At 47.4% G+C, this 138,731-nt stretch overlaps 5 protein-coding genes and 3 long non-coding RNA genes across 31 annotated transcripts; 4 read left to right on the plus strand and 4 right to left on the minus strand.

The window, feature by feature from the left end:
• The first annotated feature begins 3,695 nt into the window (after window positions 1–3,695).
• Window positions 3,696–7,744, plus strand: C13H1orf210 (chromosome 13 C1orf210 homolog). 9 transcript variants are annotated; one of them, XM_072975802.1, is made up of 6 exons: window positions 3,696–3,862; window positions 4,007–4,296; window positions 5,414–5,667; window positions 6,110–6,156; window positions 6,392–6,508; window positions 6,655–7,744. In XM_072975802.1, the coding sequence occupies exons 5-6, from the start codon at window positions 6,490–6,492 to the stop codon at window positions 6,975–6,977; spliced, it is 342 nt and encodes a 113-aa protein (XP_072831903.1). In that variant the 5' UTR covers window positions 3,696–3,862; window positions 4,007–4,296; window positions 5,414–5,667; window positions 6,110–6,156; window positions 6,392–6,489; the 3' UTR covers window positions 6,978–7,744. The 9 variants fall into 9 exon arrangements, with proteins under 9 accessions (XP_072831903.1, XP_072831900.1, XP_072831902.1 ...); XM_072975799.1 differs by lacking the exon at window positions 4,007–4,296 and adding an exon at window positions 4,297–4,390; XM_072975801.1 differs by lacking the exon at window positions 4,007–4,296 and adding an exon at window positions 4,297–4,390 and having other exon boundaries at window positions 5,414–5,508.
• A 6,728-nt stretch (window positions 7,745–14,472) lies between these two features.
• TMEM125 (transmembrane protein 125) lies at window positions 14,473–17,722 on the minus strand. 2 transcript variants are annotated; one of them, XM_072975807.1, is made up of 4 exons: window positions 17,613–17,722; window positions 16,944–17,100; window positions 16,149–16,298; window positions 14,473–15,910 (listed from the first exon to the last, which is right to left on the minus strand). In XM_072975807.1, the coding sequence occupies exon 4, from the start codon at window positions 15,765–15,767 to the stop codon at window positions 15,108–15,110; it is 660 nt and encodes a 219-aa protein (XP_072831908.1). In that variant the 5' UTR covers window positions 15,768–15,910; window positions 16,149–16,298; window positions 16,944–17,100; window positions 17,613–17,722; the 3' UTR covers window positions 14,473–15,107. The 2 variants fall into 2 exon arrangements, with proteins under 2 accessions (XP_072831908.1, XP_072831907.1); XM_072975806.1 differs by lacking the exon at window positions 16,944–17,100.
• A 9,928-nt stretch (window positions 17,723–27,650) lies between these two features.
• On the minus strand, window positions 27,651–82,258 carry CFAP57 (cilia and flagella associated protein 57). Of its 8 annotated transcripts, XM_072974624.1 has the most exons (24): window positions 82,134–82,245; window positions 81,788–81,959; window positions 76,679–76,995; window positions 75,250–75,279; window positions 74,993–75,174; window positions 72,970–73,177; window positions 69,909–70,061; window positions 65,786–65,925; window positions 64,715–64,880; window positions 63,728–63,841; window positions 59,031–59,243; window positions 57,485–57,658; window positions 56,115–56,276; window positions 55,419–55,574; window positions 54,184–54,277; window positions 53,381–53,571; window positions 49,889–50,062; window positions 48,725–48,883; window positions 46,160–46,303; window positions 42,295–42,411; window positions 40,844–40,978; window positions 40,608–40,751; window positions 33,592–33,724; window positions 27,651–28,027 (listed from the first exon to the last, which is right to left on the minus strand). In XM_072974624.1, exons 2-24 carry the CDS (start codon window positions 81,942–81,944, stop codon window positions 27,822–27,824), a joined length of 3,669 nt encoding a protein of 1,222 aa, XP_072830725.1. In that variant the 5' UTR covers window positions 81,945–81,959; window positions 82,134–82,245; the 3' UTR covers window positions 27,651–27,821. The 8 variants fall into 8 exon arrangements, with proteins under 8 accessions (XP_072830725.1, XP_031539982.2, XP_006200616.2 ...); XM_031684122.2 differs by having other exon boundaries at window positions 74,993–75,279; window positions 82,134–82,258; XM_006200554.4 differs by having other exon boundaries at window positions 74,993–75,279; window positions 81,788–81,962; window positions 82,134–82,258.
• Window positions 28,670–47,095, plus strand: LOC140700678 (uncharacterized). 2 transcript variants are annotated; one of them, XR_012079176.1, is made up of 6 exons: window positions 28,670–28,978; window positions 38,631–38,740; window positions 39,839–39,900; window positions 41,918–42,128; window positions 42,337–42,497; window positions 46,286–47,095. It is a non-coding gene; the product is annotated as an uncharacterized lncRNA (long non-coding RNA). The 2 variants fall into 2 exon arrangements; XR_012079175.1 differs by having other exon boundaries at window positions 42,364–42,497.
• Window positions 82,259–82,260: 2 nt separating the features above from the next.
• On the plus strand, window positions 82,261–89,225 carry EBNA1BP2 (EBNA1 binding protein 2). Its single transcript, XM_006200342.4, has 9 exons — window positions 82,261–82,538; window positions 82,622–82,705; window positions 82,903–83,084; window positions 83,689–83,812; window positions 84,908–84,997; window positions 86,682–86,757; window positions 86,986–87,079; window positions 88,704–88,866; window positions 89,039–89,225. The coding sequence occupies exons 1-9, from the start codon at window positions 82,473–82,475 to the stop codon at window positions 89,087–89,089; spliced, it is 930 nt and encodes a 309-aa protein (XP_006200404.1). The 5' UTR covers window positions 82,261–82,472; the 3' UTR covers window positions 89,090–89,225.
• A 3,928-nt stretch (window positions 89,226–93,153) lies between these two features.
• On the minus strand, window positions 93,154–101,701 carry LOC140700679 (uncharacterized). 7 transcript variants are annotated; one of them, XR_012079182.1, is made up of 6 exons: window positions 101,649–101,701; window positions 101,262–101,317; window positions 99,918–99,977; window positions 97,749–97,963; window positions 93,968–94,306; window positions 93,154–93,342 (listed from the first exon to the last, which is right to left on the minus strand). It is a non-coding gene; the product is annotated as an uncharacterized lncRNA (long non-coding RNA). The 7 variants fall into 7 exon arrangements; XR_012079183.1 differs by having other exon boundaries at window positions 99,721–99,977; window positions 101,649–101,689; XR_012079179.1 differs by having other exon boundaries at window positions 98,266–99,977; window positions 101,649–101,689.
• Window positions 101,702–106,180: 4,479 nt separating this feature from the next.
• LOC140700680 (uncharacterized) lies at window positions 106,181–110,132 on the plus strand. Its single transcript, XR_012079184.1, has 3 exons — window positions 106,181–106,271; window positions 108,664–108,785; window positions 110,021–110,132. It is a non-coding gene; the product is annotated as an uncharacterized lncRNA (long non-coding RNA).
• On the minus strand, window positions 109,583–119,662 carry CFAP144 (cilia and flagella associated protein 144). Its single transcript, XM_031676675.2, has 4 exons — window positions 119,434–119,662; window positions 116,072–116,131; window positions 114,018–114,121; window positions 109,583–109,771 (listed from the first exon to the last, which is right to left on the minus strand). Exons 1-4 carry the CDS (start codon window positions 119,561–119,563, stop codon window positions 109,679–109,681), a joined length of 387 nt encoding a protein of 128 aa, XP_031532535.2. The 5' UTR covers window positions 119,564–119,662; the 3' UTR covers window positions 109,583–109,678.
• Between the last annotated feature and the right edge of the window lie 19,069 nt (window positions 119,663–138,731).

The following is a 138,731-nucleotide window of genomic DNA, read 5'->3' on the forward strand; positions in this document are numbered from 1 at the left end:
ACCAGCATACACAGGTGGTCCAAAAGCTCCCAGCCTTAAAAAACCCATCCTTGATCCCACACCCGCCTCCCATGTCTGCTTCATTTCTCAGCTCCTTTTATTCCTTGAAGGAGTTGTCTTTACTTCCTCTGCTCCCAAACTGATGCATCACTCCAGTTGGGCATTTGTCCCCAGCACTCTTGAAACTGGTCTTGTCAAGTTGCCAGTGACCTCCACACCATCAAATTCAAGGTCATTTCTCAGTTCATATATCTTGGTTGACCAATCATCAGCAATTGACGTAGCTAGTCAAGCCTTTGCCCTTGAAACGCTTTTTCCTCTGAACTCCAGGATACCTCTCTCAAATGTCTGCCTCCCACCACGCTGGCCACCCCCAGTCTCTATTCCTGCTTCTCTTGCCTCCCTGACCTCTGCTCCCCGAGTGCTCCAGGGCTCAGCCCTCAGCCCTCTTCTCTCTCTGATGAAGGCTTTAAAAACCACCCACATGTTACTGGTTCCCCAGTTTATAGTTCTAGCCCTTAGCTTCCACTGCGCTCAGGCTAGTTTATGCTACTCCCTACTTGGTATGCCACCTGGATGTCTCACGGGCATCGCACAAGTAACATGTCCAAAACTGAGGTCCAGACTGCCCTCCCAAATTTGTCCCTTCCTGCATCTCCCCACAACTCCATTCTTCTAGTTGCTCAGATTACAACTCTGGAGTTACTCTTGGTCACTTTCTTTTCCTCAAACCCCACATCCAGTCAGCAGATTGTGTTGGCTTCACCTTCAAAATACATCCAGAATCTGAGCACGTCTCCCCATTTCTGCCTGACTACCCTGATGCCACATCCCCATTCTCCTGCGTGATCACAACAGCCCCTAACTGGCCTGCCCGCTTCTACTCTGGCCTCCTCTTGTCCATTCTTCACACAGAAGCCTGAGAAATTCAGCTTTTCCGTCCTCCACACCAATCAGTGTCCTCCTGTCTCACAGAGGGAAGGACTTGGTGTGGCCCCAAGTGAACGCCCCCACCTCTCCCCACTCACTGAACTCCATCCAGCTGGCCTCCCTTCTGTTGTTTGAATAAGCCAGCCATGCTCTTGCTTCTCCATCTTTGTCCTGGCTGTTCCCTCTTTCTGGAATATTCTTCCCCCAGACTGTGGTGTGATTGCTGTCTCACTCTTATTCAAATCTCAGCTCAAAGTCCCCCCTTCAGCCAGTCCCCTCTATTACCGACTACCTAATGTACAGTAGCAGCCCCCTCCACAAGTCTGTCACTCAAAGCTATTTTATTTACTTTAGAGCATTAACCATTATCTGAAATAATCATATTTACTACTTTACTTGTGTAGTGTCTATCTTTACCACTAGAATGAAAGCTGTATGGTGCCAGGAACTCTGCCCCCAGCAGCTAGCACAGAGCCTACCACATGGTTGCCAGGGCTGCCATGGAAGGTTGTAAAGGCTGTACACTGCTCCAGAGCACCTGGCTGAGGGGCCAGTGGGTGCTAATATGCAACCTACTCTCTGCTCTCCATGCTGTGGGGGCATCTAGCTGGTTGCCTTCTGTTATTTTGCAATGTGTGCTGTATGGGCTGGCTGTGGCTTGGTGGTGGGTATTTAATAAATATTCATAGAATAAACGGCTGACTGATGGACAACGTGCAGATCATTACTTGTGTTCTTCTGGGGACTTCATGCAAATTACCTTCTCATGGCCTCATTTTCTTCATCTTTTAAGGGAGTAATTAACATCTATCTCACAGCACAGTTAGGAGGATTAAATGAAATAGTTCATTAAAAAGCTTGCACAAATATGATTACATTCGTATGACATATCTGGAATAGGCGAATCCATAGAGACAGAAAGCAGATTAAAGGTTGCTGGAGGCTGGGGTAGGGGGAAGTAAAGAGTGACTGCCTGATGAGTAGAGGGAATCCTTTTGTTGTGATGGAAATGTTTTAGAACTAGATAGAGTGAAGGTTGCACATCATTTTCAGTGTACTAAATGCCACTAAACAGTGCACTGAAAATGACTAACATGGTGAATGTTTTGTGATATTAACTAGGTTATGCTATTGTGAATATCTCAATTTTAAAAAACAAAAACAAACAAAAAACATGTGACACAGTGCCCAGGACATGGAGGACATGGTAGGTATTCAATGAATATCTCTTTTTTCAAAAAATTATTTATTCTAATATAGTCAGTTTACAATGTTGTGTCAATTTCTGGTGTACAGCATAAAACTTCAGTCATACATGAACATACATATTTTCATTTTCCTATTCTTTTTTACTATAGGTTACTATAAGATATTGAATATAGATCCCTGTGCTTTACAGGAGAAATTTGTTGTTTATCTATTTTATATATAGTAGTTAGTATCTGCAAATCCCAAACTCCCAGTTTATCCCTTTCCACCCTCTTTCTCCTCTGGCAACCATAAGTTTGTTTTCTATGTCTATCAGTCTGTTTCTGTTTTGCAAATAAGTTCACTTATGTCTTTTTTTCTTTTTAAGATTCCACATATGAGTGATGTCATATGGTATTTTTCTTTCTCTTTCTGGCTTACTTCATTTAGAATAATGATCTACAGGTCAATCCATGTTGCTGCAAATGGCATTATTTTATTCTTTTTTATTGCTGAGTAGTATTCCATTGTATGAATACATCAAAGTGACTATCTTTTGAATTCTATGATTTCCTTGTTTCAAAATCAAACCAAAACCCCAAACTTTCCTTGGGTCTTCACTGCCCCATCCTGGATAATATTCACTTTCCTCCCATTCATTTATTTCAGGAGTGTTTATTATTGTCATTTTGGATATTAGGGATATGATGGGGAACAAGACAGACACAGACCCTATCCCCAGAGATTACAGGATCATAGCGGACTCTGTCAAATAAAGAGAAAATCACAATATCCTGTTCAGGGCTATGGGGTGAAAGAAGAGCCAGGGTCTTCCAGGGGCCCAGATCATGGAGGAGGGGTCCAATCTAGGGAGCATCACAGAAGGGGTCTAGATAAACAAGCACCTAAGCTGGGGCCTGAGTGATGAGGAGGCCTGGGAGGAACAGGTGGTTAGGTGGGAAGTGACATGTGGGGGGAGGAGAGGAGAAGAGGGCTGGAGGAAATCAGGGGCCCCAGGAACAGCACAAGCAAAGCCTGGGAGGGGAGAGTATGGTGAGTTCTACGAATAAAGAACAGTTTGGTGTGGCTGCTGCAGAGACGTGTAGGTGGGAGAGTTAGGAAGGGTCCGTTGGCCATAGGAGTTCAGAATCTGCCGTGCCAAGATCTTCAAGGTCCTACATAAACTGGCTTCCATTATCCAGCTGGAGATTGCCATGCCCCACTGGAAAGCCTGGCCGCAGCCCTTGCTCTGGCTGTGCCCTGTCGGTCCCTGTGAATTCCTGCGCCTGCGGGGCTTAGCTCATGAAATGCTTTCTCTCTTAGATATTTACTGAGAGCCTGCCCTGTGTCAGGTGCTGGGAACCCAGAGACGTCAAACTTGGCCCCACCCTGGGAGAGCTCCCCGGCTAAGGGGGTAGGCAGTACAGGAAGGAAAAATTACAAGAAAATAAGTAGAAATGCTGTGATAAATGGTGCTTCTAGGTATGGAGGAGGTGGTGTTTGCCGTGTGGAGGCGGGACTTGCAAGGGGGCGGGGTTTCGGGGTGGAGGCAGGGCTTGCTGGAGCGGAGGCGGAGCTTGCTGGGGTAGACGGAGGGCTCAGGGAAGGTGACTGAGGGTATAAAAGGACAAAGAGGCACTAGGCCTGGGGAAGAAGAGTAAGGCAAAAGATAGATGTTCAGAGCCCAGCTTTGTGGGGTCACAGGATCCTTGAGGTCAGGGTGGAAGCTGTACCCTCTATCCAGGTAAACACACATGCACACGCTTACACACCTTTTGCAGGCAGTTTTGAGTGTCCTTGGTCCCTCTGGCTTTGCCTGGAGAATGCTCGCCTCCTCCCCTCTGGTTCCTGCCTGCGGCCTTCACAGGCCTATAATTCTCCTTTTCAGCTCTGGACTTTGTACCTGTCACCGGAAATTCACTTGTTTATCAGGGCCGCCAGCTTGAGAGGCTGCCCGCTGAAGGCTGCCCCTTCTAGGATCTGCGGGCCCCCTCTCTGGGTCCCAGCTGCACTGCCCCCCCCCTCCCCCCGGCCCAGCACCGAGGGTGGGGGTGAGGCCTGCGCCAGAAGGTTCTCCGTGAAAGCTTGGGAAGATGTAGAAATTAGTCCTTCCTATTGGAGGCGCTGCCCTCCGCCCTCACCCGCGGCTTCAGCCCCGCCCGCCTGTTGCGTCTCCAGGTGAGTCAAGCGGCCGCTCTGGCCCGCCCACCTGTCCAGGTCCCGCCGGCCCCAACCGGAAGCTCCCTCCGCGGACTGTGCACAATTCCTACAGGTGGGGAGCAGAGGGGAAGACAGTGGGGGGCCTGGGGGCGGAAACCTACAGATCCCCGAGGGCTCCTGGGAGCAGGAAAGAAGCTACAAATCAGGGTGGGGTGTGTGTTTGTCGGTGGAAGAAATGTGATCTGGAGGGGTGGGTTGACAGCCGGTGGAGTGGTGTGTGTCCTTGGGAAGAAGCCACAGGGACAGGGCAGGAAGGAAAGGAGTAGGAGTAAAATCTTAGAAACGTCAGATTGAATTCAACTCATTTCAGTTTAACAAAATCTTATTTTTTGAGGACCCAGTGCCTAGTGTGGGGTCCACAGAAGGCACCCAAGGAATGTTTGCTACTGAATGGATGGGTGAATGATTTACCTCTCCTTTCTAATGCCACCCCCCCCCCATCTCACAAACACGCACCAGGCAGCTGACTGCCCAGCTCTCTGCCAGAGCCAGGTCGCACATTAATCAGCCTAATCCCTGCCCAGGGAGCTGCCCCTCGAGTATCTGGCCAATTCTGACTGCTGGTTGACTGGGCAGGGCAGTGAAGGGGGTCATGAAGGGGGTCCTGGGACAACCTCACAGGCAGGTATGGTCTGACTTGGGCTTGAGGGATGGGGGCTCAAAACTGGGGATGAGGTGGGGGAAAACAAAAAACCAGGGAGGGAGTGGCGGGATGTGTGTATGTGTGTGTATATGGAGCATGGGGAGGGAACTGTGGAGAAGAGGAAGGAGAGTTTGGCCTGAGGGCCGTATGCTGGCTTGTGAGGCCCTGAAGGATGTCCTGAGGAATCTGCACACAGCCCTGGGGGTGACCAGTTAGGAGTTACTGCAAGTGTCAGAGGTATAAGATGAAGGCAGCCTGGACTGGGGCAGTGGCCACGGGGTGTGGAAGAGGGGCAGGCATTCTAGGGAGATTGAGAGGAAGAGCTCATGGGGCTCCGTGACAGTTTGGAGATGAAGATGGAGGGCGTGGATAAGGTGTTGGTGTTAAAGAATGTGGCCAAGTACTCCCCTAAACTAGGTGCTTCTCTCCTAGGTGCTTTCCTAGCCTGGATGCTCCTCCCAGGTCCTCCTCTGATTCAGTCTGCTCCGCTCGCAAATTATCTCCGGCACTAGCTGTTCCTCCTCCAGGTACTTCTGTAACCCAGATGCCCTTCCTCTGGGTACTCCCAACACTCAAGTGCTGCTCCCCCAGACACTCCTCTGATTCAGAAGCTCTTCCTCCAGATACTCTCTTAAGTCAGATACTCCTCCTCTAGATCATCCCCAGCCCTGGTGATTCTCATCCAGGTAATGTCCTGATTCAGTTGATCTACTTTTGACTGCTCCGTGAATTCAGCTCCCCACCACCCCCTGGGGCAGAAGTGATGAGACAAGGGATGTGCCTGAAGGGCTGGGGGTAGCGACGGGATAGCAGGTTCCTGACTCAGGAGCAGAGGGATCAGGGCTGCCCTGGCTGTGTCTGGGGCCTCCTGTCCTGGGTGGGAACTGGCAGCATCCTTTAGGTGTGGTTTCCACTTTGGCTCCAAGCAATTGCTGTTGTCCAGCCTATGGGAGCCAGGACCGCCTTTTCTCCCACCCTCCACCCTCAGCTTACCAAGCAGGGTAGCAGCCTGGACTCTGGGCCCTGATATCAGAGGCCTGGGTTCAAGTCCTGGGACTTTGACTGAGTTAGTGCACCTTTCTGGGCCTCACCTACAGAGTGGGGATAATGTTTGTATCCACATTACAGGATTCTGTGAACAGGTTGCCTGGTGCCTGAATCAGAAGTTGTGCTCAGTAAGTTCCAGCATCGAGTTATTTTTCCAGCCACTTCCAACGTTCCTTTACAAACAGCCAAGTTCTGTGGCTCTGCTTGTTTTTCTCCTGTGGACAGCTGGTTACGGTCGGTTGTCCAGTCTCTAGAGTTCGTGCAGTGCCCTGACGTGGCCGTGAGTGTGGCCTGGAGTGTGCACCCTGTGGCCATCCCTGACGCCCACGTGTGTGTGTGTGTGTGTGTGTGTGTGTATTCCAGGAGTCTGTGCCCAGGGGCTGCCTGGCATCTGGGAGTCTCCTTAGAGCCAGCAATCTTCTGGCAGAGGCTGAGGCTCACCAGTGTCTTCCGGCCCCTCCATGAGTGAGATAAACCAAAGTGAGTGACAGTAGGAGGGAGGCTGAGGAGGGGGTGGGCTCCCCTTAGATGCTGACGTTGGGGGGTGGACCCTGCCCCCGCTCCTCTTGGGGTCCTCAGGGAGCCTATCTGGGGCCCTATCCATAATTCTGTCTCTTTCTCTGCAGCCATCATGGGGCCCTCGGAGCTCCCCACAGCATCAGCCGTGTCCCCTGGACCGGGTGGCGGGGCCCGGGCATGGCCTGTGCTGGTTGGGGTTGTGCTGGGTGCTGTGGTCCTCTCTCTCTTCATTGCACTTGCTGCCAAATTCCACCTCTGTCGCAAATACCGCGCCAGCTACCAGCACCGCCCGCTGTCTGGGCCGGGGAAGGGGGTCCGCCCCGAGGCGGGTGAAGATGAAGATGATGATGGCTTCATCGAGGACAATTACATTCAGCCTGGGGTTGGTGGGCTGGGGACAGAGGGAAGCAGGGACCCCTTCTCCCTGTGAACCCTGATCTTGAACTCCCCAACCCCTGTGCCTGACAGCTTAAGGATAGCAGATACTTCGTGGGAACCACACACCTCAGGGACTTGAAGGCTCGGACTTAGGGGCTGACCAGGAGTAGAGCAATCCTCCTTTCTTTGACACTAGCCACCAAAGTGACCACGACCCTCTCTTGCTCAGTAACCCTCAATGGATCCCTGCTGTTCTTGGGGTAAAGCCTACCAAGGGCCAGACTATGAAATCAGGCCTCTGTCAGCCTTTGGTTTCCTTTCTTGCTTTTCCCTACTTTACCCCCTATTTAACTAATTATTTTTTATCCCCGCACCCTCACCCCCCTCAACACGCTGTTTCTCCATGGACCTTTGCTCACACTCTTCCCCTGCCTCGCTGCCCTTCTGTTCTCCCAAATCCTCTATGACAGTAAGGAAAATCCTTGGCCAGTAGACCCCATGTGGCCTGCCTATATGGCAGCATTTCAGATGTGCCCAGATGGTAACATTTTAGCAGGTGAAAATCAGTGTGCCAAGTTTCTTATTGAAATTTTTTCCTATCAATCAAGTGGGTAATCGAAATGGTTATAATATATTATGTTTTTCATAGGTATGAATAAACCTATTTTCATTTTAAATAAAAGTAAAAAGTCACTCATTTAAAAAATTTTCCTGAACTGGAACTTGTGTATAAAAATGTGCCTTGTTGCTCAAAGCTATGATACAGTTTGGAATCCCCTCCCCAGGACATCTTCCCAGTGCCTCTTCCTCCTGTAACACCTGTGAGTTTTCTTACCACTCTCTTGTCACATGTCATTTTATTCTGTATCACAGTTTGCACTTAGCCCTTACTGGGCTAGACTGAATTCTCCGAAGCCACAGGCTGTGCCTCATTCCATGTCCTCAGAATCTTGCAAATGGCAGATGCTATATAAATACTTGTTGTCTTTGTTGAATTACTGTGGGCTGAGGAGTGAGTGAAGGAAAGGTGAGGGAGTGGAGTCAAACATGGAAGACTTTAAGAAGAACTTCGATGGAGAGGAGTCGGACAGGGTCATGGTTGCTGGTGGGGATTCTGGGTGAAGGGAGGCAGCCTCAAGATGGCAAAGACTTGAGGAAGTCTCTTTTGGTTGCAAAGGATGGAAAGAAGTTTTGGGGGAGAATTAAAGGGACAACTGACTCAGAAGGGTGGGAAGCAGGTGGTCCCAGCCACCCGAGGTCAGGCATGGGACCTCTAGTGTGCTGTCATTTACGGGCACTTGTAAGACTCCATGCCTGGACTCCCGAACTCTTGGTTCTGAGTTTCAAGTACTCAGGTGACAGAATCTGACTGGCCCAGTTTGGGTCAAGTCCAACCAGCTCTGCCCTTTGGGGGCAAGCTCTGGTAACCCGTTTGTGATTTTGGGAGCCCACTTGTTTGTTTCAGGTCAGTCCCAGACACAGGGAGATCATCGGGAACCAGGAAGCCATCCACATGAGTCCACCAGATGCAGTGCTAGCCTTTGAGGATTGAGCCAGCAGAGAAGGGCTGACTGATGTAGGGGGCTGTGTGAGAAAAAGGCAGGTGGGCTCAGAGGGCTCAGCCTAGGGTCCAGGGTGCCCAGGCCAGTGATGAAGCCGAAGAGGGGGATGCTGTGTGGGGATGGATTGGAGGGGAGAGACCAAGAGAGAGGTGGTAAGATGTGCCTAAGCTGTTGCATAGGGAACAGAGAGATTCCAGAGATGTGATGGAGGCAGTGTTGACTTGGGGAAGGGCAGGTATTTGGGTGAGTGAGCATTCAGAGCTGGATGTAGGATTTTCAGGGGGAGATGCCCGGGGCAGCTGAATTCACAGGGCAAATTTCCGTGTGCAGGTGTGGGTTTGGGAATCGTCAGTAACAGGGTCACTGAGACCCTAGGAGTGAATAAGATCACCAGGGAGGAGGCAGAGTAGAGGAGGACTGAGGACTGACTTCTAAGGGTTTGTCCGCAGAGGAGGATGTGCCTGGAGAGCTTGGGAAGAAGCAGCCGGGGAGGAGAGGAGCCCAACCCCAGCAATTGTTCCTCTGTCCAGAGACGGCTGACCCTTGCAGGCCTGGGAGGTCCCTGTGTCTGGGACAGCAGCGGATGCTACCCTAGCCTGAGACCCCGGAGAGCACACTGAGTAGCAGAGCTAAGGGGCCCGGGGTGTGTTCTGGCCTCCAAGGGAGGAACTGCTGGGAACAGAGTGGAGTCTGTCCCCTGCCTTCACACATCCCCAAGGCCCACCCCCCGCCCTGAAGAGCTGCCCTGCCTGCTGTTCTGGGCCAGGAAGCAGCTCACATCTTCTCTGGGACTTGAGTCAGAACCTCCGAGGGATCCAGGAGGAGGAAAGGGCACAACCCCAGATCAGAAGTCGCTTTTCCTGAGCTCAGCGCTGAGAAGGGTTGGCAGGGAAGGTGTCCTCTCAGAACCTGCTGCGGGTGGCGTGCCTGGCTGAGCAGGGCCCTGGGGTCATGAGAAACTTGACCCCCGAGAGAGGCCCTGCTGGATTCCCCTGAGGACTGGTTCCCACTGCATTCCCTGTGTCTGGCCCTAGGCACAAAGACAGCACCACTTGGGACCCCTGGTTCAAAGGGCCGGGATGCTAGAACTGCTGTGAGGTCTGGGACTCGGCTAGACCCCTCCTCCAGTCTGCCCTCTTCTGGCTTCAGACCCTGGTCCCAGCCCGCCTCTGCCCCCAACCCTGCACCATGTTCTCACCCCTCAGCAGCTGCCCTGGGAGCCCCAACCAGACCTGACTGCACAGGACAACCTAGCTTCCCGGCTGCCTCATCCTGCTGCTCCCAAAGCAAGGCCACATCCCTTGCCCTTGTGTGGAGGCCAAAGACGGGGTCACACAAGCCACAGGCATGAGGTTTAAGAAGCCCAGCAGAGCAGCAAACTGAGTAGAGAGCACAGATTACCTGGAGTCAAATCCCAGCTCTGCCATTTATGTGCTGTGTGACCTTGGGCAACTTACTTACCTCCTCAGTGCTCCAATTTCTTCTCAGGAAAATGAGGATCATAATAGTCCTTGCCTCACAGTTTTAGAAAGATTAAATGAGTGATGTGTAAAGTGAAACAGAGCAAGCATCTGTCCCTGTGGGCATCCCCAGGGCCATCGCTCCCCATAACAGGTGATCGGTCTTAATCCTGCAGGAGAGGCTTGTCACGCCTCCTCCCTCCTCATTCGGTCTGGGCTGGGGCTTGAACATCTCTGATTCCCAGGACTCAGGTCAGAAGATCTGGGCAGGACAGCAAAGGACTTGAATTAGAAGTTCTGGTGCTATAGGATATCATGAGAGCAACAAGAACAACAGGAACCGTAACACTGATGTTTTGACACGTCCTTACAATAGCCCTGCTGGGCAGGCACTCCGTTTTCTAGCCTGAGAAGCTGAGGCTCAGACAAGTTAACTGCAACTCACCTGCTTCATTCAGCAGCAAAACCATTATCTCACCTCTAGGCAGTGATCAAACAGCTTGAGAGAAGGAACATTCTGGTAGCTGGACTTGCTCCCCCCTGCCTGGGCTGGCACCCCTGACTACATGAACTAGGCCCAAGAATTTCAGGTTCGTGAGGGCAGGCTGTGAGGGTTGAAGTGGTGTGTCCCATACCTGGCCAGGGAGGGGACCTGGGCGGGTCGGTCCCTGCTGTGCCCAGGGCAGTCTCACGGGCCCTGGGGAGCAGTCCAGAAGGCAATCTGGTCAGCGTGCCAGAGCTGAGCATGAGGTGCCTTGTGTCAGTCCCCCGAGGCCCAGGGGAAGCACCTTGATGGAGGTCTCACATGGGGTGGGACTAGATAGGAGGGAAGGACCACCTGGACTGGAACAGATTTGGAAGTTTCTGGAATATGCATCCTGGTGACCCAGGAGGCACATGTCGCAAGTTTCTCTCCCTACCTCTCCTGCCACCCAGTGGGAGCGTCTGGGAGGGCCAGCCCACCCTCTGCCACCCTCATCAGCTCCCCCCGACCCCACCATGTACTGCTGAGGAGACCCCCTCATCACCCAGGCCGTGACTCTCTTCATGGCTGGTCTCCAGTCTTCCATGGGCTCTGAAGCCTTCGGCAATCTTGCTGTTTTCTTGGTTATTCTCCAGAGCAGCTCTTAAGATGGCCTCCGCCTCACAGAGAGGGTAGTTGTTGGTCGGTTTCCTACTACCAACCCACACACTTACCTGGGTCCACGTTCTTACCCCTCTCCTATCCAAATAGTGTTATGAGCCCAATCCCTCCATCCTGGGCCCAGGTCTATCCTCCTCGCCTCCCTGCTCAGGGACTTTAAGACCACCCTGTTCTCTGCCTTGTATCTTAAACTTCTCTTTCTGTCAACATGGACCCATCACATCTCTCCCATCCTGAAAAAGCTCCTCCAGTCAGTCACAAAGACCTGTCAGTCCCACTGAGCATCCAGGGAGACTGTCCTGACTCTGTCCCAGCAGCCACCCCCTTGTGCACCCCCCATTGTCTTGCATCTGGAAATGGCATCAATCAACTAACTGACTTCCCTGCCTCCGTTTTTACCCTATCCCATTAATTGTCCCTGCGGCAGGCAGAATGGTTGTCCTAAAATACAACTCTGGCCAGGCCATTCCTCTGCTTACAGTTCCTCACTGGGCTTCCTCTTGGCCTTAAGAAACTGTACTCCCTGCTAGGGAGACTCTGAAGCCCGGGTGGGGCCCAGGGCTCCCCCTAGCTGCACCCTTGCTTCTCGCCAGCTAATACTCTGCGTTCCCGCCACACAAACCCTCCTTGGTTCCTTGAAGGAGCCAGTTCTCTCATCTCTGGGCCCTTCCTCTGCTGTTCCTTCTTTCTCGTATCCTCTTCCCAACCTCTGGAGCTCGGCCAGCTGGTTCTCACCCATCAGGATCCAGCTGAGATGGCACTTCTAGGGTTGCACGGCCATTTCTTCTCAGTCTTTTTCTCTTTAGGCTAATCCTGGCTTCACATTGCAGCCAGCAAGTCCCAAGTCCTATTCTGGTCAGAATACTCCCCCAGTTAAAATCTTTCCATGTTTCTCAGTGTCCTGAGGACCAAGTCCAGATTCCTCAGCTGGGCTGACAAGACCATTTGACAGACAGGAGTAAAGGAGGAGTGATGCCGGGGGAGCGAGGGGGAAGCTTCCCGCCACGCTCACTTTCTCACGACGAGGGAGGCCAAGTCTGCAGAGAGCTGGGGGTTGCGGAGAGTGGATGCTGGGGTGTGAAGGGAGAGGAGAGAACTTGAGGGCCGCTGTGGGAGCAGGAGCTGGCCAGGGAAACACAATGTAACTGCGTTTTGGACCTGGTTGTGATGAGGGGTGAGGACTCATGGCGACACCAGGCTGCCTGGTGTGTGGATTCTCTTGTAACTGCTCCCTGCGAGGCAGCAGGCGCAGTGAAGGCAGATGGGTAGTTGGGGTGGGGGATTCCTCCACGGAGGGGATTTTGCTGGGAGGGTGGGGCCAAAGGTCAGGGGGCTAAGGAGTTGAGGACTCTGACAAGGAGTGGGTGAAATGATGTCACACAGAATCTTAATCAGATGGGAGATGAAGACAGAAGGGTCTGCTTTAGAGAGAGAGAGCAGAGGGGCCAGTGGATGCCTGGTTGCAATGGGTACCAAGACGGGGTTTGGTGAGATGCTTTGTGCAAACAAGCTGGAGGTGGGAGGTCGTGGGGTCAGCATTAGGGAATGAGGAAGTAGTAGCATTTCTGCCTCGCCTGGGCCTCCACCCAGCTCTTACTGTCAGTCTCACGTCATAGTTGGGTGTGAAGATGCCAACTTCCACTGCCCTTTGTTATAGGTCCTTTGTGGGCACTATGTTCCTCATCTGGCATCCTTCCCAGGGGAGCGTAACGCGGGCCTGGCCTACAATAGCTGCTCACCCAGACCTTTGGTTGTGTAACCCTTCCCCCTCCCAGTTTTCTAGGCCTCTGTGTTTCTGTTTAGTTTCTTAAAAGAAATATTGTGAAAGAGTCTAACCCTACTTCAGCTGAAAAGAAACAGGATTTCTCCCCATTTTACAGGTTGGAGAGGTATTCTGTGGTCCTCAAATGGCCCAGGAGTTGGTGATAGTGAGGGCATCCTCTTGGGAGCCCACGAAGAATGAGTTTCTGGGGCAGGTGTGTGGGGCCTCAGGAGGGAAGGATTCAGGGCCAACAGCAGACAGTGGCCTAACTTCCCTACCCTTCCCATCTATAGGTGGGTCTCACCAAGCTGAGTCCTTCATCCACCCATCCACATAATACTATGTATGAGGCCTGAGCCAGGAACTAGGGACATATTGATGAAGAGGTTGCAGACCCTGCCAGGAGGAGCTCCCTGACTGGTTCGGGAGATGGGCACACAGAGAAAGAACTGTGGACTGGCATCTACCTTTGATGGTTTGGGCACAGGAAAGGGGTAACTCGCTAGTTTAGGGGGAGAGGGTGGGGGAAGACCCCCTGAGAACCTGGCTCCCTAGAACACAGGGTCTTGAGGAGTATGAAGGCAGGAGAGGACATATGAAGGCTGGGAGAAGTGAGGGACTGTGGTGGGGTCATGATGATGGGGCAGCAAGGCTGGATTTTGGGGTGCTTCAAAGGGAGAGGGAGGCCAATCGTTTTGGGGAGTCTGTACATTAGCCTGCAAAAGCATCTGACGTCACTAACCTGGATGCTGGATGCTGAGATGGAGGAACTAGCTCAAGGTAGAGAGGACAGGGGGCTCACTTTGGAATATGTGGAGCCTGAGGATTCCCTGGGGCTCCTGGACATGCCCTGTTGTTTTTGCTCGAGTTGCTCTCTCCCAGGGTTGGCAGCACCCTTCCCCTCATCCATCAGCTTAGCATCTTCTCGAGGAAACTGCCTTGATCTTGGCAGCTGAAAGCAATTTTCTCCTGTCAGAGCCTCTGCAGCTCCACATTTAACACCTCTTAGGGAGCCTGGCTTCCCTGTCTCTGGGTATCCTCCGTGGGGCTTCCTGTAATCTGGACCTTGCAAAGCAGGAAGTGATGAAAGAGTAACTGGCACTCGTGGGCGCTCCTCCAGTGGACCTCTATCCTCGCCTGCACCACAGAAGGGGAGATCCTTTCCAAGGCTGCCTGCAAGCAGGAAGGGACTCCTACACCCAAATGGTTTTAAACACCCCTCCCATGCCCGGGAACCCAGAGGCAGGCCAGCCGGTGCAGCGACTACACAGACCAGGAGGTACTGGTTTCAGAGGTGGGGCAGGGAGCTGCAGCCTCTGGAGGAACCCCAATACTTCAGGCTTCATCTTGAATCTTGAATCAGCACATAAGCAACTGAGAAATGACTCAGCATCCTCCCTGCCCCCTTCCCTGGGACCAGAAACCCAATATCTTCCTGAGGCTGAGCATCCCCTCAGCCTGTCTCCCCTCCGGCTTCCTAGTACCTAAGAGAGAAAACCAAGGCTTGACTGAGGACACTTTCCAGGCACTTTTTGTCAGCCTAAGACAGGTGTGAAGGGGTGGCTGTCGGGGGAGGGGAAGGGATGGTCTCCAGTTGAGATGGGTAAAGACAATACCAATAGGAGCCAGCACTTTATTGCACATCTGCCATGTGCCCAGTCCACAATGTCATTTGACCCTCACAATCCATGACCATTACCATGACCATAACTTTGAGGAAACCAGGGCTCAGAGAGGTTAGGCCCGAGCCCCCCAGCTGGTGAGCATACAAGGGGTTCTCCAGTCCAGGCCTGATATTCTGGAGCCTGTGTCCTTTACACTTTGCCACCGCTCGCGCTCCTCAATGAAGGGGACTCACTGGGCTCAGAGTGGGCAGTGGGCCTCTCCTGGGGAAATCCCTGATGGGTGTTACAGGGCGGGGTTGGCTTTGAGGGGTGTTAGGAATAGGGACCAGGAATCTTCAGGGATCCCAGACACTTCTTTGCCTAGAGGCCCCAGACACAGCCAGGCAGACTCTGACAGTTCCGTGAGCCCCAAAGAGAAGCATTCCCCTCCCTGTGATGTGGGTGTCTGGGAACACATGGGCGCTTCCTCACACATCACACAGTCCCTCAGAGGGCTGGACAGTCTTGGGGACATGCACATGCTCATACACGGTCACCGTCCCCTTGGTGCACGTGTGCACACACACACTCACTTGCGTCCAGGCACAGTTCTGTGGGGGCTGAGGCAGGTGGTGGGAAGGAGGGCTCGGTCAGATGAGGCTGGCGATGCTGGACGTGGTCTCGTGACGTTGGCCAGCAGACAATTGTCCTGAGATGCTGAAGACACTGCCATTGCCTCTGCGGTCACTGTGGGTGGAGGGGGCGGCTGCACGGGTCGGGGGGCAGTGTCTGCTCACGGCCACCTGATACAGCAGCAAGCCCAGCAGCAAGAGTGCGCCCGAGGCGGCCAGGGTGATGCCCGCGGACAGCATGGCGGCCAGCGGCCGGGCGGGGGCAGGGGCAGCGGCCAGCCCCGCCAGTGTCAAGCCGGTGACCAGCAGCACCAGGCCACTGAGCAGCACCACCAGGGCATCGGCACCTCCGCCGCTGCGCAGCAGGGCCACGTGGTGGGGCTGGCGGAGGCAGTTCATGTCCTGCACGGCCGAGCTCATCAGCTGCTTAACCAGAACCAGCAGGGCCAGCATGCAGAGCACTGTGCCCACTGCCAGGCGCCACTCACCCGAGCGACTGCTGGTGGAGGACAGCAGGGCCACGCCACCCGCCCCGCAGCCTGCCACCAGGCCCACGGCCACGGCAAAGCAAAGCGCCGAGCGCCGCGGCTGCTGGGACCACCACAGCTCCACCTGCTCTGCCATCACATCCGGGGGCAGCCCCCGGCCTGGTGGGGCCCGAGCCCCTCCTTCAGACATGGCTGATCTGGGCACAAGTAAGGGCAGAGGGCAGCGTCAGTGGTCAGAGGCACTGATCACAGCCTGGAGCCCCCACCACTTGCGTGGCAGCTAGAGGCCCAGAGTCCTGTTCCTCTCACGGTCCAGGGGATGGTCAGCATCACCTGCAGGGGGTGAATCACACTTGCTATCTCCCCAGCCCCCCTGCCCCTCATGGTCTCTCCTGGGAGCCTTGGGCATGGTCCCTGGAAATTGCCCCTCTGTTCCCTGCAATCTCCCCCTCCAGAAACGCCCCTCCCTAGAACCACCCCTTGGGAATGCCTCTCCAGTGACCCCAGGAGAGCTCCCTCCACACAAATTGCCCACCAACCCCTCCAGGGAACCCCCTGCCCAGCCCCTGACCTCTCTGGCTCTGCCTTTCTCGGTTGCCTGTTCCATCCCAGCTGGCCGAGGGAGCTGGTGCCACGGTGGACGATGGGACTGGATGAAGACCCAGAGATAAAGCCTCATTCAGGATCAGACTCACATGGCCTCAGCTGTCACCGCTGGCTCCTGGGGGGAGGGTTGTGGGGACTGAGGGGCCTTATGACTTAACCCTTCTGGAACCAGCAGCCTGACCCTGAATATTCTCTCTTGGGGCTGTGGCTCTTCCGTGAATCAGGATCTGACCCCTGACACCCTCTTTCCCCTAACAGCCCATCCAATCTCACAGCCAAGGCTGCTGTTCCCAAATCCCTCTCTCCCTCTAACCCAGATCTCCCTCCAGAGCTCTACCCATAAGCCGGTTTTCACCTTGATGTCCCATAGGCACCTCTGGTGCAACAGGTCTCAACCCAAGCTTATGTGTCATTTTACCCCATACCTGTGCCTCCTCTTGTGTTCCTCACTTGGGCACGTCCTGGGAACACCACCTCTAAACATTTCTCCACCCCATTCCCTGCCCTCATCCCCCTGCTCCTGACTGTCAGCCTCCCTCTCCACAGCTTCCTCACTGCTCTTCCTGCCTCCCCGCCTCTTCTCCCTCTCACCACACCCCCACACCATCCCTTTCAGGATTTCTCTGAAGTGGTACAGTGGAAGGAGGGCTCTGGACCGGAACCCCTGCTGCTGTCCCTGCCACCATGGGAATGTGGGCGAGGGACCTCGCAGTGGTTCCTCATGGAACACGTCTTCCAGAGGCCATTCAGCGTGACTCACACTGGGCAGAATACTGCAGCCTTTGCCCTCAAGGAGCCCCAGTTTACAGCCAGTGTGTTCATGTGATGAGTGCCGGCTCTGGGTCAGTCAGAAGAGGGCTTGGGGGAGGTCAGAGAAGCCCTGATGGGTTCACCTCTTGGAGCCTCAGGCTCCTAATCTGAAAAGTGAGGACAATAGCCTTTATCTTGAGGGGTCAGGACATTAGAATCTCCACTAAGAATTCCAGCAGGAATTCTAGGGCCCCCACAGATGCCCAGACATGCTTTTTGAATAAAAGAACACAACGTTCTCTCCTCCAATTCAGAATGGAACTCCTGCTTTATACATAGGACGCAGGTCTGATCATTCTGGGAACATGACATCACGGCTGTATGTGGGTTACAGCCCTGATGAGGTATCGGTCTTCCACAACCCCTGGGCAAGGGCTGCCTGGCACACAAGGCGGGAGGGGCAGCTGCAGGTGCCCCCAAGGGGAGTGGGGGAGGGGCTGAAGGAGGGGCCATTCAGTCAGTCCCGGCATTCCCCAGGGCTGTGACTTCACTGGTCTGAAAGTGCTTGCACAGGTGTGTTGGGACCGCGGGCCGGACCGGGGGCGGGGTGGAGGGTCTCAGGGTAGGGCCAGTGGGAGAAGGTGGGGTGGTGGGGGTAGGGGGGCTGGGGGGCACTCACAAGAAACCTGGAAGTGCTGGATCCGATCCGTGCAGCCAGGGCAGGTGGGGCACTCCAGCTCCGTTTCCGGGGGAGGCGCTTCACCTGCCTAACCTGCACCTAGGTGAGCCCTGGGGGGAGGGGTAGGAGGATCAACAGGTGTTTCCAAGGCAGGGCCTGAGCTGATTGGCTGACGTGGCATTGCTCCTTTTGCAGGGCTGAGGCATTCCTGGGAAGGGAGGGGCTTCTGCCCGCTGCTGTTAAAGCACAACATGAGTCCCAGACCTGGGCAGCAGGAGGAATGTTGTCTACTTGCCCCAGAGCCTGGACCTGAACTCACTCCCCAGCTCTGACCCCAGCTTAGCCCCAGCCTTAACCCAACCCCAACCCCCAAGCCCTAACTAGAACTCCTAGCTCCGACCGCAGCCCCTACCCCACATCTCAGCCCAAACCCTGCGTTGCGAATCCCAACCCTAACCCCAGACCCAGATCTCAACCCCAGATCTGGCTTGAAACCTCAGCTCCAAATTCTGGAATTAGGTCTTAGTCTGCAACCTCATCCTTGACCCCTATTCCTGAATCCAGCCCCCAGATTCTAACACCAAACTCAAATCCTGCCTCCACCCCAGATTCCAGCACCTGCTGACTCCCAAACCCAGCTCTAGTACCTCCATCCCTTGGCACTTTCCCCTAGGGCTGGAGCCCCACGGCCTCTTGCTCATTCTCCTTCAAGGCTTCAAGTGCCTGACCAGGGTAGGTTTGCTCCACATGTCTTGGCCCAGCTGGGGAGGCAGGATTTGAGTGCACAGGGAGGAGGAGGTGAAGGCTTTTCAGGTGGGAAACAGAAGCTCCCTTGCTTAAAATGCTCGCAGAATGAACACTTCAGGATAAATGCCATACTCCTTCACAGGGCTCACACAGCCCCTGCCATCAACAGCAGGCCAGTCATTTGCCACTGGTCCCCGTCCCCCAGCCAGAATGCATGTCTTTCTGTTATGCATGTTCTGCACGGCTTTGTGCTTCAGGTTGGTTTTTCTTTTCTTTTTAAATTGAAGTATAGTTGATTTACAATGTTGTGTTAGTTTCTCTGGTTGACTTTTGAACTCAAGAGTTCCCTCTCCCTGGGATGTTTACCCCCAGCCTCGGTCTGGCCAACTCAAATTCTTCAACTGAGACGTCACCTCCTCCAGGAAGCCCTCTTTGACCTCCAGGCTGGTTTTGGTGCCTCTTTGGGGCAACCAAGGCTCTTGTGCTTCCTCCATAACTGCTCTTACTGCATGTGCTGTGATTGCCCTTATTTACTTACCCGTCATCCTCCACTACATGTGTGGTTCCCAGCAGGTTCAGGTTAAGCGCCTGTTTTGCTAACAACTGTGACCTCAGCAGCCAGCCTTATGCCTGGCACATGGAAGGTAATGAGTAACTCTTTGTTGAATGAGTGAGTGTGTGAACTGCAGGTGTGGGGGGATTTAAGCAGGGGGCATGTGAGATGAAGTTGGAATGACAAGTTTGGCTCCGGTGGCACTGGGACTTGAATTGAGGCTTTTGGACTCATTTGAGGTACCCATGGCAGGTTCTGAAGTATAACAAGGACCTGGTCAAGGGCTGTGCTTCTAATAGGTGAATCTGGCACCACACGCCACATGATAGGCGAGGTGGGGCTGGTTGGAGGTGGTTATAGGCTGGACTGAGTAATGTCTCCTGCTCTCTCTCCTTCTACTGTGTTTCAAATGGACCAGAAAAACAAAATCAAAGTTATCTTTGCATTATCAGCTCTCAGAATAATTACACTAGACCTGTCCATGCTTCTCTTTGCTTTGCTCCGTGGAGATGACCGGGGGGCCAGTCACAATTCTAGAGCAGTGCTGACCAATAGAAATATAGTAACGCGAGCCACTTATGTGATTTAGAATCATCTAGGAACCGCGTTAAAACAGTAAAAAGAAACAAGAAATTAATACATTAAAATTTTAATTTAATCCTCCAATATTTTCATCTTAATATACAAGTGAATAATGAGCTCAGTCAGTCTTATTTTGTCTTGAAAATGCGCTGTGTGTTTGATACGGACAGTGCATCTCAGCTCAGGCTAGCCATTTTCCTAAAGGTCAATCACCACGTGTGCCTTGCGGCTCCCTCACTGGACGGTGTAGCTCTAAATGGTTCTTGCCCTCAAGGAACAGTCATGGCAGGCTGACCACTGCAGCGGCCTGGCAGGGCTCGGTGGCTTGGTAGCTGTGTTTCTCTCTTGTACATCTGACATTTATTTTTCCTCCTGGTCCCAAGGAGGGGCCAGTCCCAACCAGATCCGGGGTCCAGCTGTTCCGGATAGAACTGGACAGGGAAGGACGTGAGATTCCTCTCCCCAGCCCTCTCCCCTGGGGCTTTGAGGGGAAGTTTCGGGCGGAGGGAACAAAGCCTAGAAGCTTCCCTGGTTTAAACATTGAGCAGGTGAGACTTTGTTCTCATTCTGAGTCTTATCAAATAACTCAGAGTTAAAGTGGACAGGCAGGCTTCTTTCAGGGCTGTTGAACTCTGTCCCCAAAGCAGAAGCTGTCAGGGCAGCTCAGATGGGCAGGAAGGATGGCAGGGGGAGGAGGCGGCAGTGGGCAGAGAGCGCAAGATGTGGATTCTAAGTGATCGATTAGATGGTAAGAGGCGGAGGATGAGGCCCTGCAGCCCAGCCTCCCTGCTTCTGCCACATTCCCACCTCAGACTGTTCACCACAGGGTAGCTAGAGTGATCCTGTTATAAGGTAAAGCAGGCCATGTCACTGCTGGCTGTGCCTGAGTCCCTCCAATGGAGAACCAGCCAGAGACCTCCCATGATCCCTAAGGCCCTCTCTGACTTCATCCCCTGCCATCCCTCTCTGCTTGTGTGTGCTCAGAGCCTTTGCATTGGCTGTTCCCACTGCCTGGAATGCTTTCCTCCCACGTGGCTCTCCCTCTTGCCTTCCTTTAGGAAGGTGCCCAAATGTCACCTTCTCAGTGAGACTTCCCTGGCTATCCTGTCTAAAATCACAGCTTTCCAATACTTCCTATCTCCCTGCCTTTAGTCCTTCGGTTTCCTTTATTCTCTTATGTATTTCCTTAGCACTTGTCACTGTCTAACGTGCTATGTTTTTTTTCTTATCTGTCTGGAATATTATCTGTCTACCCCTTGGAAGATAAGCTTCACAAAGGGAGGGGTTTGTGTATCTTACCTCCTAGAACCGGCCTGGCATATGATAGGTGTCCAATGAATGCTTGTGAACAAATTAATGAATGAACAGTAGAGAGAACACTGGTTTGGGAACTAGATTGACCTTGAAGTTTCCAGTCCCAGCTTGGCTTAACCTCCATGTGTTCCAGTCTCTTCATTTGTAAAACGGGGACAACAGTACTTCGTCTAAATAGTTGGTGGGTGGCGAGGGGGAGAGATTAAATAATACAATTAATTCACTCAGCAAACATTTACTGTTCTCATTCTCTGGACCAGGGATTGTGCTGGGTGTTGGAGACACAGCAGTGATCAAAAGAGGTCCTGTCCCTGCCTGCCTGAAGGGCAGTTGGAGGATAATGGGTTTAGAGCACAGGTATTGCTGCAGGTCTTCAATAGCTCCAGGCAACCCGCCCCATGAGTGACAGCTGCCCCAGACAGACATCTTTTGGAGTATCTGCCCCGCTCACCATAACCAACTTCACTGCAGGGATGAACCCCAGCAACTGGGATTATATTCTGTGACCTACGCTTATGAGTATAATTGATGGACAGAGGTGAGCCCCAGACTCAAGCTAGGCCCCAAATATTCTCTTTTGGCAATTTAAAGTCAGATGAGACAGAATGACCATCATAAAAAAGTCTACAAGTAATAAATGCTGAAGAGGCTGTGGAGAAAAGGGAACCCTCCTACACTGTTGGTAGGAATGTAGTTTGGTGCAGCCATTATGGAAAACAGTATGGAAATTCCTTAAAAAACTAAAGATAGACTTAACCGTATGATCCAGCAATCCCACTTCTGTGCATATATTCAGAGGAAACTCTAACTTGAAAAGGTTTATGCACCCCAATGTTCATAGCAGCACTATTTACAATAGCCAAGACATGGAAGCAACCTAAATGTCCATCAACAGATGATTGGGTAAGAAGTTGTGGTATATACACCCAATGGAATACTACTCAGCCTTAAAAAATAATAAAATAATGCCATTTGCAGCAACAATGGATGGAGCTGGTGATTATCATACTAAGTGAAGTAAGTCAGAAAGAGAAAGAAAAATACCATTTGATATCACTTATATGTGGAATCTTAAAAAATGAGACAAATGAACTTATTCACAAAACAGAAACAGACTCACAGACATAGAAAACAAATGTATGGTTACCAGAGGGGACGGGGGACAGGGTGAAGGGATAAATTGGGAGTTTAGGGTTTGCAGATACTAACTACTACATAAAAAATAGATAAACAAGGTTGTACTGTATAGCACAGGGAAGTATATTCATACCTTGTAATAGCCTATAATGGAAAAAGAATATGAAAACTGAATCACATTGTACATTGACTATACTTCAATTAAGAAAAGTAAAAGCAGACCAGAGATTCCTTGTCAGCCTTGGGGCATCTACTCATAGGATGCTAAGGGTACCCTTCTGCCAACCCAGCTGGCAATGGGAGGCTGCTCTGCAGAGAGGCAAGAACAAGGTGTGGGGGGGTGTTCCAGTTGTGTCCCAGGCCTGGGTTCAAGTCCTTAGTGAGGCCTGCTTGTACCACTGCCCTGAGATTCCATGAGACATGCCCAGAGCCAGATAATAAGCTCTCCCTTTTTGCTTACATTGGCTGAGGTTGGTTTCTGTTTTTTGTAAACAAAGGAGGGCACCCAGGGGTCCTCAGTTCAGAACTAGAATCTCATCGTCTCACTGAGTACTAGAGCACACAGTAGGTGGTTATTAAGTGCTAGTATACACTCGTTGCCCCTGCTGATTCCCACCATGTGACACATACTAGATGAGCAATAAATACAAATGCTTATACATGACAGGTCATGGGAGGTGATGAGGAACATCAGTCTTTCCTGCTGCCTGGCACACGGCAGAGTTCCTTCCTTGTGAGTCTGCTCCCCAGCCCTGCTCATCTCAGACACACTCAAAGCATAATCAGGTCCCTGAAACCCTGAGGTCTAGGGGAGCTTGCCCCAACAGAGATCAGGGAGAACCAGCCCCAGGACCCCTGGTCCTGACATGCCTCCTCTCTCTCCTCTCACTTAAATCCAGAGCAATGATTGCCAGGGGTCCCAGCTGGACACGCAGATACCCCCAGGCCCCCCGGGCCCCCTCCAGCACTTGCTGGGAGCTGCTGGTTGGTGATGGCTTTGTGTAAGAAGCAGTGGGAGTCTGTGCCTCCTCTTTTTGAATCTGAGTGGGTTCTAAGACTGCCCTGATGGATAGAATATTTACAAAGTTACAATATTGCCAGTTTCTAGGCCTAGGACTAAAGAAAATGGCAACCCACACTTCCTAGGTGTTGAAACCCAGTCTCCATTCTCTGAGAAAGGCTATGCATTCCAGTGACGAGGTCCTCAAGTTTCTCACCTAACCTCGGGGCTGACAGCCAGTACAAACTTGCCAGCCATGTGGGTGAACCATCTTCCAAGTCCATCCTCCAGCCTCCGTCAACTTCCCAAGCTGATGCCGCACAGGGCAGAGATAAAGTGTCAAGTGAAGTCCTTCTTGAATTTCTGACCCATAAAATGATAAGCAAAATAAAATTGTTGCTTAAGCCACAAAGTTTTTGTGTAGTTTCTTTTTTTTTAAAGTTACTATTTATTTATTTGTTTATTTATTTAATTTTTGGGGTGTAGTTTCTAATACAGCAATAAATAGCCAAAACAATCGATGATCCAGAATTTTCTAAATAAGGTGGAAGAATTTCATTCTTGCAAAGGAAGAGATTGACAGGAGAAAAAAAAATCTGACTAGAAAACAATTCTAGGCTGAGAACCATTTACTACTCTCAAAAACACCTAAAATATTTTAAATGGTATGTGCTATGAAATATTGATGGTATTTTTAAATAATTGATAAAAATAAGCAATGATGATTGTAAATATCTAGTATAATGCAACTTTTTATAATTTTGGGAGTAATAATTTTAGAATACTTAATCCTACATTATAAGAAGAGAATACAAATAATTTAAGTCTCATTCCTAGAAATCCATTAACAATTAAAGACAACATGAACAAATAATATAAACTGAAGTAATAAGCCACTGCTATCTGAGTTGCTAAGACGAATTGTAATAGAATGGCACAATAATAAACATTATCTTTGGGGAAATGCGGGAGGTTAAATTCAGCAAATCCTTATTTTTCCCTACAGAAAAACCTGTTAGAGAACAGGTTTTTATTACCAAAAAGAAATGTACTACATGAATGGGAGATACGTGTAAGGCCAGCTATTACTTAATTACTTTGGTTCTTTAATTTTGAGATGAGTAACAGGGATTATGAGAAGCCTGACATTCCCCCTTATTCTGAAGCCACATTTAGTTTCTTTGACACCTCTATCCCAAATGGCAACTTCCCCCTCTCTGGCTCTGGAGGAGTGACACCCATGTTCTTCCATTTTTCTCAAATATGTTTTTCTACCACGCTGCCAAAACATTTTTGTTCTTTTATAGTTGCCTTTACACTAATTGTCATATGTTTGTATGTCTTCTCACTGTACGTCTTATCATAAGACCCTGTTTAATGAATATAGAAATTCCTATGGATGCTGCAATGTCTCTCCTGACCCATCCCCATGCTGTATCTGAGACTCTAATAAAATCAAAAGTTAATGTGTAAAACAAACAAACAAACAAAAGAAGTGGTGGGGAAAGGTGGACCCTGATGAGAGAACCTCCTGCGGGGCAGGGTCTTCGGTGCTGGGAGAACAGGATACCAGAGGAGGCTCAGCTGTGGAGCGCACACTCTCTGGCCACAGCTGATGCTAGGACTCTGGGGGAGAAGGGGCCGAGAGCCACAGGATGTCTGGGGCCCAGAAAGAGGGCAGCTCCTGAAGACACAACTGTCACACCAGCACTGAATGAGTCCCCAGAGCTCAACAAAGGACTGTAACCAGATGAACAAGAGCAGAGTCCATATACTAATGTCTTAGGTGACCAGCAGGAGGAGGTGACTGCCAGGCCCACTCTATCAATGAGGGGTCAACTGGCTCAAGGGACCCTGTGAAGGAGGAGGTGGCACCAGTGGGGTGACAGCCCCCATGGGGTCAAGATAAGCAAAGTGGAAGGAGGAGCAGCAGCTACCCCAACACCACCACCCAACAGGCTGGTGTAGGAACACAGAAGACAGAACATTTTAGAGGTAAACAAATGTGTACTTCTGGCCCCAGACTGGCTAGCAAGAAGCTGTGCTCACCCCTGTGCGGCTGAGAAAACACCCTGCTGACCTGCTGGCTGAGGTGCCAGGCTCCGCTAGTGTGGGGCAGTCCCTGCGCCTGGGCTTCCTCTCCCTCGTCCGTCCTCACCCGCTGGACCACAGCCAGCCACCGGCTTAGCTGAGTTTAGCTGTCTGTTCCTTTCACTTCTAGTTTAGACTCCATGGGCCTCACACACCTATAACCTCTACCACTTGGCCCAGTGTTCTGTTTGGACACCTCTCCAGTGCAGACTTAAGAGCATGGGATGTGGAGGCCGCCGGGCAAACTGGGCTGCAATCTGGCCCTGCCAATGTGACCCTGTGCCAGCTGCTTCTCTCCTTGGTTTTGGTTTCTTCATCAGCAACGAAGATCCATCTTGTAGGTGAAATGTGACATCTTCACTTTAAGGCATTTTTTAAAAATTGAGGTATAGTTGACTTATGTGTTAATTTCAGGTGAACAGCAAAGGGATTCAGTTATACATGTTTGTATATATATTCTTTTTCAGATTCTTTTCCATTATAAGTTATTACAGGTATTGAATATCGTTTTCTATGCTACACAGTAGGACCTTATTGTTTATATTATATATAGTAGTGTGTATATGTTATTCCTAAACTCCTAATTTATCCCTCACCTACTTTCCCTTTGGTAACCGTAAGTTTGTTTTCTATGTCTGTAAGTTTATTTCTGTTTTGTAAATTAGTTCCTTTGTATCATTTTTCAAGATTCCCCATATAAGTGATATATTTCTCTGACTTACATCACTAAATATGATAATCTCTAGGTATCTAAGGAATTTTTAAGTTGAAAAATCTGTCACTTGAATGTTGCTACATTCTAGCCACAGTGAATTTCCTTCTGACCCTTGGAAGAGGCCAGTTTCCCTTGTGTGTTCCTTCTTCCCCAGGACCATCTCCCTCCCCCTTTGCTTAGCTAACTCTCTCCAGCCCTTAAGTCACAAGAACCCTCTTCTCTGCATCTCTGTGGCCACCATCTTGGTCCCAGCAGCTGTTCTCACACATGTGATCAGCCACAGTGTCCTCCTAACGCTCCCCCTGCGACCACTATTGTGTTCCACCCGGATACCTGAGTGAACTTTGAAAACACATATAGTGCCTGTCCGCATGGAACTAAGAGCCTAGTAGGAGAGGCAGCATCAAACTCAACGGATACATTATGTGAGGGTTAGGAAGGAAAACAACATGGCGAGCGTAGTTTAGATGGGGGGGTGGAAGGGGTCAGGGAGTGTCCTTCTGAGAAGTGACATTTCAGCTACCATCTGAAGGATGAGGAGCAGCTCACGGAGTGAGGGGTGGAGGTGAGAGCATTTCAGGTAGAGCAAACAGTATGTGGAAAGACTCAGAGACAGGAAAGAACTTGGCTTTTACTAGGAACTGAAAGGAGGCCCGTGTGGCAAGAGCTTGGCAAGTGGTTGGGAGTGACTCTGGCGGCTTAGTGCTGGCTCTGGACGTCCCATACCTGTAATGGGCCTCTGGGGCTCTGCACCATCTGGCCCTGCTGCCATCCCCAACCTCATTCCGAGTCATTTTCCTCTGCAGAGGGTGAAGCTGGTTTGGAATGGAGAAGCCCGGGTTTCAGAAGAGCCCACCTACTCAGCATGACAGTGTAACGGGCTGCTGTTCTTGAGGTCGAGTCAATCAGAGGGCGCCTGAACTTCTCCCTGCTCTTGGGCCTGGTCCCACAATGCGCAACGGACATGCTGGGGTGCACACTGGTCTGGAGGGTTAGATAAGCTGGCCACCGTGACAGGGTGTCGGCTGGGGCTGGGGGTGGGGAGTTGCTAAAGAGAGAGGGTCCCATGTAGACTTTGCATTGTGGCCTCCACCCTGAGTCTCCTTTGTTGTCCCAGACTTCAGGAGAGCCTTGGCAAGCATGACAGCCTTACCTCAGCTCTCAGTGGGAAAACTAACCCAAGAGCAGTGCCCAGAGTTGGGATAAGGCAGACTAGGGGAGTTAGGGAGATGCCTTGGAGACGGTCGGGGTTAAGACTGTCGGCAGGGACCAGCAGAGACTGGAGGCTTAAACATTTGTTATTTAGGTATTAGAAGGGTGTTGGGGACATCTGGGTTCTATTCTTTTGCTCTTTAGTGTGTAAAAAACCCACTTTTCCTGGTATATGTGGCTGGGGCACCCAGTATAGGGTTTAGAGGAAGAGAGGTCCCCCAGAAATGCAAGAGAGGAGCAGGGCCAGGCCCTGCAGACCAAGGGCGACAAGCCTTGAGTGGCTCGGAGGTAAGAGAAATAAGGGCCTGTGGTCCTAGCACCAGGGTCTGCAGATAACGGAAGACGTGGGGCAACTCTGCTAACTTTGCCGTGTTCGTGATTTTAGTCTCATCTTCACACAGAAGTAAAAATTCTCAGAAAACCTCATATGTTTCATAAGTAATAAGAGTAGGCTTTGTCTGGTCCTGATGTAGCTGGCAGAAGAGAAGGCAGGTCAGAAGCGGCAGGCAGCCTCGCCCTTGAGGCCCAGAGAGGAAAGGGGGTCTGGGAACTCGTCAGGGACGGGCAGCCCTGTGCCGGGGACAGGGGCTGACAGCGGTGGCTCTGGATCAGCAGGAGCCCTCCGCCCTCAGGGCCCTTTTCCTGCCGCCTCCTCGGACCCCTGGCTAAGCAGAGAGCCAGACGTGGTTGTGGACAAACACCTTTACTCCGCTGGCGTCCCGAGATCCCCAGGGCAGGAGAGAGAGGCCGGTGTGGTCAGTGCTGCAGGGGCTGCAGCCCAGAGTCAGTCTGGGGACAGAAGCACAGTGCTTCTTCTGGTGTGGCTGGAGATGGCTCACCTGGGGGTGGGGGTGGGGGTCACTTGGTCTGCGCCACTTCTGACCCAAGGAGTGAAGGCAGCCGCATCCCAGCGAGGGGGTGGAACCCTGGGACCTGCTCCTGCTCTTGGATCTGGTCTCTGAGGCGCTGGATCTCCAGGCGTTGCATTTCAATGATTCTCCCAGTTTCTTCTTGCTCCTTCAGTCTCATGGTGGGAGACATGCCAAGCATGTCCTCTCTGGGCACTGGAGGGGACAGAGCAGGACGAGCGTGGGCCTGTGACTGGACTGCTGCAAAGCTTTTTTGAAACCAGCTTATCCTCCCTCCCTACCTCCCACCCCTCACCCCCACACAGGTTTATGGAGGACCTACAATGGGGTAGACACTCCATCCCAGATGCTAGGGATACAGGAATGAGCCATTTCACTATTTGGCAGAGAAGGAGACATGAAGAGACATGATTCGGAGTATAAGGCAAATGTTAAGCATGACCTCAGCCTGGCCCCTCTCCTGGGCTCCCCAGTCTGCTTGCCCCGAGGTCCCCTTCAGCGGGAGCTGCTCATTCTCCCATTCTCCACACCCCAACAGGGCGGCACTCACCAGTTGACCTAGGTTGGCCCCCTCAAACCACCAGTTCTCCTTACATAAACCCTGCTCCTGGAGACCCCTCTCCAGCCCTCCTGGTGTGGCCACTCACTCATGTTCCTCCAGGACTGTCCCCCTGGACTCTCAGCCATCCTCCCGTCTCAGGTGCTGCATCGACCTGGGCAATGCTGGTGTCCATGGGGGTCTGTGTCTCCTCCCACTCCCTGGCCTCACAAAGCTGAATTCTCAGCATTGATGAGCTTGGCCTCCAGGTCAGCTCAGCACCCAGTCTGCGCCTTCCCCTCCCTCCTCACGCTCCACTCTCCCATTATGACCTCTCTGACTGCCCTGTGCCCAGGACACCTCCTCTTTAACTGAACTTGGACCTCATCTTCCTGGATGACTCCAAATGGGTTCCTTTTAGCTTCACTCCCTTTTCTGTCCAGTTAGACCCACAGTGAGTTTTTCCCATCGTCTTCTCTACAGCACCCTTGGTATTCAAGAGGCCTCGTCCCTCTGCCCCAGGCACCCTGCACAGCCCAAACCTGAGATAATCCAGCCATCCGGGGTCTCCCCTTTTACATCTGGCCTGCTGCGTGCTACTGAAGAAGGTAATGCATGAGCTTCAAGTTCTTGGCTTCCAACACCAGACGGACTTTATGTCTATAGTCAGCAGACTCTCATTCCCCAAAGTAGCATTTAGGAACTTCGATCTGTACTCCAACTCCTCTCCCCAACTTTTTAAAAAATTGTGGTAAAATCCATATAACATAAAATTTGCCATCTTGACCTTTTTTAAGAGTATGGTTTAATAGTGTTAAGTACATTCACATTGTTGTGCAACCAATCTTCAAAACGCCTCTCATCCTGAAAAACTCAAACTCCACACCCATTAAACAACAACTCTTGGTTATCCCTCTAGCCAGCCCCTGGAAGCCACCACTTTGCTTTCTGTCTCTATGAACCCGACTGCTCTAGGTACCTCAGATAAGTGGAATTGTACGGTATTTGTCCTTTTGTGACTGGTTTATATCACTTAGCATAATGTCCTCAAGGTTCATCTATGTTGTATGTCAGAATTTCCTTCCTTTTTAAGGCTGAATGACATTGCATTGCATGTATATGCTACATTTTGTTTATCCACTCATCCATTGATGGAAATATGGGTTGCTTCCATCTACTGGCTACTGTGAACAATGCTGCTCTGAACATGGGTGTACAAGAATCTCTTTGAGACCCTGCTTTCAATTCTTTTGGGTATAAACCCAGAAGTGAAATTTCTGGTTGATATGGTAATTCTATTTTTAATTTTTTGAGGAAACAGCTTACATGTTGGGTTTCCCATAGTGGCTATATCATTTTACATTCTGATCAACAGTGCACCAAGGTTCCAATTTCTCCAGGTCTTTGCGAACATTTGTTATTTTCTGGGTTTTGTTTTGTTTTCTTTTTGGTCTGGTTTACTTTTATAGTTTATTTTTATATTTTTTAGCCATCCTAAAGAGTATGAGGTAGTATATCTCTGGGGTTTTGATTTCATTTCCCTAATTGTTAGTAATGACAAGCATTTTTCATGTGCTTGTTGGCCATCTGTGTATCTTCTTTGGAGAAGTGTCTATTCAAGTCCTTTTTTTTGGTTGTTGTTCAGTTGTAGTTCTTTATATATTCTGGATGCCAACCCTTTATAAGATATGTGATTATCCAATATTTTCTCCCATTCCATGGGTTGCCTTTTCATGCTTGTTGATAATGTTCTTTGATGCACAGAAGCTTTAAATTTGGATGTAGTCCAATTTATCTATTTTCTTTTCCTTTTTTTTTTTGCCTGTGCTATTGATGTCAGATCTGAGAAATCACTGCCAAATCCAATATGAAAATTTCCCCCTATATTTTCTTGTACAAATTTTATAGTTTTAGCTCTTCTGTTCCAGTCTTTGGTCCATTTTGGGTTAAATTTTGTATATAATGTAAGATAAGGGTCCAATGTCATTTCTTTGCATGGAGATACCCAGTTTTTCCAGCACCATTTATTAAAAAGCTTGTCCTTTCCTCATTGAAATAGTCTTGGCACCCACGATGGAAATCATTAGACCATTATATGTGCGCATTCATATCTGGGCTCTCTGTTCTATTCCGTTGGTCTATATGCCTATCTTTATGCCAGCACCACACTGTTTTGATTACTATAGCTTTGCTGTAAAATTTGAAATCAGGAAGTGTGAGGTCTCCAACTTTGTTCTTTTTCAAGAGTTTTTTGGGCTATTTGGGGTAGCTTGAGACTCCCAGTGAATTTCAGAATGGATTTGCTATTTCTGCAAAAAATGCCCTTGGGATTTTGAATAGGGATTTCATTGACTCTGTAGATCACCTTGGGTAGTATTGACATCTTAATAATAAGTCTTTCAGCCCATGAACATGAGCTGTCTATCCTTTTGCTGGTGTGTTCTTCAGTTTCTTTCAGTGGTGTTGTGTAGTTTTCGGTGTACCAGTAGTCCTTCACCTCCTCCGTCAGTTTATTCCTAAGTATTTTATTCTTCTTGATTCTATTGTAAATAGAATTGTTTTCTTAATTTCCTTTTCAGATTATTCATTGTTAGTGTATAAAAATGCAACTGACTTTTGTGTGCTGATTTTATATCCTGCAATTGGAATTTTTTTTTCTTTGTACTCTGGTGTTCTAGAATTTCATGATGATGGACCTAACGGGTCTATTTTTAACCACTGTATTGGATACTAGTGGATCTAACAGCTTCCTAAAGGCTCCCTCTCTTGCTTTCAGCCCCACCTTCACCCCTACTTCCAGAGATATCTGCTTTTGCTAATTCCTGAGCCTTTTAGGGGTTCATCAGGTTTCTTCTAGGTTCCCCACTTCTGGCTTAGGGTTCTGGGTTCTCAGGTCTATGGTCCGTTACCACTCATCTATCTGTTTTTCAGCTTGCAAAATTTTGTGTCTCTTGTTTCCTTTTGTGTTTTCTTTGGTTTATTTATGCCATTTTAGTAGGTTTTCAATTAGCCATCTTTAATTAGAAGTTCTAATGATATGATTTTAATAACTGAAAACCAAGCAGGTGTGTCTTTTAGGCCTGTTGGTTAACTGTTGTGGGAATGACTTAATATAAATGCTGCTAAAACTAAAATAGTGGTTTGGGATGGCAACCTCTCCTGTTCAGATAAAGAATTCTTAAAAACCAACTAAACTTGTCAATTTTAAACAACTTGGGAATGTATATTTTGGGCTAATTTTTTTTTGGTGGCCCTACATTCAAAATCAGAATTCAATTTTATTTACTCTTTCAAAAAAAATCAACTTTTGGTTTGACTGATTTTTTTCTATTGTTTTTTTAATCTCTATTTTATTTATTTCCTCCCTGATCTTAATTATTTCCTTCCTTCTGCTGACTTTTGGGGTTTTTGCTCTTCTGTTTCTAATTCTTTTAACTGGTAGGTTAGATTGTTTATTTGAGATTGTTCTTCTTTTTTGAGGAAGGCCTGTATTGCTATAAACTTCCCTCTTAGCACTGCCTCTGCTGCGTCCCATATTTCACAATCAAGGCAGATGCTGGGTAATACCTGTCTTCAGCAGTTACAGATTAAAATCTCCCCTTGAGAAAAACTAGATCACACAAATGACATGATGTTTGGTTTGCGTCAAAATGATCTGCTGTGGGTGTGGGAGGAAATAAGCAGAGGAGGTGAGGATACAGAGGAAGCGAGTGACAGGTGTTGATATTTGCTCAATGTGGGGAATGGATTCATGGGAATTTGTTAGACTTTCCTCTCAGTTTTTGTATACGTCTGAAATTTCCATCTCCAGAATAAGAAGAACCTGGCTATATCATACAGCATCCTGGGGAGGTCTTGGCGGACTATTTGCTAGGCTGCTTGGACATAAATGAAATCTTTTTAAAAGAGAAGTTTTGCAATTGTTCACAGACACATCTATGCTTCACCTCCAACTGAAGATGGCGTCACCTCCAAGAAGCCAAATTCTCAGTCTTTACAACACGTGCTGTGCCCCCAAGTCAGTTCTTTAGAGCTAATCCTGCCAATTGAGGCACTACCCGGAGTCTCACGTTTCAACTTTACTTCTCTAAGGAAAATGGCATATGAGACAACAATTCTCTCTCTCTATAACTTCGTAATAGTTTAAGACTCACAAGCAGTTACGAAAAGGGCATGAATAGTTTCTGTGTATCCTTCCGCCACCCTCCCCTCATGATAATATCTTGCATAACCACAGGACATGAGGAGACTGGTATTTGAAAGACCCAGTCCGCAGCCGTGAACTGTATCAGTTCATCAAGGTTTCTAAGCTTTATTCCTGAATTTAAACCACCAGGAAACAAAATACTTGAACTATGTTGGCTTAATTTTTCACAGTAGAACCTTATACACTGGATTTTTATTGACTGTCCAGATAAGAAATGGACACCTGAAGAAGGTCTTTTATTGTCTGAAAACCTACAGTTAAAGACTGTCAATTATGCTGTTCAACCTCCCTTTTATAAGGATTCATGTGTTAAATTTCTCATAGAATTTAGTGCCAGGGAAAGGTGTGTTTCTCCAGAAAAAAAAAAGTTCCTTTCTCCACATGAGAGCTATGTAAACTATCACATTTGTTGCCTTTTTGTTGGCTGTTAGAAATTCAGAGGAACTTTACAATGTAACTGCAGTAACTAATTTAATATTTTTTAATGGATTTATTTCCTCTCTGCCTTTAAATAGTTTCTGATCCTTTTTTTTTTTGCCTTCATTTTAATTGTACAGGTCCACAATCCCTTATCCACAATTGTAAAATGCAAAAAGCTCCAAAAATGGAAAGTATTTTTAAATTCATGAATTTTAGTGTGAATATCCATATGTTTCACCACAGAAATACTAATGTGTTTGATTTCAAGGCACTGCCTCAGACTCCTCTAGGGCTGTTATATAATATTACAGTATACAAAGTATGTTCTTCCTAAGACCTGAAAGATTCTGAATTCTGAAACCTTAGCTAACCCCCAGGATTTTGGATTTGCAAGTATTTGAATGAGGTAGGTTCCTCATAAATCCTTTGGAGAGTAGGTGTGTGGCATGGAGAGGTGCCCAGAAAGTCGTGGGATGGATGTAACCTGATACAGGAGGAAACGGCTTGGGAAGCCAAAGGGAGACCTGCTCGTGGCTGCCTGCTGTTGGTCCCTGGATCCCAAGGCCCATGTTTCTTGACCCCTGATGACATTACCTGTCTCTGGAACGTCTTGTGGTCGGATTTTCTTCGTCAGTTTCAGAGCTGCTTCAAGGTCATAGACTTGGGAGCGGGTGAACTTCAGCTCTCTGCGGAGCTCATTAATCTCCTTGATTAGGGAGACATTTTCCTGTAGAAAAGAAAGAGGAGAGAGTGAGTATAAATGGGCACAGGACTCGCCCTTGCTTGGGGCTGAGGGTGTGGGGAATGGTCAGGGTTGGCCCCAGACCCAGATTAAGTCTCTGGTTCCTCCTGTGGTGTGAGTCTTTATCCTGGCTCATGGATCAGCCCCTTCGGGCTGCCAGCTGACACCTTCAGGTGGACTCTGGCAACGTAAGATACAGACAGTGTGCACCATTCCCATCCATCCAGCCTCTATCCATCAGAAGCAACAGCAATATTTTTCTAAGCACTATTTATGAACTTAATGCATTGAAGTATCATAATTACTCTATGATAGATTCTATTACAACCACAGTTTTACAGGAGAGAAAACTGAGGCACAGAGAGGTTATGTAACTAACCCCAAATCACACAGATAGTAAGTGACAGAGCCAGGATTCTGACCCAGTCCATAGCTCTGAGCTCTTACATGCTGGGCTATACTTCATTGGTTTTCCCCCATTCATTTGTTGAACCTATATTTATATGGTATCTGCTACATCCCTGGGATACAGACAGAAGACATGCGTTCTGCCCTCAGCAGCACACTGTTTAGTGAGGAATTCAGAAAAGTAGATGGATAATTAGCATTTGCTACACCCATTGCAAGTTCACTTCTCTTGTTAGTGTTTGACAAGTATCCATTCATCCATGCTCTCAGTTTGTATTGAGTGTTACTATGTGCCAGGCACTGTGCTGATCCTGAGGTTTGCGTACAGAAGGTAAGACCTGGCCCCTGCTTGTAAGGAGTTTAGGGTTTAGTGAGGGATCTGGGCACAGTTTAGTGGGGTGGCTACCTTGCAGGGATGGAGGAGTGGGGCACAGAGGAAAGACACTTAGCCCGGCCTGAGTGACCAGAGTGGATTCCTAGGATCGGACCCCTGGGCTGAGGCTTGATGGAGTTACCAAAGAGAGGGGAAAGGGGGCCCCAGACAACTGGAACAGCAGGAGAAGGCACAGAACGACCTGGCTGGGGTGTGGGGGTGACCTGCAGCAGTTCGGTGTCACTGGCACGCGAAGGGAGAGGAGCCGAGTGCGGGGCAGAGCCCGCTGGAGGCCAGGCGGAGGGGCCCTGCGCTCTGGGACCAAGTGGTCAGGCCGCTGCCTTCCGTTTCACACTCAGCACAAGGGCACCGAGGGAGGCTCCATGGAGGCGTCCCTGTCACCGCGGGCCAGGCCACTCTGTTCTTAGACCACACGGCCCCCGTACTCAGCTTGTCCCCCTCAGCACCTCTCCTGTGACCGTGCACACCAGTCACCTGAGGATCCTGTTGAACGTGGCTTCTGACGCGGCAGGTCTGGAGCTGCTCCTGAGAGTCTGCATTTCTGACCAGCTCCCTGGAGATGTCACGGGATCAGACCCTCAGGGGTCTGAGCATCAAGAAGGGCAAACACTGGCCAAATCCGTGTAAGATGGGTCTGTGCTAGAAACAGGCTGTGCTTCCACTTGGGGCACTCTCTGCAGAGTCGTGAGTGTGGCGTCTGAGCCCAGAGAACAGTTTGATTCTGAGCACTAATGCCACAGAGCGTGACAAGCCTTTTCTGTTACAAGATATGAACTGGAGACCCCCTCACAGCCCTTCCCTCCGGAGCCTCTTTATCTAAGCGGGTCAGATATACCTTCAGATTTTCAGCATACCACTCAATTTCACTATTCCTCATTAAAAAAGCAAACGTTCTCCCTCTTGGAGGAGATGCGCAGTTACTGCCACTCCCTTGCTTTCAGGCTGGCTTTTGTGCCTGGTTTTCTATAAAGTCAGCAGATTTTCTCCTTCTGACTTTTCACCCATCTAACCAGCCCAGGTCTTGGTGATGCACCTCCCAAATTTCCTTCCCAGATGCTCTGTTTCCTCCCACCTAGAACTTCTCCATGCTGACTTTATAACATGACACCATCAACTAAATATGTATTTATTGGGTTCTAAGACCTTGGACTCTGCCTTGCCTGTAAGAGGTGCTCAATAAATATTTGTGAAAGAGATAAGCAAATGAATAACTAGTACAATGGCTACCAGCTGAACAAGACAAGAGTCTTCCAGGGAGGAAATTGCAAACCAGGGGGTGAAGGCCGAGCAGGGGAGGCCAGACAGAAGGGAGTCTTAGGAGAGCCACAGGGAGCTCAAGGGCACACCAGCTCGCTTAGGGGCTCTCCATGCCCCCTTTTAGTTGGTGTCACTTAGCTTCAAATCCCCCTGACTCATTAGATAAAGTAACACTAATAAATTAGAGACTGACAGTACCATTTCCACAGTTCTCTCCAGAAACATCTTAGGTACTTCTTCCTGGTCCATCTCCATTCATTTTGTCATGGAGACCTGTTGACTTTGTGTCTGAACTGAATCTCGTGTTCGTCTATAAGCAGCTCTCAGCATCTCTCCCCTCTACTGCCGTACGGCCCCCAGTGGAGCCCCTGCCGTTTCCTCCACCCTGACAACCCTGTCACCGTGGCTGGGGCTTCTGGCTCCTGGTACAGCCTTGGACAACTGCACGAGGCTGGCCACCTAAATGGGTCTCCAGAACACGGCCCCGTCCTCACTAGAGTGTGAGTGAGGCCCACGACTCAACGCAGCCCGATTCCTCTGTTCTGTTCGTTAGTTCATGAAAATCACCCGAGAACGAGCTCCTGCAAGCCTATTAGGCACTTATCGTGCCTGACGCGGGAGGACCAGCTTGAATCCGGTGCAGAGAGAAGCCACGCACGTGAAGGGGGTGCTCAATGGCGTGGGGAGGGCTCCCCGTGGATGCAGGGGGCAGGCATGACTGTTGCAGGCCCAGAGCCGAGAGGGAGCAAGCAGGATCTGAGGCACTAAATGATGGATGATGATAATGACAAGATAATAACTTCAAGGGCTGACTAGATTCCTGCACCGTATCAAACATTTGGCTTACCTGACCCTGCTGAGTCCCTGCCGCAGCCTTCCAGGGAAGGTGTTATCACTCTCAGTTCCATATGAGGGCACCGAGGCTGGGCAAAAGTGGTAGAGCTGGGATTCAGACCTGGCTGTGTCTGCCTCCACGTGCCTGGGTTCCTCGATGGCTGCTGCCTCCCAGACTCTGCTTTCTCACCTCGTGTGGATGTCACCTCCATCCCAATACCTCTCACAGTGTGAAGGCCAAGGAGGCCCCTCAAAAGTACAAGTAGGGCTCCCTTAACAGGGCGTTCTGGGGTGGTCTACGTTCTGGGGAGTCCAGAGGTCACACTGAGGTCAACCGTACTGCCTTGGGGAGTTTTGTGAATTTCAAATGTGAATGCAACAGCTTTGCTGAGCCTTCTGCTCCTGATCCCTCCTGGGGCAGGATGGCTTACAAAAGCCCCTCTATTCCTCCAGACCCCCTCCCAGTTCCTCTGTGGCTGGGAAAATCTGACCTGGGTCCAGATCTTGGATGTGTGTGAGAGACTGGCTCTGGGAAGCTAAGATCTATTCATATAGAAAGGCTTCTAAACAAAGAGGCTATGCCAGGCTGTCGAGGACTGCCTTTGGTTGGGGGCAACCCTAGGCAGCCCAGCTGGGAAGCGACTGACAGAACTTCAGACTCAGAGGGAGAAGGGCCCAGAGAGAGGAAATGCCACTAGCACCCCCTACTGTCCTGCCTTGAGTTGACACCTTGAAGAACAGAGCAGTGTCCGGTTAGCCTGGAAAAAGCAGGTGACAGATTTATTCTGGTCCCTTGGGAGCCCGGCGTCAGTGGTGTCTTGGCGGGATCGCCGTTTGCCCGGCTGCACAAATGAACCATCTCTCCGCTCCTCTTTCAGCCTTCCTCTCACGTCTAAGCTCACATTTCCATCCACCATCTCTCCTCGGAAACGTCTTCTGATGTCACAACTCTTCCCTTGCAAGGCCTTGTCCTCTCCCTTTGACACGGGAGTCATCTTCTGAAGGGTCTTCCTGCCACCCGCCTCTCCCCGCCGGCCTTCCCACCCTGCCGATCGAGGCAGCCTTTCCAGAGCACGCAACACCCCTACCTACCTAAGAGAGGTTTGTGGATTTCCATGTCCCCAAGCACCCTACAGGCCTCGGTCTTCTCTGACTGTCCTCAGGTTGTGTCCTCTGCTTGGAAGGCTCTCCCCGCATCTGCTCCCTGACCCCTCGGCTTACACTTCAAGGCCCAGCTCAAATGCCACACCCTGACTGAAGCCCACCCCTCTCCGTGAGCGCATGGCACTGGATGCGCCGTATGGAGCAGTGATTATTTTTGTGTCTGGCTCACGTTGGCTCAGCCCTAGATGATCTTCCTGAGGGCAGGCAAGCTACCACATTCATCCTGGAACCCTCCACGGCCAGCTCAGCACTCAGTATGCCCCAAACCCGCAAAATATGTGTCCTGAATGAGTCAGGCATCTGTCCTAGATGTCTGCATTCCACAGCAGCTTGTGTTTTCACGTCTGATCTCCAGCATGCTGGAGGAGGAACGAGAAGGCCCAGTGCTCCTGTCTGAACACACGAATGAGGAATGAGACAGTGACCTCGTTCTCTGGGTTTCCTAGTGAGCTTCTCTCAGGCACCAGGTCTGCCCAGCTTTCCTCCGCCTCCTGAGACTCTTAAGTGTCAGAGCCTTGGAACCTACAGATGCAGCTCCTCACAGACACATCTCAATGCATCAGGCACCCAGGCCGGGGGTAGGGAGTCTGTGACCAGCTGTACTGGCCCCCCCTCGCATGCCCCCAGCCCACAGGCTCCCCCAGTCCGTGCTGTGATGGTCTTCCAGGCCCTTCTACTGGATTTTGCCTTGGCTCTTAAATAAGCCTTTTGCTTGGAAGAAGGGGAGGGGCTAGCATTATTTGAACACCTATTCTGGACGGGGCCAGAGCCTAATGGCTTATCTCATTCAATCCTCCCAGTAACTGAGGTTGCTGTTTTCTTCCCCTTTTGCAGATAGGAAGGTGGCTCCTGGAGAAGGCCCATGACCCAGTGCAGCCGATTCCTCTGTTCTGTTCATCTGTTTACGCCCACCCCTACCCCGCCCCGGAGGCAGGATACAGCAGGTCTGTACAGAGACAGGGCCACACTCTTACACTTTGCATGGCCCTTGAGATCAAAGAAGGAAACAATTTTTATTATCTAGAACAGTGGTTTTGAAAGTTTTTTTTTAATCTTCCAAACAAAATCTTACACAGAGCCCACTGTAATAAGCAAGGAGTCTCCCTGGTTGAGGGAGGGCTGGGGACCCAGAGCCCCACGCTCTGATCCCTCTGGTCCCCTGCAGTTGTCTGAGGCACGTCTGTGCATCCCCAGGGCTCCCTGGCACACAGGCTTACAATGCTGCTTGAACACTTCCTGGGGATTTCCCTGTGGTGGCTCTTTCTGCCAGCCACCAGGGAGTGGTAGGGCTGGGCAGAAGGCTGCTTGGGTCTCCTCTGCTCCCTCTACCCCGACTCTCACCCTGGCCCAGCAGAAGTGTGCATGTGGCCTCTGGGGAATGGGTGGGGGGGTAGCAAAAGAGGACCTTCTGCCTGCCCCGAGCCATCTCATGCCTGGCCTGTGGTCTTCACTCTCTTTCTTTTTGCTTTGGGTGTCTGCTTGGCAGGGCGAGAGGGACCCAGCCTCTGGAGGACCCCTCAGGCCTGTGCTCTGGTGGCAAGTCACAGATGAGAGCTCAGCAATGTTTCCAGCTGGTAATGGCTCCTGCTGTTGCTCTGGTCACAGCACGCTGCCCTGCAGTGCCTCGGGGGGCTCTCCATGCCTGGGGGCACTCAGACCCTTAGCAACTGCTCTGTGTGTCAGCTGCTGGTGCCTGAAGGTCCCGCTGATTGGATCTACTCCTATCTCTGGGCCTCTGGCTGCTTTCATGGCCCAGGAGCAGGGCCGTGGTTTGATGGCATGGGCTGCTTTAAGCAGGGGCTGGTTGTAAGCTGGCATAAAACCTACCGTGCCAGGCCCTGGCCTGACTTGCAGTGTGCTCTGCCCAGCTCTGTATGGGCTGGCCAACCTGGGAACTGGGTTTGTTTCAATCCAACTGCAGCCCATCCCCTTTCTGGCATTTTAATTATGGCATTAAAGAAATATGAACATTGAAAGGTATGTGCCTTATGAATGTGATTCTGATGTTCTCTTTTGATATTAATCCACATTAACTGCCTCAGATGATACTGATAGCCAAACAGCAGTGGCGGAAGAATCCCGACCGGCAGTCCTGAAAACGAGCGTACGTGGAGGTGGCGGTAATGGGGTCAGGCTTTCTGAACAAGCTCTACCACAGATCCTGGGAGTGGGGAGCTCATTAAATCACAGGGAGACCAACTCTTAGGGAGGGTGTGGTCAGCACTGGATCCAAGAGATAAGAGTAGGCACCTGAGGCACCAGAAAAGTCAGAAGAGGTGGGAGGAGACAGGCATGTTCAGAGGAGAGAAGTTGGCCAGCAGGGGCCATGTGATGCAGGTAGCAGATGAAAAAGCAGCACAACAAAGTAAATAAGAGTTGGAAGCAGAGGAGAGGGGAGGGAAGACAGGGACTTGGAGAGCTAAGGTCACATGGGCGAAGGCCCCGAGGGGCCAGGGGTCGAGGAGCGGGGTAAGGCAGGACACAGGAGTGCTTTGGATGAAGATGAGCTGGAAAAAAGGAACAGCTGCCTGGTGAAGTGAAACGGGGCGGAAGTGAGCAGGCACCGGTGGGGCAGAGGTGGGCAAGGATGTGCCTAGGGAGCCTCCGGGGTGGGGCTCTGGGCCATGGTCACAGCCAGGACAAGCTCAGAGGTCAGAGGAGGGACGTCAGAGAGGAAGCTGTGGGGAAAGCTAGTGAGTCCCTTGGACATTTGGGGAGCTCTGAGGACAGGTGGCCGTGGAAGGGCCCTCAGCAGGCTCTCTCACCTCGATGGCTCAGCCTCTGAGGGAGCTGAGGGGCACGCACAGTTACCTGCATGATGCGGACATAATCCGTATGGTGCAGCTCACTCTCCTTGACCACCTTTTTCTTGAGAGTGGCCAGGTTCCTCTCCAGGTGCTCCCGCTGACGGGCGTACTCCTGCTGCAGGTCCGAGTTCAGCCCTGCGATCTCCACCTGATGGGGCAGGAGGGTCTGGCTGTGAGGGAGGGGAGACCCCAGGGGGCAGGGGAGGGCGGGGGAGGGCGGGAAGAGGAGGCAGAGCTCACCATGTCTGCCCGCTGCACGTACTTCTCAAAGAGTGCGCGGATCTTCTCCTTCAGCAGCCGGGGCTCCTGGATATATGCCACGCAGTTGTGAAGGTCCGTCTTAAACCGCTTCACCAGCGCCTCCAAGTCCCGCTCCTGCAACCAGAGGCATTGACTTCTGGCCCAGGAGGGACTCTACAGGGGCAGAGGCTGCAGCCTCATGCAGAAAGGGACAAGGGACACCCCATCTGGGACTTATAGTTGACTGCCAAGGGCCACACGGGGCCCAGAGACCTGGATGGACACACAGCCCAGCGGTGGAGGCACTTAAACTCCTGTGCCCCTGGCCTGAACAGCTTCATCTTTAAGAGGCTGCACACACTGATTCCTTTATCGGCTCTGGATTCCTTTTGGGACCACAGGCCTTAAAAGACTAACGGAGGTGCAGGTGGTCACCCTACTCCTCTTTGAGCCAAGATGGAGAGTATCGATTCTCTCTTGCAGATCCGTGGGCCAGGGCTTCCACGCCCCCTAATTAGCTTATCCAGTGTTTCTCCCTCCTGAGGGCTGCGTGAGTGGGTAGGGAAGATGATGACGACAAAACTGGGCAGACTGGGTCATCTGCAGACTGGGGCTACATTCACCTTCTTCCATCATGCTTTCTCTGATATCCATCTTCCTCTACGCCTGGCCTAGAGAGCCTCTCCTTTATCTTCACTCCCATAGTCCTTTCTTCATATTCTCTAATTTCCCGCCTTGCCTTATATTATTATGCACATGCCACAGATCACCCGTCAACCTCTTTGGTCTGTGAGGGGCAGGGTCTGTGTCAGTTCACGTTGATATAGCTCTGCAGCTTCTAGTGTTACCTAGTACACAGTCAGTGCTTCCTGTGGGAGATGGGAAAATTCAATCTGATTCCACCATCATTACGAGGTACCCTGTGCCAGGGTGTGAGGGTGCAGCCAAGTCCTGGCCCAGGACCAGAAGACTAGGCTTCTAGCACTGGCTCTGCATGTGCTTCCTAGCTATGGGAGCTGGATGAAGTCTCTAAGCTCCCAATCTCTCTGACCTTGCTCTCCTTGTTTATCACAGGGAGAGACTGGAACAGGTGATCTCTGAGGTCCTTCCAGCCCACACTGTTCTAGTGGTCAAGGCCTTTAACCACCAACTACAAATGATCTCTGAGCATGTTTCTTCCCAGGCCAAACAAGCCAGTGTTGTGAGCATCCCTACAAAACTGGCTTCTCACCTCCGTGATCACTTTACCAAAAGTCACTGTATCGTCTCAGATGGATTCAGCCATGTAAGTTTACGTGGGCCTGAAACAGGGTTGGGCTGTGAGCAAGTAAAGAATGCGGTTTAAAATGGGAATGTATCTTAGCAGTGGTCTGGCTCTGTCTCTGGGAAGCCAGCTGCCCATTGCAGGCAGGTGCCAGCTCCTGAATCCGGGAGCCTGAAAATCCTCACACCTTCTGTCTCTCTCTGCGCATCTCCTGATCGGTGGCTCTTAGTTTCTGCCATAATTCTGTGATGTTCAGCTCCAGCTGCGTGTTCTGTTTATGGAAACGCTCCAGCTCAGCTTCCATCTGTGAAGAACAAGGAGGAAAGAGTTAAGAATAAGAAAGTAAACCACAGAAGACATACAGATGGCCAACGGGCACGTGGAAAGATGGTCAGTGTCACTAATTATTAGGGAAATGCAAATCAAAACTACAATGAGATGTCACCACACGCTATTAGAAAGACTATTATCAAAAAGGCAAGAGATAACAAGGGTTGGGGAGGATGTGGAGAAAAGGGAACCCTCATGCATTGTTCGCAGGAATGCAAATTGGTATAGCTGTTATGGAAAACAGTATGGCAGTTCTTCAAAAATTAAAAAAGTGCAGGTTAAAAAAAGTGTGGATATTTGCACAGCTAATGAAAGAAGGTATCCGTTAGAAAGGGCTGGCCAGCTGTCATAGGCATAGAAATATAGAACTGATTCTTTTTGTCTCCAAGAAGCCTCGCCTAGAGGGATTAGAGGGAAGTAAATTAGAAGTGAAGGTGGAACAGGATAAACACCTCTGCATTCCAGGTAGAAAGGGCCCTATGCCTGCACAGAGGCGAGGGGTGGCAACCACAGACGGGATGCTCAGTTGGATTTTGTAGGAGGAATAGGGATTAAAAGGCAGGTCTGGAAGGAGAATTTCAGGCAGAGAGAATAGCCATGCACAGAAAGGACCAGAAGCAGGGGCAGCCTGGTGCATCTCTGCAGGCTACAGGTGGTCCAACCAACCTTGGAACTTGGAGGAGGGTATGTGAGGAAGGGGGAGAGGGCCTTCAGAGGTCAGCTGAGCTGGGTCATGCACAACCCTAGGGCAGAGGTTTGAATGGTAAGAAGTTCAGCCTTTATCCTGGCCAGAAGTTTAAACTGCTCAGAAGTGTGTCCTCTATCCTGAAAGCTCAGGGAGCCACTGATGGGATTTACCCAAGGAATGGCATGATCTAATTTGCACCTTAGAAGGCCTGATCCAGAAGTTTTACCGGAGAGAGCAGGGCTGGAGCCAGGCAGACCAGTCAGGAAGCTGCTGCTGTGGCCCAGGTGAGATGCTGGTGCCCTAGACCAAGGCAATGGGGGAGCTGCAAGAGAGAAAGGGGCTCCTCCAAGGTCTGTCTGAATGCCTGAAGCTGGCTGTGCCTCTTTCTCTACAATCTTCAAGTCAGCAGTGACAGATTAGGTTAGCAAGGGAGTGATGCAAGCAAAACTTCAAACCATGCTGGGAATAAAGATAATCTATTTCAGAGAACAATTTTGAAGTATGTCAAATTTGAGTAGCTGGCTGGGCAGCCAGGAGACTAGCTGGTGTATGGCAACAAGCATCCTTCGCCTGGAGTGGAAATTCCATGGGTACTCTTCCATGTGTTACTCTTTACATCCAGAGATTCTCAGTGGGGGCGGGGGAGAGGCATTTGCCTCCCAGGGGATATGTGGCAACATCTAAAGATATTTTTGATTGTCACATCTGGGGGAAGGGGACGGTTGCTACCGGCATCTAGTGGGTAGAAACCAGGGATGCTGCTAAACATCCTCCGATGCACAAAACAGCCTCCTGTAACGGAGAATTATTCACTCCAAAGTGTTCATGGTGCTGAGATGGAGAAACCCTGCACCAGATGAACAAATAAAAGCGTGTGAAGTAAAATGGCAAGGTTCTGGAAACTCCTGCCCTAGGAAGCAAATAGTCACATCTCATTGAAGAGAAGTCATCAAAGAGAGGCTGAAAAAGTGTTTGTGGGTGGGGGTGGGGGATACCTGAGTCGGGGGAGTATTCTGTTTCCATGCACAGGTCTCAGCTCTCCAAAGGAGCCCAGGGCTTACAGCTTCCTTCTTGTAGGGAAAGGAACTTCCCAGGAGATCCTCACTGGGTGGGCCAAATGTGTCTGACCCCCAGAGGGAAGCCCCCAGGTCAGGGGCCCCTGGGGAAGGAATCAGGCTGAGATAGCTGCCCTGGCAGCAACTGGCACCTGGGGTGGGGCAGGAAGGGTCTTGTTTGAATCATTCCCGAGGTATGGTCTAGTTCCTGCTGAGATCAAAGACATGGTTGGTCCAGTTATTGAAGGGAAAGTGAATAATCTCTCAGGTATGTTGCAGTGGCAAATAACTGACCCAGTCAGGAATGCAGTTGACAGATACGTCAAATGGGGAGGGAGAGGTGGGGCAGGGACTGACGGGCCTGCAGCGCGTTCACCTTCCAGGCACGTGGGGCCTCTGCTCTTCCTCACCTTCTCAGGCTGCCAATCCTGGGCCCCGAAGTCACTCAGGACTGACAGGAGGCCCAGAGGAGGCTGCTCTGTGGTCAGCTGGGGAAAGCCTTCCTAAATCCGGAGTCACTGTCACAAGGACCGACCGTCTCTGGATGGCCCAGCCCTGGCCTGATCCCACCACCTGGCATCCTCCTGGGCCTCCCGGAGGACAGGCTTTGCTCTTCTCCACCACAGCTCTTGCATAGCCAGCTCCAGGTGGGCCATCGGTACCCTCCGGTATCCTTTACTTTTAACCTTGCTCAGCACCGTTAGAGAAAAAGGAGGGGAAGCAGGAGACTCTTTTGGATAGGGTGGTCGGGGAAGACCTCCTTGAGGAGGTGACATATGAGCTGAGATGTGACAGATGCAAAGAAGCCAGTCATGTGACTATATGGCAGCCTTCCAGGCAGAGGAAGCAGCATGGCAAAAGTCCCAAGATGGGAGAAGCCTGGCTTGTCCTTGGAGCAGTCAGAAAGCCTGCAGGCTGGAGCAGGGGAGGGAGCCTGCAGACGTGGCTGAGAGGCAGGTCGAGCTGGGATCATGCACGGCCTCGTGGGCCTCGGTAGAGTTTAGATTTCATTTCAGGTGGGATGGGACACCGCTGGGGGTTTGCTGTGGCCTCTGTGTGGGGACCAGGCTGGACGCTGGAGTCAAGTTCAGAAGAGAGATGGTGGAGGCTTGGACTGGAGTGATGGCAGCAGAGGGGAAGGAGGGTTGGATTTGACATGTCTTCTGGATATTGACCAGCTAGGCATTGGTGACTTGGATATAGGAGTTAAGAGAAGGGAAGACTCGAGAGGACCACTGCCCTTCTACCTTCACCAGGGGATTGTGGTGCCACTGACTGAGGAATGGGGAACTGGAGGATGGGGAAGTCAGGCTTCAGTTTTAGATCAACCACAGTCCCCACTGTCAGCTGCTCTCTGCCCAGGATGGGGAGGCTGACAGGTAGCATGTCATCAGGAAGTGCAAGGTGTATGGAGAGCACTTGTACCTCCCTGGGCTCTCAGAAGCCCTTGTCCCATGCTTCTAATCTCTCTCCTCTCTGCCTTCATCCTGTTTGCTTTCCAGAACACACACTTACTTTTGCCACTCTCCTGCTCAAGAGCCTTTGATGACTTCCCATTCCTTATCAGATGAAGTCCAAACACCACAGCCCTGCATGGGCCCCTCACCAGTATTTTTAGTCTGAGAGAAACTGTTGTATTCAGAGGGGTGTACTTTCTAGTGGACAGGTTGGTGGCTGGGTACACACCGCCCCCTGGTGGCTGAAGGCCCAGCGGCACGGTTTCCCTTTGAGGGCCCGGAGCATGCGCACTCAGCCAGGCTAGGGCGGCAGCCCACCCCAAGGCCCTGTAGGAAGCCAAATCCCAAAGAATCCTGCACCACTGAGCCCCTGGTTGGGCCCTCCCTGTGGCATCCTCTGCAGAAGGGAGGCTATGCACATCTTGAGGGCAGGGAGGGGCTGAGAGGAGAGCTTTATTTCATTCCCCCCAGCCCAGCCAGGAAAGGTCGAGGAGGAAGCCAGGTATCCAGATGGCTTCTCACCTCTTGAATCTGTTCCTTCATCACCTTGATCTCATTCTCTCGAGGTTCTATTTGCTTCTTCAGCTCCTTTATTTTGTACTCGAGCACAAACTTGAATTTTTCTAGTTCTTGATTTTTCTTTTTTAGATCATAGATTCGCTTCTCCTGTGGGGAAGAGGAGAGAGAAGTGAGGGAGGTATCAGGAGGTCCTGGTACAGAATCCCTTTGGGCCAAGAGCACAAATCCTGTGACCTCCCAAGTGAGGAGGCCACAGACTGCTCTCCTCCTGGGGACACAGAGGCTGGCTCCCCGACCAGGGGGCAGCCCTGGCTCCATGGCCTCCGGGCCAGGACGTCACTGGTTCACCCACCCACTCACACAGGGCTGTGGCCGACTGTGTCTTCTAAAGCTCACCTCCACAGCATCTCTCATTCCACGTGCTCTTCTACGATGTGAACTTATGCTTCTCCATCAGGAGGTTGGCTCTAATTCCCACCCCTTGCATCTGGCTGGACTCATGGTTTGCTTGCAACCCAAAAAGTGCAACTCAAGAGATGCTGCATGGCTTCCCGGGCTAGCTTGGAAAAGGCCAAGCAGCTTCCACCTGGCTTTCCCAGAATGTGTGCTGTGGGGGAGGCCAGCCGCTATGGAAGGAGTCCTACTACACTGAGACCTCCAGGCTGGAGAGCATGCTTGGTGCTCTGGCCAACAGCGCCAGCTGAGCCCAATCTCCCAGCCATCCCAGCCAGGGGGCTGGACACGGGGATGAGGCGGCCACCCAGGATACTGGTATTCCGGACTGCAGCTGCTGGAGTCACACAACTGAGGTCCCACTAGGACCCAGACATCAGGGACCAAGACAAGCCATCCCATTGTACCCTGTCCAAATTCTAGACCTCCCAAATCTGCAAGCATAATAAAAGAGTTGTTGTTTTCCACCACTAAGTTCTGGGGTAATTTGCTGCCAGGTGACAGTCATTGGAACATAGGTCTAGGCATTCTCAAACATTTACGGAATGGAGATCTTTTGCCAAGGTCAGAGACTCCAAATAGAAATATGAAACAGTCCCTACCTTTAGGAAGAAACGCACTAACTGGGAAAGCACACGTGTCAACGAATGCAAACGTGCACCGTGACGGGGTGGTGGAAGAGGGAGGCACAAAAGGCGTGGATGCATTGAGGGTGCTGAGAATCTGTTCACAGGTCGGGGGGAAATGAGGCTGCAGGGGAGGCGGGGAGGGAGGCAAGAGTCTGGCATGTTGGGTTAAAGAGTTGAGAATTTATCCAGGAGGCCAGGAGTTGGGAAGCTACTGCCCTGGGGTCAGATCTGACCTGCTGCTCGTTTGCATGAGGTTTTCCTGGAACAGAGCCAAGCCCGTTCATTTATGTCCTGTCCATAGCTGATTTTATGCCACAGCAGCAGAACTGAGCAGCTGTGTCAGGGACTGCACTGCCTGCAAAGCCTGAAATATTTGCTACCTAGTCCTTTATGGGGAAAAAAAGTCTGCTGACCCTTGCCACAGGGAGATGCAAAAGAATTTTAAGTGGGAGAGTGACATAATCATGGGGTGTGGTGGCAGGGGGCCCGGATGGGAACTGGAAGGGAGGACATTAGACTGTCAGGAGGCTGGTGCAATTTTCTAGGTCAGGAGGGCTTCACCTTTTCTTGTCAAAACTCTTCTTTGAGAATCTGAAGAGAGTTTTGACCCCTCCCTAAAAAATGCTCAGATACAAACACAAACGCTCACTTGTAGACATTACGGGCAGGCCGGTCTCATGTCATCCTTATCAGAGCCGCTGGGGGCCCCGTTTCACAGGTGAGAAAACAAGACTTGGATTTGTTGCCCGAGGTCCCGGGGTGGGTGAATGGAAGAGCCTGCCCTGGAACCTAGTGCACTAGGCTGAAACCGGGTTTCTCAACCACCCGGGAGTTAACGTCTGACCGCGGTGGTACTGGCAGAGGGGGTGGAGAGAGGGGCTCGGAGCCTGGATTTGCTCAGGAGGGTGATAGGAGATTTCTGGATACTGAGGTGGTGTGCCTCTCAAAATGTGATGTCTCTCTTCTTAGTGTTTTCAGAGAGAGGCATCCTGGAAAGTGATACCACTTTCTGGGGGATACCCAGCAGTGATAGGGGCAACCACAGGGGAGCTCCTCTCCAACCAGGGGGCCCACGTGGCGATGGGGCTGGGAAGCTCCCCCCAGGCCATGGGATGGTCACCTTGGGTGCCTGGCACAGCGATGAGCAGGGGCCTGGTAGTCAGCACTTGGGTCTTATTTCAAGTCTGCTGCCCATCAACTGTATGACTCTGGGCAAGATGCTTCATTCACCCTTGGAACTCAGTTTCCGGAGCTCTATAACTGGGCCACTCACGGTCCTTGGGGTCGTTGGGAAAACTGAATGTGATGTGTTTACAGCAATAAGCCCAGTACCCTGCATGCAGGAGGCATTTCCCTGACCGCTCACCCCCCGTCATGTTAAGTAAATATGCCCTGGGAAGGCAGGGACACTGTCTTCTTGAGCTCTGTCCTCTGTGCCTGGGTCCACCTATCTGGAGCTGAGGGAGGACAGAGGATGAGCCTTCACCTTGTCTTGAATCGTCTCATCTCTTTCCTGGATCTCCCGCTTCAGGCCCAGGATGTCCTTCTCCAGGGACTTGATGACCCCCTGCAGTTTCACCTGCTCTCCCTTCAGGATCTCAATGTCGTTGGTTCGCTCTTCAATCTCCTTCTGCAGGCTGCTGAACTAAAGGGACACATAGCAACAACAGAGACCACGAAAGTCTTCCAGCTCATCTCCATTCCCCATGACTGTCTGTGGATTTTAAGAGCTCCCCGTCAGAATCTGGGACAGTCAGGAATATCCCAGGCCAAATGGACAGTGCAGTATTCTGTCCCATGAGGTTCAGTCCCACCCCTTTCAATGAGGATGGACTGTCTGCCTTCAGAGGCTCCAGAGACCAGCTCCCCCAGTGGATCCAGAGTTTTCCGTGACCACGCTGACCTTGAACAGTTGGGATCCAGGCCCTGTCAAGGTCAGAAAGACTGAGTCCTAACTGACGAGCCATCTTAGTCATGTCCCAGAAGGGAAGTTGTGATTGCCCCTGGACTGACTAGGAGTGTGATTTCTAATAGGAAGGGATGTGAGCTTGCATTGAACTTGGCTTCTCTAAGGCTAAACGTTTTGGGGAAACTGGCAATTCTATAAGGATCTGGGAAGGGAACCTCCTCACCCAACCATCGGTGACTACAAACATCTTCCCTGCCTTGTAAACTAAGCCTCCTCAACCCCCAGTCTTTCTCCCACTCACAGAATCTGAACAGGAGCATCCCTGACTTCTCGCCCTGAGAGCTGGAGGACACCCCCAGGAGACGACTTGATCTATCTCACCTCCAAAGCTCTGAAAATCCTGACGAAACCCTACCCGCCAATAAATGAAAGCTCAGGGTGTCCACCGGGGTCACAGTGAACCCCCTGCCCCTGTAAACAGGAAAGTGGAGGGAGAACCCCAATGGTACCCAGTCAGAGGACGTGGTAAGGATCTGCCTGCCTGTCCAGGCAGGGGGAGCCCTCACACTGGCCAGTGGTTCTGTCTGAGGCCACTTGCTGGGTGGGAGGACATTCAGGTGGGACCCTCTGCCAGGCCACCCGGGTCAGAGCCAGACAGCTCCGTGTCTGTCCACCCACCCCGTGCTCTCTCTGCAGCGCAGCTCAGCCCGCCCCCAGGCCTCTCAGGGCACAGCCCACTACCTTCTTCCTCATGATCCCCGTTTCTCCTTTGAGCCGCAGGTTTGATTCTTTTTCATCCCGAAGCTTCTTCTCATACTTGGTTTTGATATCTTGGATTTCTCGGTCCTCATCTTCTTCAATCTGCTTCTTGGTCTCTTCAAACTCACGCAGCTGCTGCCTGACATCTTCCTGTGCCTGGCTCAGAGAGAGGGGGAGAGTGTGGCCAGGGCAGAGGGGACACGCCGCACCTCTGTGCTAAGAGGGCCTGGGAAGAGGTGAGCACGCAAGGCCCTTCATGGGACTGGGAGACGAGTGTTATTACAGAGATGGGAGCCAATGCCGTGGGACCCTGGCCCTCCCACTTTCCTCCTGTCCTTCTGTCTGTCCCTCTTTCCCTACCGGAGTAGGCCTCGGGCTCCACCACTCCAGGCACTGTGTCACCAACTCCCCCACACCCTGTTCCTCCTCCATCTTCTTCACACTGAAGCCTCTAAACTCATGACAGTTGTAACTTTATACTGATTTGTGAAATTGCTTGATTGTCTCTCCCATCAGATGTACATTCCTCAAGGGTAAAAACGTGGTCTATCACTCCCACCACTAAGTGCCCAGTGTACAATGCACGCTGGCGCACAGCAGGTCCTGTCTGAGTGAGTAACTGTCGGAATGAATGAGTGAATCTTTAATTCTGCCCTCCAGCTCCTTAATCCATCAGTTCTTCCCTTTTCACCTCCCAGGCAGTTCTCGAATCCACCCACTTCTCTTTAAGCCACTGACTGCTCAGGCCACCGTCCTCTCTTGCCTGGACTGTTGGCTCAGCCTCCTAACCGGCCTCCTGCCTCTGGTCAGGTCTCCCTCCGGTCTGACCTTATTCTCTAGCCGAGGGGAGCTTTCGGAACCACACACTTGGTGATGCCAGCCCCAGCTTAGAAGCCTTCTCCGGCTCACGCTCGCCCTCAGGACGGAGTCCAGACTGTTGGACCAGGGCCAAAGGCTCTGTGGGAGGAAGCTTGGGACCATCTCTCCGGCCTCGACCATCACTCCCACCCCAGGCTCCTGCCAGTGTGAACTGACATCAGTTCCCCAAACATGCGTGCTCCTCGGCCGCTGGGCCATCCGTCTGCTTCCTGCCCTCTGCCCGCGGCTCTCTCCCCTTCTTCCTTCCCCTCGGGGATGAAGCCAGCACACCCCAGCACTCTACATTATATTGTGAACACCTGCTTGTCGTGGGGCTCCTTGACGGCACAACCACCCCCGTGCCCAGCACAGTGAACACCTGGCACAGTGTGGTACAGCCCAGATGGCGGGACAGTGGACTCTGCCTGGTGGAGTCTGGGAAGTGACTGGGGTGTGACTCCTCTTTGCTTACTGCCACCCACTGGTGGATGCTTAGATTATGGCAGAGTCAACGGATTTCTTCTCGAACAGACCCTGGTGTTCTCCCAGGCTGCACGGACTGTCCCTGGACTGAGTGTTTTGCGGGGTTGAGAAAGACAACGTGGTTTTAAAACTGGGCTCAACGGCCTCCTGAGAAAGGCTTCTCTTTGCCCATCACGTCACCAGACCTTTGCTGGACAGAAGCCTGGCAAGGTCGGCTCTGTCTGCAGCCTAGAGAGGCCCGCAAGCCCTGCCCTTGGTCTGGTAGGTGTTGCTAAGAAGGAAAAGCAGCCCAGTCAGGCTAGTGCGATGGCACTCAGCGGGGGCTCCCTAGGAAAGTTCTGAACTGAAATCCTCAAACTCAAAAGAAGGAAAGCATTGTCATCACAATGGGAGGTCCTGGGAGGAAGGTCGTGCGGGCAAGTGGCCAGGTGAAGAGGAATCATCCTGAGCACGGCTCAGGGGTTGTGCAGAAAACTCCCAGAGGCTCCGCATCACTGGATATCGGGGAGCTGGACTGGGGCAGCAGGAAATGGGGCTGGGGGGTGGGCAGGGCAGACAAGGAACATTCCTCACACCATGGAACTGGAACCACGCAGGGCTTAAGTGAGGGCGGCATTCTCTTAGCTCCCGCTCTGCTGTGTCAGCGCTCAGCCTCTGCCAAGTCTGCGAGACCCCCACCCTCTACTTCTTACTGTGTACACCCCCCACTGCCTGGTCGAATCCCAGTCCCCCGAGACTTCCGGGTGCCAACTCACAGTCCTCCCTGCCATCATCAGGGGTGGTTACAGAGGATCCTAGAACGTCTCCTGGTGTTTTGACCTTCATGTTCCTGCATCCGCTCTCAGGCCCATCCCCTGGAATGGTGCTACCTCTGATGTCTTAAAATACAGGCCCTGCTCTGTGAGCACAGGTGATTTCTCTGCTGGATCCCAGGTATGCCACCCAGCCCTCAACCTCACCACCTCCCCTGGCCCTGTCTTGATTCCTCCACTGGCCCTTAGTTCCTTACTGACCCTCTCTGGCCTGGACCCAATGGCTGGTCACTGCTGACCTTTACTTTGTGCACCAATTAGCGAAGCCCCAGCTCTGAGTCAGGGCTGCTCCATGCCTTCCTCATTCACACGTCTACTTGCTGAGCCCTGCTGTGGAAAAGTGTACAGCCTGGTGGATTAATGCTGCCAGAATTCGCGTCTCAAACCTCAGTGGGGCCTTCAGCTACATTCCTGCCCACCCTGAGCTTGGTCGGCCCCTTTCTCATTCCTTTCCAAAATTGCTCCATGCCTTCATGACTCTCCTGCCCCCTCGCTCTCAGCACACCATCTGCCAGAACTTCATGCCCCAAAGGGGGCCATCTGGCCTCCCTCAATTTCCTCTCCATCTTGGGAAACTGTCTATTATGGCAACCCAGACTACTTGAACATTCTATGACTTCGCTCTGCTTGGATGCTCTCAACTTCCTGCACTTCCCCGTCTCCTGGTTAATTCCCACTTACATGCCTCCTGGAGCTCATTAGCTCTTGCAAGCCTTTCCTGACCTCCCAGGCCAGGGGAGGTGCCCTGTGTCCGCATTCCCCTGCTGTCCAGTATACGCCTTGATGACTATCGGTCTGTGTGACCACCTCTCTCACCCAACTGGGAACCAGGCCCCATGTTTTACTTCATGCTTGACCATCCAGCACTCAGGCTGGTAAACCAGTAAGATACGATCTGTGTTTGTTGAGTCAGTGAAGGAATGATTTCATCTTGTAAGACATAAGAAGTTATGCAGGGGTTTCAGGCAACAGCCCTCCCCATCGTTCAGGGCTCGTGGTCCTCTCCAGGTTCTATAGGCTTCTTCTAGAAGGCCCCCTCCTTAAGGCTTAAAGGTTCAGCTAGGAGAGAACAGTAGGTATTCCTATCCAAGGAATTCCAGTCTCAAAAGCAGAGCACCTCCCAGCTCAGCGAGTCCCTGGCCCACAGGGAAACAAATATGGAAATGTTATAAAATGAGGCCGAACGAAATACATAGGACTAAGACGGTGGGGAAGGAAGAGGAGCTCCAGCGAGGCTTCCACAGAGATTTGGGCTGTTCCCAGGCCAGGTCTGAGGGATGGCGCCGTGAGAGGGAGGCCTAGCGTGGCCCCCCGTGAGTACCTCTTCCAGAAGGGTAGTTTTCTCCTGCAGTTTGGCCTCATAAAACTCAGTCAACTCCTCCAGGGCCTGGCTCTTGGTCTCATCGTTATCCCGAAGCTGTTTCTCGTACTCCTCCTGCATCCTCTGGGACTTGAGCTGCAATTCCTGGTATTTCTCATATTCCAAAAGCAACTTTTGATTGTTGCAACATTCTAGAGGGAAGTGGGGAAGGTCATTTCAGGAGGGACAGTAGCACCAAGCTCAAGGACACTCAGGAGCCTTGGGTGTGTTTCTTCCCCCTGTCACCAACGACTAGAGCATCTGCCTCCACAGCCAAGGTTCAAATGCACGCCTGGCTTCCTCCCCTGCCCCCTGCACCATCATCTAGTCGGGTGGCCAGTTTTCCCTCCCTTCTCTGTCTAGGTGGAAAGGTTTCCAGGAAAGTGCAGAGGGGTGTTTGGCGGTTCGAGGCCAAGAAGAATGTCCAAAACAGGCACTAGTACTCCCATTTTATAGAAGAGTAAACTGAGGCTCAGTGAGGATAGGTGACCCCCTAGAGTGCCCAGCAAGTCCTGGTGAGTCTGGGACCCAGACAGTCTATCAGGCTCCAAACCTGCACTTTCCCGTATCATCTACTGGCTTGCAGGAGGGATTTAACACATTTTTAGACTGAGTAAATTACACAGGAGTGAAAACCACAGTGAGTTCCCAGGGAGAAATGGAGCCTGTTTGTAGACTGGGGCTTCTGCTGGGTCTGGAGGACTCTCAGGCTTTTGCCCCCAGCCAACCGCCCTCTGCCCAGTGGCCTCCGCACGTGGCCTCACCCAGGTCCTGCAGTTCCCGGCTCTGCTTGTCCAGGAGGTCTTCTATGCGCTCATGATGGAGTATATCTTGCTTTTCTTTTTCTGTTCTTAAAACCTAAGGCACAGAGTCAAACGTTTCCATTTCTATACATCTGCTGAACGCACCCTATGAGAAGCACCAGCTATGCAAGGGATAGCTTCCTTCACTCACAACTGGTTCCCAAGCCCTTATTTTGGCCCAAGCACTGTTCCATGAGCAACATCCGAGCCATCACTTTTATCAGCATCATATTCTGCCCTGAGAGTTCTGTGCTTTCTCTGCTTACATCCTTCCACTAAATGGGTCTTGTCAACAGATGAGTTCAGTCTTGGACATGCAGCAAGTGAATTTTTGAGGTGGAAAAGGTGAGGATTCATTTGAATCCTTCATTGTCAGCACATTGTTCTCAAGTAAATCCTTGGCTATGTCCATGTGTCAGTTTCTAAATAAGTGTTTTCTTTTATGGAACAAGAAAGCTCCTTGGCAGGGAAGGGAGGTACCTAACTTTGTGCTTAGCTTACAGACAGCATCAAATCAACGTTTGCTGACCAAAGGAATGAAATAATAACATTGGCAGCCATGGTGCTTGTTTTTTAGCCAAACTCTCTGACCCATGGAGGTAACATAAAAGAACAAATATCCCTTGAGCAAATACTTGGGGATTTTGGATGAAGAGCCAGGCAGATTTGGACAGAATGGAGAAATCGTTCTGGGAGAGTCCTGGGCCAACTCTAACTACAGGAAGACCCTCTAGACTAATTTTATTTAACCTACTGACAACCCAAGATCAATATTCTCCTGGCTCTTCTCTTTCCATACTTTGTTTTTCTCATTACTTTTCATTTTGCTTTTAAGGTAGTTTCTCTTGATCAGAAAGGTAATATATCCTCATTGTGGAGAATTTGGAAATTACAGAAAAGCATAAAAAACAAAATTCAGACTATCCACAATACCAACTTCCAGAGATGATCACACTGTTAGTTATTTTCTTCAACATTGTTCTAGTGTATTTATTTTACTAAATTAATAGCATCACTATAGAGAGTCTTACATTCTGCTCCCCCCCCACTTAGCACTTTGTTGCAAGCACTTCTGATGGCATCAATTATGCTTTAAAGTCTCACATTATCACAGATCTTACTGCTCGAGCATAGGCCAGTTCTGTCTTGAGTGAATAGGAAATTTCTTGTTATTTGTGGTTGTTGGTTCAACCGACCTGGTTTTTTGTTTTCAAGGACTCCATTTCCTGGATGAACTTGTCTGTTAGCTCCTTAATCTTCTCAGAATAGTTCATATCCTTCAGTCGAAGCTGATACTCATTCTCCATTTTTAATTCTTCCACACGACTCTTCAGCTCCAACATAACCTGGGCCTTTGGGAGAAGGACACAGAAGCAGGAACGTTCACAGTGCCGGGGAAGGGGGCTACTGTTGCTTTTAGTGTTTTATTATTGACAGGAATGGGTTTCAGGAATGCTTCATAAATATGTCTTTAAACGATCGTTCCATATACCAGCAGTTAATAAGTTTGACAGATATAACTGAAATATTCAGTTGGCCACTCTAACTTTGTGAATGTTTATCAACTGTCTCCCACGTGCCAAGCATGTGCTCCCACGTGCTGGAAACTGTTGGTCATACAAGCGAATTACACGTGGTTCTTCCCTTAAAGAGTAGGAGAGGAAAGCTAGCTCACAGGCTAAAAGCAGAGCCCGGTACAAGTCAACGTGATCACTTGGTAGAATGACAGGCGGGGCAGTGAGGACAGCCTGGTGGTGTGGGCGGAGAACAGGTGCCACCCCTGGGCACAGGGGAAGCCGGGCTGGAGAGGGGCTTGAATGTCAGTCCCAGGACGCTGGACAGGGTCTGGCAAGGAATTTCCCGTGTCCCTCTTTACTAGATCCGATTCTTACCTTCTCCTCCATGTCTGTTTTGGTAACAAGCACCTCTTCGGCAAAGCCCACCTCCCTCTCTCGCTTGACTCCTCGGCCATCCTTATCAAAGACTTTCCAGGTGAACAGGCAGCCATCCTCGGCGACAGTCAGCAGGAACTGGTCATCGAAGGTGAGCAACATCTGAGGAGAAAGAGCATGGAGGGGAGGCTTTCTTAGGCCCTGGAGACTAGGACTGAGCCTTAGGAAATAATCAGAGATGCTCAGAGAAATCTACAGACTAGGATATTTATCAGAGTTCATAGGATAATTTTGATGCCCAGTTGTAAGGAAGAGTTAAATGAGTTATGGTCCATCATATGGTACATATGGTATGATATTTGTATAGCTACTAAAAATATCATGTTTTTGAAGAATAATTATATGGAAAAATGCTTACAATAGCATTAAACTTAAAAAAGCAACCCGCAAAAAAAGTGTACATACAGTATGCTCTTTATTTAAAACATGTACCAAAAAGTGGAAGAAAATGCATCAATCTATTAATGATGATGCTATTATGAGGATTTTTATTCCTAAAATAAACATGCATTCCTTTCATAATCAGAAAAATTAACATCTTATCTACAGAACTTAGCGGTGCTGAAGCAAAGAGGGAAGAATATGTTATAGTAATTTGCTTTTGACCCAAGACCAGGCTCAGTGCAGGAATGTTCCAGTTTATAATGAAAAATCCTGTCTTAATAAGGACGGTGTCTGCAGGCAAGCGTTTCGGACAAAAACCTCAGGTATTGGTATTCTTCACTTGGGGATAAGAGAGGGGAGGGCAGACAGACACGTTTTCCCAGTGCCTGGTCTTCAGGATCCCACGTAGACATAGACACTGCTTTTTTACAAGGCGGAATGGAAGGACAGTTTACAAATGTGCGCTCATGTTATCACCCTGGAGAGGGGCAGGGGCTCAGCTCCTGGGCCAGGACTCCTTTTGGTCCAGGGCAACTCTGTGGAGGACAAGAAGCACTGTGAGCCATTCCACTCAGCGGCTGGGAGAGGAGCACACTGGCTTGGACAGGACAGCTGGGTGGGGCATCGACAACATCTCTCAAATGGTCCATTTTTATGCAAAATAATTTGGGAACGACCTTGTACATAAATCTTTAGGTGCCTCTCTGATAACTTCCTAGGACAAATTCCTGGAAGTAGTTGAAACAAAGAACATTAATAGCCAATAAATGTTTATTGACTATTGGGCTGGATGACTAAATAAGGGGAGAGCCAAAACGCTGGGATGTTGAAAGGATGAAGCAGGTGTGTGTGGGGGGGCAGGCCCAGATGGACCTACCAAGAGCTGGATCTGGGACTGGGCCCCTGAGGACAGGGTCCCCTCTCACCTTGGTGACAGGACCAGCATGGGCCTGGTACTCGCTGAATTCTTTCTGCAAAGGCAGAGGATACTTCATGGCACGAATGGTTCCCACCGAGGTGCCCACAAACATCATGCGCCCAGAATGCGAGATGACAATGGCAGTGTAGGTGACATCAAATGCTGACGTCTCTCGAAGGACCTGGAAGACAGCCAGCTCTGTTCAGGATCGGGGGCTGAGCCGTGTCCCCATGTCCTCATCTCATTCTCTTCCTCTCTTCTGACAGCACTACTAGGGCAAGTTCTGGATTTAAAATGTGGTAGGGCAAATTCTGGATTTAAAATGTGTTTTTTTTTTTCCCCATCACTTTCAGCATGTGGCACAGTATCCAGCACATAAAGGGCACAAACTACACACTCCTTGGCTGCCTGACCGATGAGTCCACGGTTCTAGGAGTTAGGAATAACACTAATGAAAGGAAACCTTCACACAGCACCCACTGTGTGCCAAGCAGCGCTCTATGGAGTTTACACGTTGTAACTCATTCCATCCTCACAAAAGCCCTTTGAGGTAGCTACAGTTATCCCTATTCTAAAGATGATGAAACAGAGTCACAGAGATGCTAGGTAAGTTGCCTCAACTCACCCACCAACTAAGTGGCTGTCAGGCTCCTGAGACTTAACGTTCCTGACTGCTATGCTATAGCTGGGCATCTCAAACTGAGAATGGGATGTGGATCGTTAATCCATTCAGCAAATATTTATTCATGTCCATTATATAAACAAAACCATATTATCAGGGAATTCATACATTCCTACACTCTTTAGTTTACTCATCCACCCATCCATCCACCCTACCACCTATCCACCTAGCTACCAGATATTTACCAAATGTTTGCTGTGGGCCATGCACTGCGCTAGCTGGTAGGAATACCAAGAGCTGTGAACCACGGCCCCGCCCCAAAGGAGCTTTGTTCTGGCTCAGCACTGTGGAAGCCACCACAGAACTGGGACCAAGCTTCTTGGGGGCACACTGGAGAGACACCCTGCTCTAAGCTGGGCTCGTGGAGGACACAGCCACATTTGCAGGAAGTGTCCCTGCTGAGTTCTTCTCTCCTCCCTCAACTACTTGGAGCCAGTGTGGTAATTCTAAAATTTCAGAGTTTGGGGATTTTAGACAAATATGGTGGCAATCTTAGGTGATCGTGACAAGTAGAGTTCTGTTTTCACCCCCATGGAAGTACGTGTAGATCAAGGATTAGAGCGCAGTTCAGAGATGCTGCTGACCTTCATCCCTAGAGGGTGGGAGGAGAAATTACAGATGGCAAGCAAAGTAGAAATGGAAAAGGGCCCCCCAGTTTAACACAGTCAGGTGGGCACTGGGCAGGAAATTCCAGAAATCACAATAACTGAGCTGACTGTATAGGAACGAGGAGCCAGGTGTTATCCCATGAAGAAGGGACCAGGTTCTCACAGGCCCCCTTTCCATCCCTTTCTGCTGTAAACGCAGGAGGCTGTCTTCTGTAGATCAGGCCAGCAGCCCAGAGGAGGGCCAGGAGCAGAGGCAGACTCACTGAAGAATCCGCAATCTCCTTGAGTGTCTGGTCTGATCCAACAGCAAAGATGATTTTGCCATCAGGGGAGATGGCAACACAGTTGTAGCTGCAGGACTTGAGAACACATTCTGTCTCTCGCTTTCCTGTGGACAGATTCCATTCATACACAGCACCGTCTGTGCCACAAGAAATCAGTCTGCTGTCATCAGAATTCCACGCAACAGAACGAATCTACAGGGGATGAAGACGTACTCAGTTAGGAGTGTACACATGCGCGCACGCACGCACACACACACACACCCCCCCTTCTCATGGAAAGGAGGATAACCCCTTATGTATTCCACTAGACTCAGGCAGAATGTCCTTTCCTGGTGCGTGCCCTTCGGTAAACACAGATTGTAGCTTCATGGGAATATTCAAATTCTATTTTCCCAGATGCTTGCATAATACTGAAGACAAAACATTCCCATTTTGCTTTATGGATGTAAAGACTAAATCATAATGCTTTTCCTATTTATTTATTTATTTATTATTGCAGTATAGTCAATTACAATGTGTCAGTCTCTGGTGTATAGCACAATGTCCCAGTCATGCATATACATACATATAAGGACTGAATCATAATGGCCCCTATAATGCTATGATCAATCATTGCTATGTTTCACAAAAACTTTTTATTTTGAAATAATTATATATTCACAGGAAGTTGCAAAAATATCACAGAGAGAGGGGACTTCTGAATGGCAGGGTAAGGACCTGAGCTGACCTATCCCCCACAAAATAAGTTAATTGTTAAAAATTATAGAAACATTTATTTAAAGTCTCTGGAAATTGTCCTAAGGGCACACAGCAAATGTAGAAACATTCGTTCAAGAAAATCTACTCAATCTCTTTAGGAAGAGTCTGTGGCATATGAGCCATGTCCTGCTCCTTTACCCTCCTTGGCTTCGAATGCTTTGTTCCTGTGCACACTGGGCAGGTGTGGCCAAAAGACGGGGCGCCCTCTGTCCTCAGCTCTCAGTCTTTGGCCACGGTTTCACTCTGGGAAACCTGCTGGCGTTTCTTATCCTCACCCAGAAGCTCTATTCCAGGCAGGCATGGCCAAGAGGACCTCAGCTTCCTTCCCCCAGCCAGTCCCCACTCGTCAGTGGAAGCTCTACTCCAGTTCAAAAGCCTGAGAATACTGGTGCCCCAACTGTCCCTTCCCACACCACGAGGGAAGAGCTGAAAAGACGAGGGATTCCACCTCCTTTCCACCTGCAAGTGCCACTCACAGAGTAGGGATGTCACTCCCGGGAAAGAAGGTCCCTACCCCCAGCCCTTGTGCAATGGAGCAGGGGCTCTTCCCAGGGGAAGGTCCGTCGTAAGCCAAAGAGCGCCGCAGCTCGGTTGAAGAGACTGACTTCCTCGGAGGAGAGCGTGGAGCACTCCCTGCTGTGGGCGTCATCTAAACTACTGGAGATCTAGTTGGAGGGCAATTAAGAGAAGGCTGGTAACTCCCTGATATAAGCAAAATGGCAGAGCAACAGAATTTTTATTTTAACAGAGAGAACAAGGGAAAGAGACAGTCAAGGGAGCCCTTCTGGGATCCGAGACAACTCTGGGGATCGGGAAGGCTTTACGTACATGCTAGGCTGCACCCACTCAAGAGCAAGCAGAGCAGGATACAGGGAAACCTTGAAAGCACCCCTTAAGAGGCACAAAGACCCATTAACACAGCGCGGAAGCCTCCCTGGCACAAGGGGTTTAAACACAACATCTGACCAAACACTAACTGAATAATAAGCTCCTGACCTAGGGGCATTTCCCAGGAAGCCAGGCTTGCAAATAAAGTCACGCTGTGCCTGGCAGCCTGCAGGGCTGTGTGCATGGCTAAGGCCGCACCCTCTCAGGTACAATCAGAGAGGAAGTCTCCAAACTATTAGTCTCTGGCTAAACATGGAGCAAAAACACAAACTCCGTGAACTGTGACAGCAGCCTCTAAGCCAAACAAAAATCCAACAGTAAAGGGTGAAAACCCAGCTGGCTAAGGGGCCTTAAGCACAATCAGTGACCAGTAAAGTGGCTTAAGTCAACCCAGGGACAAGCTCTAGGCAACCAGGCTAAAAGGTCAAAAAAGAACTGCACCTGAGCAGAGACATCCCATGCCGTACGCGGCAGGGGAGAAAAAGACTTCTCAGAGTTAGTGCAGCCAAGTCGCTAAACAAAATGAACAAATGAAAAACAACATTCTAGCCTTTCCCCTTTTCCATATTTGTAACTCTCCAGGAGTGAGGGGCTGGCCCCCATGACCTCCAATATATTTGGGTATTTTCTCAGTCTCCTTATAAGCAATGCCCTGACCCACTGGCCACCTCTCTGGGTGTCCCCATGACCCCCAGTCCTGTCAGCCATGTCCTGAGCCACCTCTCAGCCCCACCTCTTAAATCAGATTTTCTAATTGTTTGTTACTGTTATGTAAAGGTACACTTAAAAAATACAGTCACCTTCTTTCCTATCATATTCCTAGATTCACTAGTTTTAATGCTTTACCTGCAAATTCTTTGAATTTTCCACATACCCAATTATGTTGTCTGTGATGATAGCTTTATTTCTTCCTTTGAACCTTTGTGCCTTTTATTTTGCTGTGGTCTGAAGGTTTATGTCTCTTGCTACTGCACCCCCAAATTCATATGTTGAAGTCCTGCCCCCCAAAGATGGTGGTATTACGAGGTGTGGCCTTTGGGAGGTGATTAGGCCCTGAGTGCTCCCCTCATGAATGGGGTCGGTGCCCTTAGGAAAGAGGCCCCAGAGAGCTAGCTCGCCCCTTCTGCCAGGTGGATACAAGGAGTCTGCAACTAGAAGGTGGGCCCTCCTCTGACCATGCTGACACCTTGATCTTGGCTCCTCACCCTCCAAACGGTGACAAAAAGTCCTGTAAAGTGGTGAAACAAATCGCTGCTGCCCTGGGCTGGTGAGGTAGGGCCTCCTTGGGGGGTGTGCACCGTCCTAGGAAGAGGATTCCATCCACCTGGCGTGCTTTCACCTGCATCTCACAGTTGCACCGCGGGCGCTGCGGAAGCTCAGCACCTCTCCATGCTGCCTGTGCTTGACGGCGCTTTCACTCACGGCCTGCTAATCGCTGGAGTCAATGGCAGGTTTTAGTCTTCACGGAACCCCTCGCTGACATTTAATACCACAGGCTACTTTATCCTTTTGGAAACGAATTCCCTGTCTCCTCTGATACAGTTCTTTGATTCCAGGTTCTCTTTGTACCTTCATTTGCAATCTTTCTCTTCTTCACCAGCCCCTTAAATGTTGGTCATCTGTCTCCTGCCCAAGATCTCAGATTCCACATGAGCCCTTGGTGATCCCATGCCTCTGACTCGCACTGTCACCTAATCCCTGGTGCCGTAACTTCCAGCCTTGCCTTCTCCCTGACATCCACACCCGTGTCTCACACTGCTGGACACATCAAGCGCAACACGTCCGGAATGGAACTTAATGTATCTCCTTCCTCTGTCCCTACTCCTAAAGCCATGGTTTAGTTCCTGCCTCTTCTTTCACTCTCACTTCCTAGCTGGCCTCCTTCACTCCAGCTCATCCTCTGCTTTAATCTCTCCTTAGCACTGTTTGGAGAATTATCTTTCTGATCACCTTCCTTCCTTTCTTAAATCCTTCCAACTGCTTCTCATCACCTACGGACTAATGTCCAGTTCCTTGGTGCGGCACACACACTCTATGATGCAGCAAACTTCTCCAGCTCCTCCTCCTCTCCCTCCTCAGATGTGCTCAGTGCTCCAGCCCTGCAACCGCAAATCACCATCCTGTTCCGTAGGCCCATTCCATCATCTGTAACGTGTCCTCCGGCCTAGAATGCCTTTCTTTCCCCATTGCTTTTTCTCACCAAATTCATCTGCTGACTTCTTACCCTTTCAGTCTTTGGCCTCTCCCTTTTCTTCCTGCTCCATATCCACTCTGTCTTCAGGAATGACATGTTTTACTTCCCAAATGTCTTTTGAATCCATCCACTTCTTCCTATTGGTACCACCTCCAAAATACTATCATCTGTCGTGTAGACATTGACAATCATCTCCTTAGCATTTCCACCCTCGTCCCTTTTAATACAATCTTTATTCTGCAGCCAAAGTAACCTCTTAAAATGCAAATCTGGTCATATCATTTCCTGTCCTGAAAGTCTTTAGTGATTTCAAAGATCCAGAAGGATAAAGTATCAAATTCTTAAAGGCCTGCAGAGTTCCATAAACAAGATTCCATGAACTTGGGCCCCTGCTAACCTCACCGATCTCAGCTCACACCAAGTTTCATTCCGGATAGCTATGTTTCAGCCCCGCAGACAGTTCCTCCTGCACCCCCAGCAATCTCCCACCTGAGGGTCTTTGGATCCTTATCTGCAGTGATGTTCCCCACCAGCACTGTCTGGTTAATTCCTAGCCACTCCTTAGGGCCAAGCCTTTGTGAACACCTCCGCCTCCTTCATCACGCCAGCTCCTCATTGCTGTGTCTCATAACAACCCACATTTTTCTTTCATTGAACTTACTGCAGTTAGCACTTAACTGTATCTGTGCATTTGTTTTCGTTATCTTTTACCCCAAGTAGACAGTGACCTCCAAGAGGAAAGGAATCAGTTCTCTGTTGTTCAGTTGTATCCTGCTGGCTGGCATGATGCTTGGCTCTGTGTCCTTGTTTCCCTGGACACTGTTCATTCACTCACCTTCCCTGTGTGTCCTTTCAGGTTTGAGATGTTCTCCAGGCTTGTAGTGGTAAAAATGTGAATCACATTTCCATTGACAGCAGCAAATAGGTGACCTCCATTGCTAAAGCAACACTACAAGGAAATACAGAAAGAGAGCAAGGATGGAAGAAAGAAGGGCGCGGTCTCCTGGGAGGTGACAGCCAGGAGCTCCTTATCCTAAAGAGCTCAGGCTGAAACCATCGTCGAATTGGGAATCAGGGGAAGGTGCAAATGGGACTGAGAACTGGCTGACACCTTCACTTTCTCTATTCCTGGAGCTCATAACTGGCCGAGATGCTCACACTACCATGTTCACTAATCATGAAGCTGCTCGGGTCATAGAGCAGAACGCTCATTTCGTCTGCAAGAAGGAGCTCCAGAGCAGGGAAGCAATGCCCGAAATCACTCTCTTGTTTCTGCAAGTCATCTCGGGGAGATCTGATAGGCTGCTGCTGTCTCTCACCACTGCTCACTTGGCCTGGCTCCTCCCAATCTCCAACCCCGCCTTCCCAGCTGTGCCTGATTCTGTGATAACTTTTCAATGCTTTTTTTAATTCTTTCTTTTTTTTTTCATTTTTTTGGGAGGGGGCAAGGTAATTAGGTTTACTTAATTTTAGTGGAGGTAATGGGGATTGAACCCAGGACCTCAAGCAGGCTAAGCACATGCTCTACCACTGAGCTAAACCCTCCCCTGGACTCAATGCTTTTTATTACTCCACAGACACAGAGAGGACTAATAGCAGATGGGATCTCACAAGGTTTGGTTCAATGAAACATCTTGGTGGGGAGGACAGGAAGAGGGTAGAAACAATATACTCAATAAGTTTGGTGGGAGAATTGGATTTTCTTTAAGCCATTCGAAGTCTCTAAGACAGGCTTTGGTCCCACCTCCCCAGTTGTGTTAGTTCTTGGTATTTCAACCCCGGCTTTCCAAGAAACTGGGCCTTTGTCTCCAGCTGTTCTTACCTCTTTGCACCCGCGGACAGAGTACTCTTTGAACGAACGTATGTCATCAATGAGGAGATTCATAAGGCGTAGCTTGTCAGCGAACCCCACCACAATGAAGTGTCCGGACGGGTGAAGGCTGATTGTGTACGCTTCTTCTTGGTATTCCTTAAACAGTTCCAGAGTGCTGTGCAAAGATAAATTACTGAGTCTAAGTCAAGCCCACTAAGACCCTTAAGCCCGCCACTGTACCTGGGACATAGGTTTATCAGAGCATTCGAGATACTTCATTTCTTGCGATTGTTGGTGCGTCTTTTCTAGAGTTTGGTTACTTGAGGATAGTGTTCAGCAATGAGTGTGCCAAGTAGGGGGACTGATGGAGGGGTTGTTTAGGGATGCTGGAGGAACAGTTCCATTTAGATTCCCAAATCAGAAGCACTGCACATTTTTTCCCCCCAGCAGCCCCAGCAGCTATACACAAGAGCAAAGAAGTTATGTTGTGGGGCCAGTCTAGGCTGGAGAGTCTCAGGGAAGCTAAGCCAAGAGGATAAAGTCACTAGGGCGTTGAGGGTGGTTAGGGCAGTGATAAAGATTAAAAGGAGGAATATGAAAAAGAATATATGTGTGTACATATAACTGAATCACTATGCTGTACACCAGAAACTACACAACACTGTAAATCAACTGTAGTTGAAAAAAATTAAAAAAAAATTTAAACTAGAAAAAAGGAATCGATGGTTTAGAGAGCTCCATGGGGCAAAAAGCAGATCTAGTGGGAGTGAGGGAATAGGAAAGCTAGAAGGACATAGAGGTTACACGAGAAGGTGACATATTGGGGTATTCATGTTCCTAGTGTCCAGTATAGTGTCTGGCATGTAGTAAGCATTTAATCAGGTAAAAAGTGATTTTCTAGCTCATGCAAGAGTGGAAAGAGAAAAAGATAATTTGCCTGATTTGATTAAAATTTTTTTCCAACTGAAAGCTTCTAGGTAATTAAAATTTAAAACTCTTTAATTAAAATAATTCACATGGAAAAAAAATTTAACACCCAAAGTCCTGCATACTGCAGTAGCAAAGACTTTTATTTCTTACTTTGATTCGTAATTCCAAATGCGAACGGATCGATCCACAGAGCAGGTGGCAATGAGGGGTTTGCGGATGCAAGAAGCTAGACCAGTGATGGATGCTGAGTGTAATGGATGCATCAAATACTCAAAGTGCACAGGCTCCCCCTAGAGAAATCATAAAGAGTGAGATCAGGCAGAGTAAGCAAAGGGCTGGCTATGCACTCCAGCCCTCATTACTACTTACGGACGTTAATTAGCCTGGGTGCACATAAACCGGGCTGAGGGCAAATCGCTCTCACATTATGTATATCTCCTTATACCATTATTATTTTAAAACATCACTTTACTGGCAATAAAATATTTTATTCTATGAATATATCAGAATTTAATTTAGCCATTTCTCTATTGTGGGAACCTTTAAGTGGTCTCCAATTTTTGTTACTTAGGCTAAATATTCTTCCATGTAAGTCTGTGTTCCTCTCTGATTACTTCCTTAGATACTGTAGTGCAAGTGCCTGATATTAAGCTTTTGAGCCTCAAGGCATCTATTTCGAAGGCCATCCACCTTAAATAAACACATTGCTAGCTGTACGACACAGCTACCAGCAAAAACACCAGCTAAGGAATTAAGCCGCCCCCACACTTGAATAACCCCTTTTTCAGAAAGCCCTGGGTAACTTCAAAAACTGACCACTTGAGTGACCCCAGTTTTCCCTTCTTGTCCTCTTATGCTTAAATTAGCCAATAAAGAGTTAACTCGTGAAACTCTAGGCACTCCAAGCCTACTAAGGGAGAGCCCTTTATCCATGACCTCACTGTGTGAACCTTGGGCATGCTGTGTACCCTCCAGGACCTGCGAGTAAGAAATCTCGTTCCTCAGAGTCCCCTGATGGCTTTTGCTGAAGTGCATCCTGCAATCATAAGAACTACCAGGGCCCGTCCAGCCACAGCAGTGGCCCTGTTGTGGGAGTAATACAGGCACTCCTGGCTGATGGCATTACTAGCAGTTGGTTGGGTCCCACACAACAGATACATTTCTAGAAGAGGAATATGGGGGCAACAATGTGGATGATTCTGAGGATCCTTACACCAGCAGCAATGACAGGTGGGTGAACGACTTCAAGTTAAAATGTGTCCTGTTGCACTGCTGTGTAGAGTCCAGTTATCTGTCATCAGAGGCACCTGAATGAGGAGTGATGATGGGGAATTTAATGAGTGTACGTATTTTGTGCACGAGCCAAGACAAAGGCTGAGATGGGAATTCCCTCAAATTCTGACCCTTCCCCATTTATGAACGGCCTGCATCCACTCCGTCCTTCTCTACTGTGTCAGAAAGGGGTGTTGTGCTGGGGGTGGGTAGGCAGAGATTATTCCACTCTTCTCCGTATGTTACCCCTTCTTTCTCCAATATCTTCAACCTCCCTGTCTCTACTAGCTCATTCCTATTAGCTTTTTCTTCCCCTGAAGGATGAGCAAGAACTAATGTGGATATATCCAATACCTCGTAATAACCTACAACGAAAAAGAACATGTACATATAGATATACATATGTAGACTGCATCACTATGCTGTACACCAGAAATTCACACAACATTGTAAATCAACTTTACTTCAATTAAAAAAAAAAAGAACAAATATGGGGGAGAGGGGAGGGAAGAGGATAAGAGTGCCCCAGGCAGAGGGAAGAGTGCGTGCCGAAGCCTTCTGGCAGAGGGCACAGACGGACTCATTGTGCTCAGAAAGGCCAGCGCTATCAGGTGGAGTGATGGGACGGGGCTAGAAGGGCAGCCCGGGCCGGACCGTGTCCAGCCCTGAGCACCTAGTTCAGTTCTTCTCCGAGCACTGGAAGGCCACTGAAGGATGGTGGCTGATAGTGGTTGACGTGGTGTAGGATGTGGATTTTGCAATAACCACATATGAGTTTTGAAAAGATCACTCTGGCAGCAAGACAGAATATAATGCAGGGGCAGGAGGGCTGAGTGGGTGTACGGAGACAGGCAGGGGACTTTCACCAGCCAGGAGAGAGAGCGGAAACACTCCCCTCCGCAGAAGATCCAACTCTCCGGTCCGGTTGTCTCCTGCCCACGCAGCCTTCCTTCCGAGAGGCCCTGCCCACTGGGCTCACACCTCTAGACAGACAGAGTGGACAGCCTGGACATCCGGCCATCAAATGAGCCCTTTGTGAGTCCCTGTGAATCACTTCCCCCCAGGCGAAATGATGAAAATGTATTAACTTTGGGTATACAACATAATGACTTATATTAGTTTTTTTTTTTTAATTTAAATATAGTCAGTTACACCGTGTCAATCTCTGGTGTACAGCACAATGTCCCAGTCATACAGATACATACATATATCCGTTTTCATATTCTTTTTCATTAGAGCTATTACAAGGTACTGAATATAGTTCCCTGTGCTATACAGACGAAATTTGTTTTTAATCTATTTTTATACATCGTAGTTAATACTTGCAAATCTTGAACTCCCAAATTTCTCCCTTCCCACCCCCTTTCCCCTCGGTAACCATAAGATTTATTTATTACACTCATATGTCTCTTAGGTTAAAACAAAAGCCATTCTCTCTTTTCTGCCTTGTCTCTGCACCTCATTCTATAAGGCCAGTATGACTCTGATACCAAAAGCAGACAAAGGCAGACAAAGGCATCACAAGAAAACTATAGGCCAACATCTATTATGAATGTGATTTAAAAATCAGATAATAACAAGTGCTGACAAAAATACAGAGAAATCAGAACACTCATGCACTGCTGCCGGGAATATAAAATGGTGCAGCACTTTAGAAATCTCTCTGGCAGTTCCTTAAATGGTTAAATACGGAGTGACTATGTGACCCAGCAATTCCACTCCGAGGTTTTTTGTACAAAGAATGAAAACATATGTCCATGCAAAAACTTGTACACAAATGTTTATAGGAGCAGTATTTATAGTATCTAAAAGGTGGAAACAACCCAAATGTTCATCATCTGATGACTAGACCAACAGAAGCAGTATATCCATGCAATGGAATACTATTTGGCCATGAAAAGGAATGGAGTCAGGATGAAACTTGAAAACACTGTGCTAAGTGAAAGAAGCCAGTCACAAGAGTCCACATATTTGTATGAAATGTTCAGAAAAGGCAAGTCTAAAGAGACGCAAGACATTAGTAGTTGGTTATAGCTGGGAAGGGGGCAGATGGGATGGTGGGAACAAAACAGCTAAAGGGCAAACTTTCTTTTTTGAGGTGATGAAAATGTTCTAAAACTAACCTGGTAATGGCTGCACAGCTCTATGAATATACTAACGCCATTGAGCTGTACACTTTAAATAGGTGAATTGTGTAGTATGTCAATTATAACTCAATACAGCTGTTATTTTTTTAAAAAACTACCATTACTAAGAAAGATGTATTCAAATCTCCTACTATGATTGTAGGTGGTTTATTTTCCTTGTTTTTTAAAAAGTTTTTTTGTACAATTTATTTTATTTACTTATTTTGGGGGAAGGTAGTAAGGTTTATTTATTTATTTTTAGAGGAGGTACTGGGGATTGAACCCAGGACCTCGTGCATGCTGAGCATGAGCTCTACCATTGAGCTATACCTTCCCCCCTTTATTTTCCTTGCTTTTATGCCAAATTTTGCTTGATATACTTTGAGTCCACACGCATACAAATTTTAAACTGTAATGTCTGATTGAATAAGTGAAAATTTTTGTAAGTACAAAGTGATGCTCCCTATCTTTAGCACGGCTTTTTTGTTGCAATGTCTGCAGTGTGTTTATACCGGTGTTCTTTGTTATTTTAAAAAAAGCAACAATCAACCTTTTTATGCGTACATCTTTGTACACAGGAGCAGGTATAGCAGTACATTAAATTCCTGAAGTACCCTTGCTGGGTAAAAAGAAACGTACAGTTTAAATTTGATAGCTATCTCCAAGGTGTTCTCCAAGGAAGCTGCAGCGGTCACATTTCACCCCCTGCTCCAGCCCCAAGGGTAGCGGAGGGCTCCTACACGGACGTCTTGAAATCAGAGCTTCTTTTGCTCTGTTGTGAAGGGGCGGATGAGCCCCTGCTCAGTAACTGGATAGGATTTGCCCACATGGTGACCTGGCCCAGGCTGGGATGAAGCTCTGCTGGGGAGACCCACCTTGCTGATCTCCGTCAGGGACATGGTGATGCTGTAGAGCTGGTTCTTGCTGGTGCTGGCGATCAGGATCTCCTCGGAGGGGCTGAAGCACATGCAGAGCACGTCCTGCTTGTCAGACTGACTCGGGTCATGGCTCTGCGGGTCCATGGGAATCTGCCCAGGACATAGGGCGGCGGTCAGCAATGTCCCCACGTGGTCAGGGTGTCCCTGGGCTTTCAGATCTTCTCAGATACTTGCAGCTCACAGGCTCCTGACCACGCTTCCGGGATCCTCTTTTAGAGGTGGAGCAAGGAGGGCTTGGGCTGCCTGCATTTCTGAGGGCTTTGTACTCACCTTTGAGTGATCAGTGGATGAACAGAAAGACAGCGGCATGGGTAAAACAGATCAACCTACACATCTCAACTTGAGATTGTCCCACAAAACGAGCGTTAGTCTGAATTCCACACTTGCCCAGCAGCTGGAAGCCTAGCGTGGGAGCCCACCTGCACCAAGTACACAGTGTGAGCTTCAGGCAGCAGGGGGAAGGCGGCAGCCCTCCTACCGTGTGGGGTGGGTGGCGGGGCAGAGAAAGAGGAGGTGTCACACAGCCCCTGCCAGCAGCCTCAGGGGGGCCTGTAGTTCCCAGGGGACATTATAAAATGACATTTCTTTTTCCCACTATTTTTTTTATTTCACTAAAAACCAAATGTATTGAAAGGCTGGTCTGCATGTACCATCTCCACCTCCTTACCACCCACCCAGTTCTTTATTCTTTGTAATTTAGCTTCTACTGCATCATTTACTGAAACCGTCCCCATGAACATCAGAAATTTCCTTATCACCAAAGCCCAATGCCCTGCTTGGCCCTCATCTGCTCGGCTTTTCTGGAGCCTGCAGCAATGGCGGTGGCACCTTCCTCACTGGAAGGCACTGGGCTCCTGTGCTGCCCTCCCTCTGCCTGGGGCTCTGTCTTCCTATATAACTCCTACCCCATCTTCATGAAGTCTACTCTCCCTGTTCCTCCAGGACAGCCAGGGCTCCAGGAAGCCTTTCCTGACTGCCCTAGGCTGGGGCGGGCATCAGGAGTCCCCTCAATGTGCCCACAGTCCCTGGGAGTGCCCTCTGTAGTCACGCGCATCACCCTGTGTAAAGTAGGATGGGAGACTGCAGACCGAGGACCTGTCTGTTCCCACATCTGTCTCCAGGTGCTTGGAACAGTGCCTGGCACAGAGCAGGCGCTCCAAGAGTGACTGGTGTTGCCTTGTGGCCCTCCTCCAGAGACAGTGAGTTCCGGGAGGGAAGCGGCCATGTCTGAGTCACCTGCCACAGGCCCCCGCGACGGAGCCTGGCCTGTGGTAGGTGCACGAGAGACACTAGTTGACTGAATGACTGCAGGACCCCACCTTCTCTGTGTCCTGCTGGGTCCTCATCCTGTCTCAGTCTTGAAATTAGGAAATGCTAAGTTTGCCCTGAGTCCTCTTTTTGTCTATTTTATCTCTCAGTGATTTTATCTAATAGGAAGTTGCAGTGAAAACAATTGTAGTAAAGTAATTACAATAATAAATACTTGAAATAGTGAAAACAGAGCATCGTCTATGTGCCAGATATAAGCCAAGTTCTGTGTGTGTGTGTGTGTGTGTGTGTGTGTGTGTTTGTGTGTGTGTGGTGGTGGATATATTGACCCCACTCCCAGAGTCTAAACCACATTTCCACCTGCTTCACTTTATCCTGGCCTCTGGTCTCTGCCTGTTGACTGAGCTCTAAGGCCAAACTTTAGTGTGTTTGCTTTCCTCCTGTATCCTAGCTCCGAGGCAGAGCGTGGCAGGTAATAAACAATAAATATTTGTTCAATGAATAAACACACAAAAGAATGAACTGCTTTGTGGGCAAAGTAAACTCACAATGTTCCCCCTCAGTCCCCACCCACCTTGCTCTCACCCCAATTTCCCTTCCCTAGCATCCGGCACAGAGCCGGGGCGTCCTCCATGAGCGTTCCTTACTCTGGGCTCCTCCATCTACTCAGGGAACGTCTTACAGACTTACCCTTCACAAAGGCTCTCTCTGCTCCTCACTGCATGACCCTAGGCCTCGCTGCCTCTTGGCTCCAAAACAAGAAAGACTCTGAACTGAGTCCTAAGCCTGATGATAATGACCATGGAGCACAGGTGCTGCACACAGCGACTACACGGATGTCGTGTCATCCTGTTGACAGCCACCAGGGGCGGGCTCTTTCCTCAGTGAAGAGACACAGGCTTGCTAGACTCAGCAATTCATGTGAAGCCACTCAGCCAGTAAACCTCAGCGTCAAGTCTAACTCATTCAGTGTGTGTTTAACCACTTCGTGTCCGATGCCCCAGATCACCAGCACCTCGCATCACGGGCAGCTTACTTTTCTGAAGCAGGATGCTTCTCCACGGAAAACAAGGTGCCCGCCCAGTTACATGCACACTCCTCAGGCTGACATGAGCCCTCGTTCACCAGCCTTAGCTCCTCTCTTTCCCTTCAAGTGACTCCTGGTCCCTGCATGGGGGAACTGACTATCTACCAAACACCAGCTGCTCCCCCATCAGTGGTCCCTTTGCTTGATTTGTTCCTTTCACCTGGAATTCCTGATCTGTTTCTTCCTGTCAAATGCTATCCACCCTCTAAGATCCTCAAAGATTACCCTCAAACACCCAGAAGATTCCTGGTTCCTCCCCAATCAGATAAGTTATGTCTCCACAGCAGTGCGTGTCATTCATTCCACAAACACTTAGTGAATGCTTGCTATGTGCCAAGTAGTTTTCTTACATTAAATGTCAATATACATCCTGATCATACAATTTTTACGGGAACACTAAGCTTCAAAGAGAAAATAGAATTTGCCAAAGTTCTCACCCAGTATTCAGAGCCAGATCTTCCTAATTCTAAACTCCAATTCTGTCTCATCGATCCTAAATCTTCCCTCAGGACAAACAGTGCACGTCCCCATTTTGCTAAGCACTGCAGCCCCCTCCCCACATCAGACTCCTGGTTGGTACTCTGCCGCTGGAGCATCAGTGCTGGAAGGACCCCAGTATGGCTTCTTCCTCCCCATCCTTACCCGGATCTCCCTGCTCTCATGGTAAAACTCCTTGTCTTCCATCTTCTCAAACAGTAGAACTCTCCCTGGCCCCGCAGAACAGGCAAATCCCTTTGAATAGGCTGCAATGGCCAACACCTGGGGCAGGGACATCTGGCTGTGGCTCCTGGCCATCGGGACCTGCTCATAGGAAGGGACTGGGGAAGTGAGCGTTGGGAATTCGATCAGGCTAGAAAAAGAAAAAGAGCACAGAAAGTTAACGGACAGTTCCAAGGAGATGGATTCTACTTGGGATGAGAAAGAAGGGCTGTCCTGAGTGTGGGAGCCCCTTTCTCCGGCCCCGGTGCTCCCTTCTGGCTGGGAATGCTACATGAGCTCCAGGAAAGACAGAAGGTCACACATTCATGTGACGTCTCACAACCCTGTGTGGTCACCACTATGCTTGCTGATGATCATACGAAATGATCATCATACTCATTTTGTTGTTTAGAAAAACGTGGCTTAGAGGGGTTGAGTTTCTAAGATCACACAATCAGTAAGTGCAAGAGCTGAGGTTTGAATCCGGGTTTCCATTTCCTTCCTTCCTTCCTGCCTTCCTGTCTTCATGCCTCTTTTCTTTCTCTTTTGTTCTTTCATTTCTTCCTTCCTTTTTTCTTTCTTTCCCCTTCCCTCCCTTCTTTCCTTTCTCTCCTTCATTCACGTAAGCTTTATTCAAGTTACACTGTGTTAAAAACCGTGAAACAATGATAAATAAGTCGACACAGTTCCTGCCCTGAGAAGCTGGGAGTCTAGGGGGCGTGTGAGAAGACCTGCTGGGGGCAGCTGAGTAGGATGGGAGCAGTGGGGCAGGAGCTAACAGGGACTTTCAGAGGACAGTCACAGAGCAGAACCACCTATCCGAGATGAGCAGAGGCTGAGAGCTCTCAGCTGAGACCTGAAGGACAAACAGGAGTGCGTCAGGTGTGTGTCTGTGTCCAGGGGAGAGGGGTCAGGGTGCAGGCAGGGAGAACTACACATGCCCAAGTCCAGAAGCAGTAGGCAGGGTGCACGAGGCAAGAGCCGATGCTCCAGATGTAAAGCAGTGTCAGAGCAGCAGGGACATGTGGGTCAAGTTCAGGAGTTTGAGCTTTGTTCCTGGAGCCCTGGACCCACTGAAGGATGGTGGACCCAGCAAACTGGAGGGCATATGAACTTAAGAAAGGAGATGTCACTGGTATGGGGGGTGGTGAAAATATAGGTGAACCCAAAGTTATTGAGGAAGAGGAATCCACAGTGTGGCATTGTGGTTGAGGGCTCAGCTCTGGGGTCAGACAGATCGGGGTTTGAATCCTGACCTGTCATTTAACAGTGCTCAGGTGAGCCACTTAACCTCTTTGAGCCTCAGTTTCTTTGTCTATAAAATGGGCGTGATAATAATATGTACTATATAGGGTAAGACTCAAATGAGGATATATGTAAAGTGCTTAAGGCAGTGTCTAGAACACACACTGGTACTTTCCTGTTTGTGCGAGAATGACTATCGTTGGCTGCAGTAGAGGTAAAATTGACAGCTCCATCCTGAGCCCCCACTTTAGTCCATATGCTTCAGTCGGACTGACCGACAACACTTCCTTGCACTCCCTTGTTGGTCTGGTGCCTCCTACTGAGCTGTAAGGTCCTGAGGACCTGTGTCCCCAGCACTTAGAAAGATGCCCTGCATGCTGCAAAGGTTCAGAGGACATTTATTTAATTGACTCAGTAAATCAGGCAGCATTGGAAAACATATTTTTGAAAATCCTTTGTTTTGAAGAGTAGCCACACAAAAGTGCTTATAAAATGAAGTTAGCTATAAAAATTAAAACAACTGTATCTAGGCCATGGTCACAATTGTCAAATTTGTGCTTGAACGTGAATGGGCACTAGAAAGGCAGAGGGAGAATGAAAAGCGTTGATTTTTAAGGCAGAGGGGTTACGAGTGATTTTAAAGAGTGCTGGTTTTGTTGTAATGCTATTAGCGCGATGGGTATATTTTCACAAGAGCTCCAGCCCAGAGGAGCGCCGTTACCTCTCGGATTCCTGGATCACCCCCAGGTTCTTCGTCTCGTTGGTAGGCTCCTTGACCACTATACTTGTCTCCCAGCGTTGATCTCCGGATTCAAAGAGGAAGAGCCTGCCTGTGTCAGTGCCAACGATGATCCTGTCGTCTGACACCCAGGTGTGGGCGAGATAGTTTTGGGGTTCTCCCCTCTGAAAATTAGTTTGCTTCAGGGTCCCCTCGGCAAAACGGAGAAGCTTAAACATCCCATTTCCAGTGACACAAACCTGAGTGTTATCCTGGGGATTGAAGCTCACCTGTAAAATGTGAAAAAATAAAAGAAAAAGATGTATAAGACTAATCTTAATGGGATTATTTCCCACTTTACTAATTACTAGTTATTTCAGGGAGTTCACAGGATTCTTTAAACATCACGAAATCATATAATTTTGAGGCCATATTTGACAAGAGTACAGACCTATATCCATAGTATTTATAGGGCTCGTGAGTCTTAAACTAGGAAGCCTTTAAGAGTCATCTGACAAAGGTCAAAAAGCAGAACGAGCAGGTCTTGATAGTCACCAAACTCTGTGCCAACAAAATCGAATGAAGGCTCAGCTAAAAACACAGGAAAATGAGGGTCTGGCAGGTTTCTGTGCCTTGTCCAGAGAGGAGGACCACATGTCAGGCCCAAGCTTCCTTTGGCTGTACCCTCATCCCAGTGTGCAGCCACCGGCAGGCAACCTGTCGCCCCCGCTGGATGGTGAGCACCTGGAAGCGCTGTGCCTTTCCCACCTCTGTATTCCTAGTGCTGGGTTCAGAGCCACCATCCAATGAGCGTTTCCTAAATCTATTTAAGAGGAGGTGCTTCCTGCTCTGAATAGGATGCTGAATCACGCCTTACTGAGATCTAGATGAAGTAATCTTCAGGCTCTACCTGCCTTTCCTCTGATTCCGTGATCACCAAGCAACCTTCTGATTACTCATTTCACCTCCCAAGGGCTCTATTCTAGGGAGGAAATACACTGGATAAATGATGTGTGTTCCGGTTGTGACATGCTGGTTCATACACCAGCCTCTTGCGAGAATAACGGAGCCTATGCTGGAGATGCTGACTAGCCAGTATCTCTGCACATTTACAGGACTGAGTCCTTCAACTTGTAAAACTGAGTACGAGATGCTAGACCAGGTTGACTGCTCCAAGGTGAAGCCTCCTTGGGACCCACCACCTATGCAACCAACCAGCCTCCTAACGGATCCTCTTTATTTGGCACTAAAATCACTATAGAAAATTCTGCTCCCCACGGAACTGTAATTTCATAGACAGCCTCCTAAAGATCTACCACTTCACAGTGGCTTCCTGAAGTCTTCCCACTGCCCAGCAATGCTGCTGGGAAGAGGGCAGACCAGGGAGAAAGAGCAAGTTTGATCAACCCACCTCTGGGCCTGACCTGTGACCAGAAAGCAGTTGTGGGCCGGAGTAAAGAACACAGGCCCTAGGGTTAGGGCGTCCAGGCCTTGCTAAGTTCTTGGAGTCTCAGTTCCTTCATCTTTAAAATAGGGACAATAATTACGAATACTTTACATGGTATTATGAGAATTTTAAAGTGCATGTTAAGAAATTAGCACTATTCCTGGTACACAGAAAACATTCAGTAAGAGACAGTTCATACTATTTTTAATAATTTGCACGATATTTGTTCTGCTGGGAGGTACCTGGTAGACAGCGTTGTTCTGAGTGTCGGTTCTAAAAATGGCCATTACTTTTTGTTTTTCCCACAGCCAATAGACAAGGTTTGACTCCGGAGGTGATGTCTGAGTCAACAGGTATTTGGAGTCTGGAGAAAAAGCCATGCAAATAAACCTCTGAACTGGGAAGTCAAAATTATTAAGGATTTTGCGCTTCCGGCAAGGGACGGATGACAGTTCATATATGGTGATGACGGGTTTTTCTTGCACAGTCTCAGAGACAGCGAGGTATCGCCGATTGGGACTGATGGCCAAGGCCAGCATGCCCTGGCTCTTGTCTGAGCCTGCAAACAAAGGAGAGGGCATGATGTAGGAGATCTTGCTTTCACCAAGACTCAGCACGAGCCAAGCACAGTGGTAGGCACTGCTGATTCAACAGGAGGAAAGTGCAGAAACAGGTACTTCTCCATCCTTGCATCCCTTAGTACTCCTGTGTCTGGGCTGTTATGAAATGGGCACCTCACTGAGGTCGCGGTGGGAGGAGAAGTCAGGGAACAATTCCTGAAGGATGACAAAGTGGAACAGAACTGGGGGTGGAGCAGGTCAGGAAGAGCAAATGTGTGGATGTGAGAAAGGGTATAGATGGTGGAGGAACTGCACACAGTGGGAGATCCCTGAGCATCCTGTGTGAGCCGGTGGGAAGTGGCGGTGGGGGCGGGGATCAGAGATGGATCTAGAGGGTGGAGAAGGGTCAGATCAGACGCCTTTATGCCCTGAGTGGCCAGCACTCAATACACCAGGCTGGGATGCTAACTACTGGATTCCTCAGCCTCCCTTGCAGTTAGGTGATCTATGTGACAATCTGGCCATGAGACAGATGCGGAGGTCTGCTGGACTGACTTTATGGTAAAGCTTGTGCTTTCCTGAAAACCAGAATGGATGCACTGTACCCCCTTTGCCTGGAATATAGAGGTGATACCTGGCGATTGAGCAGTCTTCTTGGAACAATAAGGTAACCATAAGAATGGAAGCCATAGGTTGCTAGAAAGCAGAGCCTGATGTAAAGATTAAAGTGCAATACTTTATTTAGGTAATGTAATCAGGTCTGCATTATGATCTTTGTGGGCACTTCTGCTTTCACAGACCCGTTCCTCCGTTAAAGAATGGTAAAAATTATAGTTTATGACTCGGTTTAAAGTCCATGCTGGATCTTTAGTATTATGTTAGTTTTTTTTCCTGATTTTAAAGTAAATTAAAATTAAGATATTTTCTTGGGTCCCTGAAAGTATCACGGCTGTGCCTCACAGTAATCTGCCCTCACAGATAATCTCTGGAAGGGCTGCAGGGAGTAACTGCGCCTCAGCGAAGAACCCGGGGTTGGGGCCACTGAGAGCCTTGCCCAGGAGTTTGGACTTTACCAGGGAGGCCAACGGGAAGGCACTGAGAAATTTCAGGCAGGGTCAGATGTGTGCTGCAGAAAGATCCCTCTGGCCACTGTGTGAAAGACAATCATGGAGGGAAGGAAACCTCAGCAAGTTATTTCAAAAACCAAGAGATCTGGTAGCAATAAGAAAGCAGTCAGGGCGATGGGAATAGGAGGTTAGAGAAATGCTAAGGGGTACAGCCAGGGGGACACAGCGACGGCTGGGGTGAGGGCTGACGGAAAGGAAGGAACAATGAATGATTTGTAGGTTTCTGGTTTGGGTGAGGGTGTGGTGGTGCCAGCTGGGATGGAACATAGTCTGTGGGAGTCAGGGGTCATGGTGAAGATTATTTCACTGTTTTTCACTGAAAACAGCCCATCCAAAGATTTGTGATTTGTTCATGCTTTTTTGCTTCCAGTTTCTTATGATTTATTCTTTTTTTTTTTTTTTGCATTAAAGTCTTTACTCCGTCTCGGGTTCATGATGGCAAAAGGTTTGAAGTGAGGATTTAAACACTTTCCCACTTCCCAAATACCTTATTATGTTCCAGCACTAATTACTAATACCACCCTTCTGTTGTATTAAATTCATTTAGCCATTGTATTCATTTATGTGTTTATTTATTGGGCTTCTGGGATATCTATATTTGGACCACTTAATTTGTGCAATCATATCTTTATCATGTGTTTGGACACTTGGCAAGAGGGAGAAAAAGGGAAACGGTAAGTTCCTTTTTCAATATATCGTGTGTGAGCTGCATACTGTGCAAGAATCAGGTAAAGAGGTGTTAGCAGGCAGCTGGATATGAAAAAGGCTGGGGGGAGAGGCTGGGACTGAAAAACAGATTTGAGGGAAGAGTCACAGTGGGAAGTTAAAAGTGTGAGCGTAGATAAGATTGCCTGGAGGAGGCAAAGGACAACTGTCCACTCTCTTCTCTGTGCTTCTGAACCAGGGCTGTACCGGGCATAGCAAGTGTCCTGCTCATTTATATAGTCCCACTCATTTGAATACATACTTGTCCCTACTACAATACTGAGAGCTCTTGGAGGTCAGGGGCCCCAGCTTTCTCGCTTATTCATTCTTTCAATCACCAGTGCCTAGCACCTAGTTGGGGCTTAATATATGCTGACTGGCCGCAGAGTCTGTAAATGCTTTTGCATTGTTTTAACCCAGTTGACGACCAACTCCTCCTTGACATATGTTCACCTCTTGCATGGATTTCCTCTTATCTTTTAAGCTGCTCCTTCAAAGATTCTTTTGCTGCTTCTTCCTTGTTTCCCCAGCACTACAGGAAGGCCCCAGAGCCCCCTTTTTAGGCTTCTTCTCTGTCATAAACTTATTTTCTCCCAGAGGGATCTGATCCATTCTAAGGATTTCATATTTCACCACTAATGCTGATGACCCTCAAATTTCTATCACTAGCCTGGAGCTCTTTCTCTCTTGAATCCAGACCTGACATCAAAGTGCTTACTTAAGATCCCATTTGCATATCTAGCAGGCATCTCAGTCTTACCATGTCAAAAACAAACCTCCCCATAAGCTCTATAAAATCTGCTCCTTCTTCAGTCTTTCTGTCTCAGTTAACAGTAACCCCATCGGTGCAGTTGCTCAGGCCAAAACCTTGCTTCTTCCTTTTCTCTTCCACTTACATCAGGTCTATGAGGAAACCTGTCACCTCAGCCTTCAAAATACATCCAGGTTTTGATGGCTTCTCACCACCCCTATTGCCTGACACCTGCTCCAAGCCACCATGTTCTCTCGCCTGGATTATGCCAATAGTCTCTCAGCTGGTCTCCTGTCTCCTCCCTTGTCCCTCCTTAAATCTATTGTCTGTACAGTAGCCAAAATGGTCCTGTTGAAACATAAGTCAGATCATGTTACTCTGCTCAGAATTTTCCCCCATGGCTTCTCACGTCACCTGGAGTAGCGGGCCCTCACCTCAAAGCCCATATGATGTTCCTCCCATCACTTCTCTGCCTCACCTCTTGCTCCTCCTCCTCCACTCACTCCACTCCAGCCACAATGGCCTCCTTACTGTTCCCCTAACACACTCAGCACCCTCCTAACCCAGAGCCTAAAAGGCGAAAGGTGAAAATGTAAAGCATCAAGGAGATAATATAGGAGAATATGTTAATAAGCTTAGGATAAGGAATAATTCCTTACATGACACAAGAAGGAAAAGGTTGATACATTTGACCATTAAAACTAAGAATTTCTGTCCATCAAGATACCATAAGGAGGGAGAAAACACAAGACCCAATTTGGGAGAAATTATTTTCAATACATATATCTGACAAAGGATTAGTACATGGAATACATAAAGCGTGCCCATTAAGCAGTAAGAAAATTACCAAAAAAAGGTTAAAAAAACAGGTAAAAGATCTAAGACATTTCACAGATGATGAAATAGGAATTGCTCTTAAACATGTGAAAAGGTATTCCTCCTCATTAGTATCAGATAAATGCACATCAAAACCACAGTAAGATACCCTTTCTTAAGCACTAGATGAGCACAAAATTAGAAAGGATGAGAATAGCAAGAAGTGGTGAGGCTGTGGAGGAGTGGCACCTCTCATACACTCCTAGTGGAAATGTGAATTGGTGCTACCACATTACCCAGTAATTTCAGTCCTGGCTGTGTGCCCTGGAGAATCTCTCCACAAGTGGATGAGCACACAGGAATGCAAGAATGTTTAGAGTGGCATGGCTTGAAATAGCAAAACCCTTTTGTTTCCCAAATGTCCATCAACAATAGAATCGCTAAATATACTTGAGGCATTAGTCATATGATGGAATACTGGACAGCAACAAAATGAACTCAGTTAACATGGATCAAGATGCATGAATCTCAAAAGCATGTTGTTGAACAAAAGAAACAAATCACAGAATACATACACCATGATTATATTTTATATAAAGTTGGTAAAGGGGAAAAAAAACCACCCCTGATATCTTACATAAGGCCACACAGATAGAAATGTGGTAAAAGTACACAGAGAAATAAGGGGATGATTACAAGGTCCAGGATAGGGTGAGAGTGTGTGCATGTGTGAGAATGCAATCAGGGAGGAACACTGGAACTGGTAATGTTTGATTTCCGATCCTATTGGTGGACTCACAGACCTTCATTTTCTCATAGTTCTTTAAATATTTCATGTATGTAGTGTACACTCTTTTGTATGCATATGTCACAATAAAACATGTTGAGTGCAAAAAAGAGTGGAAAAAGAGAGTAGGTGGTTAAGTTGCAGAAATCATGTATATCATTAACAGGACCAATGTGAACAAAACCAACTGTTGCAGTATACAAATGATTATTGTGAATTAGGATAAAATCTCTGGGATCTTCACGATACATGGATTCAAAAGGTACTGTAGTGACAGTGGTGTACTCTGTAAAACTGTTAGACAAGTCAAAAAGTGGCCCTGGGGATGACAGAGACAATGATATGGAAGATGCATGAAACTCTTTAAAATTATTTTTTTTCATTAAATCACAGTGAAAAAAGTACTTTTAAATTAACATGATTTTAACTATATATGTGTGATTGATTAATCTGTACATTAAACAAAGAAATGTATACGTATTTATTTTACATTTATAAAACTTTCGATTTGGCCAAAAAATTTTCCTTTCAATCATCGTATTGGGATTATGGGGTTATATCTGGCACATACAGTGATATATGCATCAGATCAGAAAGGGTTTTACCTGGAATGAATTTTTGCCATTTCTGATCCACATTGTACTTCACACAGTGATTTCCTGAAGGAAATATAACAATATGCTCATCGAAGAAGAAGACATTGTTGGACACGTGGGATCGAAGTCCAAAAACATGCAGCGACTGAGCTACCACGGTGGACATGATTCCGGTAGAGTTCTGCTAAAGATGCAGCGCAGCTGGTGAGCTTGGAGAAGCGCAACACCCCGCCCCACCCCCGCCCCCACCCCCGCAAACTCCTCGCGCACCCCGGACCCGACTCCGGCTTCTCCGCTTTCCTTTGGCCCTCGCGGCTTGCTGCTCCTCTAGACAACCCCCAGGCACCCCTCCCACCTGTCGCTTCTTCTCTCTGGATCACCAGACCACGCGTGTATCCAAGGTACTACCGCTACGGATCCCAAGCGACCCAGCACTTCCTAACGCCGGAGCGGTTCCTATAGCAACGGCAAACCGGAAGTGTGTCTGCAGCCGGAAGCGGAAGTCCCGACCAGAAAGTTCAGCGGCAGCTGGGAGGAGTTGGCTCCCGTTCAGGTTCGAGTCCACGTGGGGCCGCGGCTGGAGGGCAGGGGGCTAAAAGCCCGCCGAGGTGACGGGGAGAGGCGACTTTTTCCAGTCGCGGGGACCTCGGGCTAATCCACTTTCTCCGGCGGGTGTGGACTTGCGCTCTGCGAGATGGACACTCCCCCTCTGTCAGGTTCGGACTCGGATTCTGATGATTCTCTTGTCACGGACAAAGAGGTAAGTGTCAGCGGATCTCGCGGGGCTGCGCGCGGGGGAGATGTCCTCATTCCCTGGTGCTGACCGCCTATCGTGCCCTATAGTTGCAGGAGGCGTTTTCCCGAGGGCTTCTGAAGCCAGGCCTCAACGTGGTGCTAGAGGGGTCGAAGAAGGCCGTGAACGATGTGGTAAGCGCCAGGTCAGAGGGTGCTGGACTTGGGATGCGCACGAGGCACTGTTGTGCTGGGGAGGCTGCGTTCTACGCCCAGGAAAAGTGCAACCGGCGCATTTCCAAGAGAGTCAATTATCTGTCAGAGTCTTGGGGGTTAGCGCTTGGTCCTTTGGCCTATTCCCTTCTTAAGAGCTTAATGTCTGAATTTCCTAGAATGGTCTGAAGCAGTGTCTGGCTGAATTCAAGCGGGATCTGGAATGGGTTGAAAGGCTTGATGTGACCCTGGGTCCGGTACCAGAAATCAGTGGACCTCAATCAACACCTCAGAACAAGGATCAGAACAAGGATCAGAAAGGTGTTGATCCAGAAGATGATTTCCAGCGGGAGATGAGCTTGTATGTATGTTTTCAAGTGTGAGAGAAGTTGTGGGTCCCTGTGCTGAGAGTGGGGGGTGGGGTGGGGTCGGGGTGGGGGTGGAACAGTGAAGCAGTGAGCCTGTACTCCTCAGAGATGCTGATAAGTCTGGAAGTGGGGAGTTGACTAAGGAGCTAGGAGATTTTCCCCGGTTGAGAGAAGAGCTCCTTGGTCTAGCAGTCACAATTTAAAGTTGTTTATTTTCAAATACTCAGTTTTAGAGTCTTTTTGTGCAATTGATCATTAGAACAAAAATTTGCTTATAGAAGGTGTTTATATGGACTTTTTAAATTGAGTACATAAGAACTTGTTTTTTGGCATTAGTTTGTAAGCTAATGGGTACTTCTAAAGTGGTCATTCTCTTAAACTACTAATTTATTTTTAGCAGTACTCCCCACCCCTTTTAAAAAGAGTGTACATCTAAATTTCTAATAAGTTAATGAGGTATTATTACCGTTTTTGCTCGTGTGTTTGTTCTTGCTGGTGGGGGTCAGATCCTGATCTCGGGTGACTCATGAGAGGCCGTTAGGAGGGTTAACGGCCTCTTTCCCTTAGCTAATTTCACACTTTGTCGCACATCCCCAGCTACCGTCAGGCCCAAGCAGCTGTGCTTGCAGTGTTGCCTCGCCTCCATCAGCTCAAAGTCCCCACCAAGCGGCCCACGGATTATTTTGCAGAGATGGCCAAGTCTGATCAGCAGATGCAGAAGGTGAGAAACAGAAAAGGTTTTCTCTGGAAAGCTGAGGCTTGATACTTAAGTGTATTCAGCTGGCTTATCTCCTTTAGTGTTTAAAAAAACATAGGCACAAGCCAATGACCAAACCAGTTGTCAGAGGACAATTATTATCTCGATTATCTACTTCAGAGTCATGCCAGTCACCACCAATTGAATAAATACAAGGATGACTTTTTCCTAATTTAAACAAAGAGAGGAAAGTGCTGTGAGAAGTGTGGTCCCTGAGATAAAGGGGGCCTTTTGCATCTCCCAGCTGGCATGGTCATGGCACGGTGTGTGGAAGACAACAGTTCTTTTCTGCCGTTGCTGGGGGGTGGGGAGGGGCAGTGCTGGAACTTATAGACAATTACTTTTCTCTGAGCCTCAGTTTTTCTCTTCCTTGAAATAGGGGATTAAAATATGGCTCAGGTTTGGTATATCATTTAGGGTTAGGTAGAACTTGGTCCTCATTTGACTTTGGGAGGAAGAGAATTACTAGTATCTACTCCAAGATATACTTAAATAGTTCCCTTGGGTCTCAAGCTGGATTTTGGGGAGATTTTATCTCAGTGGTACCCAGGGAAGCTAATTTAGAGATGAGCCCAGACCCATCTCTGCAGATTCAAACTGACAACTGCTTGTCCTTTAACTGACTTGTGTGTATTTAATGCAAACTGCTAGGTGCCTGATGTCTGTTTGAGTTTTTACTGTGTATATGTATATTGGAGAAGGGGGCTGAGGCTGCGTGCTGGTTTAACCATAGCCTGCAGGCAGTGGGGATGGGGAGAAGTTAGTCTTCTCTCCTGGCACAGCAGCAAGCAGGCGGTTTTGTTTCCTGGAACAAACAGCATGCTGGGACAGGGAAGGTCTCCTTGAAGTTCCGGCTCCGTGGCTGATACTGCTGTTGTGTGAGACAAAGCGGTCAGCCTTTGGGTCTTATTGTCCTTGTGTGTAAAACACAGGGCTTGAAATAGATGATTTACAAGGTTCCTTCAAGTTCCACAGTCTGCAGAGCTGGGAATACCTGTTCTGCTGCGGTAGCCCCTCAGTAGCAGCTAGCCCATTTTCAAACATCATTTTGTATTTTAGATTCGACAGAAGCTGCAGGCTAAACAGGTGGCCATGGAGAAGTCGGAAAAGGCCAAGCAACTGCGAGCACTTAGGAAATACGGAAAGAAGGTGGGAAGGAAAATGGGCAGGGACGGGATGGGGCCATCTTCAGTCAGGTTGAGCTGGTCCTGTGTCCTGTGTGTGTTCCATCACGTGTTTGCTACCTCACGGTGGGGTGTGTGCTAGTGTCCACAAGCACCATCCTTCCTGGATATGTGTCACCAGGGGTAGTATGGTCACTGCAGGTGAGTCATGCAGTGGGCTGCAGTTTGTACACCTGTACAGTGAAGAGTTGGGTCCAGATCAGTGGTTTCCAAATGTGACCCCACAGCACAATCACCTGGGGGAGTTTTTCAAAACAGGTTTCTAGGCTTGAGAATCTCTGGGAATCTGAATGTTTTCTCCCCTTCCCCCCTAAAGCTTCTCAGATATTTCCAATACTCACTCAGGTTTGAGAACCACTGGCCTAGGTGATTGTGAAGTCCTTAAAGGAATCAACTGTATTATTGATTGTCATCCAGTCAGAGGGAAAAATGGCACCAGTATGTTTGTGCCTGTCTAAGTTCTAATGTAAAACCCTACCATGGAACTTTTCTTGATTTTCTTATTTATTTCACGGTCATCTAGAAAGGAAGATGACAGGAATTAAACTGAGGGCTGTGGGAGGAAATGAGTGTGAGGATCAGCACGGGCATTAAGACTTGGGTAGCATTTTGGACGTGTTCACTTGTGATCTGGGTGCTGACTGCTGCCCACACTTAGAGTCATGTCACTGATGGATCCTTAGCAGAACATGAGCAGATTGGTGTCCTGGGCTCTGCAGAAGGGCAGCTGTGGAGCTGCTGGATGGATATGGCTTTTTTCCCTACCCACCCTGGATTGGATTGAACCCAGGACCTCCTGCAAGCTGAACACATGCTCTACCACTGAGCTCTACCCCCCACCCCTGGCTGTGGTTGTTGACGGATGACATCAACTCAGAGACTTGGGCAGTTGGTTTAACATAAATTATCAAAAGCAAAGAAAAGCTTAGGCCTATTGGCTCCCTATTTCTAATTTGAGGAAACTGCAGGGCTGTGTTTCTCAGTAGGGGATAATTCTGCTTACCAGGGAACATTTGGCAATGTCGAGACGGTTTTTGTGGGGAGTGTGCTATTAGCCGCTGGTGGATAGAAGGCAGGGAGCCATCCTATAATGCACAGGACAGGCTGTCCTCTTCCAACAAAGAGTGACCCTGTCCAAACTGTCCTTGTGTTGAGATTGAGAAACCCTGCCTTAGAGTTTAAGATCTCCCTTTGTCCTTAAAGCTTTTTTTCTTCTTCTTTTTTTTGAGATTTTTTTTTCTGTTAGTACTTTCATTACCTAGCACTAGTAGGTTAAATATTTAATCTGCCCAGTTAGTGGGAGAATTGGGTGTAGACATAAACATGATCTGTGCAGTTTAGTAGGCAGGTTGTGTCATGGGATAAGAGTGCAGATTGCCTGCGTGTGAATCTCAGCTCCACGCTTTCTCGCTGTGTGACTCAGGTCAGTTGCATAACTTCTCTGTGCTTCAGTTTCAGGGTCATAAGAATTTCTACCTCACTGGGTTGTTGAGGCGATAAACTGAGAATACTCTTAGTGCCATAGTTTAGTTGTGGCACGTAGTCAGTGTTCAGAGGTGGTGGCATTGTCACCGTGAGATTACTGAGAGAATGAAGACACTTGCAGTGCTGGTTTGGAATGGGTGTAACGGTCCTGTGTCCATGTCCAGGTGCAAACGGAGGTTCTTCAGAAGAGGCAGCGGGAGAAAGCAAACATGATGAGTGCCATTAAGAAATATCAGAAAGGTCAGTATATTCTCTCCTAAGGATGCAGGGGAGTGAGGATGCTTATTAATTCTAACAAACATATGGGGCTGTGAGGCTTGATTGATTGGGAACTGTTGGACCTAAGGTTTGGGAATGGTATGGGAAGCAGGATGTGCCTCTTAATACCGATTCTGTAAGTAACACCCTCTTGGAATTTAATCTTTTTAAAATATGATGGTGCTGATCAAAGTACTTCTTCATTCCCAGGCTTCTCTGATAAACTGGACTTCCTTGACGGGGATCAGAAACCTGTCGCACGGAGCACGAAGGAGGGAGCCAAAGGCCAGCAGATGAGGAAGGGGTACAAGTGTTTGGTTCTGTTTTGTTGGTGGTGTGCACAGGCTCCCAGTTCACGATGTGGCAGGGACGTGCACAGGAGCGGCCTCAGAGTGGTGAGAGGGCGGCGGTGCCTGTGGCCCAGGCTTACGGGCTGTGTGATGGGCCCATTTAGCCACTTCAGTCTTTGAAGATTAAAGTGGGGTGATTTCAGCATTTGGCACATTTGAAGTGAATGCTCAGTAAAAGTTGATGCCTGATGTCACAGTGTGATGGTTAAGAGTGCAGAACTAGTGTTCCCATCTGGACTCTGCCACCCATTAGGAGGGTAGCTTTGAGCAAGTTACTTGACCTTTCTAAATGTTAATTTCCCCCTCTAGGAAAATGAGTGAATTGTAAGTGACTCAAAATGTTAGGAAAGTTAAAAAGGATAATGTTGGATATTGTTAATGTTCTTTTTAGTTCACCTTTATGTGTTCCTGGACAGCCGTCCTGGGGAAGTGATCATTTCTGTGCAGTATGGTACACACTGTGACAGAGGCATTGAGGCAGTAGTATGGAAGCACGTTCTAGAAATATGTGACATGGTCTGGGGATGGCTTCCTGGAGGAGGGGCTCCTGGGGCTTAGTCTGAAGGATGGGTAAGAATTACCCAGAACAGGAGACGTGGGTTTCGGGAAGAAGGAAGAATGAGCCAAAGCAGAGAGAGGAGAACGGCAGGCTTGTGTGTGAGGAACAGCCAGCCTGTGGCCCCACGGGGGATGCAGTGTGAGGCAGAGCGTGGTCAGGTGTAGCTGGGGGACCTGGGCTGAGTGCTGGGCAGTGTTTGTTGGCCTTGTGAGGAGCTTGGGCTGTATCCAGTAGGCGGTGGGGAGACGCTGATGGGCCTTACTCAAAACTGTGAGCAGATCATATTCATGTTTTAAAAATTACAGTGGTACTTAGGTAAATGAGGGAGGCAGGGAAATTGATAAGGGGACTGCTAAAGAAGTCCAGAGAACAAGGATAATGACCTGGAAGTGGTAATGGGGTTAGAGAAGGGAGAATGATAGAAGGAATATTCAAGAGGTTAAATGAACAGGACTCAGTAATTGAGCTGGGTGTAGAGAGTAGGAGAAGGAGAGAGAATCAAGGTTGACTCCAGGTCCCTGGCCTGGGGGGCCAAATAGATGGTGAGACCACCAATCTCAAGTTAGGGCGTAGAGACAGGAGGCGAAACCAGTCTAGGAAGGGAGATGACAAGTGATTTTGGACACGCTGAATTGAGAACCTGTGGGACGACCCGTTCAAAAATGGATTACATCTGAATGTTAACTGCATTTAACACCAGAGAGGAGCAGAGACAACTGAGGATGCTTTAGCAAGATTTAGTTTAAATAGAAAGGTTTTTAAAGATAAACGGTGAGCCACATGATATATCTGGGTCTTTTCCTGACTCTTGCCTTGTTCTCCTGCTTGGGTGGTGGAAACTGTAAGTAGATGAGCTTGCCTGGGGAGTCTGTAGAGGTGCAGTGTAGGGCCAAGGATGGGGTTCTGGGTAACAGCAGCGTTTGCTTACAGATGGGAACCTGAGGCTATTGCTGGGCCGTAAGTAAGGTTCATCAGGGTTTGCAGAGCTGCAGCTAACCTGTAAGACTGCTTTTTTTCAGGCCCAATGCCAAGCGACGCTATAAAAACCAGAAGTTTGGTTTTGGTGGGAAGAAGAAAGGCTCCAAGTGGAACACTCGTGAGAGCCATGATGATGTATCCAGCTTCCGGGCTAAGATAGCTCACGGCAAGGGGCTCAAGAGGCCGGGAAAGAAAGGATCAAATGTAAGTGAGCAGGGGATGGGGAGTGGGGTGTGGGGTTGGGGGGGTCCGGTGAGGGGTGGGAGCCACCTCCTACCCACCTACCCCACCCTGCCGCCTTTCTTTCCTTGTATCCTGACCCTGGGCCAGAAGGCTCACTGCTGTGTGAGCACATGTGACCTTTCTTTTTCCATAGAAGAGGCCCGGAAAATGGACAAGAGAGAAAATGAAGAGCAGAGCGCGCTAAACAAACAGCATCTCTGTGTACAGAGGCCGAGGGAGGGGGAGGAGGGCTTGGGATTGCCCAGGACGGCTGGGTTCCTGCTGTTCGTTTCTTTTTGTAAAAATTCTTTCAATAAACTAAAGAACAGTTTTCAGAGAAATACACATTCTTCATTAAAAAATCAGGACTAAAAGATTTAGAAGGTACTTTTACATATTAAATAAGTCTGCTTTTTAATAAATGAGCCACTTGAAAATTAAGAGTGTGGACTCTGGGGCCAGACTGCTGGGTTTGACACCTGGCTCCGCTGCGTGCTTGCTGTTTGACCTTGAGCAAGTTAATTTTTCTTTGCTTGTCATCTCTGTACAGACATGGTAGTAGGATCTACCAAACAGAGTTCCTTTCAGCACTGAGTTAACATGTGGAATGCATGGAACATTGCCTGCCGCATGATGAGAGTGTATGCCGGCACAGGGTTATTTTGCTGGGTGGGGTGGCTTTCCTTAATGTGTGCTGAGCCGTGGTGGTACGTATTTGAAGGTCCTAGTGCCGGCTGGGAGCTGTGCGCAGGTTAGACGTGGTGGGCAGGCCACATCACGTGCTGGGCTTTGCTCCGTCTTGAAAGGTGGGAAGGGAAGGCAGCTTACCGGCCCTCCCTCTTTCTCTTCCAGTTTAGAAACCATACTTTAAGGAGACTACAGACATCTGAGAACTGTATATTCTTAAGCAGAAAAAAATAACTCGTTTTCATGTTATTTCCTTGTAGCATCCTTGGTACATAAAAAAAGGATCTGTCTGGTTTCATATGATACTAAGTTTCTGGAACAAAAAGAATGAATCTAGGTTTCATAAACTAATTTCAATGAATGAAATTTTGGGCAAAAAGGTCCTGTTTTCAGAAGACTACAGTATTTTACCTTGACCTATTTCAACAGTCTGAACAATATTAGTGAATGAGGTAATGTAAGGTAATTCCAATAAGGAGCCTCAGATCGGAGACTAAATTATGTGTGGAACATGGTGAGTTTTAAGAAAGGAGTACACAGATGGACAGCAGTTCACACTGGTGGGGACAAAAGTGAATTACTGATTTGAATATTTTTAAAGGTTTTAAAAAATGTGCACTTTTTTTTCTTTTATAGCAAATGGAATAATTTTCCTTAATTTCAGAGATACACAGTACAGAACTCATTTATATCACTTCCTCTAACATCCCGGCCTTAAACTAAAGTATAATCAGGCTACAGGCAGTATTAACCCTCAGATTGCTTTAAAATGCAATTTCGTGCACTGAAAGATAGGTCGGAGCTAGAAGTTCCAGTTACTGAGTCCAAGCCGTTCTTTGCTTCGTCCAGTACGCATGGGCTTCGGCTGTCAAGGCGCGGTTAAGTGACAGCAGTTTCTCAACAACGCTGTTCACCTTTCAGCTACCAAAGTATCGTTAACCAAGTAATTGCCGAAAGGAGAAACTTTGCTGCTTGCTCGCCAGTCTATAAACCCCCGCCTTAAAGATGCATAATGATTAGTGACCAAAAGTCACTTCTTTGAAGTATGTGGGTGATCAGTCACTGCACACCTGTTACTCAGTTCACACACAGATGGCTGAGGGTGCAGCCATGTTGCCTCCTCGTCTCCAGTGATAAATCCACGTGGCATTTTCCAGAAGTAGGTCATTGAAAGAGGAAACTGACCAACAGAGATAAAAGTGCAGCAAAGAAATGAAAAGTGATCAGGTTGAGGGTAAAACTGAATGGAATGCAACGGATTTATGGGAGAAAAAGGCGACAAGGGAGTGAAGACACGGCTGCTGTTCTGGAGACTAGACAGATATGCGGCCAGAGAAATAGTGAACGTGAACTTGTCAACGTAATTAGGGAAATGGAAACTATGTGCCAGGGGAAGTGACATTGGCAGAAAACGTCACAGTAAAGGGACTCTTGGAGATATTCTATGACATGGAAAGTATAAATGATAAAATATTGGAAGTGAATCCAAGCTTAAGAGTAAGACAATTTGCCGATGCACAGGAAAGATGCGTGCTCCATAGCATGTGGTATAAGGGGAAAAGGAACGCACTGTTTTTTGTAAAGGAATGAAAGACTTGATTCTTAAATGTTTTAAATTATGGCATAGTAAATAAAAGCTTTACTATTTTTTTCATATTCTTAGGCAATTAACAGTTTTTATTCCTCTTGACAAAAATTTAAAAAATCATTCATCATTGTGAGTAGAATATTTTGAGGAGGGCATCAAAGGTAAGTGAGTTAATGTGCAGAGATGTGAATCTAATTTTATGAACTATTGTAAATTATCAAATAGATTGGGTCCCTGATTCTTTTTCATCCCAAAGTTGCTCTCGAAGTGGGAAGGTAGTCCTGCAGATCTGTCCCTTGAAATAGAGCAACCACATTTCTTCTGCTTTCACCTCCTTCCCAACATCCCCCCAAAGAGAAACCGGTCACTTTGTGCATTCAGTTCATCCAGAGTATGCACCGGTAGTCCTCACTTTGCACAGTAGTGCAGGCCCATACAAATGACCTGCTTGCTGCAATCATGCAAAATAATCTGACAAATTTTGACAAACTACATCATTAAATGTATTGTCAGGGGTTGCCAGGAGCTTCCATGCCCTCTTCAGCCTGCCACCCTCCCAGCACCTTGATGTGTTCACTCACCTGGAAGCTCTCCAAACCCTGCACCCTAGAGGTTTTATGGAGATTTCACTATGTAGGTATGACTTATCAAATCATTAGCCATTGGTGATTAACTCAATCTCGAGCCCTTCTTCCCTGGAAGTTAGGGGGTAGGGCTGAAAGTTGCAAGTTTCTAATCGAGGCTTGGTCTTCCTGGGGAGCAACCCCCATCCTGAAGCTATACAGGGGCTGCTAAGAGTCGCCTGGTTAGAACCAAAGAACCTCCTACAACCCCTATCACTTAGGAAATTACAGAGGACTTAGGAGCTCTGTGCCAGGAATGAGGACAAAGACCAAATCTCTTTCCATGTCATCACAGGTCACCCCTTGGTCACTGACCATGGATACCTTTTAGCAAAAGAACTTTAACAGTTATGAGATACCAGCACACATCTAGATTCCCATGTAGTCATTCCTAATTCATCTAGTTCATCATTGCATTGTATGAAAATGTCTCCCAGGGTGAGGCCACTCAGGTTTGCAGGCTTCCATTCAATATCGTCAAGTTCCAAGAGCAGGCGTGACCTCAGCAACACATGGCTTCACCCACTGAGGTGTCACTGAGGATCAGCCAGACGGAAGAGACACGGAGAGCAAGGTATGGGGGAGTCCCTGCCCTCCCCGGGCTGCAGTTCTCTGGGAGCCTCCGTGTGTTCACCAGCCTGGAGGTTCCCTGGCTGGCTCTTTCCAGATCTTCACCTGGTTCCATGTGGGGGTCTTTTCTTTCAACCTGATTCATTTCTCCAGAAAGGAACCCTCCAGCTTCAAACCCAGGGTTAAAATGCAGCGTGTGAGGGTGAGGGTGAGGGTGAGGGGTTCAGCCTTCCTTTCACAGATTTTCATTGTTTTCAGCCTCACACCTCACCCCTACCGCGTCTCTTAGTGTCCCCGAGCCCTGGGCTTTGCCCATGTCTCCAGGAGTAAACTTCCAGTGTGGGAGACGTTATAGGCCTGGCTGCTGGCGTGTGTGGATGGGGCTCCCCGCAGACTCCCTCCCGGTGTCCACTTCAGATCCCTGCATCACACCCCACTCTGTCTCAGAGTCCTGACCTCCCCCAGAGCTCTGGGAGGCGGGCTCTGTGCTCAGAGGGGTCCACTCAGCTCGCATGTTGTGGTTTCCTCCACCCTCTTCCGCCAGCTTTCCATCTTCTAAACATGGCTTCAGTTTTCTTGGTCACTAGTGTTTCCCTGCCATTTTCTCTGTTATGGGTTCAGACCTTTTAAAAATCCCTTGATTATCCTGTATTGGGGTCTGGAAGGCAGAGGGGAGATCGTAGGCCTTAGTTTGCCCTCTTTAAGCAGAAGTGTCCCACTAGTTTATAAGATTAAGGATGGGCACCAGTGGCCTTGGGCAGAAGGGAGAAACGGGAGACTCAGGAGAGGAAAAGCCAGACCGAGGCTTTCGCGTCATCTTTATTAACCGGCAGCACACACTTTGGCCATGAGAGGCGGGCTGACAGCGCTGCTGGAACACTCCTGGTGGCGGCCCTCTTCTCCCAAGCTCCACAGTTTGGCCTTGTACAGAGTGATGCCGCTGTAGACCGTGAAGTGGTTCAGCCTGCGGTCTTCGCGTTCCGGGCTGACCTAGAGGGGAGGATGCGGGCGGCAGAATGAAGCTGTGGGAAGGGGGAGGGACCTGGACTTGACTGTGGCCCCGGTCTCCTGATGTGCGGCCCCTGGTGCCTTTCCTTGCTAAAGCCTGTTTGTGAAATGAAAGTGACATTTGCATCAAAAGACTTGCCGGATGGTGTGAGAATAACCTTTGCAGAGTCGCTGCACTGCCTTTCCCACGGCCTGTGGTGGAGGCTTGTGAACTGTTTCCCCGACTGGCAGGGAAGCTGCATGAGGGTAAATGCTGCGTCTGTGTCCCCAGCACCTGGAGCAGTGTCCAGCACACACCTGGGACTCAGTACGTATCTGCTGTTGTTGAAGTGCTTACACAGGGAACTGAGTACAAGTGAGCCCCCTCACGTGTAAACCTCACCGTGCAATTAGCTTCAAGGATACACTTCAGCAAACGTCACCAGGAGACCAGAGGCTGAGGGGTATTCACTGAGTGTGGCTTCCCGAGATTCCCAGTATTGGGGTTGGGGTTCTCTGCCTGTGCGGGGCGAGGTCCTGCTAGGGGGCAGGAACCCTAAGTTAAGTTGGGGCTAAGCAAGACTCTTCTGCCTCCAGTTACATCACCCTGAAAGTCCAGCTTAATTACCTCTTATGGTCGCACAGTCCCTGGGACCAACATTTTCTGCGTGTGCTTCGTTTTCTTTGCTCCTAGTGCCGTTTGATGGCACTGTCCCCAGGTTTATAGTGATGAACAGGTTTGGTATATTTCCAGATCCTCTGCAACTCCACCGTGATGAGTGATCTGGGGTCCCAGGCAGTCAGTTATCTGCAGTGGGATTCAGGACGGTCTGAGCAGGGCAGGGCCGTCCAAGCCGGTCTCCCGTCTCCTTCCTGTCACAGCTGGTGGGTTGCCATGAGATGCGCTGGTCACAGATACTGCATTTCCACGTGCACACTTCGTACCTGTGGGAGCCAGGCCTTTTCTCTTTGAGAAAATAGAGAGTAGTGTGCTACTTCTTTGTGCTTTATAACATTCTTCTAAATTGCTTAATTATCTAAATTGGATGATTTATTTATTCTAGTTTTTTTGATAGAATTGACACGCAACACTGTGTAAATGTAATGTGTACAGCATAATGATTTGACTAAGATCATGAAATTATTATAATAATTTTAGTGAACATTAATCATCTCATATAGATGCAAAGTTAAATAGAAAAAAATTTCCCTTGTGATGAGAACTCTTAGGATTTACTCTCAACAACTTCCATATCTAACATATAGCAGTGTTAGTTTCATATGTATCACATTGTATAATACAACCCTGATACTTATTTCTTAAACTGAAGTATAGTTTCTTTTAAATTCAAGTATAGTTGGTTTACAATGTTGTGTTAGTTTCTAGTGTACAGCAGGGTGATTCAAATATATATATAAGTACGTGTGTGTGTGTGTGTGTGTATATATATATATATATATATGTATATATATATATATACATATATATATATATATTCTTCTTCAGAGAACAAAGTTCCCTTACTCTACAGTAGGATCTTGTTTTCTTTTTTTTAAAAAATCTATTTTATATATATTAGCATCTAACTGTTCATTGCAAGCCCCTAATTTATCTGTCTCCCCACTTTCCTCTTTGGTAACCATAAGTTTGTTTCTATGTCTCTGAGGCTGTTTCTTTTTTGTAAATAAGTTCATTTGTATCATTTTTAGCTCTCACATATAAATAATATCATATTTGTCTTTATCTGACTTACTTTACTTGGATGATAATCTCTAGGTCCATCCATCTGGCTGCAAATGGCATTATTTTATTTTTTGTAGCTGAGTAATATTCCATGTGTGTATAAACCACATCTTTATTTATCTGTCGACTGGCATTTACGTTGCTTCCATATCTTGGCTATTATAAAAAGTGCTGCTATGAACATTGGGGTGCATGTATCTTTTCAAATTAGAGTCTCCTCCAGATACATGCCCAGGAGTGGGATTGCTGGATCATGTAGTAACTCTATAGGCCTCACTTGCTTCATCAATGACCTCCCTTAGAGTAGGGCACACAGTCAAGGGCAATGGAGCCTAACTGATCCCAGCCTTCAGGGCTTCAGCTGGGAGCAGACCCCACCCCCGCCAGGGTGGTGACACCTGTGGAGCAGAGAGGAAGCCCTACCTTGCATCCTGCACAGGCTCTAGATGTTAACACCAGCCACACCCCTTATCAGGGGGATAATGGCCAGCACACCCCAGGGAAAGATGTGGTTGGCATCCATACCAAAACCAGCCCCCACACCAAAAACACTGGATCCACTCAGTCTACACAGGGATCCTCCCACATAAAAACACTGCCCCCAGACCACAGTACTGGTCTCCTAGATTCGCAGACTGAAAAGTAAAGTGAAAGGGCAGAGAAACTACTCCCAATTAAAGAACAAGCTGAATCCCTGAAAGAACAAATAATGAAACAGAGCTCTCCGGTCTACCAAAGCCTGAGCCCAAACAGGAGGGAATAAGCCCAGGAAGTGACTTCACCCACCAGTGCATGGGCAACAACCCCAGAGTCTCTGGACCATGACCCCCCTACCAGCAAGCTACCTCTAATGGTGGGGCTCCCTGGGGTTCTGGAGTCACCCATTGTGACCTGGTGCCAACAAACAGCAGCCAGCAGCCTCCACACAAGGCAGGGCCTGGCAACCAGTTGGACCAGGGGCCAACCAAGCCTACCCGAGGACTCACACAGCCTTACACAGCATGCAGCCCTTAGCGGGTGGACCCCTAGAGTACATAGCTTGGGTGATGAGAGGGGAGTGTGCTGCTGAGATGCATAGGACATCAGAGGGCCACTTCTCCAAGGCAGGGAAACATAACTAACCTACCAGATACATCAAAATACAAATAGCAATACAACAGGCAAGAGAGGAACGTATTCCAGATGAAGGAACAAGCTAAAACCTGAGAAGAACTAAGGGAAGTAAAAACAAACAGCGGGACTTAATCACACTTAAAAGCTTCTGCACATAAACTAAAAGAAAAGATAACCTATGGGGGGGAATAATTGCAAATAATGATGCAACTGACAAAGGCTTAATCTCCAAAATGTACAAACAGCTCATACGACTCAATAACAGTAACAACAAAACCCCCAAACAATCCAATCAAACAGTGGGCAGGGGAGCAAAATAGACATTTATCCAAAGCAGACATACAGATGGTCACCAGGCTCATGAAAAGATGTTCAACATTGCTAATTATCAGAGAAATGCAAATCAAAACTACACTGAGGTATCACCTCACACCAGTCAGAATGGCTAACGTCAAATGGTCTACAAATAGTAAATGCTGGAGAGGGTATGAGAAAAGGGAACCCTCTTCCACTGCTGGTGGGAATGTAAATTGGTGCAGCCATCATGGAAAACCGTGTGGAGGTTTCTTTAAAAACTAAAAACAGAGCTACCACATGATCCAGCAATCCCTCTCCTGGGGATGCATCCAAAAGGACAAACACTTCAATTCGAAAAGATACATGAACCCCAGTGTTCACAGCAGCACTATTTGCAATAGCCAAGATGTAGAAACAACCCGAGGGCCCAGCAACAGACGCCTGGCTAAAGAAGATGTGGTACATGTATATGATGAAACATTCAAAAGGAATGAAAGATGCCATTTGCAACAAGATGGGTGTCCCTAGAGAGCAGTATTCTTAGTGAAGTAAGTCAGAGAAAGACAAATACTACAGACATCACTTACATGTGGAATCTAAAAAGTAATACAAATGAGTCTACATATGAAGTAGAAACAGACTCACACACATAGAAGCCAAGTTTATGGATACCAAAGGGGAAAGGGAGGCAGGAAGGGATAAATTAGGAGTTTGGGATTCGCAGACACAAACTACTATACACAAAATAGATAAGCAGCAAGGATTTTCTGTATAGCACAGGATTATATTCAATATCTTACAATAACCCGTAATGAATATGATTGGAAAAAATAACTGAAGCTCTGTGCTGTACACCTGGAACTAACTGGAACTAACACAACATTGTAAATCAACTACTCGTCAATTTATTAAAAAGTTAACACACAAAAAACGATCGCATTTCCCAGGCTTCTTGCACTTAGTGGTTCCCTTCTGATCAACGTGGGAGGCACTGTACTATCATAACCATTTTGCAGAGGAGGGGACAGAACTTAGACATACGGCTCAGACCACCCTACTAACGCCTGGAAGAACAAACTCTGTCATCAACAAGCTTTGCTTAATCCACTCCTAGCCCAGCATTCATCATGTGCCAGACACTGCCCTAAGCACCTTTCAAAACATCTTATTTAATCCTCAGAAAAATCTTACAAGTGCTGTAATATCTCCTTTGTACTAGGAGAAAACTTAGTCACAAAAGAGCTCAGTCACTTACCAGGCTCACACACCTGGCACGTCGTGGCCAGAGTTCAAGCCCAGGCTCCAAACCCTGCCCTCTTAGCCACCAGCTGGATTTCCTCTGAGCTCCTAGGTGAAGGAGCCACATTCACCAAGGGCTCAGAGGCCCATCCAACTTCTTGGCTTTCAGCCTGTGTCTCTGGGTATTTCTTCCTTGGTCCCTGGGCGGCATGGTGAATAAGATTTAGGAACCTGGCCGGGAGATGAGACATGAGTTATGAAGGAGTCAGGCTTTGGGACCAATGGGGGATCCTGTGCCCCTGACTCTGCCACGTCCTCCCTTCGAGGGAGAGCACCGGCCTCAGAGCCCGCAGCACAGGTGTCTGGTTCCTCCACTCATCTCTCCACAAACATTTGTTGAGCACAAACTCTGTGGCAGGCACTGTTTGAGCCCTGGAGGTAGAGCAGAGTGAGACAGACATGGTCCCTGCTCTCCTGGAGGTGTGGTCCAGGTGAGAGGACAGGGGACATAATATTCAAGTAGAAAAACAAACCTGATGGTGGCAGACAGCGATGCAAACTCTAAAGAGGTGGGGTAGACAAAGGGGCAGGTGGAGGCAGGGCTGGATTCTCAGGATGGTGAGGGGAGGACTCTCTGGATGCCATGCAGGAGCTAATCCTGAGAGAGGCAGACAAAAAGCCCCCACAGGCAGCAAGAGCAAATGTCCCGGGGCACGAGCGAGTTTGGGCAATGGGGCTGCACAGAGAGGGTGAGGAGCTGGGCTGTAAGAAGTGAGCTCAAGTCCTTCTGAGTTGAAATAAGTATGGCTGCCAACACCAGGTATATTTGGAACTCCTCGGCTTAAGGGCTTCGTTCCATTTTCAATCCACCCTATCAAGTCGCGATTTGAGAGAGGCAGTCTGACAAGGGGAAGAAGCTGGCTTGTAGTCAGCCATTCCTGGCCCTTCCACTACTAGCTTGACAGGTGGTTTAACTTCTCTGGGCCTCACTTTGCTCATCTGTCAAATGGAAGGAAAAGATGCCTGAGAATGGAACGAAGGAATGTGAATGAAGGACCTGGCACTGGGCTGAGCTTGTCCTGAATATAAGGCGGCTGGTGATGAACTCCTGCCTGGTGTTCAAGACCCTCACCCCCTGTAATTTTCCTTATTGCTGCGAGGCCCCAGCTCCTACCCTTCAACTCTAGCCGGGCTGGTGTCTTCATTCAGGTAACAACCCACTTCCTTGGACTGAGCTCTGTTAGTCTGTTCACTTGTCTGTACGATGCTAGGAGGTCCTCCCTCCTCCTGCCCACCCCCTACTTCCCACCCTGTCCTCTTACATAAATCCTACCTCCTTCTCTATCAAACTCCACTCTAAGAAGGTAGAGGGGGAGGAGGAGAGCTTGCCAGAAGGATCAGGCTTCCCATCAACTATCTCCACTCCCTCACTCCCAGACATGCCCCCGTCCGCCCGTGCATCACAGCCATGCCAAACGACTCCCAGTGCTTGGGCCATGCCGGTGCCTCTCACTTCTGTGCTTTCCCATATAACTCGGAATGTCCTTCCCCATTCTGCCACACCTGCCGTGCTCCACCTCGCCCTGACATCGCCTCCTCCAGGAAGACTTCCCAGAACTCCACTGCCTGACTGGGGCATCTGTCTTCCACGTTGCTGCCATCCCAAGCCTGCTTCCTGTTCACCTGTGTATTTGCTTGTCTGTCTCCTTGACTGTAGTGTGAGCTCCCCAGCCCCACCCTAGTGACGATCACGTGGTAACGATGAAAATAACATGTCCTCGTCACCAGGCACCAGATACTGTTCTAAGCACTTGCCGTGTTCTGTTGAATCCTCACAATGTCCCTAAGAGATAGGCTCCGAGAGGTTGAAAGACTTGCCCAAGTCACAGAGCCAGATTTGAACTCAGTCAGTAGGATCCCAGAACCTGTGCTTGTAACAGCTAAGCGTTGGATGGATGAATGAGCACAACGTCAGGGCCATTAGGAACCTGTTTTTTGCCTGGACGGTGAATAAACTGGCAGTTCGTTTGACTGCGTCAGCCTCTTATGAGCTTCATTCCTATGAGTCCAGTTTTCAGACGATCAGAGGACTGAGCTTTCCCCAAGGAGACACGACCCTGAGAGGTCTCCCAGCCAGCTGCCCCTCTGTGCTCTGTCTCAGTGGCATTCTCAGTCCTGGACTTACCACCTGCAGGTTCCTCCAGGTTATCATGCCAGGACACAGGCTTTCTGGTGATTGTGTGAACTAGAGGGAAACAGCATCACGGGCTCACATTAAAAAACTCTCTTCCTGGCCTCTCTAAGACCCACCCGAGGCCAGACACCCATTTCCTGAGTGTCTGTCACATGTCAGGCATTGTGCTGGGCGCTAAGGAATAGGACCTTCAAGGACCTCACAATCGGAGAGGCACTGTCCTGTCCCGTGGCACCAGCCATCTCAGAAGACATTTTATTCCATATCCCCCATGTGATAGTAACCCTTTCCTAACCCTAAAAGTGCCTTAGGAACTTTATTTGTTAAATTATTTTGAATTGTGGTGAAGTATGTATGACATAGAATTTACCATCTGAATCCTTTTTAAGTATACAGTTCAGTAGTGTGCATCATATTCACGTTGAATGAAAGCAGTTGCCAGGATGTTTCTATGCCTAAAATCAACAACTCCTCATTGTCACTTCCTGCCTTGTCCTTGGCAGCCACTGTTTTCCTTTGTCTGTGAAGTTGACTACCCTACATACTTCATATAATTTAATTTGACATTAAAAGAGAAAAAAGTAGGCCTGGCCTAAAGGGAGAGGGCCGCCACAGCGTTAGGAAGCACCTAAACACTGACTCCAGAGGCTGTGCTCTTCCCTGCGGTGTACTCCCTCCCCCCCTCCCTCCCTCCACCCACCCATCCACCCCCCACCTCCCCATCCCCCCATCCATCATCCACCCACCCATCCATCCACCCACCCATCCATCCATCCATGCAGGATAGTGTGTTCGTGTGTGTTTAGGTCTGGGGACACAGTTAGAACGTGTCAGGTGGGCTGTCATGTCTGCAGTTTCCTGAGCCCAGCAAGTGACTTCATGACTTCTTGCTTTTAGCTCCTGCTGTTCCTCCTCCTTAGCCTGGAAGGCTCCTTCCCCTGTAGTCTGTCTGGGGAACACCTACCCAATGTTTTCAATGAAATCACATGTAATCTTTCAAAAACCTTTCTGGACTCTACAGCCTCTAGTCTAATTTTCCTTTGTGCCATGTTCTACCCCAAATCTGTAGTCCTAGAATACTTTACTAAGCTTATTTGAATATAAATCAGTTCCTTGAGAACAAGAAATCTAAGTAGTCCGTCTCTGAATTGTCCTGTCGGCCACAATGTGTATACGTATGTAGGCTTTTGGTGAATGTTTGCTGGCTGAACGGCCTTCCCACTAGACGGCACTGTGACTTCCTTCTGCTTACATTATTACGTAAACCCTTACATCATGCAGAAATGCAGATTTCATCACACCCAGCTGAGCTAGAGCGGTACCTTTGTTACTTACCTGGGTCACTTTGCCTAGAAAGAATCAAAGAGCCTCCTGAAGTCTTCAGTACCTTCCTAAGGATGAGAAGAACAGGAACTATCAATTAGCTGAGGAGCCGCACGGTTAGCTTTGGGAAAACTAGCAAGACAGAATTTGTCCTCTGCCACATTGAGCCTTCTTTAGCTTGGGCCAGTGGTGCTGCAGCCCCAGCTGTACACAGGGCTAGAGGTAGGGCTAGGTGGAGCCTCAGGAGAAAGAGGGATGGAATTTCTTTAACTTCCCTCCACTCCAGCTCCACATTATTCTGTCTTCCAGTTGCCTTGGACCTGGGCTCTGAACATACTACAGCCCAGCCCAGCTCAGTCAGGCCAGCCCAGTGGCTCCCTAGAGCTAGTTCCTGCTTACCTTGGGTTCTTGCAGGCCATCAGGGGACTTCTAAACTCCACAACTATGCACTGGGAAATACTGGAGAGTGAAAAACATAGTGGCCCTGGCCCTCTAGCTTCTCATCCAGTATCCGACGTTGCAGATTCTTCTTGAAATCTCCGGGTACTCTCTCAATTAGGATCAAGTGCAGAGACCCAGCTAGCAGGGACATCAACTAGAAAATAGAGTGAAAAATAAAATAGCATTCACATTGGCATGAAATTGAATCATTGAGGGATTAAACAAAATACCCCCAGGTTCTCTCACTAACCAACCAGAAGAATGTCCACAAGCTGATAAAGCACCCTGTGATTCTCTCCCTCATCTTGCCTTTAAAAACTCCTCCCCGAAAGCCATCGAGGAGTTTGGATCTTGTGAATATTCTCCTTGCTTGGCGCCATGTTGGGTGCCCTGCTGTAAACACTGTACTTTCCTTCACCACAACCAGGCATCGTTAGATTGGCTTTGCTGTAAGAAGACCCAAGTTAGGTTCAGTAACAAACTTGTAGTAGGGAAGAACAAATCTGACACCACATTGGGTCTGTTTCTTTTACTTTAACCTTTGTATTCTACTGCTTTTGCTCTAAGTTAAGAACGTTGCCTATTGGCTGCAATATATAGACAGCCAATTGTCACGGCTCTGACCTTTAAAAGTATAACACTTTTCCATTCATAGAGAGATTAGAAGTTGCAGAACAGAGAATTTACATCAACACTATGAACTGATCTACATGGACAGCTACAAGAACAAAGGATTCTGACGCCAAGAAGTTTGTTAGAACCAACCCCATCCCTCCTCTTTTAGTACTAAAGAAGCCTGAATTCTGACTTGCATAAGACAGTTCTTTGGGACACTAGTCCACCATCTTCTAGGTCTGCTGACTTTCTGAATGAAGTCACATTCCTTGCACCAACAACTTGTCTCTTGGTTTATTGGCCTGTCATGCAGTGAGCACTACAAGCTTGGACTCAGTAACAAATTGACACATATGATGAATAATAGTAGGATACTACTGCAAGTCCTGTGTACACTGAATGGATGATAGGGAAATATCAAGAACTTTGTCAATAAGTTTGACAATATGGATAAATAGGATGTATATCTTCTGTGAAGCTATACATTCCTAGACATGCAAAAAAGAAAAATGATGGCTTTATATGTATTTAAAAGTGGAATTTGTAACATCCCACAATATGCATTCCAGGCCCAGATGGTTTTTCAAACATGTAATGAAGAAAATACCAATACTACATTGTTTCAGAAACCAGAAGTGGAGGGAACATTTTCCAACTCATTTAATAAGATCGACATTATATTGATACTAAAACCAGACAAATTATTACAAAAAGGAACATTTCCCAGTTCATTTTATGAGGTCAGCATTACCTTGACGCTGAAACAAGTCAGATTATTAAAAAAGGAAATCTAAAGGTAAATATCCTTCATGAATATAGATGCAAAACTTCTTAACTCAGTATTAGAAAATAATATCCAGTAATATATTAAAAGAATAATACACCATGACCAAATGAAGTTTGTCAGATGCAAGGGTGAATGAAGGTTTGGAAATACTATTTCACCATATTAATGAGTAAAAGAGAAAAGCCATATGACCCCCTGTGTACATTTGGCAAATGGGGAGGAACGTAAAAGGGGAGAGCGGCTGCCTTCTTTATGGGAGATCCTTGCACCTCCCTCCTGGCACCATAACTCGTCAGACCCATAGTTCCAAATTAGAGATTCTTGATAAGCATTCGTATTTAAAAAACAAAACAAAACAAAACAAAAACTTTTTATGGTGAAACATCACACATATGCAGAAAAGTGCTCTTCTCCGAAATGTATAGCTCACCCTGATTTATCACAGAGTACACATTTGTCACCATCACAAAAGCCAAGAAGTAGAATATTGATAACATGCCAGAAGCCTCTCTCATGTCCATTCCCAAACACTATTTTCTCCTTTCTCTCAAAGGTAACAGCTGTCCTGACTCCTAACACTAAAGACTCCGTGGCTGATTTTTCACATTCTATAAATGGAATCCTATGGTATGCATGCTTTCTTTTCGCTTCTTTTGCTCAACATTTTGTTTGTGAAATCCATCTATGCTGTTGCATATAGACATGGTTTTATTACTTTTTATTACTGTGGTGTTCCCTTTTGTGATGATACCACATTTTAATCACTAACTTTACTACTAATGAGCATTGGATTGTTTCACTAGACTATTAAAACAATGCAGTATGAACATTGTTGTAGATGTCCCTTGGTGCACACGGGCAGACATTTTGTTGGATATATACTTAGTGGAACTGACAGATTATAGGGAATGCCTATGGTTCAGTTTCTGTAGATGGTATCAAAATGTTTTCCATAATAGTGGAACTGATTTACTCTACTACTAGGGTTCTTACTGCTCCACTACTTTGCCAACTCTTGGCATTGTTTGTCTTTATTACAGCCATTCTGTAATTTAGTGTTTAGTGGCATCTCATTATGCTGTTAAATTTGCATTTTCGGTTGACTAGTGAGATTGACCAACTTTTTTGGATGTTTATTAGTCACTCAGAAACTCTTTTGTGAAGTGACTGTTCCAAATTTTTCTATTTTTCTTCTGGATTACTTGTCTTTTCTTTATCAATTTGTTGGAGTTCTCCATATATTAATGATGTAAGCCGTCTGAGAGTTGTACGTGCTGCAAATTAACTTTCCCACTGTATGACTTTGTCTTTTTAGTCTTAGTGTCTTTTTGATAACTTAAAACACACTTAAGAGTGTATTTTTAAAATTACATACGATCAAATGTATTAGTCTTTCCTTTTCTGATTCGTGCCTTCTAAATGCCACATGAGACATTTTCCTAATCTGATATTGTGAAATATTTTTTACATTACCTTCTTGATCAATGTAGTCCAAAAAGATGAAGCAAGCCACAATTTAAAATGTTGTAGTATCAAAAAGAGCCAAAAGAAACAGAAAAAACTAACTTCAAAAATGTTTTATTTAATGCAATATATTCAAATTGTCATTTCAATATTTCATTCTAAAACCTATGGAGACATTTTATAGTGTTGTCATACAAGTGCTTAAAATCTAGCACAAATGTGACACTTAATAGAACATCTGTAGTGGTTAATAGCCAAGCACAACCAGGACACATTTTCTAGAGAGGTTATGTTTTTACCCTTTCATTTTAGGTCTATGTTGCACCTGAAGTTGATTTTTGAGTGTACTATGAGGTAGGAATCCAGCTTAATTTTGTTCCCATATGAGTATCCAATTGACCCCAACCAGCTTATTGAAAAGACAGTCCTATCCTCACTTGTCTTCTAGGAGACTTTTGTCTTAAATCAAGTGTTCATACATGTATGAATCTCTTTCTGGACTCGATGCCATGCCATTTGTCTGTCTGTCTATGTTTGCATCAGTACTGCACTATCTTCACTACTGTAATTTTTGTAATAAGTTCTGACATCTGATAGGGAAATCGTTCCTACAAGTTCTTGGCTCTTCTTGGCCCTTGGTCAAGTTTCCCCAAAAGTATCTGCTAGGATTTTGATCAGCATCTGAAGAGGATGGATAAGATGAGGATGAAGGAAAAGTATAGTTAGTGGTAAGATACCCAGGATCTGGTCGTGGCTGAAAACGCCATCATAGAAAAGAGGAACTGCGCTTACCTTCAGGCTGAATGTTGTTTGGCTATCATCTTGAATTCTCTCGGTCCACCAGGTAAGGCCTCTGGGACTCCACAATCCTGGCAATTCTGAACGGCACCAGAGCCGTCCTAGTAGCAGGGATACTGTCTCTCCAGGATGAGATTTGTGAATCACCAGGTCTTGTTGGGAGTGGCTGGAGTCCTGGCCAGACTAGAGTCCAAGGGACTAGAAACGAGGGCGAGGAGGAGGAGTAGGGGCACCGTTAAAGGGATGATAGGAAAGGGGAGCCAGGTGATTGGGGCAGCGAGTGGATGGTCTGCGAGGAGCAGAGAAAGAGCTGAGCGTGGAATTCCTTAAGGTACGGTGGCAGGAAGGGACGGCACCACTCAGAGAAGGGAAATGGGTAGGGCGCAAGGGTGCAAGAGGTGGGCGGGGCTGGGGAGCAGGCTGCCGGTTAAAAGACTGAGAAGCCAGGGGAGGAAGGTGGGTTGAACGATGAGAGCGAGAAGGAACAGAAGGAGGAGGTGGAGGCCGGGGATGAGATGCAGAAATTCGAGGTAGCTTTCTTGACATTTTTTCCAAAGGCAAGTCTCTAGTTCCTCATCTTGTGAAAATGAGAAACTGGCAGAAACTCACACATGCTTCGGCAGTTATTCACATACAACCACTCGCATCACCGCATGTCAAAATGCCCATTATGAAGTGTACATACCTCTCCCTTTGCAGCCAATGAGAAGGCCCCACCAACCAGAGCCATGATCCCGGTTTCTAGGTTGAAAAATGGTCATGGGACATGGCAAAGAGAAGAAATGGAGTCTAATAGTATTCCCTGTTCTTTGGGCTAACAAATAGTTTTGCCCCTCCGGAGGCAGCATTGATCAAAGAGCTAGGATAGAGTGGGGGTTGGGACCTAGGAGAACGGCTCTGAAGCAGGAATGGCCAGAGTAAGTCAGTGAGAAGTCAGTGCCCCCACCTATTGAACTTATTACATTTTCTAAAGCCCTTTCACATCATTTATATCACTCCATGAGAATGAGTAATCAGAGAAAAGACATTATGTCCGTTTTACCAATATGGCTACTGAAGATCAGACAGGGAACTATCTAGACAGGCAGTGAGTGAAAAAGCAGGTACAACTAGAACTTTTATTTATTTATTTATTTTTAGAGGAGGTACCGAGGATTGAACCCAGGACCTGGGGCATGCTAAGCATGTGCTCTGCCACTTGAGCTATCCCCACCCCCGTATTTTCAGTTTTTTTAAGGAATCTCCATACTGTTTTCCATAATGGCTACACCAAACTATATTCCCACCAAGAGTGTAGGAGGGTTCCCTTTTCTCCATATCCTCTCTAGCATTTATCATCTATGGAGATTTTAATGATGGCCATTCTATCTGGTGTGAGGTGATACCTCACTGTAGTTTTGATTTGCATTTCTCTGATAATTAGCAACACTGAGCATTTTTTCACATGCCTATTGGCCATTTGTATGTTTTCGTTGGAGAAATATTTGTTTAGGTCTTCTGCCCATTTTTCAATTGTGTTCTTGATTTTTTTGTTATTGAGTTGTATGAGCTGTTTGTATATGCTGGAAATTAAGCCCTTGCCAATTGCATCATTTGCAAATATTTACCCCCTTGGAGATCTTAGTCCCCCAGTAGGGAGTGTTTCCACCGGTGGACAAAACAATGGTCCCACTGAATTGCAAGATGAGTCATCAATTTGGCTAGTTGGGCTCCTTACACCACTGAACCAACAGGCACAATAAGGAGCCAATCTACTGGCTGCAGTGATAGATTCTAATTACTAAAGGAAATTGGGGGATACTTCTGCACTACTGAAGCAAGGAGAACTCTGCTTAAAACTCACAGGATTCTCCTGGGGGCAATTCTTAGTAATTCCATGCCTGATAATAAAGGTTCATGCAAAACTATAGGCACCGAAAAATAGGCAGGATGACTGATGACTGGGACCCTTCAGTAATGAAAGTTTGGGTTACTCAAGTAGGCAAATCATCCAGAAAAACCAAAGTTCTGGCCGAGGACAAGGAATGGAAGATTGAAGAAGAAAGCCATAGATATTAAATATCACATCATGGCCAACTACAGAAACAAGGACTATAGTCATCTGCATATTTTCTCTCTGCGTATAATATACAGATGTTTATGTGTACCTAATAATCATTCTCTTCTTATTAACATTTAAAATCATTTTATGCACATATTGTCAGAAGTTAACTTTATAATGTTTTGAGGTAACAGAATGTTCAATGAGATTATGGTTGAGTTTGAGAGTAATTACTGTAACCCATCAGCTTCCCTGTAAGCAGAGATGTATCTTTATGCATTTAACAGTAAGAGTTTTTTAACTATATTGACAAAAGTTTAAAAATTTACTGATCATGAGTATGATATTTTGAGGAGAGCATCCAAAGTACGTTAGTTCATATGCAGAGACGTGAATTTAATTTTATGATCTAGTGTAAATTATCTTATAGATTAGGTCTCTGATTCTTTTTCATCACAAGGCTGTTTGCTCTGAAACTGGTCATGTGCTCCTGCAGGTCTGTTCCTTTAAACACAGCAACTACATTTCCTCTGCTTTCACCTCCTTCCCAACATCCCGCTAAAAGAGACACTGGTTACTTTGTAATTCAGTTCATCTAAAGTACATAAGGTAGTTGTCACTTTGCACAGTGGTTCAGGACCAGAAAAATGACCTGCTTGCTGCAATCATGCAAAATAATCTGATAAATTTTGACAAACTACATTATTAAATGTGTTGTCAGGGGTTGCCAGGAGCTTCCATGCCCTCTTCAGCCTGCCACCCTCCCAGCACCTTGATGTGTTCACTCACCTGGAAGCTCTCCAAACCCTGCACTCCAGAGGTTTTATGGAGATTTCACTATGTAGGCATGACTGATCAAATCATTGGCCATGGGTGACTAACCCAGTCTCACGCCCTTCCTCCCTGGAGGTTAGGGGGGAGGGCTGAAAGCTGCAAGTTTCTAATCGAGGCTTGGTCTTCCTGGGGAGCAGCCCCCATCCTGAAGCTATCCAGGGGCTGCTAAGAGCTGCCTGGTTAGAACCAAAGACCCTCCTACAACCGCTATCACTTAGGAAATTACAGAGGAGTTAGGAGCTCTGTGTCAGGAACCAGGACAAAGACCAAATCTCTTTCCATGACATCACAGGTCACCCCTTCGTCACTGACCATGGATACCTTTTAGCAAAAGGACTTTAACAGTTATGAGATACCAGCACACATCTAGATTCCCATGTAGTCATTCCTAATTCATCTAGTTCATCATTGCATTGTATGAAAATGTCTCCCAGGTTTGCAGGCTTCCATTCAATATCGTCAAGTTCCAAGAGCAGGAGTGACCTCAGCAACACATGGCTTCACCCACTGAGGTGTCACTCAGGATCAGCCAGACGGAAGAGACACGGAGAGCAAGGTATGGGGGAGTCCCTGCCCTCCCCGGGCTGCAGTTCTCTGGGAGCCTCCGTGTGTTCACCAGCCTGGAGGTTCCCTGGCTCGCTCTTTCCAGATCTTCACCTGGTTCCATGTGGGGGTCTTTTCTTTCAACCTGATTCATTTCTCCAGAAAGGAACCCTCCAGCTTCAAACCCAGGGTTAAAATGTAGCGTGTGAGGGTGAGGGTGAGGGTGAGGGGTTCAGCCTTCCTTTCACAGATTTTCATTGTTTTCAGCCTCACACCTCACCCCTACCGCGTCTCTTAGTGTCCCCGAGCCCTGGGCTTTGCCCATGTCTCCAGGAGTAAACTTCCAGTGTGGGAGACGTTATAGGCCTGGCTGCTGGCGTGTGTGGATGGGGCTCCCCGCAGACTCCCTCCCGGTGTCCACTTCAGATCCCTGCATCACACCCCACTCTGTCTCAGAGTCCTGACCTCCCCCAGAGCTCTGGGAGGCGGGCTCTGTGCTCAGAGGGGTCCACTCAGCTCGCACGTTGTGGTTTCCTCCACCCTCTTCCGCCAGCTTTCCATCTTCTAAACATGGCTTCAGTTTTCTTGGTCGCTAATGTTTCTCTGCCGTTTTCTCTGTTATGCGTTCAGACCTTTTAAAAATCCCTTGATTATCCTGTATTGGGGTCTGGAAGGCAGAGGGGAGATCGTAGGCCTTAGTTTGCCCTCTTTAAGCAGAAGTGTCCCACTAGTTTATAAGATTAAGGATGGGCACCAGTGGCCTTGGGCAGAAGGGAGAAACGGGAGAGTCAGGAGAGGAAAAGCCAGACCGAGGCTTTCGCGTCATCTTTATTAACCGGCAGCACACACTTTGGCCATGAGAGGCGGGCTGACAGCGCTGCTGGAGCACTCCTGGTGGCGGCCCTCTTATCCCAAGCTCCACAGTTTGGCCTTGTACAGAGTGATGCCGCTGTAGACCCTGAAGTGGTTCAGCCTGCGGTCTTCGCGTTCCGGGCTGACCTAGAGGGGAGGATGCGGGCGTCAGAATGAAGCTGTGGGAAGGGGGAGGGACCTGGACTTGACTGTGGCCCCGGTCTCCTGATGTGCGGCCCCTGGTGCCTTTCCTTGCTAAAGCCTGTTTGTGAAATGAAAGTGACATTTGCATCAAAAGACTTGCCGGATGGTGTGAGAATAACCTTTGCAGAATTGCTGCACTGCCTTTCCCATGGCCTGCAGTAGAGGCTTATGAACTGTTTTCTCGACTGGCAGGGAAGCTGCATGAGGGTAAATGCTGCATCTGTGCCCCAGCACCTGGAGCAGTGTCCAGCACACACCTGGGACTCAGTACGTATTTGCTGAATAAAGGATGGATGTTGCTGAAGTGCTTACACAGGGAACTGAGTATGAATGAGCCCCCTCACATGTAATCTCACTGTGCAATTAGCTTCAAGGATACACTTCAGCAAACGTCACCAGGAGACCAGAGGCTGAGGGGTATTCACTGAGTGTGGCTTCCCGAGATTCCCAGTATTGGGGTTGGGGTTCTCTGCCTGTGTTGGGCAAGGTCCAGTTGGGGCTGAGCAAGACTCTTCTGTCTCCAACCACAAAACCCTGAAACTCCAGCTTAATTACCTTTTATGGTCGACCTACCTCTTGGTCTAACGTTTTCTGTGTGTACTTTTTTATTTTTTTCCCACCAGTGCCACCTGATGGCATTGTCCCCAGGTTTATGATGAACGGGCTTGGTATATTTCCAGAACCTCTGCAACTCCATAGTGATGAGGTACCTAGGGGCCCACGTAGTCAGTTATCTGCAACACCTAGGAGGGTCTGAGCAGGGCAGGGCCATCCGAGCCGGTCTCACTTCTTCCTGTCACAGCTGGTGGGTCTGCCATGACATGTGCTGGTCAAAGTGTGACATTTCCACATGCATACTTTGTACCCGTGGCAGCCAGGACTTTTCTCTTTAAGAAAATGAACCCATGCACTTTTGGTCAATTAATCTACAACAAATGAGGTAAGAATATACAATGGAGAAAAGACAATCTCTTCAATACTTGGTGCTGGGAAAATGGGACAGCTACCTGCAAAAGGATGAAATTAGAACATTCTCTAACACCATATACAGATATAAACTGAAAATGGATTAAAGACCTAAACTTAAGACTGGATACACTAAAAGTCCTAGAGGCAAACAGGCAGAACAAATACCCTTTTACATAAATTGCAACAATATTTCTTTCAATCTGGCTCCTAGAGTAATGAAAATAAAGTAAATAAGCAAATGGGACCTAATTAAACTTCAACACTTTTGCACAGAAAAGGAAACCCTAAGCAAAATGAAAAAGACAGCCTACAAAATGGGAGAAAATATTTGCAAGCAATGAGACCGACAAGGGATTAATTTCCAAAATATACAAGCAGCTCATACAGCTTAATATCAAAAAATAACAACCCAATCAAAAACTGGGCAGAAGACCTAAATAGACCTTTCTCTAAAGAAGACATACGGATGGCCAACAGACACATGAAAAGATGCTCAGTGTCACCAATTATTAGAGAAATGCAAATCAAAACTACCCTTAGGTACCACCTCACATCAGTCAGAATGGCCATCATTAAAAAGTCTACAAATAATGAATGCTGGAGAGGGTGCAGAGTAAAAGCAACCCTTCTATACTCTCTGTTGGTGGGAATATAGTTTGCTGCAGCCACTATGGAACAGTATGGAGGTTTCTTAAAAAACTAAAAATAGAGTCAGCATATGATCCAGCAATCCCACTTTTGGGCATATATCTGGAGAAAAGTCTAACTGGAGAATATACATGCACCCCAATGTTCACAGCAGCACTATGTACAACAGCCAAGACATGGAAGCAACCTAAGTGTCAATTGACAGATGAATGGATAAAGAAGATATGGTGTATATATATACAATGGAATACTACTCAGCCATAAAAGAATGAAATAATGCCATTTGCAGCAAAATGGATGAATGTAGAGATTATCATATTAAGTCAGACAGAGAAAGACAAATATCATATGATATCAGTTATATGTGAAACCTAAAAAAATGGTACAAATGAACTTATTTATAAACTGGAAATAGACTCACAGACATAGAAGACAAACTTATGGTTACCAAAGGGGAGAAGGGTCGGGGAGAGGGATAAACATTAGGAGTTTGGGATTAACATATACACACTACTATATATAAAATAGATAAACAAGGACCTATTACATAGCACAGGGAACTATATTCAGTGTCTTGTAATAACCTATAATGGAAAAGAATCTGAAAAAGAATATATATATATATATATATGTATAACTGAATCACTTTGCTGTACACCTAAAATTGACACAAGATTGTAAATCAACAATACTTTAAAAAAAAAGAAATGAAGAATAGTGAGTTAAATTACTTGTGCTTTGTAATATTCTTCTTAGCTGTGTAGTTATGTAATTTGGAGGATTTTTTTCACTTAGTCTTCCTTTGTTCACAAGCCCCCTCTCCATTCCCTTATTCACTGTAAATTAGATGCCTCCACCCCCATTCGTCCTCCTTTCCCCCTTTAAGCATGTGCCTCTTCCCCAGCTGTCCAACAGTACCTCGCCTTCTGGGCTCAGTCCTCCTTGGGCTCCCGCTGGAACCCTCTCCCTGTCTCCCACAGTCTCCTCTCTCCAAGGCGCTGCCCCGTACCTGAAGAGGGGCTGCTGCAAACAGCAGCTATTTGCACTCGTGACAGGTAGAACCAGACTCATTAAGCCGTCGATTCCAGTCTCCTTGCAGTAGCCCTGCACAGAGCCACATGCCCAGGCTGGAGTTGCATAAATGGGCAGAAAGCCAGGCCCCTGTAGTAGAAATATGAGGGCTACAGGTGTGGGAAGGGAGCACACTAGAAAATCACTCAGAGTATGAAGACAACAGGGATTAAGCCAAGGGGCCGGGAGAAGCATCTGACTGGTCCTCAGCTGGGCCATGTGCCTTCTTGTCTGTTCCTCCTCAGCATCCTGGCAGCCCACATCGACTGAGCACCTACTGGGCACTGAGTACTGTTCTCAGCAGTTTGTATACATTGTCTCAGTTCATCATCACAAGAAACCTTCAAGTGTTGACACTACTGTCCTCATTTTAAGGCAGATAAATGGAAGAGCGGTTAAGTCCACAAAGCTAGAGAGCAGTGGAGACTGGATTTGGACTCAGGCTGCCTGGCTCCAGGGTACCGTGTTACATGCAAACACTGATGGTGATTTGGCTGCTGCAGCAGCAGGAGGGCACGGTGCTAAAGAAGCCCAGGGGGATGTCGGGGACAGAAGAAGAGGTGGCTCCTGGGCTGTCAGGAAGGGTGAGTAGGACTTCCCCAAGAAGTGAGGGCTGTGGGCCAGGAGGTGGCTGCAGGGCCATAAATGTAAAGACACAGGGTGTGCAAGGTCTTGGGGCCTTTGAGGTGTGAAGGAAGTTCCAACACAGCTGCAGAACAGTGTCCCAACCTCACATCTTCCACGAAATACATAGATGTACTCAAAGCCAAATACTAACAACAACTTAGGGGGAAACATAGAAGCAAAGTTAGCTGTTCTGTAACTGGATGTTGAAGGTTTTCCTAAGCAAGGTATGAAACCCAGAAATGGTAACAGAAAAGATGGGCACATTTGACTTCTTAAAAATTGAAACTTTCTGTGTGAGGAAAACCATTATCAGAGACAAAAGACAAGAGTGGCAGGGAGTTCTTCAGGTTATCTATTCAAAATCCTGCATTTCTTCCTTAGGAACAGAAGCCCTGTATCATTTAGGGAGATCGTGTGCTAAAGACAGCATTTCCCAGGCCATCTTGCACTTAGTGGTGCCCTTCCAACCAATGAGGCAGGTACTGTTACTAGCATTCCCATTTTTCAGAGATGGGACAGAATTTAGAGATGTAGGCAACATGGCTTAGACCATCCTACTAACACCTGGGAGAGCAAACTCAGACAGTCTGTCATCAGCAAGATTTGCTTAATCCACCCTGACCCAGCATTCACTATGTGCCAGGCACTGTTCTAAGCATCTTACAAACACTGCCTCATTTAATCTTCAGAACAATCATAAGTGCTGTAATATCTCCATTGTACTAGGAAAACTTAGTCACAAAGAGCTCAGTCACTTACCAGGCTCACACACCTGGTACGTCGTGGCCAGAGTTCAAGCCCAGGCTCCAAACCCTGCTCTCTTAGCCACCAGCTGGATTTCCTCTGAGCTCCTAGGTAAAGGAGCCACACTTACCAAGGGCTCAGAGTCCCATCCAATTTCTTGGCTTTCAGTCTGTGTCTCTGGGTATTTCTTCCTTGGTCCCTGGGCGGCATGGTGAATAAGATTTAGGAACCTGGCTGGGAGATGAGACATGAGTTAAGAAGGAGTCAGGCTTTGGGACCAATGGGAGATCCTGTGCCCCTGACTCTGCCACGTCCTCCCTTCGAGGGAGAGCACCGGCCTCAGAGCCCGCAGCACAGGTGTCTGGTTCCTCCACTCATCTCTCCACAAACATTTGTTGAGCACAAACTCTGTGGCAGGCACTGTTTGAGCCCTGGAGGTAGAGCAGAGTGAGACAGACATGGTCCCTGCTCTCCTGGAGGTGTGGTCCAGGTGAGAGGACAGGGGACATAATATACAAGTAGAAAAACAAACCTGATGGTGGCAGACAGCGATGCAAACTCTAAAGAGGTGGGGTAGACAAAGGGGCAGGTGGAGGCAGGGCTGGATTCTCAGGATGGTGAGGGGAGGACTCTCTGGATGCCATGCAGGAGCTAATCCTGAGAGAGGCAGACAAAAAGCCCCCACAGGCAGCAAGAGCAAATGTCCCGGGGCACGAGCGAGTTTGGGCAATGGGGCTGCACAGAGAGGGTGAGGAGCTGGGCTGTAAGAAGTGAGCTCAAGTCCTTCTGAGTTGAAATAAGTATGGCTGCCAACACCAGGTATATTTGGAACTCCTCGGCTTAAGGGCTTCGTTCCATTTTCAATCCACCCTATCAAGTCTCGATTTGAGAGAGGCAGTCTGACAAGGGGAAGAAGCTGGCTTGTAGTCAGCCATTCCTGGCCCTTCCACTACTAGCTTGACAGGTGGTTTAACTTCTCTGGGCCTCACTTTGCTCATCTGTCAAATGGAAGGAAAAGATGCCTGAGAATGGAACGAAGGAATGTGAATGAAGGACCTGGCACTGGGCTGAGCTTGTCCTGAATATAAGGCGGCTGGTGATGAACTCCTGCCTGGTGTTCAAGACCCTCACCCCCTGTAATTTTCCTTATTGCTGCGAGGCCCCAGCTCCTACCCTTCACTGTAGCCGGGTGGGTGTCTTTACTCAGGTAACAACTGAATTCCTTGGATTGAGCTCTGTTAGTCTGTTCACTTGTCTGTACGATGCTAGGAGGTCCTCCCTCCTCCTGCCCACCCCCCACTTCCCACCCTGTCCTCTTACATAAATCCTACCTCCTTCTCTATCAAACTCCACTCTAAGAAGGTAGAGGGGGAGGAGGAGAGCTTGCCAGAAGGATCAGGCTTCCCGTCAACTATCTCCACTCCCTCACTCCCAGACATGGCCCCCGTCCGCCCGTGCATCACAGCCATGCCAAACGACTCCCAGTGCTTGGGCCATGCTGGTGCCTCTCACTTCTGTGCTTTCCCATATAACTCGGAATGTCCTTCCCCATTCTGCTACACCTGCCGTGCTCCACCTCGCCCTGACATCGCCTCCTCCAGGAAGACTTCCCAGAACTCCACTGCCTGACTGGGGCATCTGTCTTCCACGTTGCTGCCATCCCAAGCCTGCTTCCTGTTCACCTGTGTATTTGCTTGTCTGTCTCCTTGAATGTAGTGTGAGCTCCCCAGCCCCACCCTAGTGACGATCACGTGGTAACGATGAAAATAACATGTCCTCGTCACCAGGCACCAGATACTGTTCTAAGCACTTGCCGTGTTCTGTTTAATCCTCACAATGTCCCTAAGAGATAGGCTCCGAGAGGTTGAAAAACTTGCCCAAGTCACAGAGCCAGATTTGAACTCAGTCAGTAGGATCCCAGAACCTGTGCTTGCAACAGCTAAGCGTTGGATGGATGAATGAGCACAACGTCAGGGCCATTAGGAACCTGTTTTTTGCCTGGACGGTGAATAAACTGGCAGTTCGTTTGACTGCGTCAGCCTCTTGTGAGCTTCATTCCTATGAGTCCAGTTTTCAGACGATCAGAGGACTGAGCTTTCCCCAAGGAGACACGACCCTGAGAGGTCTCCCAGCCAGCTGCCCCTCTGTGCTCTGTCTCAGTGGCATTCTCAGTCCTGGACTTACCATCTGCAGGTTCCTCCAGGTTATCATGCCAGGACATGGGCTTTCTGGTGATTGTGTGAACTAGAGGGAAACAGCATCACAGGCTCACGTTAAAACCTCTCCTCCGTAAGCCAGGAAGAGAAAGAAAAATATCATGTATCACTCATATGTGGAATTTAAAATTAAAAAAAAAGGACACTATGAACTCATCTACAAAACAGAAACAGACTCTGAGACGTAGTAAACAATCTTATGGTTACTGGGGAAAGGGGGTGGGAGGGGATAAATTTGGGAGTTTGATATTTACAAATGCTAGCCACTATATATAAAAATAGATTTTAAAAAGCTTCTTCTATATAGCACAGGGAACTATGCTCAATATCTTGTAATAACCTTTAATGGAAAAAAATGGAAATGAATATATGTGTGTATATGCCAGACTGGGACATTGTGCTGTATGCCAGAAATTGACACGTTATAACTAACTGTACTTCAATGAAAGTAAAGGATACCGATAATGAAAAAGAATATGAAAATGAATATATGTATGTATATGCATGACTGAAACATTATGCTGTATACCCAAAATTGACACAATATTGTAAACGGACTATACGTCAATAAAAATTTTTTAAATTAATAAATTTTTAAAATGTTAAAAATAAAAGAAAATTAAAAACCCCAAAAAACTATCTTCCTGGCCCCTCTAAGACTCACTTGCAGCTGGACACCCATCAGCATCTTCTGAGTGTCTTGTCACATGTTAGGTATTGTGCTGGGCCCTAGGGCATAAGACCTTCCAGGACCTGACAATCTGAGAGTCACTGTCCTGTCTGGTGGCCACCAGCCATTTGTGGTGATTTAAATTTGAACAATTATAATTTAATACAATTGAAAATTCATTCCTCAGCCCCACCGGACACATTTCAAGTGTTCAACAGGTACATTTGGCTACTGGGTACCATTCAGGGCAGCACAGATCAAGAAAATTTTCATCATCTCAGAACGTTCTCTTGGACAGCACTGGTCTATAGGGATGCAGACGTACCAGGCAGCCAGAGATAGTGATATATGCCTAGGAGGCCATGCGGTAACAGAGGTGTAGGATCCACAGACATCTGTTCAGCTCGGAACTACTGGTGCACTGGAGACATGGCTGCAAACAAGACTGAGAAGATCCCTGTTCTCCCTGAGCTTCCACTCTGTAGTGACACTTGATAAACAGATCTATCATATCAGGCAAATATAAGTGAGTTGCAGAACTACATAAAGCAGGTTACATGGGTGCACCCATGTTGACGGTGGGGTTGGGGGTGTGGGTGATGTGCTTGTAAGGTGATATATTACAGAAGAGTCCTGAATAAATGTGCTATATGAAGATCCATGGGAAGAACTCAAGAGTGAGCTTGATGAATTAGAGAAACTGGGAAGCAGAGTAACTCAAGTGGCGGGAGCTTGGTGGAGAGTAGTAGTAAATGAGCGGAGGCCAGAAGGAACCAGTGGTGTTTTATCTCAAACTCCTACCAGTACAAAGCTTCTGTAAATGCATATTTAGTATTTATGTGCTATTGTCAATATATCAACAGAACATCCTTTCTTTCTTTATACATAAATATAGACATCTACATTCTACATTCGTAGAATGCAAGTTCTAATGTTTCCTCACTTACTCCCAATGGATCACATTAATCATATGCCCAAGGGACATGAACTGAGAGACCAGCCTTTTTCCTAGAAAACCTGAATGCCGCCTGAAGGGATTATTAAAATTGTTGAAATGGACCAAGTTTAAACAGAATTGGATGTTAATTTGTTTTCCTGAAATTAGTGTTTGGGGGCTCCAGAATAAAACCAGGTTGGTTATAAGCAAAATGAAGACCTTACATCTTCTCCACTCTCACCCCTCACCCCACCCCACCAAAAGGTGAGGAGATGGCTAAGCTACTTAGCTGACTGTTGTAATCATTTCAGTGTGTGTGTGTAAATGTATATCTAAGCATCATGTTGTACACCTTAACTATAGGCAAATTCTATTTAAAAAATGACATTACATTTCTTCTACATAGCTGGGCTGCAGCGGACTACAGTTAATCAGGTCCAGGATTAGGGGAGAAGTTCAGAAAGAAGGAACAACGTTTATGAAAGTGAAGAGGTGGGGAATGGCATGATGATTTAGAAAATTCATGTCTTTAGATACCGCTGGAGAGAAGGGAGCCCGTGGCTGATGCAGAATAGGCACTAAAATATTTATTAAAGGAACAGTGTGCAGGTGAAGAGGAGAGTCGGGAGGAAGCAGAGCAGCAGAGCCAGATCCACGGGGTCTTATGTACCTATCAGGTTAAATCTCATCTCAGAAGCTGCGGATTTTACAGAGGGACTGGATGATCGATTCCCCCTTCTGCACAGCTCTAGCCAGAAGTGGGTAGGGGAGGGTTGGAGGGTGGGCCTGGAGGAAAAGAGACTAGTTAGGAGCCCATCAGACCAACGCAGGCAGGAGCGAGGAGGGCCCTGCTGGGGCTGGGGAGTGAGGATGGACAGAGGGCAGTTCAGGCGCTACCTTGAGGGCAGAGGTAAGCGAGGAGAGATGGCGAGGCCTCCCCATGCATGACTGTGTCTCCCATGGAGACAGGAACAGGGGGACCATCAGGTGAGAGAAGTGTTAAGGAAAGAACAGGACTGTGCCTACTCAGCTGTGTGGAGTGAGGGAGACTGAGGATGACTCCCAGGCTTCTAACTTGGCAGAGACAATGGCTGTGGTGCCCTTTGCTAAAACAAGGTATCTGTGGTAGCCGCAGCTGGGGTAGGGGTGCAGGATGAGCCTCGTTTTTTCACTGGGGAGTCTGAGGTATCTAACAGACGTCCAGGGGAAGAGAGTCGGGAGATCTGGCATTTAGCCAGAGGGGATGTTACAGGATGAGATGAAGCTGCCCCAGGAATGTGCAAAGTGATGAGAGAGAGGTGTGGCCATTTTACGGGGGTGAGGTGGGGGGGGTGGCGTGAGTCTCTTCCCCTGAACTTTCTGAAGATCTTATGACAGAATTAGAAGCCTGAAAAAACCCTTTAATTTATTAAAACAAACCAAAACACACACAAAACAAAACATAAAACCCTGCAAATATTTCAAAAGCAAAATTATAAAAAGACTTTCAAGTTTTTACCATGAAAAATTTAATCGCGGCATGAGTGCAATTTAAGGCATCTAACATACTTGATGTGATGTGGACTGAGACCCCTCCACTCCCACCAAAGTCATAGTTCCTGAAGGCTAAGAACGGAGGTGAGATCAGAGGAGGCATCTTCTACAGTGCTCCACTCAGCCTCCCACCCCCACCCCCAACCCGGCATCCTTGTCTGCCCCTCTTTCCTCCGAGGCGCCCCCTCACCCTTGCGGAGTGGATTCACGTGATACTGCGTGTAGAGTTTCTGAGTTCGTAGCTCTTTGAGGTACAATTCCCGCAGGATCTGGTTCTGGTGGACCTCATCTGCGATCATCTCCTTCTGGCGTGCAGCCATGGCCTTGGTACAGCCGGGTCCGGACAATACCACCCTCCTCACTGCCCTCTCCTCTAGAGGCTCCTTAGTGTCCCGCCAACTGCTGTCTCCAGGCAACAGAGTCCCAAGCCGTCTCCAGGCAACGCGTCCTAGATTACCCCCCTCCCTTAGGCCTCACTCTTGCCCGCCCATCCTCCCGCCCCAAATCCTATAACGCGCGCCCCGCCCACTTGGGGCGCTCAACTCACCGTCGCAGTTTCTCAGGAGCTAGTCCCGTTACAGAACCCCCAGAAAAGAACTCGCTGTCCAGTGACAGGCCTGGGAGGTGATGGATTTAGGATCGGACCTTCCCTTGGCCAGCCATTTCCTAAAAAAGATTTTGGAAGGAGTCAGAAACCTCTCCCATTTTAAAGCGGATGCCCAGAAGCGAGACCTCTATGTCAGTCTCATAAAACATCAGAGGTGTCCTACCTGAGAAGCCATCCTAGCCCATATCCCTCATGCGATAATATGGACAGAATAACCCTGTCCTAACCCTGAAAGCAACTTCGGGACTTGTTCATTTATTTATATTTTTAATTGTGCTAAAATACACGTAAAATTTACCATATGAACCATTTTTAAGCATGTAGTTCAGTAGTGTGAAGTACAGTCACATTGTGTGAAACCAATCTCCAGAATGTTTTTATACCCATTAAACAACAGCTCCCCAATACCACCCACCCCCACCCCAGCCCTGGCAGCCTCCATTTTACCTTTTCTGTGAATCTGATGAGTCTAGGTACCTCATATAGTACAGCTTCTCTTAAAAGAGCAAAAAGTTGGCCTGACATAAAGGAAGCAGGCGGCTGTGGTTTTTAGGAAGCACCTAAACACTGACTCCAGATTCTGTGCTCTTCCCCACTGTGTACTCCCTCCCTCCCTCCCTCCATCCATCCGCCCACCCATCCATCCATCCATCCATCCAGGATAGTGTGTTCATGTGTTTAGGTCTGGGGGCACAGTGTAGAACATGTCAGTTGGGTGGACATATCTGCAGCTTTCTGAGCCCAGCAAGTTACTTCATGACTCCTTGCTTTAGCTCCTGCTGTTTCTTCTCCTTAGCCTGGGAGTCTTCTTCCCCTGTAGTCTGTCTGGGGAACACCTACCCAATGTTTATCACATGTAAGCTCACATGTAATCTTTTTTCAAAGACCTTTCTATACTCTACAGCCCCTAGTCACATTTTTCTTTGTGCCATGCTCAGCCTCAAATCTGTAGTCCAAAAATACTTTACTAAACTTATTTGTATAGAAGTTAGTTACTTGAGAACAAGCAATGTATCTTGTCCATCTCTGGATTACCAGTGGCTGGCACAGTATGTACAGATGTATTTGGTAAATGTTTGCTTGCTGACTGGATGCCCAACCAGATGACACTGTGATTTTCCTCTGCTTCCGTCATTACATAAACCCTTAGATCACGCAGAAATGCAAATAGAGTTCATTACACCTAGAGAAGTGCCTATGGTACTTGTCATTGTGAGCCATGCCTGGGTCCCTTTTTCTAGCAAGAATCAAACCGCCTCCTAAAGTCTTCACTACCTTCATGAGGATGAGAAGAAAATGAACCATCAAGCAGATGAGTCCTATAATTGCCCAAATTTCTGCCTGGAGGCACTTTCTCAAGTGTGCAGGAAATAGAAACCCAGGCTGAGCATGGTAATTTTGCTTGGCTGAGGAGACACAGATTGAGGTTCGGGCAGTGTGAGGCAATTGAAACTTCTGCGGAGCAGTAAACTGGAGAGTGTGTGAAAAGAGGAAGGAAAGGCTGATTGGAGGGAGGGAGAGGAAGATAGAGAGCAAGTGAGAGAGAAACCCAAAATGTGCAAGGAATCCCCTGGAGTTTGCTGCCTGTGAATTAGCGGGCTGAAACTCCATGGAAGAATGACTGGGACGTTGTAAGCTGAGCAATTACTGGAGCTTGTACAGGACTAAAAGAAAAGTGAGTTCTGACCAGGCAGAGTAGAGGCATTTAGTAGAGACCTCCAAGAGTTTACATCCTGGTAACAGTACTAAACTAGCCTTATAGAAAAGGCTACTCTAGTTTTACCCTAGCACAGCTAAAACACAACTTTAAAAGTATTAAATTGATCCAGAGGTAGCCAAACTGACTGCCAGAAAAATTTCCAACACTTTTAAAGCAAGACGATAAAGTCCAGCATTCAACAATATAACATTCACAGTGGACAGCCTCAGTTAAAAACAGTAAGAAAAAGCAAACCATTGAAGAAGTAAGAAGGTGTGACCCACAGCCAGGATTAAAAATCAAATAGAAATAGAAGCAAAAATGATTGAGATCAAGGAAATGAAACTTCAAGGCCCTCAAATAGCTACTATTTATTTGTTAAAGGATTTAAAGGAAAATATGAAATGACAAGAAAAATGGAAGATATAAAAAAGAAACAAATGAGAATTTTGGAGATGAAAAATATATGAAACAAAAATTTCACTGGGTGGAATTGATAGCCTATTAGATGCTGGAGAAGAAAATGTCAGTGAATATGAAGATACTTCAATAGAACCATCCAGACTGAAGAATAGAGAGAAAAAGATAACAAAAATAAACAGAGCCTCAATGACCTGTGGATAGGTAAATGTTCAAAACATGCTTTACTGGAAGCTCAGAAAGAGAGACGTTGAGGAACATGAAAATATTTGAAGAATTAATGGTGAATAACTTCCAAATTTGGTGAAAACCAAAAATTCATGGATGCAAGAACTTCAGCATAGCCCAAGTAGGATGAATTTAAAGAAACCCACGCCAAAGCACATTACAATCAAATTGCTAAAAACCAGTGATAAAAGCTTCAAGAGGGGATAAAAGAGATTATGTGCAGAGTAGCAAGTATAACATACACAGACCTCCCATCAGAACTATGCAAACGTGAAGCCAATAGAACTTTATCAAAGTGTTGAATGTATGTCAGCCTCCATCCTATAATTGGTGAAAATTTGCTTTAAGAATAAAGGTAGAATAAGGAATTTTGTGATTATACCATAATTCAATCATTTGTTTTGCTACTGATGAACATTGGATTGCTTCAATATGGACTATAACAAATCATGCTGTATGAACATTATTGTAGCTGTCTCTTGGTGCACACGTGCAAACATTTTGTTGGATATATACTTAGAAGTGAAATTGCTGGATTATAGGGCATGTCTAGGGTTCAGTTTTAGTAGATGGCATCAAGCTGTTTTCCAAAATAGTGAAACTGATTTACTCTACCACTAGGGTTCTTATTGCTCCACATCTTTGCCAGTTCTTGATATTGCCAGTCTTTTAAATTATGGCCATTCTGGTGGGTATGGAGTGGCACCTCAATATGGCTTTAATTTATATTTTCTTATTTCCCAACTTTTTTGGTATGTTTGTTGGTCATCTGAAAAGCCTCCTTTGTAAAGTGACAGTTCCAAATGCTTTCCTATTTTTCTTTTGGGTTGTTTCTCTTTTCTTTACCAATTTGTTGGAGTTCTTCTTATATTGTTGATATAAGAAAATATTGATATTTATATTTCCACTATGTGGCTTGCCTTTTTTAATCTTTTTGTTGACTTAAGGCACTTAAGACTGTCTTTTTAAAATTACACATGATCAAATATATCAGTCTTTTCCTTTGTGATTAGTTCTTTTAATATCACTTAAGAAATTTTTTCCTGATTGTACATTGTGAAGATATTTTCTTATATTACCTTCTAGATCAGTGCAGTCTAATAAAATGAAGCAAATCACAATTTATAATGTTCTAGTATCTAAAAGAGCAAAAAGAAACATAAAAATTTAAAATGTTTTGCCTAACCCAATATATTCAAATTATTATCATTTCAGCATTTCAATATAAAAATTATTATAATATTTTATTGTTTTTTCATAGTAAGTGTTTAAAATCCAGTACAGATGTTACATTTAATAGCACATCTCAAGTGATTAATAGCCAAGTATGACCATAGCAACTCTAGAAGGTTTATGTTGTTTCCTTTTCATTTTAGATCTATACGCTACCTGAAGCTGATTTTTGAGTGTAGTGTGAGGTAGGAATCTAGCTTAGTTATTTTGCATAAGACTACCCAGTTGACCTCGAATCAATTTATTGAAAAGATAGTCCTATCCCCACTTTTCTTCTATGATACTTTTGTCTCAGATCAAGTGTCCATATATGTGTGAATCTGTTTCTGGACTCTATTCTGTGCTAATTGTCCATTTGCCTATGTTTGCACCAATACTCCACTATCTTATTACTGTAACTTTTGTAATAACTTCTGATGTCTGATAGGAAAATTTTTCCTACCAATTCCTGGCTATTCTTGGCCCTTTGCCTTTCTATATAAATTACTTGTCAAGTTCTCCCAACATATCTGTTAGGATTTTGATTGGCATCTGAAGAGGATTGATAAGATGAGGATGAAGGCAAATGCAGATGGTAGTAAGATGACCTGGGCCTGGTCATGGCTGAAAACACCATCGTGGAAAAGGAATCCTGTAAAGATCTGAGCTTACCTTGAAGCCGAATGTTGTTTGGCCATCATCTTGAATTCTCCAGTTCCCCCTGGTAAGGCTTCTGGGAACCCACAATCCTGGCAATTTTGAATAGCACCAGCTCTGTCCCAGTAGTAGGGAAACTGTCTCTCCAGGATGAGTAGTGAATCACCAGGTCTTTTTGGGAGTGGCTGGAGTATTGGCGAAGACCAGAGTTCAAGAGACTAGAAAGAAGGGCTAGGAGGAGGAATAGGGGCACAGATAAAGGAGTAACAGGAAAGGGGAGCCAGATGATTAGGGCAGCAAGTAGACGGTCTGAAAGGGACAGGGGAAGAACTGGACATGGAAGTCATTAAGATAGGGTGGCAGGAAGGGATGACACTAGACAGAGAAGGGAACTGTGTAGGGCTGAAGTCTGAAAGAGGCGGATGGAGCTAGGGAGTAGGCCGAGGGCTAAAATACTGAGGAGATAGGGGAGGAAGGTGTGTTGGATAATAAGAGCAAGAAGAAATAGAAAGAGGAGGTGGAGGCTGGGACTGCAATGAGGAAATTGGAGGTAGCTTTCTTGTCATTTTTTCAAATGGCATTTCTCTAGTTACTCATCTTGTGAAAAGGAGAAATGAGCAGAAGCACCCGCCTGCTCCAGTGGTTATTTACACGCTATCACTCGCATCACCCCATGTTGGAATGCCCTGTATGAAGTGTGTGTGCTCCTCCCTTTGGAGCCAATGGGAAGGCCCCACCAACCAGAGCAACGGTCCCAGTTTCTAGGTTAACGAATGGTCATGAGAAATGGCAAAGACATGGAACTATAATAGCAATCCCTATTCCTTGGAATGGCATGCAGGTTTGCCCCTCAGTAGGCAGAGTCGGTGGTTGGGACCTAGAAAAAAGGATCTGAAGCAGGAATGGCTAAAGTGGGGAGAAGTCAGTGCCCCCACCTATTTAACTTATTACATTTTCCAAAGCCCTTTCACATCGTTCATATTACTCCATGAAGATGAGGTTATTAGAAATGAGATATGTCCATTTTACCAATACAGTGATTGACAGTCAGATAGGGAAATACCTAGGCAAGCAGTGGGTGATGAGGCCAGTGTGACTAGAACCTGGGCCAGAAGTCAGGGAGTAGGGGGTGTGCAGGAGGGAGCACAGAATGACACAGGGCACTGACAGTCAGCCCGGCCCCCTCCCGTGTTCTGGGCAGGATCTTGTAGCAGTGCTTCAGAGCAGAACTTTACAATATAGCTTTCCTCTTGGTCCCTGTGGTCCCTTGGTATTTTGCCTGACCATTATCTGGAAGCAGAAACACAGGGCCAAAGCCGATAGGATGGCTGCCCATAGCTGAGTGCCTAATGACCGGATCTGGACTTTCCTGTTCACTACCTGAGATGCTTAACTCCATGTCAGATGATTTAGGAGGCTACTGCAACTCTCTTTTTCCTTTGTCTGGTGTAACAATTCTCTTTTTATCATTCCAGGTTTCTTTGATCACCGTCCAAATAATAAGCCCCTTTAGTCCCCTATTATTTACTGTATTCTTCCTACCATCATATTATGATTATTCTCCTTTGATCCGATATTTGCTTCCCACGTTTCACAAAACGCTTTGTCGTACTCTCTGGAAGTCCAGCGACCTAACTAGAAAACTTCCCTATTTCCTTAGACTGTTTCTACATTGGCTGTTCTTTGCGTCTCCTGGCTTTACCTGTAACTCAGATTTCCCTTGAGGACATTGTTTCCCTCATATGTCTCTCAAATAGAGACTGTTCATTCTCTCAAACTCTGAAATACTTTAGGTGGGATGGGGTGTGTTCTCCTTGTTCCTTCTGTCTCCTTCTAAACCATAATTCCTCTATTCCTATTAGGAAATCTCTCTCTCCTTAGAATCTGGTGTTACCTACCGACATTTCCCTGGTACTGTCATTTTTAGATCTTCCGGGTACTGTCTTTTTCTATGAAAACTTTGTACTTGTCTCAAAGCACTCTCATCTGTCGGTGAATCCTTGGGTTGCTTCCATATTTTGGCTTTTGTAAATAATGCTGCTATGAACATTGGGGTGCACGTATCTTTTCAAATTCATGTCTTTGTCCTCTTTGAATATATACTCAGGAGTGGAATTGCTGGACCATATGATAGTTCTGTTTTTAGTTTCTTGAGGAACCACCATACTGTTTTCCACATTGGCTGCACCAATTTACACTCCCGCCAACAGGGTACAAGAGTTCCCTTTTCTCCACATCCTCACTAACATTCATTATTTGTGGTCTTTTTGATGAGAACCATTCTGGCAAATGTGAGGTGATACCACGTTTTGATTTGCATTTCTCTGATGATTAATGATATTGAGCTCCTTTTTAAGTGTCTATTGGTCATCTGTATGTCTTCTTTGGAAAAATGTCTATTCATGCCTTCTGCACATTTTTAAATCAGATTGTTTTTTTTTTTTGATGTTGAGCTGTATGATCTGTTTATATATTTTGGATATTAACCCCTTATTGGTCATATCATTTGCAAATATTTTTCCTATTCAGTAGGTTGTCTTTTTGTTTTGCCCAAGGTTTCCTTTGCAGTGCAAATGCTTTTAAGTTTAATTAGGTCCCATTTATTTATTTTTACTCTTGTTTCTTTTGCCTTAAAAGATGATCTTAAAAAGAATATTGTTACGATTTATGTCAAAGGGTGTTCTGCTTATGTTTTCTTCTAGGAGGTTAATGGTTTCTGGTGCTACATTTAGATCTTAAACCACTTAGAGTTTATTTTTGTATACGATGTTTTTAATTTCATTCTTTTCCATGTAGCTCTCGAATTTTCCTAGCACCACTTAGTGAAGAGACGGTCTTTTCTCCACTGTCTATTATTGCGTCCTTTGCCATAGATTAATTGACCATAACTGTGTGGGTTTATTTCTGAGCTCTCTGTTCTGTTCCATTGATCTATGTGCCTATTTTTGTGCCAGTACTATCCTGTTTTGATTACTGTAGCTTTGAAGTCAGAGAGTACAATATCTCCAGCTCTGTTTTTTGTTCTCCAGATTGTTTTGGCTATTTGGGGTCTTTTGTGTTCCCATACAAATTTTAAAATTAAAATTATTTATTCTAGTTCTGTGAAAAGTATTATTGGTATTTTGATAGAGATTGCATTGAATTTGTAGATTGCCTTGGTTAGTATGGTCATTTCAACAATATTAATTCTTCCATCATTTCAACAATATTAATTCTTCCAATCTATGAATATGATGTATCTTTCTATTTGTTTGTGTCATCTTCAATTTCTTTTATCAGTGTCTTACAGTTTTTCAAGCACAGCCCTTTACCTGCTTAGGTAGATTTATTCCTAGATATTTTATTCTTTTTGATGCAATTGTAAATGGGATTGTTTTCTTAATTTCTCTTTCTGGTAATTCTTTGTTAGTGGATAGAAATGCTATATATATATATATATATATATATATATGTAAAAATTTTTTTCTTGAGGCCCAAATTATTTTTGAGACAAATTAATCATTTCTGATTAAATATCTAGCAACCTATGAGTAAAATTGTATTTTCTTAACACAATGATTGATATTTATCTCTAATGGCCCATAGTGTTTCCATTAAAGTTTTAGCAAAAGAAATCCAAAGGCATACAAGATTGTCTACACCAGCAGAGTCCTTGGTTTCTTCCCTTGGTGATATTATACTCTGAGGGAGAGGCAGAAAGTAATAAAAGTATACACATAACATAAACCCTAATTGTCAGAAGTACTGAAGTGGAAAGGTGCATGGTGCTACAAAGGCATACAATAGGTATATTTAGTCTAGTTAGGTCTGGGAAGTTTTCCTTGTAGAAGTGATTTATGAGATCCTAAAGTAAGAGTTAACTATAGGAAATTGATGGGAGGAGGGAACCACATATACCAAGTTTCTAAAGTTGGAAGGAATATGGCACATGCAAGGAATAGAAAGAAGTCCATTATATTCTTGTATGATATTCTGTATTTCTATGATATTTGTTGTAATTTCTCTATTTTCCTTTCTTATTTTGCTTATTTGTGCTCTCTCCTTTTTCTTCTTTGTGAGTTTGCCCAGAGGTTTGTTGATTTTATTTACTCTTTCAAAAAACCAGATTTTGGTTTGATTGATTTTTTTCCATTTTTTATCTCTATTTTATTTATTTCCTCCCTGATCTTTATTATATCCTTCCTTCTGCTGACTTCTGGGTTTTCTTGCTCTTCTTTTTCTAATTATTTTAGCTGGTGGGTTAGATTGTTTATTTGAGATTGTTCTTTTTTGAGGAAGGCCTGTATCGCTATAAACTTCCTTCTTAGCACTGCCTTTGCTGCATCCCATAAATTTTGTGTGGTTGTGTTTTCATTTTCATTTGTCTCAAGGTATTTTTTAATTTCAACTTTGATTTCATCATTGACCCATTGGTTTTTCAGTAGTATGTTGTAGCTAGGCAGAAAGCAGGGGAGAAATATGTGGAGATGTGCAAGGACCAAACCATGGGTCTTGAGGGCCACCTTAGAACTTTTTTCTTTATCTTAAGAGCACTGGAAAATTATTAAAGTATTTGAAGCTGGAGATGACATTCTAAAACTTATATTTTGAATGGATCATTCTAGCTGCAGTGTAGAGAACAGATTACCAGGTATAGATTTCTTTCATTAATTTTTCCCTGGAATATAGGGGAACATTTTGATCTTCAGAGCATTTCTTTTGAGATTCAGAAAGCTTTCTTATGTCATACCTTTGGATAATGCCTCTGATCCATTTACTGTTGTCTCCTTTAGAAATTCTTTAATTCTTACAAAATGGAGCTATGCAATTGTAGGGGAACAAAATGTGCCTCCCCAAAATGTCTTTTTGGTACACAGATCATTTCCAACTGAAAACAATCAAGGCCTAAAAGACTCAGGAAGAAACTTTGACCTTCCCCATAACTACCTGTAGAATTTAGGGCCTAGTACAGGAATAGAGCTATCACCAGAGATATCAGGAATGAACAGGGGCTAGATGTGGTAGGGGAAACTCAGAGATCAGAGTCCACTCTGTCCCATCATCTCTGCAGGGCCCAGCTGAATATTTATTTACCAAACATTGCTTTTTCATCTTCCTATAAATTGCTTTCCTCCCCTTTGAAAGCCTGGACCACTAGAACCAACATCCTCTTTTGTCCTTAGCTGAAGATGGTATTTAAGGTGAGGGTTTCAGCAATGTTGGTGATTTACTCAGTTTTTATGGGTCTTTTCCATATATACATGTTATTAAACTTTCGTGTGATTTCCTCCTGTTAATCCATTTCATGTCAATTTAATTCTTAGACCAACCACAAGAACCTAGAAGGATAGAGAAAAATTTCTTCCTCCCTGACACAATTCATCCTTAATTCTATAATCATCATAATTTTCCCTTTTCCTCCCTGCATTCTGGGAATATTTAAAACATTATGCAAGGTCAGTTGTCCCATTTTCTATCTTCAGTTTAGGTTATGTTTTGACTTCTGTGTCAAATTTTATTTAATGTACTAAACGCATTCTTCCCATCACAGTCTATTACCTTCTCATCATGGCCTGCTTTGTCTTCTTGTAACTGATAGAATCACAGAACAGCTGCTTAAAAAGTTATTTTTGGTCTGTTTTCAAATAAGGACTTTTTCTATGACTTCTCATGATCTGCAGATGTATATCGTAGTGATGGTCATGGGTGTGATGGCGATGGAATGGTGAAACTGAATGGTGGCATTTGAGTGATAATGAGGATGGTGATAATATAGATGATGAAGACCGTGAGATGGTGAGTTGGGTAATAATATCAAGAGAGATAAAGCAATAAGGAAAGGATGATATTTTTGGGATGATGGATGAGGGTGATGCTGAGAATACTAATGGGATGATGAGATTATGGTGATGATGTAAGGTATAATGAAAATAACAGGGTGATGGTGGTGGTGAAAGTTAAGGTGCCTTGGGTATGTGCTTAGTAGCTAGGGTACACACTTGGGATAAAGTTAGGTGAAAGTTAGAACAAGTTTCTTCAGATGCCTCTGAGGACACTGAATCACATCTGCTTCTCCCACTTTGCTGCTGCTGTTGACCCAGCTGTTTAATAAGCTGAAATTCTTAATGTTCTTCCCATATCCTTAAGTGCTGAACTTAACAAGCCCCCCAGGATATCTCACTTCAGAGCAACTCAGCAGTGGCTTAATTGGGCCACCACCAGGAAGGAGCACTCCTGGGGCAGAAGCACCGAGGAGTGGCTCCCGGTAACTTGGGAATAAACTTAGAGACTCATAGCAGGAGGGGGAAAGAGGAAGAGTGTTCAAGATGTTACTGCTAGTTTAATTAAGATGAGGAGTGTAGCTCTCTGGGTAATGGATAGTTCTTGTGTCCTCCTGGGAAGTGTCAAGCTAATGCAGAGCTTGTGGGGAATTCTCAGTAGCTCAAAGTCTGGGGCCTTTGATTTTGCTTGGGAAGCCACATCACACACCTAAGGCAGGCCCCTGAATTCAGCAGCATCTGCTGCCTGAGAAGTTTTCTCCACCTAGAGCTCACTTTGACTTGCAAGCCCATTATTGAAGATCGGAGCTATTAGGAGCCTTAAAGGTGACAGCGGTAGCCTGGTTACATCAGAAACCACTGAAGTGTTTTTATTGCTATTATCTGTAATTTCTTTTAATTTGTCTCTAATTATACAAGTAAACATGAATACACTCATTATAAACATTCTTACAGTACAGATAAGTAAAAGTCCCTTCTGATCTTTTCTTCAATATTAGTCCCCACATCAGAGGTTAAGTCTGCTTCCAGATTTTTTTAAAATATGCTTTACTGTTGCACATATATAAACATATAGAAATATAATTTTGTTCTTTTTTAAGGTGAAGGGACATACTGATATCATAACATAATAGTGATATACGATTTTTACTGCTAGGTCAAAAGGTATACATGTTACATTTTTTTCAGCTTTATTGAGGTATAATTGACATAAAATTGTAAGATATTTAAAGTGTGTATCATGGCCATTGGATATATGTATGCATTGTGAAGGGATTCCTCCCATCTAGTTAATTAACACATCCAGTGCCTCATATGTTTATCTTTTGTGTGTGTGACAACATTTAAGTTCTACTCTCTTAACAAATTTCAATTATACAGTACTGTGCCATCAACCGTAGTCATCATGTTTTATATTGGATCCTTAGACTTCATTTATCTTATAGCTGAAAATTTGAAGTACCCTTTTATCAGACTTTCCCTATTTCCTCTAGGCCCTGGCAACAACTTGTCTACTCTCATTTCTATGAGTTTGGTTTTTAAAAAATGAAGCATATGTGTGATACTATGCACTATTTGTCTTATTTCACTTAACATAATGCCCTAAAGGTCCATCTATGGTAGGGTTTCCTTCTTTCTCATGGCTGAAATATATATATATTATATATATATAAAATATATATCATCTTCTTTATCCATTTAAGTGTTGATGGACATTTAAGTTGTTTCTATATCTTGGTTATTGTGAATAATGTTACAATGAATATGGGAATGCAGACTTTTTTTTTATATTCTGTTTATTTCTCTTGGATATATACCCACAAATGAGATTGCTGGATCATATGGCAGTTCTATTTTTAAATTTTTTGAGAAACCTCCATACTGTTTTCCACAGTGGCTGTACCAGTTTACATTCCCACCAGCAGTGCACCAGGGATCCCTTATGGCCGCATCCTTTTCAACACCTGTTATCACTTGTCTTTTTGATGATAATCATTCTAACAGGTGTGAGAAGATACCTCATTGCGGTGTTGATTCTCTTTCCTGATGATGAGTAATGTTGAGTCCCTGTACATGTAACTATGGACCGTTTTTATGAATACTCTCTAGAACTTTACAGATACAGTTATTAGATATCTGACTCAAGCCTGTAGTATCAGGAAAAAAACTATAATTTGGAAATAAATTTTATTCCTTGGAGAGGTTTTTAAAACTTGCCCAAAGTCACACAGCTGGTAACTGTGTGAAACCAGGGATCCAATCCGTACAGTCTGGTGCGAACCTAGAGAAAAGATGAAGCACAGGAGGTCTGGACAAGCAGAAGACTGGGCTGACCAGAACAAGGAGGGCTGTTAGTGAGTGGTGGGGGCTGAGGCTGGGAGGGTCAGGGCTGGCTGTATGCAGCCTTGAGTACTAGATGTGGAGTTTGGAGTTGATGTTCAGACCTTGGGGAATTCAAGGGTACAGGGAGCTCATCAGGAAGACACTGGGCTTGTCCTCCTAGGAATTAAGGTTCCCAGGGGCAGTTTCAAAGGAGGGATCCTCAGACTCCTGACCTATCCCTCACACAAGCCCAACAGCAGGTAAAGAACGGCAGAGGTGGGACAGGTGGCCCAAAGTTTGGGGCATCCCATCTTCTGCTTGCCCTGGTTTTCTCTGCTGTCAGCAGATCTTTCATGTCCGTGCGTCTTGCTCTGTCCATCTCTTCTTCCCTGTCTCTCGGACTTGCTTTTTTGTTTCCTTCTATCTGTCCAACTGCCCTTCCTTCATTCTGTCTTTATTTTAGTGTGCATAACTCCCTCAAGGCATCTGGCCTCCAAGCCAATAAAGACAAGGACAAGGAGGAGGAACTGTTGTGGGGAGCCTGAAGCAGCTGGGCTTTGTCGTGTCCCTGCACTAATCAGGAGGACCCTCAGAAGTGGGCAAGACAAGGGGATGGCAGATGGGAGGTGAGGAGGGTTGATAGAACAGCATTAGGATTTGGGGGAGAGGGATGGGAACCACAGGTAGATCTAGGGGAGGCAGAGATTTGGGAGGCCACCTTGAAGCTGGGAGTTTCTCTAAGGATCTCTTCTTATTGAGGATCGTGGAGCAAGACAGATGCCTTCCATCTACATACCGGCGGTCCAGTGATGTTCCCTGTCACACTCACCAGGAACTGCGGGGCTGAGTGTGTTTTGGAGCCTGCTTATCTATCCCCCGTCCCCATTTCCTCTACTTTTTCTCCTCTAAGCCCACCTTGCTCTTTCCCACATACATTCTGCACCATGTTATGAATACTTGAGGAGACAGAGGTCACAGTGAAAAAGCTCTTTTATTAAGATTGCATCCAGCAAATGCTATACAACTGGGGGATGGGAATCACAAGCGCGAGTTACTGCAATGCTCTGGGCATTAGGCATCAAGAACAAGAGAAGTCAGATAATAAAGAGAGCAGAGAAAATGGGGACGTTCTTAACTCTTCCAAGTGGAATGGAGCACAGCAGTTTTCCTGCCCCACCTGTCCCTTAGTCCATGCTGATCTCAGTGCATTCTAGACGTGTAGTCAGCTAGATTCAGCCTAAATCTGTCAACAGAAACAGGAAACTCATTGCCTTTCAAGACATTCTTCTGTCTATGGACAGCTTGGCAAGTCAGAACATGTTCTCTATAGTCAACTTGAAGCTTGCTACCCTGGTAAATTTACACTTAATCCTAAACTTGGGGCTGTGCAGAGCAATTCTCGTTCATCTTCCTCAACACAGCTCTTTAGATACTTCGGTTAACAGACCTCAGCATCCTCTGGTAAAGAGAGCGTAAGTACTGGATATTGTGGCAAAGGAACTTAGGTGAAAGCCAAGATGGCAGTTGATGGAATAGGAAAAATTGCAATGTGGTTTTGTGGAGTGAGCAAAGGAGACAGTAATGGGAGATGAGATCCAAGAGCTAGATCATGTAGTGGAAGTTAGAAGTCCAGTTTTGGACATAATATGTTTGACCTGCTTATTAAACATCCAAGGCAGAGTTCAGATAGTCAGTCAATTGGATAAATGGAGCTCAGGGGAAAGGTCTGGCCAAGAGATATAAATCTGAAGATGAGTTTAAGACACAAGACAGCCTGGTTTTGGACTGTTTTTCTTGTTGGGTGACATAGTTTTCTCTTGATTCTGTTACTCATCATATTAGTTCATTTTCATCACCCTGAGTATGAAGTATGTTAAAAAGAAAAAAAAGACCTTGGAGTTAGCCAGTAGAATTGAAACAGAATTTCTGCTACATATTCACATTTCAAATATTCTGCATTCACATCAATTCTTACCTCCTTCCCATCAGCCCCAGTGGAAGGGTTCCCTCCTCTGATTTGAGCCTGATCCCTCCTTTCATAGGCTAGATCACACATTTCCCTGATTCATCAGTGCTTTGATTCATGATTTAGTTTGTCACATTCATGTAATTTTATCCTTCTCTATTGACTGGTAATTTCCTTCACCATATAAAGAAGCCAAAATTCTTATGGCATAAAATATTTTATTTCCATCGCCATCTAGCTCCTGACATATATCTGTTTCCAGCTTGGTTCAGATGTCTTAGAAATCCAGCCTCCACTTGGCTTTTTAAAAAAACCTACTTCATGTAGACATCTGTTGAAGGAATATACCAAGATGTTAACAGTGGTTGTTCCTGGTGATTAGATTTATAGGTGGCATTTATTTCTTAAAATTCTCTGAACTTTCCAAATTTGCCACAATAAACATAAATCACTTTTATAATAAGGAATAAAGTTCAAATGATACTTTGAAGATAGACTGTATAGGGATTTCTCCATTCAGACTAATTAGGTAAAGGGTGGATATGAGGGAAGAAGGTCAGAGATGAAGAAAGACACGTTGGACCTGGAGAAGCCTGGAGGAAAAAGCAAGGGAGAGCCTCTCCGGTTGCCCTGGCTCATCTCCTCCATTGAGCTGCATTTGGGAATCAGCTTGTGTAGTTTAATGCAAATACATTTATTGGTTAAGGTAAATATGTTTTGGATAGGAGATAGGTCCTGAGAGATGCAGATCTTAAACAAGGTCCATGGTTATCTGAAGCTGCCCAGTTCTTACCTCCAGCTTGGACCTGCAGGGTGAGGGCTGAGGAAGCAAAGGAGATGTGGGGGACAGGCTTCTGCTCCCCAAGACTCCTTGCCCTTTGATGAGTTTGTGTCTTTCTCCAAAGTGGAGCCTGGAGACTGGTTTCTACTCTTACTTCTCTTGTCTGGCTTGCTGTGTGTCTTAAGGGCCAGTTGCTTGGCCTCTCTGAACCTCAGGTTATGACCCTGTGACAGCCAGGTTTGATGGTGACCTGTTACCAATGAGAAGACAGAAATGGATTGTGTGATTGCAAGGTCCTGGTAGGGGTGAGCCTGTAGTCCCCAGATTGGCTCAGGCTTAGGGCTGGGGGGCCAGCCTTGGTCCCTTGTTAGGATGTAAAAGAAAGCAGAGAAAATTTGTTTTCTTTTTCACTCTGGACTCTTATATTTATTTCTTCCTTACATATCTACTCTCCTGCAGCACAGGCTAGGCGAAGCAAGACTCAGGATAGTTTTGAATTTTTACTTTTGCCCTTTACTGCTGTGACTCTGAGCAGGTAATGATTTCTTATCTATAAAAAGAAAGGAGGTTAATTACAACAATATCTGATTCTGTCAAATTCTGAAGATATATATTTTCTTCTCCCTCCCACTTTCTTCCCCCCACCTCACACACACACACACACACACACACACAGCATCAGCACAGACCTGCAGGAGTTAAGAATGACCCAGAGAAATAGTTAAAACTAGAAGCAAAAAACAAAACAAAACAAAAAACAGAGAATGATGGGAAAAGATAGGAAGGACCCAGAAGGGAGAGAGAGAGACACAAGCACAAATGGCAAGGAGGCAGAGAGAAGCACAGAGAACTAGAATCTGGGGGCACAGACAAGGAGAGAGGAAAACAGGTGCCAGGAGTGCAAATGACATCAACAGGAGAAGGGGCAGGGCTCAGAAGGAGGAAGAAGGCGGGGGAACATTTCTTCTTCTCTTTGTATAAGAAGTGGACAAAAGACTAGAGGAAAGAGGCAGGGAGACGCGGAGACCCAATGGGAGAGTCAGGGGGACAGGACAAGGTGGAGACACAAAGGGAGAAAGAGGCAGGGAGAGAAAGGAGAAGATGGGGAGGGATGTCGGAGATGCTGGGAAGGTGGAGTGTGAGCCAGGGCTGTGAGAGAGAGGCACCGGAGGGCTGAGAAGGGGCAGCAGGAGCACAAACAGCTGCAGAGACCAGACAGAGAAAGAGACAGAGGCAGTCGGACAGGACAGGTGGAGAGAGGTGGGGCAAGGCCAGTCTCCTGGGGAGAAAGGAGCTGGAAGAGAGGCCAAGAGAAAGGAGCTGGAAGACAGGGCGACTGCATACCGGAGAACTGGACAGAGGGGTAGAGGCTGACGGGGCCAGAAGGTGAGGGAGAAGGTGAGGGAGATGGGACAGTGGAGGAGGAGGGTGGAGAACCAGGTTCGAGGGGAGGACTCAGAGAAGTGCTGCAGGAGGAACTCCTCGTGAGTCAAAGAGGCAGTGATGAGCTGGGGAGAAGAGAGAAGCAGGGATGGCCTGAGCGGGACTGCGCTGCAGGAAACTCCAGAGGCAGAGCGAGTGATAAATAGACATCAAGAGGGAAAGAAAGGCACAGAGCGAGGTGAAGACCCAGTCAGAGAGAACACGGAGCCAGAGACTCAGAAAGAGGACCCGGGAGATGGGACAAAAACTTCAGAGGCAGAGAAACACAGAGTCAGCAGGCAGAACAAACGCAGAAGGAGACAGATGGAGAGGGATGGAAGGTAAGAAAGAAAGAGAGGCAGAGACAGAGAGATGATAACAGACTCAAGACAGAGAAAGCAGGATGGACACAGAGAGAGAAAGCGGCAGAGACTCACATAGACATGGGGAGAGAGACAGAAGTGAGTGGGAACCCGACCAGGCTGGGCTTCTACCTGGAGCTCCCCACAAGGCTGGGTGCTCCCCAGAATGGCTGGGGGCGCTGCTGTCCTGAGCTTATAACCCTGCAGGGAAGGGGGTCTCTCAGGGGGTCACTCCTGCATGGCACATGGCCCTGAGGCCCTAGCCGCCTTCCTGCCAGGGAGGAAGCATCAGGCTCCTGCTCAGGAACATCACTCCCCAAGGATGCTCCAGCCAGGCCCTCCTGGAGGTCCAGGTCGGGCAGGGGGAACATGAAGCTGAGCTGGGGACACAAGTGTGGATGCTGGGGAGGGTGTGTGTGTCCTGGGGCTCAGACAGGGCCCTGAGGGCAGGTCTTCTCTCAGCTGCTCCTCCTTCCCCAGGAAAAAAATAAAGCACCCTGGGAGATCTAGAGTGACGAAAGCCATGAAATTGTCCCCTCCCCCTGAGGTGGTATCCCCAGGGCTGTTTCACCCATTAGAAACTGTGGGCAAAGTGTCTAGGGTCCTGGAGCTTTCACAGAGAACTCAAAGGGAAGATTATTGGCTCAAAAACAGGGATCTCTCAGAATAAAAATTAGTGAATAGTTAAATGACTCTTAAGTATCACATTTTATCAGTTAGTCAATGGCAACTCATTAAATTCTTACATAGGCATTAGGAAGTGATACATTAATTACATTTGGTGTAGGACATGGTACACTTTCATATGCATCTTATAAAGAACGGTGCCTGTGGATGTCTGAAACTGCCCAGTCGCCTCTTGGGTCTCAGCCCCATGAGGGTGTGTTCTGTCATTTCAAGTCGCTTGATGAGAAGCTTTTCTCAAGCAGGAAAGAAGGGGCCAGGCCCCCGCTGTGGCCCCTCACCTCTCGAGGACTCTAGCACCGAGGACCTAGGACAGGTAGCAGAAGGAACTTGCACCCTGTGATTCTGAGGGACTGAGGTCGCAGTGAAGACTTTGGAGCCCTCCCTGTTGATGTCTCTGGCCAAGGCACAGGGAGGAGTTCAGGCCTGCCTGGAGGGCAAAAGGAACTTCAGGCTCCATCCTTCCTGAGCACGAGAGGGCAACCTGCCCCCAGGTGGCCCAGGGGGAATGGAGTTACATTTGATACTTGGCCCAACACTTCCCTGCAGGAGCCAGACTAGGGCTTGGGCAGGAAGCTGGGAGCAGCACAGGGGAGAGGCTGGTGAGAGTGGAGCCCAAGAGTCTGGCTTCTGGGACAGGCAGGCTCCTTAGGCTGGTCCTCCTGGGCTCATTCTAGCCTGCATCCCTGTGTGATAGGTTGGCGGAAAGTTGGGGCCAGAGCCCTAGAGCTTCACTGCGTCCTGCACTCCCCGGATGATGTCCCTTCCCACCCCTCCTTACTGGCCACTCCTGTGGCCACAGTGAGGGCCGGGTGCTTCCTCCTGGGTGAAGGTCTCTGTCCTGCTCCCTGCTCTCCTGATGCTTACCTCAGTGTGGAGTCCACTGCAGCATGGATCGGGCACTGAAGGCCTCTCCCTCTGCTCAAGGGTTGCTCAGGATTTGGTGGTGTCCATGCCCAGCTGAATCTGACTCCGGCTCCCTCTGAGACCTTCAAACCTCCCTCTGAGGACTTTGCCTGCCCCATGGTGAAGCCCCCACCTCAGGGGCCTCCTCACACCTCTGGAGGGCTGTTTCTTTCCCAGCATTTCCCTGGCCCAGCCTGGAGCATCCTCTCCCTGGCAGTCCTCCTGCAAGCAACCGGGGTTTCTAGATCTGTGATCTGCCTCCCTTCTCAAGCAGCAGGGCCTGAGTTCAACAGCCAGGCTCTGGGCAACGTGCATTCTCACAGCGGCTACAGCCAACTTTTCTAACCCGCAGCTCTGACTTTGTTCTTCCCCTGCTCTGAAGCCTGCATCGGTTCCCACATGTAGAATTTAGTCTCCGCTCCTCTGTCCAGCCTCCAAAGCCCTTCCTGTGCTGAATCTGGTC

This window comes from Vicugna pacos, chromosome 13, assembly GCF_048564905.1.
Source record: "Vicugna pacos chromosome 13, VicPac4, whole genome shotgun sequence".
Taxonomy (NCBI): domain Eukaryota; kingdom Metazoa; phylum Chordata; class Mammalia; order Artiodactyla; family Camelidae; genus Vicugna; species Vicugna pacos.

Excerpts from the sequence above, each read along its gene's own strand:
- TMEM125 (XM_072975806.1), bottom strand. The coding sequence starts at position 15,767 with ATGTCTGAAGGAGGGGCTCGGGCCCCACCAGGCCGGGGGCTGCCCCCG.
- CFAP57 (XM_031684122.2), bottom strand. The coding sequence starts at position 81,944 with ATGTCCACCGTGGTAGCTCAGTCGCTGCATGTTTTTGGACTTCGATCC. Across the intron at positions 65,926-69,908 it reads CCCTGACGGAGATCAGCAAG|GGGGAGCCTGTGCACTTTGA; the intron begins GTGGGTCTCCCC and ends TGATTTCTCTAG. Across the intron at positions 56,277-57,484 it reads ATGCTGGTCCTGTCACCAAG|ATGTTGCTCACCTTCGATGA; the intron begins GTGAGAGGGGAC and ends CTTTCTCCTCAG.
- EBNA1BP2 (XM_006200342.4), top strand. The coding sequence starts at position 82,473 with ATGGACACTCCCCCTCTGTCAGGTTCGGACTCGGATTCTGATGATTCT. Across the intron at positions 83,813-84,907 it reads CTGATCAGCAGATGCAGAAG|ATTCGACAGAAGCTGCAGGC; the intron begins GTGAGAAACAGA and ends TTTGTATTTTAG. Across the intron at positions 87,080-88,703 it reads GGCCAGCAGATGAGGAAGGG|GCCCAATGCCAAGCGACGCT; the intron begins GTACAAGTGTTT and ends GCTTTTTTTCAG.
- CFAP144 (XM_031676675.2), bottom strand. The coding sequence starts at position 119,563 with ATGGCTGCACGCCAGAAGGAGATGATCGCAGATGAGGTCCACCAGAAC. Across the intron at positions 114,122-116,071 it reads CCTGGAGGAACCTGCAGATG|CCAGGTTCCTAAATCTTATT; the intron begins GTAAGTCCAGGA and ends CTCATCTCCCAG. Across the intron at positions 109,772-114,017 it reads GATGGGACTCTGAGCCCTTG|GTCAGCCCGGAACGCGAAGA; the intron begins GTAAGTGTGGCT and ends CCTCCCCTCTAG.